The following is a 144,179-nucleotide window of genomic DNA, read 5'->3' on the forward strand; positions in this document are numbered from 1 at the left end:
GCTGCAAAATACTAAAGCGAATTCTTTACAGACGAATGGAAAAACTGGTAGAAGCCGACCTCAGGGAAGATCAGTTTGGATTCCGTAGAAATGTTGGAATACGTGAGGCAATACTGACCCTACGGCTTATCTCAGAAGAAAGATTAAGGAAAGGCAAACCTACATTTCTACCATTTGTAGACTTAGAGAAAGCTTTTGACAATGTTGACTGGAATACTCTCTTTGAAATTCTAAAGGTGGCAGGGGTAAAATACAGGGAGGTAGTTATAAGAGTCGAGGGCCACGAAAGGGAAGCAGTGGTTGGGAAGGGAGTGTGACAGGATTGTAGCCTCTCCCCGATGTTATTCAGTCTGTGTATTGAGCAAGCAGTGAAGGAAACAAAAGAAAAATTCGGAGTAGGAATTAAAATCGATGGAGAAGAAATAAAAACTCTGAGGTTCGCCGATGACATTGTAATCCTGTCAGAGACAGCAAAGGACTTGGAAGAGCAGTTGAACGGATTGCACAGTGTCTTGAAAGGAGGATATAAGATGAACATCAAGAAAAGCAAAACAAGAATAATGGAATGTAGTCGAATTAAGTCGGGTGATGATAAGGGAATTAGATTAGGAAATGAGACACTTAAAGTAGTAAAGGAGTTTTGCTGTTTGGGGAGTAAAATAACTGATGATGGTCGAAGTAGAGAGGATATAAAATGTAGACTGGCAATGGCAAGAAAAGCGTTTCTGAAGAAGAGAAAATTGTTAACATCGAGCATAGATTTAAGTGTCAGCAAGTAGTTTCTGAAAGTATTTGTATGGAGTGTAGCCGTGTATGGAAGTGAAACACGGACGATAAATAGTTTGGACAAGAAGAGAATAGAAGCTTTCGAAATGTGGTGCTACAGAAGAATGCTGAAGATTAGATGGGTAGATCACATAACTAATGAGGAGGTATTGAATAGAATTGGGGAGAAGAGTAGTTTGTGGCACAACTTGACAAGAAGAAGGGACCGGTTGGTAGGACATGTTCTGAGACATAAAGGGATCACAAATTTAGCATTGGAGGGCAGCGTGGAGGGTAAAAATCGCAGAGACCAAGAGATGAATACACTACTCCGATTCAGAAGGATGTAGGTTGCAGTAGGAACTGGGAGATGAAGGAGCTTGCACAGGATAGAGTAGCATGGAGAGCTGCACCAAACCAGTCTCAGAACTGAAGACCATAACAACAACAACATGCGAGGGAGAAGCCAAGAACAACTGATTCAGCAGCTAACAGGCTCAGAAATTGAGGACACATTCGTTCACCATTGTGGGAGGGGTGGATTACTTCTTCGCCTGCTATAAAACCTACGCCCTTCCCAAGCCCTTTCTCAGAGTTAGGCCATTTCATCTGCATTGCGGATACCAATAGAAGACAGCCCTGTTCAGTTGCCTGATGCTCTGGTGAATTCAACAAGTGTCTACAAGCTCCCGCCAACGTTTAGTCAACTGCTGCATTCCACAGCCTTCTGGTAGTGAAGAGGTCTTCTGATTAGAAAGCCTCAGTTCTGCCTGGCACAACGGTGACTCACTGAGGATGGGGACAGGGCCGATCGTCCTTGGATGAAAAACTGATCTGCCCGTCAGCAAACTGTTCGACTTACAAGGAACACCTAAAGCGCGATGTCGCCAAAGGCCAATGATGTATACGGTATTCGATGTCCCACATATTGTCTACCGGGCAATAATGACATCGGCAGGTAATAGCAACAGGGGCCGGGATTGGAGGTATCCAACTGTGAGCACAACATGAGGCTATGGAGCATTGTTGAAATGCTTAGTCAACGAGTAACTCACAACAGTGCTACAGTGCTGGTGGAGCTGATGCAAAACAGAACACTGGCACGATAAATAAAGCGAATATTGTATTAACTCTACAACAACAGTTCTCGAAGTTTGACCTTTGGTAAGAAAGGAACCGAATAAGTGGCTGGTGAAATATTAAGATTTCTGCTAGAGAGTCAGTGTAATGTGTAATGTCGTATACGATCGACTGCGCGGACAATGTACATGAGGAGAAGAATGATAACAATACGTGTTTAACAAGTGAAAATGATATTCAAACAGGTGTCGCATCACGTAATTCATCATCCTTGTCGCACAGGAAGCCACATATTCCGTCTCCAGTAAAAACCAAACGTTGTCCAAGGGGCTGGTTCGAAACGTAATTCCTGCAGCATAGCCACAAAATAAAAATAATAATAATAATAATAATTATGAACAGATTTCAGCAGCAATATGAAGGTGTAGTGCATAAGAAAAACTGCAGATATTAAAGTGAGGACAAGGCGCACTTGTTACAAAAACTGGTGTTTGTGCGTTTCAAGGATGCTCGATACGATTTGCAGGAAGTGCATGATAGTGACCTAGTACGTTACGTTCATCAAATTACGAGCGACATAGACTATACTGATTCAAGAGAGGCAGTGGACGGTTGCACAACTTCAAACAGTTCTACAAAACTGAGAGACGTAAGATAATGAAATTTCAAGCAAAGCGTCAACTTGACGATGCACAGCGAACTGCTAAATCCGCCCAAAAATTTGTAGGTAAGATAAATAAACGTTTCCCATCGTTCAGTAAGGAATTTGTTTTCAACTCCAACCAATCTGGATTTGAAAAGGAAATGTGTATGAAAGGAGCTGGAAATTAGAGACACTAAGAGAGGTGTAACAAGATGAACAAACATCAGTGGCTTAATACATTCGTATACCATTCTGACCAATGTTAATCTGGATGATAAATTTGCTGTAAAGTTGGAGGTGTTCTGCTCCTTTCGATTTTTACTCATGTGCGGCATCTTGCAAGGGCGGTAGAGAATATTTACGTCACAGCAGAAAGAGTAGGAAAATGAATGTAAGAGAACTACAACTATGGTATGAGCACTACTTTTGGCTAATGGCTGGTCAAAATAAATTGAGTTTGCTTGATTACTAGTCTGCGTGTAAAATCATACTCCTTTCGCGCAAACTATCCCTCTTGAAAAGTGTGACATGACAACTGCAACCACCCAGAACCACTGGACAAATTCAGCCTCTGGAAGCTATTTTTTCCGTGCCTATGAATCATACTATAGCACTATGTGCAGCAAAGCCTTAAAGGATAGTCAGTTTCACGATAAGCCCCACGACAGAATGTTTCGCATTCGTTTGCGTGCCATTACATTCCATCAGTTCTCATCACCCCGTTCCACCAATATGATTCTACAGGGTGTTTCTGTAAGAGCGTGTAAAAATGTAACAGGGACGTACAGAACGCTCCACCGAACAATTTGAGTTAGGGAAACTGTGGTCGGAGAAGGCAGCGTAAGGAGATACGGAAGTAAACTTGTCTACAGCTTACTCTAGCATTACTGTTTTCCAGAATATTTACAATTAACATGAGTACAAATATACACGTGTCGTGCTATTTATTTACATTTACATTCTTTATTTCCTGCTAAGAAACAAGGAGACTAACCTGACTGCTTAGCAGTCATGATGCAGATTCTGTTTACGTTACTTGTCCACATGGTGTCTCTGTTGTATTGTATTTACATTGTCCCGTGACAGAACGTGCTATGAATCAAAGGCAGATCCATTCATTGGCTCTGAGCACTATGGGACTAAACTGCTGAGGTCATCACTCCCCTAGAACTTAGAACTATTTAAACCTAACTAATCTAAGGACGACACACACACACACACCCATGCCCGAGGCAGGATTCGAACCTGCGACCGTAGCGGTCGCGCGGTTCCAGACTGTAGCGCCTAGAACAGGCCTATTCATTACTCAGTTCTATTCAGAGAAGTACAGTGCAATACGATGGAGCAGTACTGGTACAGTTTGGCAGAACTCATGCACCTTGTGTGCGGGGAAGTACGTTGCAATGCTCTTGCTCCTGAAAGGCTGTACAGGGTTCAAAAATGGTTCAAATGGCTCTGAGTACTATGAGACTTATCTTCTGAGGTCATCAGTCCCCTAGAACTTAGAACTACCTAAACCTAACTAACCTAAGGACATCACACACATCCATCCCCGAGGCAGGATTCGAACCTGCGACCGTAGCGGGCGCGCGGTTCCAGACTGTAGCGCCTAGAACCGCTCGGCCACCCTGGCCGCCGGCTCTACAGGGAACCGTTTCCTAACAGGCACAAAACGTCACGACATTTATTTCTATCGATCGACGAAAGAAGAAACGAGGGACCTGCCAACATGAGGAACACTCGCACACGCGATTTCGAAGAGGAAGTGCTGGAACTTGTTGCAGCGGACCCAGTACAAGTACTCGTCGTTTCGTACGTGAAATGGCCGCTGCACTTACTAGCGTGTGGCGAGTACTCCACAACAATTACACCCCTATCATCCACAACGAGTCCATGCAGTGCTTGTGACTGTCTTTGCACCAAGGGTCGCATTGTTTCCGTGATTGCTCCAATAACGGATTGATCGACCAGATTTCCTCAAAATTGTGCTGTTTACTGACGAGGCCTCATTTGGTCGTGACGGTATTTCGAACAGCAAGAATAGCCATATGTGGGATGAGGAAAAACCTCACGCTGTAGTAGAATCACAGCAACAAGTACGTTTTACTGTGAATATCTGGGCTGCCACTGTAGGAGACAATCTCATTGGGCCATATCTTTTACCTGGCCTTCTGGAAGGTCACCAGTACTTGACGGTCCTTGCAAAGAGTTCTCCCTGAGTTGTTGGAGCACGTACTGTTGGCTGTTCGTGAGAGGATGTGGATTCAACATGACGGTGCACCGCCTCACTTCAGTGTGGATGTCCGCAGTCATCTCAGTACTGTATTTCCTGGTCTCCGGATTGGAAGGGTAGGTCCTATTCCATGGCCTGAGAGGTCACCTGACCTGAGTCTCCTTGATTTCTTGATTGTCTCCTATGCGGATATGAAAGCTCACTTGTCTTTGAGCCCCCAGTGGATACGGAGATGGAATTACTTGCCAGAATTATGTCTGCCTCTGATGTGATTCGAAACACACCAGGGATATTTATCAAAGTGTGTCAGTATCTTCTTTGCCGATGTCATGCTTGCATTGAGGCTGTTGGCCATCAGTTTAAGCACATTTTGTAAGATACAATGGTGTCTGTGATGGTATTTGCAGTTAACTGTATCTAATGTAAATAACAAATTACACAATAATGTGATTTTATTCCTATAACCTCCTTAAGCTGGCTTCTCCGATCCCAGTTTCAAAATGGCTCTGAGCACTATGGCACTTTAACATCTGAGATCATCAGTCCCCTAGACTCAGAACCACTTAAACCTAAGGACATCACGCACATCCATGCCCGAGGCAGGATTCGAACCTGCGACCGTAAAAGTCGCGCGGTTCCGGACTGAAGCACATAGAACCGCTCGGCCGCAACGGCCGGCCCCAGTTTTCCTACCTCAAATTTTTCAATGTAGCATACCCTATGACCTCTTAAATTTTTGCGCGCTCTTGCGGCAACATCGTGTATATGCAGTCTTTAAGTGTGGACACCTAGCTGAATGCCCTGCGGAGTTCGTGATTCCCAAGGAGTTCGCCTTCGATCTTTATGGTGTGAACCTTTGTGATCACTGTGGCGCACCATGTTTCATTCAGTGTTCATGCTGCACGGTAATGGTCTGTTCTGAACATTTTTTTGAATGTCGGCTATGTCCATCGGCGTGTAGTACATACATCCCATAGGAGGCTGATCCCTGCAGCTCCTGGCCGGACTATTTGGCCGAGCGATTCTAGGCGCTTTAATCGGGAACCACGCTGATGCTACGGTCGCAGGTTCAAATACTGCCTCGGGCATGGATGTGTGTGATGTCCTTAGGTTAGTTAGGTTTAAGTAGTTCTAAGCCTAGGGGCTGATCACCTCAGATGTTAAGTCCCATAGTGCTTAGAGCCATTTGATCCTGCACCTCCCGGAGACTCATTTTCTGTCGTCCTGGTGTACAGGGTGAGTCGTTAGCAGCTGTCGTGTCATAATTATCAACACGACGCTTTCAAATGAACCTCAATAAAGATTGAACCTACGACCTCGTACTCAAGAGGTTCCCTGTTAGACGCGGGCGCCTTTGTCGCCGCTGCTTGGGTAGTACAAGTACCGCCTTAGCGGCTGTGAGCTGGGACCGTAACTCAGGTGCTTCCTGTTGCTGCCGGGTCTTCCGCCTAAGCGACATCTCGGCAACCGATAACAGGGCATGCAGATTTCTGGGGCTTAGCCTAAGTGCAGCTTAACTCATCGACAGTGCTGAGGCTGCGGCAGACGTCCACAGCCACAATAAATCATTGTTAATTGAATGACGTTTCGTTAGCGACCTCACGCTCTAAAGGATCACTCACCCCCATTCTCCGTTCGACCTCCTGATAATAATGTGACGCGCCTCGTGTCGTAACACAAACGAGGAAAGTCATTTCTCAATATTGTTCCGTAAAAAAAGGAACACTTCCTCCCTCCAGCGATTTCCATTTGAGGTGACGTTGCTTTTATGTAATACTTGCGTGCTGACGTATCTACACTACTGGCGATTAAAATTGCTACACCAAGAAGAAATGTAGATGATAAACGGGTATTCATTGGACAAATATATTATACTAGAACTGACATGTGATTACATTTTCATGCAGTTTGGGTGCACAGATCCGGAGAAATCAGTACCCAGAATAACCACCTCTGGCGGTAATAACGGCCTTCATACGCCTGGGCATTGAGTCAAACAGTGCTTGGATGGCGTGTACAGGTACAGCTGCCCATGGAGCTTCAACATCATACCACAGTTCATCAAGAGTAGTGACTGGCGTATTGTGACGAGCCACTTACTCGGGCACCATTGACCAGACGTTTTCAATTAGTGAGAGATCTGGAGAATGTGCTGACCAGGGCAGCAGTCGATCATTTTCTATATCCAGAAAGGCCCGTACAGGACCTGCAACATGCGGCCGTGCATTATCCTGCTGAAATGTAGGGTTTCGCAGGGATCGAATGAAAGGTAGAGCCATGGGTCGTAAGACATCTGAAATGTAACGTCCACTGTTCAAAGCGCTGTCAATGCGAACAAGAGGTGACTTCGAGGTGTAACCAATGGCACGCCATACCATCACGCCGGGTGATACGCGAGGATGGCGATGGCGAATACACTCTTCCAATGTGCGTTCACCGCGATGTCGTCAAACACGGATGCGACCACCATGATGCTGTAAACAGAACCTGGACTCATCCGAAAAAATTACGTTTTGCCATTCGTGCACCCAGGTTCGTCGTTGAGTACACCATCGCACGCGCTCGTGTCTGTGATGCAGCGTCAAGGGTAACCGCAGCCGCGGTCTCCGAGCTGATAATCTACGCTGCTGCAAACGTCGTCGAACTGTTGGTGCAGATGGTTGTTGTCTTGCAAACGTCCACATCTGTTGACTCGGGGATCGAGACGTGGCTGCATGATCCGTTACAGGCATGCGGATAAGATGCTTGTCATCTCGACTGCTAATGATATGAGTCCGTTGGGATCCAGCACGGCGTTCCGTATTACCCTCCTGAACCCACCGATTCCGTATTCTGCTAACAGTCATTGGATCTCTACCAACGCGAGCAGCAATGTCGCGATACGATAAACCGCAATCGCGATAGGCACTGACATGTGTCGGAAACGTGATGGTACGCATTTCTCCTCCTTACAAGAGGCATCACAACAACGTTTCACCAGGCAACGCCGGTCAACTGGTGTTTGTGTATGAGAAATCGGTTGGAAACTCTCCTCATGTCAGCACGTTGTAGGTGTCGCCACCGGTAGCAACCTTGTGTGAATGCTCTGAAAAGCTAATCATTTGCATATCACAGCATCTTCTTCCTGTCGGTTAAATTTCGCACCTGTAGCACGTAATCTTCCTGGTGTAGCAATTTTAATGTCCAGTAGTGTACATGCTTTATTGGTTCATGGATGTTGCTGGTTGGAGGCTGGTTTGAAAATAAGCGAATCACCATCACCTTCCACAGAAAAAATCTGACAAAGTGCTGAAAGACTAAGTCAAAACAAGACTCGTGGAGCAGACGATACTTGGGAGAATCAACGATGAAAGAACTGTCCATGCGACATATACTGAGGGGCAGAAGTCATGGGGTAGCGATATGTACATATGCAGATGGCGGCAGTGTCACGTACACAAAATAAAAAGGGCAGTGCGTTCGCAGAGCTGTGATTTGTACTCAGGTGATTCATGTGAGAAAGTTTCCGAAGTGAATACGGCCGAATGACGGGAATCAACGGGCTTTGAACGTCAAATGGTAGTTGGAGCTAGACGCTTGTGACGTTCCATTTCGGAAAACGTTAGGGTATTCAATATTCCGAGATCGATAACGTCAAGAGTGTGCCGAGAATACCACATTTCAGGCATTACCTCTCACCACTAACAATCCAGTGTCCCATGGTGTTCACTAGACGACGGAGAGCCCCGGCGTTCGAGCAGAGACAAGCAACAGTGTGTGAACAGATCAGTGTGGGACGTCCTACGAACCTATCCGTTACCACAGTGCGGCAACAGACTATGGCAGCAGAGCGCCATTGTTAACAGCGCGACCTCATCTGCAGCTCCTCCGCTCGTGACCATATCGCTTTGGCCCTGGACGACTCGGAAACGAGTAGCCTGGTCAGATGAGTTCTGATTTTACTTGGTAAGACCTGACGGTAGGGTTAGAGTGGCGCAGACCCCACAAAGCCGTGGACCCTTGTCGTCAGGCCGGCCGGTGTGACCGAGCGGTTCTAGGCGCTTCAGTCTGGAACCGCCCGACCGCTAAGGTCGCAGGTTCCAATCCTGCCTCGGGCATGGATGTGTGTGATGTGCTTAGGTTAGTTAGGTTTATGTAGTTGTAAGTCTAGGGGACTGATGACCTCAGAGGGTAAGTCCCATAGTGCTCAGAGCCATTTGAACCATTTTGAACCCTTGTCGTCAACAAGTCACTGTGCAAGTTGATGATGGCTCCATAATACTGTGGCCTATGTTCACATGAAATGGACTGGGTCCTCCGAACGTCCCGCTAGTTAAAGGCCATTTTGAGCCATTCATGAACTTCATCTTCCCAAAGAATGATGGAATTTTCATGGGTGGCGACGTGCCGTGTCACCGGGCCACGATTCTTCGCGAATGGTTTGAAGAACATTCTGAATAATTCGAGTGAATTATCCGGCTACCCATAGAACATTTGTGGGACATAATCGAAAGAGCAGTTCGTGCACAAAATCCTGCAGCAGAAACGCTTTCGCAATTATGGACGGCTATAGAGGCAGCATGGCTCAATATTTCTGCAGCGGACTGCCAATGACTTGTTGAGTGCATACCATGTCGAGTTACTGGACTATACCAGGTCCTAGGCAATATTAGCAGGTATCTCATGACTATCATCAGCTCAGTGTAAATGAAACTCGTCAAATAACCGAAGACTTCAAGAAGAATGTAATAACAACACCAAACTGGGAGAAGACAGGTGCTGACAGGTGTGACTATTTTCAAACCATGCTTGGGAAATACCAAATACGAATTATGTGGAGCCGAACTGAGAGAAGGTGAAACTGACTTCCTGAGAGTTGTATAAACCTACGAGGCAATAGCGACTTGATGACTTACCTTACAAGATAGTCTGAATAAAGATGTACGGAAAAAAATCAACAGATTTAAAGGTAATTTCAAGAGCACCCGAAGGAAGAGTGACAGGATTGTTATTGCTTGCAATGTATACAGGATGGTCCATTGATAGTGACCGGGCCAAATATCTAGCGAAATAAGAATCAAACGAAAAAACTGCAAAGAACGAAACTCGTCTAGATTGAAGGCGCTATGGTTGGCCCGCTAGATGGCGCTGCCTTAGGTCAAACGTCTATCAGCTGAGTTGTTTTTTTTAATAGGAACCCCCATTTATATACGTATTTGTATTGTACGTAAAGAGATATGGATGTTTTAGTTGGACCACTTTTTTCGCTTTATGATAGATGGCGCTGTAATAGTCACAAACGTATAAGTACGTGGTATCTCGTAACATTCCGCCAGTGCGGACGGTATTTGCTTTGTGATACGTTACCCGTGTTAAAATGGACCGTTTACCAATTGCGGAAAGGGTCGATATCGTGTTGATGTATGGCTATTCTGATCAAAATGCCCAACGGACGTGTGCTATGTATGCTGCTCGGTGTCATGGACGACATCATCCAACTGTCCGGACCGTTCGCCGGATAGTTACGTAATTTAAGGAAACAGGAAGTGTTCAGCCACACGTGAAACGTCAACCACGACCTGCAACAAATGATGATGCCCAAGTAGGTGTTTTAGCTGCTATCGCGGCTAATCCGCACATCAGTAACAGACAAGTTTCGCGAGAGTCGGGAATCTCAAAAACGTCGGTCTTGAGAATGCTACATCAACATCGATTGCACCCGTACCATATTTCTATGCGCCAGGAATTGCATGGCGACGACTTTGAACGTCGTGTACAGTTCTGCCACTGGGCAAAAGAGAAATTGCGGGACGATGACAGATTTTTTGCACGCGTTCTATTTATCGACGAAGCGTCATTCGCCAACAGCGGTAACGTAAAGCGGCAAAATATGCACTATTGGGCAACGGAAAATCCACGATGGCTGCGACAGGTGGAACATCAGCGACCTTGGCGGGTTAGTGTATGGTGCGGTATTATGGGAGGAAGGGTAATTGGCCCCATTTTATCGATGACAGTCTAAATGGTGCAATGCATGCTGATTTCCTACGTAATGTTCCACCGATGTTACTACTAGATGTTTCACTGCATCCCAGAATTGCGATGTACTTCCAACATGATGGAAGCCGGCACATAGCTCGCGTGCGGTTGAAGCGGTACTGAATAGCAAATTTCATGGCAGGTGGATTGGTCGTCGAAGGACCATACCATGGCCCTCACGTTCACCGGATCTGACGTCCCTGGATTTCTTTCTTTGGGGAAAGTTGAAGGATATTTGCCATTGTGATCCACCGACAACGCCTGACAATATGCGTCAGCGCATTTTCAATGCATGTGCGAACATTACGGAAGGCGAACTACTTGCTTTTGAGAGGAATGTCGTTACACATATTGCCAAATGCATTGAGGTTGACGGACATCATTTTGAGCATTTATTGCATTAATGTGGTATTTACAGGTAATCACGCTGTAACAGCATGCGTCCTCAGAAAGTTCACAAAGGCACATGTATCAGATTGAACAACCGAAATAAAATGTTCAAACGTACCTACGTTCTGTATTTTAATTTAAAAAATCTACCTGTTACCAACTGTTCGTCTAAAACTGTGAGCGCTATGTTTGTGACTATTACAGCGCCATCTATCACAAAGCGAAAAAAGTGGTCCATATTTCTTTACGTACTGCACGAATATGTAATAAGAATGGTTGTTCCTATTTTAAAAAACGCGGTTGGTATCCGTTTGACCTATGGTAGCGCCATCCATAGCGCCATCTGGTTTCCCCCTTCAAGATAAACAAGTCTCTTTCTTTGTAGTTTTTCCGTTTGGTGCTTATTTCATGAGATATTTGGCTCGGTCACGATCAATGGACCACCCTATATAAATCATCTAGAAGAAAGTATTTGAAGCCCCATAAGACTGTTTGCAAATGATTCAGTTGTGTATAAGAAGGTAGCAACGCCAGAACACTGTGGTGATTTTGTAGAAGGATCTGCAGGGGACTGATTAACGGTGCACGGACTGGCAGTTGACTCTGAACGTAAATATGATGTATGTCCACAAACTAAGTACCGTTTGGTTATATAAAAGAAACGTGTACAGATACAGAAAAAATATTTATTGTACAAAAATCTACAACTGTTGAACTTCTTTTCTACATAACTTCTGAAATTTTGTAGGCACTTGTCATAGCGTGGCACAAGTTTTTGTATGCCATCTTCATATACGGTTGCCGCATGTGCATTCAACCATGTGGTAACATGTTCTTTCAGCTCGTCACATCGTTGAAGTGTTGACCACCAAGGAGAGATTTTAGGTGTAAGAAGAGATGAAAGTCGCTAGGAGCGAGGTCCGGGCTGTACGGAGGATTATCAAACGCGTCCCGTCAGTAACCACAGACGGGCGTCCACTTCGTTCTTCATCATGCACTTGGTCATTCTTCATTAAACATTCTGACCCATCTTCTAATCATTGAATGGCTCAGAGTATTTTGTCCGTAAACCTCGCAGAGTTGCCGATGAATTTCCTTTGGCTTAACTTTCTTTGCATTTAGAAAACGAATCACAGATCTGATTTCACACGCGGCGGCGTTTTCAATTACGGCTGACATTATAAAGAAACGCTACAAAGCACACGTTGGCAGTATCGATCTGAAAATGGTGTACATGTCTTCTCCTTGAGTCAGAGTAACTGCCGCGCATGCTCGAAACTGCGATCCTAGCGCTGCCGCGGATAGAAATAGAAACGGGACTTTGTGGACGACCCTCGTAAATGTAACATACTATACGGACATGGGAGAAAAATCCACTCCTGTAAAACTGCTGCTAGATACAGTATCTACCGTAAAAGATCTGGGATTTACCATCCGGAGCGAGCTGAAGTTGAATGACCACATAAAACGAACAGTTGGAAAAACAGATGCCAGACTGAGATTCATATGAAGAACCTTTAAGAAATGTAGGTCATCCACGAAAGAAATGGCTTATAAAACACTTTTATCACCGGTTCCTGAGCACTGTTAACTAGTCTCTACAAAATGATGGAACGGTTGGTTAAAACCGAAATGGGAGAGGATGAATGTAGCTTCCTACGAAATGTAGTGGCTACCTTACCAGGTAGGATTAATAGAAGACATAGGGAGGATCCAACGAAGAGCAGAACGTTTCGTTATGGGATCATTTAGTTGGAGCGAGAACGTTACAAAGATGCTCAACAAACTCCAGTGGCAGACTATGCAAGAGAAGCGCTACTGCCGGTCGTTGTGGTCGAGTGGTTCTAGGTGCTTCTGCTGCTGCTACGAATCCTGCCTCTGGCATGGATGTCTATGATGCCCTTAGGTTAGTTACGTTTAAGTAGTTTAAGTCTAGGGGACTGATGACCTCACATGGTAAGTCCCATAGTGCTTAGAGCCATTTGAACCATTTATTTCTTTGAAGCGCTACTACTGAAATTCCCAGAGAGTACGTTCCGGAAAGAGTCGGTCAACATATTACTTCCTCCCACATATGTTTTGCGAAACGGCCACAACGACAAAATTTGAAAAAATAAAGCTAATACAGCGGTTTACCGACAATCATTCATCCCGTGCGCGAATGGAACAGGAAATGGGGGCGAGGTACCCTCCGCCACACACCGTCAGGTGACTTGCGGGGTATCGATGTAGATGTAGATGTTTATAGCATTTGTTGGTTCGGAGAAAGCTTTTGATAATGTTGTATGGAAGTAAGTAAGTGAGAGAAGAAGAGAGGACATGAAATATAGACTCGCAAAAGCAAGAAAAGCTTTTTACGAAATGGGAAATTTGTTAACAACGACAATAAGCAGCATAGACAAGCTGTTGAAGCGATAAAAATAGAACATAAAATTCATAAAATGTTGAGGAAGCAGACACTAGCACTCCCGGTTCAAAAAAGAACGTGCAAATGTCGACAGCCCAAAGGTTAGTAGAAATTCGTACGTCAGTAAAACGATCGACGCACGAAGCATACAACAACTACCACTGTCATATCTTATAGAAACATTGCTGAGAATCGAAAAAAAAATTGGTCCTAAGTAAAATCACTAAGTGAAAGCTTCTACCTAGTCCCTCGTTGACCAGTCTGGTGTGGCAAAAGAAGACAGCTAAAGGAAAGTTGAAGTATTAAATTTCGCACTTAAGAACTCATTCACACAGGAAGAGCGTACAAAATACGGTCGTTTGACCGTCCCACAGACTCTCTTACGGAGGAGATAGTAATTGCCACCCTTGGTGTAGCGAAGCATCTCAAGAGCTGGAAACAAATAATTCTCAAATTCTAGAATCTCATAGCGGTTTCACAGAGATTACTCTAAGGCTAGATTACATTTATCACGAATCTTTTGCCCAGTGCAAAGTCCCAAGCTGCTGGTAAAGAACGTAGGCGACTTCCGTATATAAGAAGGATAAAAGAACAGACCCGCAAAATTATAGAGTAATATCCTTGACATCGGTTGGCTGCAGAGTTCTTGATCGTGTTCTCAGTTCAGTTTCGTGATACGGAAAAGCCCATGTTCACGAATCAGTATGGACTCAGAAAGCTTCGCTCGTACGAATGTCAGCTTGCCCTTTTCCCGCACGGTATCCTGCGAACCAGGGATGAAGGACAACAGGGAAATTCCATATTTAACTTCCGGAAAGCATTTGACACGGTGCCACACTGCATACTGTTAACGAGGATACGGAATGCGTTCCCAGAGATGTAACTCGAAGACTTTTTTATGTAATAGAGCGCAGTATGTTGTGCTCGACGGCGATGTTCATCAGTGACAAGGGTATCTTCAGGTGTGCCCAGGGGAGTGTGACATGATCGCTCTTGTTCTCTATCTCTATACACAATACTAGCGGACCCGACAGACGTTGTCCTGCATTTTTTTGTTTGATATTTAAATGATACCCATCTTCTCCTTCCCAAAATATCAATGGATATTGCAAAGCGTCGTAAGAGCGACGACTGTCTTCAATCGTATGCACTGTGTTATCTCTGCGTTGGGTTCGTATATCTCGACATTCAAATGCGTCGCCAAACATAACAACTGCAACTTCATTAATGGTCGGTGCATTATATCGGCCTGCGTGCTATCCAGATGGTACTTTGCTGTATAGTTGTCGTTTTGCAGTCTGTTTGAAACGGTATTGAACAACTGGACCAACTGGTTATGATTCTGTAAAAACGGTTCTAAAATAACCACAGTTTCTCGCTCCTCTATCTGCTCGATATGGTTGTACTGGCAGCGTGCGTTAATTTGCTTCTCCTCACCACCCATAAATTAGATTTGCAGAAATTCTGAATCGGTATCAAGCATCGGCATTAAAGAACCAATTTGATGATACACTTGACCCTGAATCTTAAACGTTGATTGAAAATTGCGACCTTCCTCATTCTGAACGATTTTTGTTGCTCGAAATGATGTCACTTGAATGCACGAACTGAATTTCCAAATTTTACGCAAAAACAATTTAGACTGAGATGTAGCTCCATCCAACAGTGTTTTCAATGGTTCTGGCGGCGAATACAGTGGTGGCAATACAACTTTTCCAGACGCGCAGCAGAAACCGGCCGATTCACCTTAGTATTTGAGTGCCCCCACTTAGATAAGTAACCTAGGTACCGACTGTAGCGCCATCTGCCAGGCTGATTCGTGAATCTAAACCATCCAGGGCGCCGCCCTAACGCATAGAAAAAAATTCATTCAAATCGGTCCAGCCGCTTAAGAGGAGTTCAGTGACATACACACATACAGTAGATTTATATATGTAAAGATGAAAGGCCATGTCCTTCCTGCCTGCCTGCATGCCTGACTGACTGACTCAACATCGCCCAGCCCAGAAACGCTACGGATGGAAACTTGAAATTTGGTGAAGATGTGGACCTTATACTGTAGGCTTCGTTTAAGAAGCGATTTTTCGATACTCCAACCCTAAGGGGGTGAAACAGGGGATGGAATTGTTTTGGGAAATGTCGCTACAAAAGCAGTTTTGGAGCTAGACCTACGAAAATTGGTATTTAGTTTCTCGGTCAGAAATAAAGAAATACGTGTTTCAGCATTTTTGGAAATTTTTCCCTATGGGGGATGAAATACTGGGTGAAAGCTTTTTTTGAAAACATATGATTATTAAAGAACTACTAAAGTATTTTTAAAGCTACATCTATGAACAATGATATTTGACTTCTCGGTCACAAGGAAAGAAGTAGGCATTTCATTGTTTTTTTGGAAATTGAACCCCTAAGCGAGTGAAATAGCGGATCAGATTTTTGTGAAAATATTTTATTATGAACACGTTTTTCAATCTAAATCTATGAAAATTTAAATTTTATTTCTCAGTTAGAAATTAAAAAAATACGTGTTTCAGTGTTTGTGGAAATTCAACCCCCAAGGGTGTACAATAGGGGATCAAAAATCTTAAGAAAAATATTTCGTTGCATTAAAAATTTTATAGCTAAACCTACGAAAACTGGTATTTCACTTCCAGGTTAGATATAAACTAACATTTGTTAGGGGATGAAAGTTGCTACGCAAATACACTACTGGCTATTAAAATTGCTACACCACAAAGATGACGTACTACAGACGCGAAATTTAACCGACACAAGAGGATGCTGTGATAAGCAAACGATTAGCTTTTCAGAGCACTCACACAAGGTCAGCCCGGTGGCGACACCTACAACGTGCTCACGTGAGGAAAGTTTCCAACCGATTTCTCATACACAAACAGCAGTTGACCGGCGTTGCCTGGTGAAACGTTGTTGTGATGCCTCGTGTAAGGAGGCGAAATGCGTACCATCACGTTTCCGACGTTGATAAAGATGGGATAGTAGCCTATCACGATTGTGGTTTATCGTATCGAGACACTGCTGCTCGCGTTGGTCGAGATCTAATGACTGTTAGCAGAATATGGAATCGTTTGGTACAGGAGGGTAATACGGAACGCCGTGATGGATCCCAGCGGCCTCGTATCACTAGCAGTGGAAATGACAGGCATCTTATCCGCATGGATGTAACAGATCGTGCAGCCACGTCTCGATCCCTGAGTCAACAGATGGGGACGTTTGCAAGACAACAACCATCTGCACGAACTGTTCGACGACGTTAGCAGCAGCATGGACTATCAGCTCGGAGACCATGGCTGCGGTTACCCTTGACGCTGCATCAACGACGAACCTGGGTGCACGAATGGCAAAACGACATTTTTTCGGATGAATCCAGGTTCTGTTTACAGCATCGTGATGTTCGCATCCGTGTTTGGCGACATCGTGGTGAACGCACATTGGAAGCGTGTATTCGTCATCGCCATACTTGTGTATCACCTGGCGTGATGGTAAGGGGTGCCATTGCTTACACGTCTCAGTCACCTCTTGTTCGCATTGACGGCACTTTGAACAGTGGACGATATATTTCAGATGTGTTACGACCCGTGGCTCTACCCTTCATTCGATCCCTGCGAAACCCTACGTTTCAGCAGGATAATGCACGACCGCATGTTGCAGGTCCTGTACGGGCCTTTCTGGATACAGAAAATGTTCGACTGCTGCCCTAGCCAGCACATTCTCCAGATCTCTCACCAACTGAAAACGTCTGGTCAATGGTGGCCGAGCAACTGGCTCGTCACAATACATCAGTCACTACTCTTGATGAACTGTAGTATCGTGTTGAAGCTACATGGGCAGCTGTACCTGTACACGCCATCCAAGCACTGTTTGACTCAATGTCCAGGCGTATCAGTGCCGTTATTACGGCTAGAGGTGGTTGTTTTCGGTACTGATTTCTTAGGATCCATGCACCCAAATTGTGTGAAAATGTAATCACATGTCAGTTCTAGTATAATATATTTGTCCAATGAATACCAATTTATCATCTGCATTTATTCTTCGTGTAGCAATTTTAATGGCCAGTTGTGTATCTCCACAAGAAAGCAAAAGGCATCGCTTTTTCGTCAAAGTACATTCGAAAGAAAACCTTACTTACATGGCGTTAATTAACATGAAAACCTTAGGTGTTGCAATATGTGAACAATACAAAAATTCGATTAAATAAAAGGAAAGATCTCTGCAGGCCACACAGTATACGCGAGCGAAGCAGCGGGCGCTAATCTACTATACATAAATGATCTGACTGACGAGTTATGCGGCTGTTTGCTGATGACCGTGTGGTGTACGGGTAGATATCGTCGTTCAGTGACTGTATAGTGATAATAACAACAATAATAATAATAATTTCGTGGGGCTCAACGCCTGGTGGCATGTCTTTCAATTGGACGCCACTGCGGTGACTTGCGTGTCCCGAACGTATCCCAGTTATACATCCGAGGAAAGAGGAGCTACAGTTTAATATGGAATTCGAAGTACGTGTCTTTTCTGGCAACTTCTCACGTCGTTGAGAAGTGAAGAGCGACTGTATGAGGACGTACGAGGGTAATCTCAAAACTAAGGTCTCCTACTTTTTTTATTAATACATAGACCTGTTTATTTCTACAATGGTGTACATCAATTTACAGCTTGGACGTTTAGCTATTGTTCGACATAATCACCATTTCTGTCGATGCATTTTGGAGACGCTGTGGCAGTTTTTGTATGCCCTCGTCATACCAGCTCGCCGCCATACTGTTCAGGAAGTTATGAACCTCTTCTCTCACCTCGTCGTCGGAGCTGAATCGCTTTCCGGCCAAATGTCCTTTTAACCTAGGGAACAGGTGACAGTCACTGGGCGCCAAGTCAGGGCTATAGGGTGGGTGGGTGATTATGTTGCACTGAAACTGTTACAGGAGATCAACGGTTTGTCGAGCGATGTGTGGGCGAGCGTTGTCATGGAGTATGTGTACGCCCTTGATTAACATTCCTCTTCTCCGGTTCTGAATTGCCCGTTTGAGTTTTTTCAGAGTCTCACACACAGTACCTGTCAGCGTTAATTGTGCTCCCAGCTCCGACAACGAGGTGAAAGAAGAGGTTCATAACTTTCTGAACAGCATGGCGGCGAACTGGTATGACATGGTCATACGAAAACTGCCACAGCGTCTACAAAAATGCATCGACACAAATGGTGATTATGTCGAAAAAAAGCTAAATGTTCGAGCTGTAAACTGATGTAAACCACTGTAGAAATAAAAAGCTGTATGTACTTATAAAAAAATAGGAGACCTTGCTTTTGAGATTACCCTCGTACAATATTTCCAGTTGGTGTAATGAAGGGCGACTTGCTCTAGTAGAAAAATGTTAAGTTAATGCAGATGAGGAGGCAAACAATACTGTAATGTTCGGATACAGCATTAACGGCTGCTGCTTGACACAGTCACTTCGGCTAAATACCTAGGTGTAAAGTCGCAAAGCAATATGAAGTGGAACGAGCACGTAAGAACGGCAATAGTGGGGGCGAATAGTCGACTTCGGTTTACTTCGAGCGTGTTAGGAAAGTGCAGCTCACCTATAAAGGAGGCTGCGTACAGAACGCTAGTGCGACCCATCCTTGACTACTGCTCGAGCGTTTCGTATCCCCACCAGGTCATATTAAAGGAACTTTTCGTGACCAAAGCCTCTACTGTTGAATCAAGCAGCTCCCCAACTGGCCTCGAGAGGGCTGAGTGTAACTCGCGTGCCAACAGGGGTCGGCAGATCAGACGGCCCCCATCCAAGTGCTAGCCAAGCCCAACACCGCTTAACTTCAGTGATCTGATGGGAACCGATGTTACCACTGCGATAATGCCGAAGTAGTATATCGAGAGGCTGTAACAATGGAAAATTGTACTGAAATGCAGGAGGATCAGCAGCGAATTGACGCATGGTGCAGCGAATGGCAGTTCAATCTCAATGTAGACAAGTGTAATGTGCTGCGAATACATAAGGAGAAAGATCCCTTATCATTTAGTTACAATATAGCAGGTCAGCAACTGGAAGCAGTTAATTCCATAAATTATCTGGGAGTACGCATTAGGAGTGATTTAAGTCCGCAGCTCGTGGTCATGCGGTAGCGTTCTCGCTTCCCACGCTCGGGTTCCCGGGTTCGATTTCCGGCGGGGTCAGGGATTTTCTCTGCCTCGTGATGACTGGTGCCATAAGAGTTTCCGCATAAAGAAATCGGAGGCATTACTTTTCGCCGGCCGCGGTGGTCTCGCGGTTCTAGGCGCGCAGTCCGGAATCGTGCGACTGCTACGGTCGCAGGTTCGAATCCTGCCTCGGGCATGGATGTGTGTGCTGTCCTTAGGTTAGTTAGGTTTACGTAATTCTAAGTTCTAGGGGACTGATGACCACAGATGTTAAGTCCCATAGTGCTCAGAGCCATTTGAACCATTTGATTTAAAACGGAATGATCATATAAAGTTGATCGTCGGTAAAGCGGATGCCAGACTGGGATTCATTGGAAGAATCCTAAGGAAATGCAATCCGAAAACAAAGGAAGTAGGTTACAGTACGCTTGTTCGCCCACTGCTTGAATACTACTCAGTAGTGTGGGATCCGTACCAGAAAGGGTTGATAGAAGAGAAAGAGAAGATCCAACGGAGAGCAGCGCGCTTCGTTACAAGATCATTTAGTAATCGCGAAAGCGTTACGGAGATGATAGATAAACTCCAGTGGAAGACTCTGCAGGAGAGACGCTCAGTAGCTCGGAACGGGCTTTTCGAGAACATACCTTCACCGAGGAGTCAAGCAGTATATTGCTCCCTCCTACGTATATCTCGCGAAGAGAGAAAATCAGAGAGATTAGAGCCCACACAGAGGCATACCGACAATCCTTCTTTCCACGAACAGTACGAGACTGGAATAGAAGGGAGAACCGATACAGATACTCAACATACCCTCCGCCACACACCATCAGGTGGCTTGCGGAGTACGGATGTAGATGTGGATGTAGAAGTGGTTTTCTAGTCGGCACAGATCTACTTGATAATGTTAACTTTATCAGTCTGCATCAAATCTGACGTAAACCCACATACTGTTCATGAATCTCTCGACCAGCAACGTATCTCTTTCAGTGTGCGGTTGTGGGTAGAAAGTGACCGTCGCACTGAGCCACACATTCATGGACGAGAGTAGCTTCGTTTTTGGTGGAATCTTCTAGGATTGCTCGAGGATGTTCCCCTCGCGCATAGCTGAGGAATGCGGTACAAGTATGATGGGGCTCCGACATATTTTGCCGCCGACATAAGGCGACACCTAACCATCCAATACGGTCCAAAACGGACAGGTCGACCACAACCTGTACGTTGGCCGCCAAGATCACCTGATTTCAATCCTCTGGTCTTCTCAAAAATCTATAGAACTCCCGTAAATCAGTAGATTTCACAGCCTGTCGAGCTTTGACAGATGAGTCAGTTGTGTCTGAAAGCAGAGACGAGAGGAGTGTTTCATCCAAACGGAAGGACGACAAGGAAGAACCTCATACGACAGAAATGCAGGAAGATCTGCAGCGGATAGGCACTTGGTGCAGGGAGTGGCAACTGACCCTTAACATAGACAAATGTAATGTATTGCGAATACGTGGAAAGAAGGATCCTTTATTGTATGATTATGTGATAGCGGAACAAACACTGGTAGCAGTTACTTCTGTAAAATATCTGGGAGTATGCGTGCGGAACGATTTGAAGTGGAATGATCATATAAAATTAATTGTTGGTAAGGTGGGTACCAGGTTGAGATTCACTGGGAGAGTCCTTAGAAAATGTAGTCCATCAACAAAGGAGGTGGCTTACAAAACACTCGTTCGACCTATACTTGAGTATTGCTCATCAGTGTGGGATCCGTACCAGGTCGGGTTGACGGAGGAGATAGAGAAGATCCAAAGAAGAGCGGCGCGTTTCGTCACAGGGTTATTTGGTAAGCGTCATAGCGTTACGGAGATGTTTAGCAAACTCAAGTGGCAGACCCTGCAAGAAAGGCGCTCTGCATCGCGGTGTAGCTTGCTGTCCAGGTTTCGAGAGGGTGCGTTTCTGTCATGAGGTATCGAATATATTGCTTCCCCCTACTTATACCTCCCGAGGAGATCACGAATGTAAAATTAGAGAGATTCGAGCGCGCACGGAGGCTTTCTGGCAGTCGTTCTTCCCGCGAACCATACGCGACTGGGACAGGAAACGGAGGTAATGACAGTGGCACGTAAAGTGCCCTCCGCAACACACCGTTGGGTGGCTTGTGGAGTATAAATGTAGATGTAGATGAAATTTAGAGAACCGGCATTTGAAGCTGACTGCCGAACGATTCTATTGCCGCCAACATACATTGAGCGTAGGGACCAGAAAGATAAGATCCGATACATTAGCGCTCATGCGAAAGCATATAGACAGTAGTTTTTCCCTCGCTCTATTTGCGAGTGGAACGGGAAAGGAAATGAATAGTAGTGGTACAGGGTACCCTCCGACACGCACCGTACGATGGCTTGCAGAGTATCTATGCAGATGTAGATACGAGTGAACAGAAAACTGTAACACTTAACGAACCGACATAAAGTTCTACTTTCTGTAATGTACATCGTGAGCGAAATATAAGCCCATTTTTATGATAACTTAATCGAAAAGTTCACGTTTCAAATTTTTTCATGTAAAGAGGAGAATATTTCCTACTTAAGTCAGTGTGTGCTCGAAACCAACCACACATTCACAGATTTCTCGCAAACAGTTTTTTTTGTTTACTTACTTGAACGGTTTTGCTTCTTTCGATTGCGTCAGCTGTCGCAATTAATTGTGATACAACCCGAACACACTACTATTCGTTATCAGGGACAAACACAATCGTTGATTTTACACATGGAATTTTACGCCGACCTTTTTTACGTAACATAATCTTATATTTGCTATATTTGCAACTTTCGATCTTTGTACTTTTCTACCTGCACTTTATGCATCACAAAACGTTATCGTGAGAGGATCATTTGATTTATTCGATCTGTGTATCGTATAAACGATCTAGATTTGTCTGATACATTAGAGGGACCGTTATCTAAACACATCAAAGATAATTACAGAAATGCGACCTTTATTCTAAATTTTCTGCACGCAAAAAATATCTAATCTTTATAACTGAGGAGATAATCTGCCTTACTTGTTTCGATGTAGGTTAATTATTCACAGCGCACTGAATTTCGACTTAGTGATATCTGGAAAAAATTAAAAGCCTGAGGAAATAATTTTGTTAGGTAATATGATAGTTAAACACGTGATCTATGAGTTTCGTCAACAGCTAGAGGTACTTGTTACCGTAAAAGATTGTGACTTACCTCAAAACGAATTTGAACAAGTGTTGTTCTCTCCTAGGACTAATTTAGGATTATTGACCATTTTGCTGTGTCTCATTACAATAAATAACCTAGGTAACGACTGACACCGAGTAATTATGAACAATAATGAACAAATTTTGTAGAATAATCATTAACTGTTGGCTTTCGTTATACTTTAGTTTGAACAAGGTAACTTACTTGATGACACCAACGCCCATGTCAGATTATAAATCCGTAACTAACTTTAGAAGACAGAAGTGGGTGTTAAGTTAGCATCGAACTCTATTCGTAAAATGTAAGTGGATTCTGACTAGAATTGTCCTGTCTGATAGTAAGGTAGTCCTGAAGATATGTGTACGTCAAGTCACCGCGTGCATAACATCGAGTTTATACTTGCAGCCATATTTCATCCTACAAATCGGTCACAAAATTTTATGTTGTGATGCAGATAACTGTGACGCTTATTACTCACATTCTTCTAGGCATACGTTATCGACGATAGCTATATAGTTCACAATTTAAGCATGGGCGTTTAAAGTCGTGAAAAACAAGCAGGATATTGATGTTTAGAGATTTATTAAGGCTATACAATGTACACTGAAGTGGAATATGTGGTCTTCTTCTAAACCTTTTTACACTGAGAATTAGTTTTCAGACAGATCTCCTCTTCGCTCTGAGATGAAGACCGGTTGCAGGCATTAGCACAATGGATAGCGGATCGTATTCGATAGGAATTTCAGTCTCATCACATTTCTGGAATTCGATCTTTGACATCAGGTGTGCAAGACCGATTTTAGCCTGCAAGAGACCAAGTCGCATACCTGTGAACAAAAAAGAGGTGTTTTAGTATTTCATTCTGCAACGTGTGCACAAGTGCACAAGTGCACAAGCTATGAGATGTGTGAGAGGTCCTATCACTGGTTAATTTTTCTTTATTTTTTTTCGTTTCGGCCGGGCCCACAACGTAGAATACGTCACAATATGTTATTTATAAAGAACGATTCTAGGCAAGCAGCACATAATTATTTATTTCTAATTTCTGCTACCAGTCACTTTTTTATTTTATGTTTAATCCAACATAATACCGTTGGCCGAGCGGTTCTAGGCACTTCAGTCCGGAACCGCGCGACTGCTACGGTCGCAGGTTCGAATCCTGCGTCGGGCATGGATGTGTGTGATGTCCTTAGGTTAGTTAGGTTAAGTAGTTGTAAGTTTTAGGGGACTGATGACCCCAGCAATTAAGTCCCATAGTGCTCAGAGCTATTTGAACCATTTGAACCAACATAATACTACGCGTTTCGAACATGTTCTGTTTTTATTTTATTTTTAAGTAACATTTCTCTGTATGTATAAACGCCTGAAGATGAACAGAACATATTCGAAACGCGTTGTATTATGTTAGATTAAGCATAATATAAAAAAGTGACTGGTAGCACAGTTTACAAACATAGCGATTATGGTGAAGAATAAGCAGCACATAATTCAATTAGCAGTTCTTCTTGCTTACTTCAAGCTTGTTTCGCCTATAGCCCTATCCTCAACTAACGTCTAATTGGAATAGACGGCCATTTGCATCTTTGAGTAACTATTGACTCTCTATTTGTTGCTAGATTGTTATAAGTAACGTAATTTCCATTTGTGTAGAATTTATTCCATGAAGTACTTGTGACAGCTAGTCTGACAGTTTATTCTCGTTGATACTTTGTATTTAAACATGTTTACATTTTTACATTTAATTACTGCGTTCATTACTGCGTTTGAGGTTAACCGATGACACTGTAATTCTTTCAGAGACAGCAAAGACCTTGGAAGAGCAATTGAACGAATTGGACAGTGTCTTGGAAGGAGGATATAAGATGAACAGCAACAAAAGCAAAACGAGGGTAATGGAATGTAGTCGAATTAAGTCGGGTGATGCTGAGGGAATTAGATTAGGAAATGAGACATTTAAAGTAGTAAATGAGTTTTGCTATTTGGGGAGCAAAATAACTGATGATGGTTGAAGTAGAGAGGATATAAAATGTAGACTGGCAATGGCAAAGGAAAGTGTTTCTGAAGAAGAGAAATTTGTTAACATCGAGTATAGATTTCAGTGTCAGGAAGTCGTTTCTGAAAGTATTTGTATGGAAGTGAAACATGGACAATAAATAGTTTGGACAAGAAGAGAATAGAAGCTTTCGAAATGTGGTGCTACAGAACGATGCTGAAGATTAGATGGGTAGATCACATAAATAATGAGAAGGTATTGAACAGAAGTGGGGAGAAGAGGAGTTTGTGGCACAACTTGACGAGAAGAAGGGACCGGTTGGTAGGACATGTTCTGAGGCATCAAGGGATTACAAATTTAGCATTGGAGAGCAGCGAGGAGGGTAAAAATCGTAGATCGTGATCCTGTTGGAAGGTACATGCCCCCTTGTTCTCCGCACTTAGTGTAGTACAAAGATATCCGGTATCTACGGACTTCTTTCGACAGTAAATTAACGCAAAAATAATCGTTGCAGTGATTATAGACCAATCTATTAGCAGTCCCTTTAACTTCTATCTGTATGTCATATTTGACTTTAAAATACAACAAAAACTTCGGTATTTTGTGTAGCTTAGTCATTCAAACTGTTTCTTATTAGATTAGTAGTAAAATGTGTGTGTCGCTTATGTAAAAACTTTGCCAAACATGCTGGTTTCAATCGAGTTGTCAGGTAGCTGCTGTCAATTGCACCACTGTGAGATTCGTCCAAGCAAGCAGGTACAAGACACCGAACAGTATGCAGTATTTCATTAATAAAACTCAAAGCGTTTGTTTAAAATCCACAAGCTGTTTCGCACTGCATTGTAGAAAGCAGCGTTTTGAGTGCTAGCACGGAAGGCACATTGCACAATTATGATAAAATAGTGATTAATGTGTTCGAAGGAGCATATCTATGCAGTTTTAGAATGTATGTGCTGATATGACTGAATGAGTGCGTTTAAATTTTCTCTCTTTGAGTCATACGAAAACTAATCGGCATATTAAGATACGACAGTAGTGTGTTAGAGCGCTACGTCGAATGGCCGCGCGGATAGAGGCGCCATGTCACGGACTGCGCGGCTTCTCCCGCCAGAGGTTCGAGTCCTCCCTCGGGCATATATATATATATATATATATATATATATATATATATATATATATATATATATATATGTGTGTGTGTGTGTGTGTGTGTGTGTGTGTGTGTAAGTTAGGTGAAGTTAGTTTAAATAGTGTGTAAGTCTAGGGACCGATGACCTTTGCAGTTTGGTCCCATAGGAATTCACACACATTTGTACATTTGTGGTAGAGCGTCATAATTGCATTTCTCTGTTATCTTGTATGTTCTTATGTTGTTTCTTCAGTGTTACAGTGAATGCTGAATGTGTTTATTCTGTTTCATGTGCAGTTTTGAATGGGGTAATGTGTGTCTACATTATGAAAAATTATGTTGTGATACCACTGCCGTGCTGCGTGATATTGATTCATTTTTCCCACCTTTTCACAGTTAATTTTATTTGGAGAGTTCTGGACACATTTGCTAGGAGGAAAGTTTTGTTTGTCTCACTGAGAAGATGTTCTCCTGGTGTGTCTTCTGGGTCTTCGTCGGCAGGAGACAGTCAGTGAATCTCACTAGAAAGGGCGAAAGTCCCCTAGGAGCTGGGCAGAAGTAAGCTTGCGGGCTGCTTCATGCCCCTGCTGTCAGAACCGGCGCCTCATAGCCCTGAGTGGAAGATACGGTGCTGCCACTGACATCCCCAGGGAATAACTGAGAATGACGTTTGTGTCTGTTCTGTTCGGACATCAAAGAACAAGACATCGAAACGCCGCCCGACCAGCGCACTGCTTTCGCTCCAAAATTTGTTGTACCCAGTCGAGTTCAGTGGGCCGACAACTGTGTTCGGCCTGGAGAAGCCGACCAATTGATGAAACACTTCTCCATCCCAGTACCAACCTATATCATTTGTTAAGGTGCGTTATGTCCCACCGTAAGTGGGAGGTTTCTGCAGCATCTCCCCTTTTTTTTCATTAAATAAGCGACATCCTCTTCCATCTCATTGGCAACAGCAATAAGTCGTCCCCTACATGTAGTATTTTTGAAAGTTAGGTGGCTGACGGCCGTAAACTAAGATTCTGTGCGTTTCTGCTTTGGGCCGCTCTGCTGTGCTGATTCGATCGCCACCAGCTGTGAGGGTCACTCGTCTTGGGCCGCTGTTTGGTGCTGATGGGCACATGGGTTGCTGATTTTGGAGAAATGTAAATGTCGCAATTTTGACAGCATGGGCTACGTTGAGAGCATCTCGTTACTTGCTTACTTGGCCACGCAACTCTTGCTTAATTTGGTTAGAGTGTCTGGCATCTTGTTGTATCCTCAACTTTGATTTCGCGAACTGCCCATAAGAGCACAACTTGTTGCGCTTTCTCCATACAGTCTGAAACGTCCCCTTAGAAAAATTATAAATGACTGCTTAAACTGACACACAATATTTTTAGCGCAACGCAATCTGACTTTCAAAAACCCTAAAAAAGAATGGCCCTGACTAACAATAACCTATACCTTTCACAAATCACTTACCTCACAAAAATCTTCGTTACTTAAACTACTGCAATACAGCGAGCGCCACTACTGCCAGCTAAATAAAAGATTCAAACTACTGAAGGCACTAACTACTGATAGGCATAGTTAGCAAATGAAAGATTTTGATAAAGAACACCTTAATAGTGTTCAAAAGTCATTATATATATATAGATTTACAAATTTACTGTCTCTGTCCAGATCATCCGCTATCAAAACTCCGCCATCTCACTCCCCACATCTACCACTGCTGGCGGCTCACCTCCAACTGCCCAACACTACGATAGCATACACTCCAACAATGCCACCCAGCCACAGACTGCACACAGCACAGCCAGTGATTTTCATACAGAGCGCTACGTGGCGTTACCAATAAAAAAACCTAAACAGCCTACTTACAAGTCCTCCACACATTTTGGCGGAGTCCTCTGTGTTAGAGTCATTTTGTAATTTGATTTGAGTTTTAGAGAACTTTATTCTCTGTTAATTCTAACTGTGAATTTTGTCAGCCATTAGAGAAAATAAATCTCTGTTACTCTCAGTTTTGACGTAGATCCCAAGATCCTTTACATTGTCCTACAACTTTTCCATGGTGAGGCGACCCACTAACAATAAATATGTAACCTGGTGCGCATCTAATTTCGTTGTTCTCACTGTGATGGCGTTATCGTAGTACACAGTGATCAAATTCAGCCATCAGTTATAAAAATAATGCAGAGAGAAGGTGCATTGCACTCGCTCGACTTCTACCCTCAAAGATTTGTTTTATAATGAGCATTGCGCTTGTGCTCTTCGACTCTGATCCGAAATTGTATCCAGTTACAAGGTAACACTCTCCCAACGAACATCATAGCAATCTTTACCGTGTCCAGTGCGACAAGCGAAGTATACGAATATTTTAACTAGCCCAATAAGCTGAGAGATTTTTCATAACGCGTGTCGTTGATATGCTAATTAATTGCGCTACTGGAAATACGAAATGTTAGAATATGAAAAACTTTACCGAATGCCACCAAACAGAGACTCCAATACTTCTACTGCTTTTATGTGCGCTGATAAACATTTTGTCGTAACGAGAACTTTTTTTACGAGGGCGAATCTGAAAGTCTTTGCCCCTATTCTTAGCCAAATTACGGTTGTAAATGCAAAGCCATCATATCGATTTAAAGCGGGGGGACCTTTCTTGAACCAGCCAGGCCTTATCGGTTGGTAGTTCCGTGACAAGCCGCTGCTGTCAATGTTGAAGATGGCGGTTGTGCTTAACACGTCCACAGCGTAAGAGCAGCGATGTGTGATTCGTTTTTTATGGGCCGAGCAACGAACCCCCATCCAATTCCAGAGAGAAATGCAGCTCGCGCACGGGAAAAGATGTCTCGCTCCTGTCGAAGAAGGAGGAGGAGGCTGCGGAGGTGGTGGTTGGTGGTGATAATGGTGTAGTGGCTTCACAAAAGGCCATGAAAATTTGAATGTCGCGGAGCGTTCTGGAAGGCCGTGTTCGTTACTAACTGACTACATTTCCTGCCTGGATGTAATGGAGAAAGCTCCCTAACGTATGAACCTACGCGACAATATCCCGCGAGCTTGGCATTTCGTATGGGTGTGTCTACGACATCGCTGACGAACCGTTAGATTTCCGCAAGGTTTCACGTCGGTATGTGGCTAAGGAGTTGGGTGACATGACGAAAGGCAAGCAGATCATTTGTTGACTGAATCATCTGCAACGGTATGCCGAAGACGGTGACAGTCTCCAGGACCGCATTGTTACTGGCAGTGAAACGGGGTTACTGCACTTCAGGCCGGAAACGAAGCAACAGGGCATGGCGTGGAAACGTCTGAGTTCGCCTGTGACAAAAAAATTCCTGACGGTGCCATATGTTGGGAAAGTTATGTTTAGCGGTCTGTAATATATTGATTATTCCTTGCTACTGTAGTGTTATCTTGAAGCTGTGAGATAGGAGGACAGACGTTCCAAGTAGCGGAAGCAGAGACGATGCTGAGGGCAGACGAAACTGGGATAGATATTGTTACATGAAGTAAACAGTAAGGGGAGAGCCTTGCGAAAATGCAGACGCCCCCAGGAGCGGTCCGAAGGCGTTAGTTACTCTTCAAGGAATTAACATGTAACTTCATATGTCGTCTAGACGCTGCAGTAGGTTGTCACAGTAGAACTTTGTAACCTAAGGCACGTACTATTGTATAAAGCCAGCTTGATACCAGCCCTGAGAATAGCAACGTCAGAAGACTCACAAGGGTTAGAAAGAGAGCGAAAGCGCCAAAAACTGTTGACGTAGCGGTCCCTACTCCGGGGAGCCCGATGGGCGGGCCTAAATGACGTATAACAATAATGTTGCAGACCTTATTTGGCAGAGCGGTTACGTTTAGCTTTCAGCTGAACAATGTTGATACCAAATACGGACTCTTAGTGCAACTGCATTAACATACCCGCCTCAGGAGCGGTAGAGGGAACCTAACTAAACCGTGATTGGCAGGGACCTGCAAGAGACCTACGGGATTGGCTGGGTGGCTTTAAGTGGGGAAAACAGTGCCCCCATGCCACTCTTTAAAACCCCTAGATTCCGCATTTTGGCAGAGTTCTCAGTCAGACGATCTGGGCGCCGAATCTGAGTCCGTCGACTCCAGGCTCGGTCCAGCCCCGCGTAAGTCCGCTCTCTCACCTGGAGTACCTCAGTGAACAGTGTCACAGTCAGTATGTTTTGTTGTTGCCTTAAGATGCTGCTAGTGTTTGCTACTGTGGTTAGCATCCACTCCTGGGACTTCTGCATTGGCTTCTGCTGTAACAGTGTCATTCATGATTTTTCTAACCCTAGAACTAGCCTCCAGTGTATTAGTCCTGTCTGGAATAAACAACTATTTCAAAACCCTGTTTGTCCAAGAGTCTCCACAACGAGTTCCCTACCGAGTCTCATCACCTGCATTTCTAGTAAATGCCTGTACCAGTGTCGGCTCAAACAGAAGAAAACAATCAAATGCCTTCACTGTGAATTGTCCTTCTGCCTTCTGCCCTGTAGAGCTCGAGAGCGCAGACTGGTCAGCAACCCCTTTTCCCCTCTCCCATCTATGTCAGGACACGACAGGTCTTCTGGGATCGCCGTGGACCTCTCCCGTTGAATTTCATGCCGATAGGTGCAACTGCCAATGCCGACAGTTATTTCGGCTAACAAAAAATAGGGGCAAAGGGATTCTGACTTGCTATCGTAGTACTGAATCAAATCCACTCTTACTGATGAAGAATGGTGTGATTACGTGATTGTTACTAATATTTATCTGTGGGCTACTTTAATGGAGAAGCGCCGAGAGATTCCCGATGTGTATAACGTGGTTATCGCCCACGACAATGCGAGACCACATGTGGCAGTCAGAACTGCCGACAAGCTCCGCTCATTTCACTGGGAGATTCTGGGCCACTGACCCTACAGTCCGAATTCCGCTCCTAGTATTTTCAACCTTTTCGGCCCACAGTAGAAATTCCTGGCAGGACAGCGATTCGCGTGCAACGATGTAGGCAAGATAGCACTCCGACGGTGGTTCCACAGATAGACGAAACCACATAAATTTAGTGCTGCGATGGGATAAATATCTAAAAAGGTTTGAGGACTACGTGCAGAAATAGTGTAAGACGTGCAGAAGAGTACACGTGTTTGCACTTACCTTATTTCGCCTAACAAAAAGTAGGGGTAAAGGGATTCCGATTCGCCCTCGTAGTACAGACAAAATCCACTCTTACTGATTAAGAATGGCGTGATTACGTGATTGTTACTGAAATTTATTAGGTGGAGATCGCAATATGGCATACCGAGAGGACGTCCAAGAGTTGTTTGTCGTCTTAGTTAGGACTTTGAGCAACGTCGAATCTTTGATGTGACGGACATACACTACTGGCCATTAAAATTGCTACACCACGAAGATGACGTGCTACAGACGCGAAATTTAACCGACAGGAAGAAGATGCTGTGATATGCAAATGATTAGCTTTTCAGAGCATTCACACAAGGTTGGCGCCGGTGACGACACATACAACGTGCTGACACGAGGAAAGTTTCCAATCGATTTCTCATACACAGAACAGCAGTTGACCGGCGTTGCCTGGTGAAACGTTGTTGTGATGACTCATGCAAGGAGGATAAATGCGTACCATCACCTTTCCGACTGTGATAAAGTTCGGATCGTAGCCTATCGCGATTGCGGTTTGTCGTATCGCGACATTGCTGCTCGCGTTGGTCGAGATCCAATGACTGTTAGCAGAATACGGAATCGGTGGATTCAGGAGGGTAATACGGAACGCCGTGCTGGATCCCAACGGCCTAGCACTTGAGATGACAGGCATCTTATCCGCGTGGCTGTAACGCATCGTGCAGCCACGTCTCGATCCCTGAGTCAACAGATGGGGACGTTTGCAAGACAACAACCATCTGCACGAACAGTTCGACGACGTTTGCAGCAGCATGGACTATCAGTTCGGAGATCATTGCTGCGATTACCCTTGACGCTGTATCACAGACAGGAGCGCCTGCGATAGTGTACTCAACGACGAACCTGGGTGCACGAATGGCAAAACGTCATTTTTTCGGATGAATCCAAGTTCTGTTTACAGTATCATGATGGTCGCATCCGTGTTTGGCGACATCGTGGTGAACGCACATTGAAAGCGTGTATTCGTCTTGGCTATACTGGCGTACCACACGGCGTGATTGTATCGGGTGCCATTGGTTACACGTCTCGGTCACCTCTTGTTCGCATTGACGGCACTTTGAACTGTGGACGTTACATTTCAGATGTGTTACGACCCGTGACTCTTCCCTTCATTTGATCTCTGTGAAACCCTACATTTCAGCAAGATAATGCACGATCGCACATTGCAGGTCCTGTGCGGGCCTTTCTGGATACAGAAAATATTCGACTGATGGCCAGCACATTCTCCAGATCTCACACCAATTGAGCAACTGGCTCGTCACAATACGCCAGTCACTACGCTTGATGAATTGTGGTATCGTGTTGAAGCTCACGGGCAGCTGTACCTGTACACGCTATCCAAGCTCTGTTTGATAAAATGCCCAGGCGTATCAAGGCCGTTATTACGGCCAGAGGTGGTTGTTCTGGGTACTGATTTCTCAGGATCTATGCATCCAAATTGCGTGAAAATGTATCACATGTCAGTACTAGTATAATATACTTGTCCAATGAATACCCGTTTATCATCTGCATTTCTTCTTGGTGTAGCAATTTTAATGGTCAGTAGTGTAGGAACATCATAGTGTCAGAACGCACAGACAGTTGGCTATAGCGGAATGACTGCAGGACAAATGGTGACGTAATGAACTCAGGGTGGCAGTGTGGCGAGCCCTGTAGAGTGGGCTCTTTAAGAAGAGTTACACAACGAGAAGATCGCACAATTGTTCGATTGCTTCTGACGAATGGACGCATGACAACAGCTGAGATCAGTTCACAAGTTACAGGCAGAGTAGAGTCTCACCACGAACCGTCAGGTACAGTCACAGGAAGCTGGGTTGAGATCTCGAATTGTCGAGTTGCCTTGCGTCTTTTGCGGCTTATACCAAACTACAGACAACAGAGACGTGCGTGGTCTAAAACTAGTCAGCTACAACATTGAATGGCATTCTTTGGTGTTCAGTGATGAGTCTTGCTTCCTTCTATTTTCAGTCACATCAACAACAAGATGTTCATGAACGATATGATGACAGCCTATGGGAAACAGCAAGTTTTGATTGGTTCAAATGGCTCTGAGCACTATGGGACTCAACTGTTGTGGTCATTAGTCCCCTAGAACTTAGAACTACTTAAACCTAACTAACCTAAGGACATCACACACATCCATGCCCGAGGCAGGATTCGAACCTGCGACCGTAGCAGTCGCACGGTTCGGGGCTGCGCCCCTAGAACCGCGAGACCACCGCGGCCGGCAGCCTAGTTTTGAGATCGATACCTAATCCACTCCTGAAATTACAGCGTGGGCAACTATTGGATATGACAGCAGGACGGATTTCGTAATTGTTGAAGGGAGGCAAATGCTAGTTAGTATGTGCCAAAAATGTAATCAGAGTTGTAATACCATTCATGACTATCGAACAAAGTGGATATTCCATGAAGGTTCAGAAATACCCACTCTGCTGATCACACCACAAACGCCTTGCGGAATGTACGGGCCGTTGGCTAGCCTGCCAGATCCCCTCTTTTGTCACCCACGCGGCACGTTTGGGATGCAATGGGATGACGCATACTTAAAAAACAGCCTCCAGCCAGTAATCGTCATGAACTGACACAGCACATTAAGAAAAGGTGACGACCGGAGGTTGGATGCTTTCTTGCCACAACCAATACATGGTATTTATTGGACATCAGTTGGGAATTGAATGAAAGAATGCCCGTTACGTGATGAGCATATGAATAAAGTTTTGCTAAATATCGGACTGGTGTAATAATTTCATTTCCGTCAGTGTGTTAGACGCACATATTCATAGGCCTCATAATTCGTATCAGAGCGTAATGACTATAGATCGCAACTTGCCCGTCATAAGCTCTATTCGTTTTTGCCGTGATTGTAAGCAAAGAGATAAGCTGCCGAGAGTGCACGAAAATTCGTATCGTCTATCTACTTAAAGAAAGACGTACAGAATATAAACTAAGATGTAACTAATATGTCTTTCACATCCACAAAGTATTTCCACAGGTGAAGTCCATGTTCCGGAAAAATCACAAGATCTACAGTGGCCAAATAGCAGAATCATTTAGTACATGACTGACATGGCTCCAAAACATTTGACCTTTTGATATCTATTGATTACACAGGAGGTCAAATCATTTGATTCATGTTATAAACATGTAGAGGAATCGTCATATATGTTGGAACAAATAGTTGACCATGGTCTAGAAAAGTACGTACGGTACTAGCTGAATAATTAAAGATTATAGAGATTCACATGGCAACGTCACGAACGGAAGGTCAAGAGACAGAGTTTATGACGGTATTGAACAGGTAACTTACTGTGTAAAAGAAGACGTAAATCTAATAATCATAGAAGATCGAACCGTTATAGTAGGGGACGGAATAAAAGACAAGGCTTTGGAAGAATACGGGGTTGGCAGTAGTAATAAGAGAGTAGAAAGACTCCTTGAGTTCTGTAATAAACTTCATCTAGCAGCAAAGTCGCCAGAGAAGAGGATGTAAGTGGAAAAAGCGCAAGGACACGTGAATATACCAGCTGGTTCGCTTCTATGTCAGACAGAGATTCCCAAATCAGATACCGGTTTGTAAGGTGTTCACAGGAGCAGATATAAACTCTTATGACAAACCCTAACTGCTTCAGTTATTCCTATGCCTCTCTTACGACTTCTAAACTTCACGGTAGCTCTCCTGGGTAAGCCCCTGAAGTAGCAAACGTATGTAATATTTCGCTGCTGATTGATAGATTTGCTATCGAAAGAGAATTAACTCTGCTAAGTATCAAAAAGAGACATCAGGGAAAAATAGTACACGGCTTAAAGGAATTGGAAGTAGAAGTTGCGTGGTTAAAGGATACATTAAACAAACATTATGACTGGCAAAACAACATACAGAAGCTGCCTAGTCGGACAGCATTGTCCTCTTGCTAGATGTTGATGGAGAAGTGAGAGAAGACCACGCCTGTTGTGAATTGAAAGAATTTTGGTAGTCCATTAGGCATGTCTGATGGAGAGCCTCTATTCGCGACTTCCATTCTGGATATTATGATGAAATATTCTGGTGTAGGTGGGTCCTTTCGATCTGCCACCAGAAGAGCCGTCTTCCGTGACACTTTCTATTTGGTTGTCGCCAACCTTCTCGTCTTCTGGTAAATTTCACCAGCATATGTGAATAAATTAAAGTGCTATCTTCCAAAACAATATCCAAAATATAGAGGCAATTAATGTACGTGGCAAGGCGATCCTGAGGAAATCTAGTCATATGAGCAACATAAACAAGCCATGGTTTACGTGACGTGTAATTTCATTTTACTTATTTTCACTGTAGAAAAAAAGAGAAACTTAGTGTAACTGTCGACTGAAAAAAAGAAAAATTATTAAATTTAATTAGTCAGGACCCAAGTGAATATCTGCCGTGCGACACTAAAAATGCATGTAATTGCTACGCTCGCAATGAAGTTGATTATAACTGGTGTTCCAGGCTGTATCTTTGTCACTGTGCATGATATTACTCTATTAAATGTTCTCATAGATTGATCAGCAAGGCTCTACATGTTCCTTAGTTGATTTACGAGTTCAAGTTCCTCTGTGAGATCTGGAATGACTACCTCCACTCACTTAATTTAAATCTTAGACTTTAATACACATTTTATTTGGGCGGCAATTGTAACTTCAACTGCTTCGTCAATCAACAACCTTTCTATGTAGTGGTTCTAATATAAGTTACTTCTGTTTTCTCCTCTTTTCTATTTCATACTGGTTTATACGTTACTCATCGTCTAACAATCTGATTCAAAAGGGTTACAATGTATTTGATGCGCTGAAGAGCATGCGTGTACGTACTTTTATATTACTATAAAAATAGTCCAGCCAGAAAATTTAAAATCACCCACTGAAGATATGTGTACGTCGTTGGCTGAAAATAAAATAAGTCACCGCGTGCATGACATCGAGTTTATACTTGCAGCCATATTTCATCCTACAAATCGGTCACAAAATTTTATGTTGTGATGCAGATAACTGTGACGCTTATTACTCACATTCTTCTAGGCATACGTTATCGACGATAGCTATATAGTTCACAATTTAAGCATGGGCGTTTAAAGTCGTGAAAACAAGCAGGATATTGATGTTTAGAGGTTTATTAAGGCTATACATTGTACACTGAAGTGGAATATGTGGTCTTCTCCTAAACCTTTTTACACTGAGAATTAGTTTTCAGACAGATCTCCTCTTCGCTCTGAGATGAAGACCGGTTGCAGGCATTAGCACAATGGATAGCGGATCGTATTCGATAGGAATTTCAGTCTCATCACATTTCTGGAATTCGATCTTTGACATCAGGTGTGCAAGACCGATTTTAGCCTGCAAGAGACCAAGTCGCATACCTGTGAACAAAAAAGAGGTGTTTTAGTATTTCATTCTGCAATGTGTGCACAAGTGCACAAGCTATGAGATGTGTGAGAGGTCCTATCACTGGTTAATTTTTCTTTATTTTTTTCGTTTCGGCCGGGCCCGCAACGTAGAATACGTCACAATATGTTATTTATAAAGAACGATTCTAGGCAAGCAGCACATAATTATTTATTTCTAATTTCTGCTACCAGTCACTTTTTTATTTTATGTTTAATCCAACATAATACGCGGTGGCAGAGCGGTTCTAGGCACTTCAGTCCGGAACCGCGCGACTGCTACGGTCGCAGGTTCGAATCCTGCCTCGGGCATGGATGTGAGTGATGTCCTTAGGTTAGTTAGGTTAAGTAGTTGTAAGTTTTAGGGGACTGATGACCCCAGCAGTTAAGTCCCATAGTGCTCAGAGCTATTTGAACCAACATAATACAACGCGTTTCGAACATGTTCTGTCCATCTTCAGGCGTTTATACATATATACATACATATATACAGAGAAATGTTACTTGAAAATAAACAGTCTTAAACTAGATTAATCTAGAACTCATTGTCCATTATAGAGTTTAAGGCTGTTTATTTTTAAGTAACATTTCTCTGTATGTATAAACGCCTGAAGATGAACAGAACATATTCGAAACGCGTTGTATTATGTTAGATTAACCATAATATAAAAAAGTGACTGGTAGCAGAAATTAGAAATAAATAATTATCCCACACAGTCACGGTTTACAAACATAGCGATTATGGCCAAGAATAAGCAGCACATAATTCAATTAGCAGTTCTTCTTGCTTACTTCAAGCTTGTTTCGCCTATAGCCCTATTCTCAACTAACGTCTAATTGGAATAGACGGCCATACTGCATCTTTGAGTAACTGTTGACTCTCTAATTGTTGCTAGATTGTTATAAGTAACGTAATTTCCATTTGTGTAGAATTTATTCCATGAAGTACTTGTGACAGCTAGTCTGACAGTTTATTCTCGTTGATACTTTGTATTTAAACATGTTTACATTTTTACATTTAATTACTGCGTTCATTACTGCGTTTGAGGTTCACCGATGACATTGTAATTCTGTCAGAGACAGCAAAGGACTTGGAAGAGCAGTTGAACGGAATGCACAGTGGCTTGAAAGGAGGATATAAGATGAACATCAACAAAAGCAAAACAAGGATAATGGAATGTAGTCGACTTAAGTCGGGTGATGCTGAGGGAATTAGATTAGGAAATGAGACACTTAAAGTAGTAAATGAGTTTTGCTATTTGGGGAGCAAAATAACTGATGATGGTCGAAGTAGAGAGGATATAAAATGTAGACTGGCAATGGCAAGGAAAGTATTTTTGAATAAGAGAAATTTGTTAACATCGAGTATAGATTTAAGTGTCAGGAAGTCGTTTCTGAAAGTATTTGTATGGAGTGTAGCCATGTATGGAAGTGAAACATGGACAATAAATAGTTTGGACAAAAAGAGAATAGAAGCTTTAGAAATGTGGTGCTACAAAAGAATGCTAAAGATTAGATAGGTAGATCACATAACTAATGAGAAGGTATTGAACAGAATTAGGGAGAAGAGGAGTTTGTGGCACAACTTGACGAGAAGAAGGGACCGGTTGGTAGGACATGTTCTGAGGCATCAAGGGATCACAAATTTAGCATTGTAGAGCAGCGAGGAGGGTAAAAATCGTAGAGGGAGACCAAGAGATGAATACACTAAGCAGATTCAGAAGTATGTAGGTTGCAGTAGGTACAGGGAGATGAAGAAGCTTGCACAGGATAGGGTAGCATGGAGAGCTGCATCAAACCAGTCTCAGGACTGAAGACAACAACAACAACTGCGTTCACACCATTGCACATTAAAAGACATATTCTGTAAGGCGTTATTTAGCTGCTCAGTATGTACATTATAACTGTGACAAGTGATACTAAGTAATAGAAGTGAGCACAGGAAATGCTGATACTTACCCACGCAATTGCGTGGCCCCTCACCAAACGGGAGGTACACATACGGGTGCCTCTTGGCCTTCTCCTCCTCCGAGAACCGCTCAGGGTCAAACCGATCCGGGTCAGGGAAGTACCTGGGGTCGTGGTGCAGCGCGTAGATAGGAACGGCCACTGCGATGTCCTTGTCGACAACGGCTTTACTGCCTGGTATCTGGTACGAGCGGGTCGTCTTCCGCGGTAGCAGAGTTATCGGTGGGTATTTCCTCAAGGTTTCTGCAATAAATTCGAGATGTGTGACAAATTCCTTCATTATTCTCTGTGACAGTGCTACAACTAAAGCAGGAAAACGTCCAAGATGTACAGTGGTACGCAGTACGAGTGTACAGTAGGTCGCAGCTTAGTGGGATGCAGCACGCTCTTTGTATGAGCGACTTTACAACTTGGAACAGAGAAGTAGGGACCAATATGTGGCAATTCACCATCAACACATACGCTACACTGGTGCCCAAGTCCACAAAACAATGTTCACTAGTGACTTAGGTACAATCTGAAAAAGAATATAATAGAAAGAGCAAAGATAGCAGTCACTGAAACTTAGTATCAAGACTTCCCTACAAACAGGAGTTGTGCTAAGTGATACCTCCTTATCGACTAACAAGGTGGGACAAATAAAGGTGGCCCGGAGAACAGAGATCTAGTGTACAAAGAAACACAGCAGAGGAAAGGAAATATAGTACTAACCTGACTATAGCAGATGTTGAGCCCTGGTCAGCAAGTTGCTGGATGCGGATCGAAGCTGTAATGCTGGAATTGCTGCAATCGCATTCGAAATGTTCTGCTGCATGTCTTCAAGGCTATGTGGGTTGTTGCGATACACCTTAGACTTGAGGGCTCCCCACACAAAGTAATCGCACACGGACAGATGAGGTGACGTGGGTGCCCAGCTAGAGCCGCGATCAGACTGTCGTCTGCCAACAACTCTTCAGGCGTGAAGACGGTGTAAATGTGCTTTAAGGTTCGGCCGGCTGAATGGGCAGTTGCTCCATCCTGTTGCAAGTAACTGTTGGTCTTTTCCTTCTGATTATATGCATACGTTCACGGCCAAACGTGTCCACTCGTCCAAGGCACTTTTGCCCCAGCCCGTATTCTGGGTAAACTAGAGGCGGTGCCCTGACTGAGTTCTTTGGCGCCCTAAGAGAGCGCACCTCTTTTGGATGGGTGGTCTGGAGACGCCGCGCCAGCGCAATGTAAAATATTGGGCTTGGCCGGACAGTGGTGATCAAAAAACCTCCTGGCAGATTAAAACTGTGTGCCGGACCGAGACTCGAACTCGGGGCTTTGTCTTTCGCGGACAAGTGCTCTACCAACTGAGCTACCCAAGCACGACTCACGCTCCGTCCTCACAGCTTTACTTCCGCCAGTACCTCGTCTACTGCATTTCAAATTTTACAGAAGCTCTCCTGCGAACTATGCGGGACTAACACTCCAGAAAGAAAGGATATTGCGGAGACATGGCCTAGCCACAGCCTAGGGGATATTTCCAGAATGAGACTTTCACTCTGCAACGGAGTGTGCGCTGATATGAAACTTCCTTGCAGATTAAAACTGTGTGACTTGCCGGTGAAAGGCAAAGGTCCCGAGTTCGAGTCTCGGTCCGGCACACAGTTTTAATTTGCCAGGAAGTTTCATATCAGCGCACACTCCGCTGCAGAGTGAAAATCTCATTCTGGAGTGGTGATCAGTTCATTGGCGGCTGGAACACGCTAAGGTTGTCCTGGACAGTGGAGAGTGTCACTGTGCAAATGCAACAGGTTTTCCTCTTTAGAAGTGGATACGTGAAGGATAGACATCTCCACTGTTCGTGTGGAAAATTCAATTCGGCAAAGCAACGTTATTTCCCTCGAAGGCGTTGCTAGGAGACTGAGTGGCCGTTGCTATAGTCAGGCAACGAGTTAATGGTAAGCTCCTTTCAACTTTATTGGATAATAACTAAGTTGTCAAACGCGACTGAACTTAGTGGCCCTCGTGGGTGTCCCAATGCCCCATCACTGGTGAGTAATTTTATTTTTCTAAGGGAGTATCAGCGCTAACTTGTGTGTGTTTTGACTGATTTAACTCTGTCAAACTATTGCACCACCCGAGAGGTATTTTATCGTAAATGGCGTCTGTTTGAAACCACACAAATTAGTATTCGCTTAAAGGCGTGCTGTTTATTAAAATAAGGTACATAATAACCTATTATTAACTGGTAGATTTATTCATGTGATTAATCGATGCTAAATAGTCAAGGCTAATTCCTTATCTTAAGTGAATCGTAATTCGACGACTTGTAACATTGTTGTTTTTCTGTTCTAGAGCTCTAAAAACTAACTGTTTTTTATTCCAACTAGTTACAAATTACCGGGATGGCCTATTGGGACCAATGTCGAATGTGACCCCATATAGTCTGGGGTAAGATTCTTGGGGTGAGGCCTTGGCGTTAATCTAGTGGCTGAGGATTTGGCATAAAGCAAGCAGGATACCAATAGCACCACATGACTGTCATGTGAATATGGAATCGATGAGTTCAAGAGGATCATACACAATGTAATGCCGGATCTCAATGGCCCCAGATGACTGTCATATGAACATGGAATCGAAGCATTCAGGAGGGCCTCATCCAGTGCCATGTTGTTTCTCAATGGCTCCTGACGACTGTCACGTAAATGCAGAAAACAATGCCTTCATGCAACCCACACTCAGTGTCATGCAGGATCTCAGTGGCCCCACACAATTGCCATGTGAATACGGACTGGTGGGTTCAGGAGGATCATACTCAGTGCCATGAAGAATCTTAGTGGCCTCATACGACTGTCATGTGAACATTGAATCCATGGACTCAGAAGGGCCATACTCAATGACGTGCAGGATCTCAATGGCCCCACACGACTTTCGTTTCGCTGGATTGTGCAGGATCGTCCAACCAAATTGCAGAAATTGAGTCAAGGAATGGACTTTTTTGCAGCAATATAGGTATCTACATGGACAGTTCGACGAGGAATGGAACAATATAGACTGTCAGCATGAGAGCCATTTTTGCGGTCTTTGTTCACGTGACAGCAGAGTAGCCTGTAGACGGCCCAACGACAACACTGAACACAAGAGTAGCACCACGTCGTCTTTTCCCTACATTTCTGCGCAGCATCACTATGGATGTATTCATGTACCGAGGCTTCGAGAAGAGCGAACGCTGCGAGATTGGGTTGATCATAGTCATAGCGACCCATTATCTAGTGTAATGGTACGGAGTGGCATTGGGCAAACAACATGATCACACCTCCGGTGGACATAGCCAGTAATTTAGACAGCATGCTTTACATTTATGACGTGTTAAGCCTGGTGGCTGAGCCCTACCTTCAACGTCACACTGATGTTTATCTTTCAACAATGTAATGTATGACTGCATGTTGCCCATGCTATTCTGACCCACGATAATGAAGAAGGTGTTCGACTTTTGTCCTGGCAAGCATGTTCTTCACATCTCTTACCCATTAGAAACAACTTGTTGTGGTTTGCTGAGTGACTGGCTCGCCACCATCGTCAGCCACTACAATTGATGGACTCTCATAGAGCTGAAACAGCATGGAATAACATACCCATATCGATCATTCAAGCTCAGTTGGGCTCTGTGCCCAACCGGTGTTATGGCCATTACTGTTGCCAGCAGTGATAGCGGTGTGTACTATATTTTCATCCTGTGTACCCTTACGTTACCTCCTAATTTGATAGTTTTTTCTTCCCAAGTAAAACTTTCTTATTTACTATGGTTTCTGGCACTGGAAATTTAATGGCGGTGGCGTTATATTAATACAAATGCTGTCTGTAAACTGAAGAGCAGCAGCGCTTGTGGTGAGGAAGTGACGTTTTCCGGAAGAAGCACAGAATGTACTAACAAGATACGAGCACCGTACCACCATAGCTACACAATTTGCTGGAAACAAATGAAAAGTTGTGTTGCTAGTCTCTCCTTGTTCAGGAATCACAGCACTGCGAGAGCACTGTGGACAGCGACACTGGGACAGATGGGAGTTTAGGACTCTCCATGAAGTGTGCTCGGATAACCGAAGCAGTTAAGGAGACCGCTCGAATAAGCGGGAAATCCGGGTTAGAGACCCAGTTCAGTACAAATTTTCATTTTTTCCAGTAAATTGTATAGCTGTAGTGGCACCGTATTCGCAATTTGCGAATACATTTCATGCTTTAGTGTAGCTACCAGTCGTCAGCAACGTCTGTTACGTCAGAGATTCATGCAACCATCTTTACGCTGTCAAACACAGACGCAGCATTAATGTATCCCGTAAGAAGGTTACAATTTCTGTACATTCACATAAAAATGTGCTTTCAAGTCTAACACTGTAGTGCAAGGCAATATGATTTTTTTTTTAGAATCTGTTCCTGCGCGTTTCATATGTTAGTTACACCAACTCATCGCGTTAGTTCATTAATGTGTTTGCCAGTAAAATGTGTATCTCTCTTGTAAAATCTTTGCTGGTTATGTAACATAGGCTGTTGTTTTGAACAACGAGAAAAGCGCCCAAAGAGCTGTAATAAAGAACACTTTTATTCCCATGCAGTCAGTAAATCCACATTTCGGTTACTATTCACCTGATTCAAAGGCATGTACCTCTAATACTTCCGCAATAGCTATGCTGTAAGGTGCTGAAAAATCTACATCATGTACTTGTTCTCGATCTGCAAGCGAAAACTTCGAGACATGGTAAGAATTGCGCTTTTGAGTGTATCCCATCGTATCACACAGCGACATCCATCAATTAAAAAAATGTAGTAATATTTTCATATTCTTACGAATAATTGCACTGTACGGTGTGGTAAACACTAACGAAATACATCCATCCATTTGAGGCGACAATGCAGATGCAGATTCATTCAGATGCATTATGTTGTACGAAAGCGTGCTGAAAAGTAATGGTTCAAAAATGGTTCAAATGGCTCTGAGCACTATGGGACTCAACTGTTGTGGTCATTAGTCCCCTAGAACTTAGAGCTACTTAAACCTAACTAACCTAAGGACATCACACACATCCATGCCCGAGGCAGGATTCGAACCTGCGACCGTAGCAGTCGCACGATTCCGGACTGCGCGCCTAGAACCGCGAGACCACCGCGGCCGGCGAAAACTAATGCCTCCGATTTCTTTATGCGGAAACTCTGATGGCATTTTAAATCAAGCAAACTTTATTAACATTCTACACAGTTATTCTTGATGTCTACATATTTATTTCTCAGCATCACCCTGGCGATGAACACATTTCTGCCAACGAGACACTGGCTTGTTGAAACCGTCACTATACAATGTTTGATTTCTTTTGACGGACCGACAAGCATTCCTCTTCTCGCAGGCTTCATCGCTATCAAAGTGAGGTCCACGAAGGCGTTCTTTAAGTTCTGGAAACAGATGAAACTCGTGTGGGGCCAAGTCGCCACTGTATGGAGGACGACCAGTGACAGAGAACCCAAGGCATCTGATTGATGTTGCAAAAGTCGCAGCGATCTTGAGTGTGGTTTGCCAGAGTCGTGCTGAGGGACACGGTGCTCCACGTGTGGACGAACTCTTCGAATTGGTACTTGTAGTCTTCTGATGGTCACACAGTACACGACACAGTTGCAGGCTACAATTTAGAGCCCTCTGGCCACAGGGGATTGCAGCTTGCGTCAGCATAGCGAGAAAGGCGACCGAGTAACATGAATGACATGTAATACCTCAGTCAATCTTAAGAACAGAATAAAAAATTCGGAGGCATTACTTTTTCAGCCCGCCCTTGTCTATACCCGTCAGTCCATGACGTTCGACGCTGGATTAATAAAAAATAGAGAAAAATAAAAAAGTGGTTTATTGCTTCAGGTGTTCTACACAGCCTCCCCTCACTTGCGTAAAACGCACCGAACTTTCATGAATCCACGTTCAATGGTCAGAAAAGTACTTTTTTTGGATGTTCAATTTCAGTATCACATTGGCTTCAATGTCCGTTACGTCGACAAAGATTTAACCTTTCACGTAAATTTCTGCACTTTGTCATTTTGTGGTGGGTTCGTAATGGGAACAACAAGTCTCGTTACCCGTCGTGATATATTCCAGGGCACAATTTTCCAAATTTTGCATTTAATTAATGTGCGCCAGGTGTCCGCGCGTTTTAGTTTCTAGTTTACGAGTCAAGATGTGCGGGTCATATTTCTCACAAAGTTTTCTCTTTTTCTAAATATCCTGAAGAATGTCTTAAACAGGTGTTTTTTAGATGTTGCCCCATTGCAATTAATACTTCCTGCTCCTCGCAACTGATTGATTGGATGTACATCTGTTATATGCAGCTGTTATTTCAAGCCGCCACCCTCGTTCCTGAGCTGACGTTGCTTTTCTTTGAAAAAGTTTTCCAAAATCCTCAGAAAATAAGATGTTCAGTCGAGCAGCAAGACACCTGCGCACCGCTTCCTTTAGATGTACATCGAAGCTGAATCGATGGGCTCGGAAACAATCTTTAAGTGGATCAAACAAATAGAAAACAGACGGTGCGAGGTCAGTACTGTATACAAGATGCTCCACATGCATATCGTGAAGCGTTTTGACCTGGGTGGGCTGCGATATGTAGACACGCGCTGCCGTCTAAGAAAGAAAATAAAATAACGCTGATTGACAATAGATCTCGATGTATTTCTACTAGTTGCTAAATGTACCACGTAGCGTTGGCTGGTTACTGTTGACTCGTTTTATAAGTAATGTTCCAGATCTGACCGTTGTGAGTTCCAAAAAACTGTGAGCATCGCTTTTCGTGCAAACGATTAACTTCTTAATTCCTTTTAGGCTGGATATTTCAGAGTGTTGCCATTCCATACACTGACGTTTGCTCTCTGTTTCCACCAAGGCTTTCTTTCGAAAATATTTCACCTTCATTAGCACGATGGTCCAGTAGCTGCCGACAGATTCTCACACTACTGTGTTAGTGTTCTTTATTGAGTTGTTATGGGATCCATTCTTCGCAAATGGATGATGTCATATGCAGAAAGGAGGATACCGCGCATTTGGTTTGCACTTCATCAGCAGAAAAAAAAGAACCGGTTGTCGAATGGTGTTCTTCATTCGTGCAAACGTATACTGAAGTGGCAGTGTTTACTTCAGAAGAGCGCAAAGCTAACTGATGTGGCTACGCTTAAAACCAGGCGAGGAGAAAGGTGTCATCTGGCCTAGGACTTATTTGACCTAACAGCCACTTTAGAGCATCTCTGAAACAAATAAAGGAAAACCAGTTTTATGGCTCTGTGGTGTCCTCTGTTGTCTTGTAGTCAGTAAATGCTGACCGTGTCAAAACATTCAGAAGAGAAGCGGCCGATTACTTGCAGCGTGTACAAAGCTTTCAAACCATTTCCACTATCAGGGAAACAGTGTCCAGTTTCAGAATTCATAGAAGTGATTTCTCGATATGAACTTCGTGTAGACGAGGATTTGACGTTCGAAGAATGTGTGGAATTAAACAGCTCTCTCAAGGACGAAGATAACTTTTTTAAGCTGAAGTCAGATGATAAGTGGATAAAACTGTTTCGTAGTTGTGAAAACTGTGAAAACCTATTCGCAGTTCTCTGTTTAGTGTTTTCTACACAGCATTCCACTGTTGCTCCAGAAGAAATTTTCAACCTTATGAGTAACACGTGGCGAGCTGAAACAAACCGTTTGTCAATGGCTATATTAGAAATTTAACTAGCAGTGAATATGAATTACTCATTTTCGTGGCTGTAGTTTCGTTGTTTTCTCAATAACGGAGAAGAAGGGAAGATAATATTAAGGAGGTTGAAAAGCGAGCAGCAATATCAATAAGGCAAAATGGAGTGCTTTCTTATATTGTATCTCGGCCTTTTGTGTTTTGTCTAGGTTTCCCGATTTTGTTTAGAAAAAAAGTTGGCAACCCTAATCTAACGACTAGCGACAACACTAAGTCATACTGCCAACATGAAGACTACTACAGCCAAAGTGCAGACTGACCCTTGTTAACAGCTACATTTAAACAATACGCGACGACGCTCGTTCTGCGGCGGAGTCTCAGGAGCGACACACGTGCTCCCAGCCGCCAGCGCTCACCTGAGAGGACCTTGTCGAGGTAGGGCATCCCCATGACGGCGTCGTACGTGAAGCGGCCGCCCGTCCTCTGCAGGGTTTCGTCCACCTCCTGGTGGAGCCGCCGCTGCACCTCCGGGTTGAGGGCCAGCTCGTACAGCGCGTAGCTCATCGTCGTCGATGACGTCTCGAAGCCCGCCGCGAAGAACAGCATAGCTTGGGCTGCCAAGTCTCCGTCGGATAGCTCTGCAAAGCCACAGGCAGACATTGAAAATAAGACATTTTGAAGGGATTAACCGACAGCTTGAAAGTCTGCAACATAGTCGAGCTTGATGACAACATGATATCTAACTGTAGTTATACTGACAACGGAACGATTGATAGCTGTAATAGCAGTAGGGCGACTTGGAAAAAAATGGCTCTGAGCGCTATGAGACTTAACATCTGAGGTCATCAGTCCCCTAGACTTACAACTACGTAAACCTAACTAACCTGAGGACATCACACACATTCATGCCCGACGCAGGATTCGAATCTGCGAGCGTCGCAGCCGTGTGGTTCCGGACTGAAGCGCCTAGAATCACTCGGCTGGTGTCTTGGAGGCAAATCATCTAATCTCTAACAGTAGTCATGGTGGCAAGAGAACGTTTGATTGGTTGGTTGGTTAATTTATTTGAAAGGAGGGGATCAAACGCGGATTTGAACCGTCGCCTTCCCCAATGCTCCACGGAGGCCTACCGAAGATTACTCCATCCATGAGTCTCCACCTTCCTGCATCCGTGCTACTCGTGCCTGTTTTCTCAGTTCACCCTCCAATCTGTCAGACTCCGCGTAAAATAAGGTTACTTTTGCGCAGAAACGTATTTCTGTAGTGAGCGCTGGTCGAGTCCATCTCGTTGCACAAAGAGATGGTCACCTCATTTGCCTTCGCACTTCGAGCGTTCAGTGTAGCATGGCACTGCAGCCTCCACGCATCATAGGTGGAGAGAATGTTCTTCAGAACCAGGCGCTTGTGATTGTAAACGAAGCGATCAAAATTTATATTGGAAGAGGACAACGAGAAAACAAATATCTCACTGAGAAATGTGCTCGAGATTGTTTGCATGACCGATAGTTATTCCAATTGCACAACAAATAGAATAAAGCAGGAAGGGGAATAAACAAATCTTGGAGCAGGTGCCAAGGCTTCATTACTTCTGGAAGACGTGAAAGAAAGAAGAAAATTTTCTTCTAAGGAAATACACTCCTGGAAATGGAAAAAAGAACACATTGACACCGGTGTGTCAGACCCACCATACTTGCTCCGGACACTGCGAGAGGGCTGTACAAGCAATGATCACACGCACGGCACAGCGGACACACCACGAACCGCGGCGTTGGCCGTCGAATGGCGGTAGCTGCGCAGCATTTGTGCACCGCCGCCGTCAGTGTCAGCCAGTTTGCCGTGGCATACGGAGCTCCATCGCAGTCTTTAACACTGGTAGCATGCCGCGATAGCGTGGACGTGAACCGTATGTGCAGTTGACGGACTTTGAGCGAGGGCGTATAGTGGGCATGCGGGAGGCCGGGTGGACGTACCGCCGAATTGCTCAACACGTGGGGCGTGAGGTCTCCACAGTACATCGATGTTGTCGCCAGTGGTCGGCGGAAGGTGCACGTGCCCGTCGACCTGGGACCGGACCGCAGCGATGCACGGATGCACGCCAAGACCGTAGGATCCTACGCAGTGCCGTAGGGGACCGCACCGCCACTTCCCAGCAAATTAAGGACACTGTTGCTCCTGGGGTATCGGCGAGGACCATTCGCAACCGTCTCCATGAAGCTGGGCTACGGTCCCGCACACCGTTAGGCCGTCTTCCGCTCACGCCCCAACATCGTGCAGCCCGCCTCCAGTGGTGTCGCGACAGGCGTGAATGGAGGGACAAATGGAGACATGTCGTCTTCAGCGATGAGAGTCGCTTCTGCCTTGGTGCCAATGATGGTCGTATGTGTGTTTGGCGCCGTGCAGGTGAGCGCCACAATCAGGACTGCATACGACCGAGGCACACAGGGCCAACACCCGGCATCATGGTGTGGAGAGCTTTCTCCTACACTGGCCATACACCGCTGGTGATCGTCGAGGGGACACTGAATAGTGCACGGTACATCCAAACCGTCATCGAACCCATCGTTCTACCATTCCTAGACCGGCAAGGGAACTTGCTGTTCCAACAGGACAATGCACGTCCGCATGTATCCCGTGCCACCCAACGTGCTCTAGAAGGTGTAAGTCAACTACCCTGGCCACCAAGATCTCCGGATCTGTCCCCCATTGAGCATGTTTGGGACTGCATGAAGCGTCGTCTCACGCGGTCTGCGCGTCCAGCACGAACGCTGGTCCAACTGAGGCGCCAGGTGGAAATGGCATGGCAAGCCGTTCCACAGGACTACATCCAGCATCTCTACGATCGTCTCCATGGGAGAATAGCAGCCTGCATTGCTGCGAAAGGTGGATATACACTGTACTAGTGCCAACATTGTGCATGCTCTGTTGCCTACGTGTATGTGCCTGTGGTTCTGTCAGTGTGATCATGTGATGTATCTGACCCCAGGAATGTGTCAATAAAGTTTCCCCTCCTGGGACAATGAATTCACGGTGTTCTTATTTCAATTTCCAGAAGTGTATTAACGAACAGGGGACTCCCACATAATTTCCACGTGACCATCGATTTTTTTTATTTTACACTAGCGAACCTGGAAATGCCTCACAATAGCTAAATATGGACGGGCATACGACATACGTTTGTCCTAATATCCTTCTCGTCCCTCTCTCTCTCTCCCTCTCCTTCTCGCCCTCTCTATGTCCATTCCTTCCACCCCTTCTCTGTCCATCTGCTCCTCCTCTTCCTGATCTTCAGCCTTGTTCATTGTTATCGCCAAATCAGATTCCGCAGGAGTATTCTATTCTTAAGGTGATAAAGCATAAATACAACTTTTCTGTTTCTTGTGAAAACAGACTGCGAGAAAGAAAACAAAACCGCACATATTTATAGCAGATTAAAGGGCAGTAGGCCGGCCGCAGTGGTCTCGCGGTTCTAGGAGCGCAGTCCGGAGCCGCGTGAATGCTACGGTCGCAGGTTCGAATCCTGCCTCGGGCATGGATGTGTGTGATGTCCTTAGGTTAGTTAGGTTTAAGTAGTTCTAAGCTATAGGGGACTGATGACCACAGCTGTTAAGTCCCATAGTGCTCAGAGCCATTTGAACCATTTTAAAGCGCAGTATTTTCTTTCTCGCAGTCGGGTTTAACAGAAAACCTATACATCCTTATTAAAAAATATATATAGCCCATGTCCATAATGATAATCAGTGTCTCCTGTATAAAATTTAAAGTAAATTGGTCAACAGCTTTTCATTTTTTCTTAACAATGTATCCCTATGATCGATCGTTTATTCGAGTAACATGTAAAAATCTGAAGTAAGCCAGTCAAGAACTTATAGTGATTTTGGGAACAACGTTTCTTCTTTATACGTTACATATGTACTTACATGTAATATATACATATTAAAAATACATGGCCTAGGTCCGTCAGAACGCCCATTAGAATATCTAGTAAAAATCTGAAGAACTTTGGACGAGTACATTTCGAGATTTTTGGTAATAACGATTCTCTTTTCTATTTTAAATGTGTATTTATAAATTATGAGATAGCGCTCCATTTTGTCAAAATTTCAAAGCGATAGATGGAGAACTTTCGGAGATTAGAAATTTTGAACAAATAAACACTTACATTTTTATTTGTGTAGACTGTCAATATTGTAGTAAACTATGCTGCATTTTCATCGATTCTTTTGTTTTATGAGACTTTCCTCCGGTAGCTCCTGGTCTGAATTGTTTCGCTTTGGTCTGTCCTTTGTTTATGTGACTATTTTTCGATACTATGCTTCTATTCTGTCGAGGAGTTCCTTGTAAAATTAAGCTGATTATTGTTGTATTGTTGATTGCGTTTACCTAAACTTATGGCTTGACTTTTTTCGGGTTCATAAACATTTTATTTTTATCTGTTATTACTTTTATGTTGTAATTTCATGCACTGATACGTTCCATGACGTTGGAGATTTGACCCTCAATTTGATCCTACGGAACTTGACGTGTAAATAAATGAATAAGAAACTATTGCCTTTCAGAGTCTATATCTGTCGAATTATGCCTCAAACTGATATAAACTGTCAATACGATCGTTTACAGATTATTAATAAAGGAAGATAACGCTTCTGTGCATAGGCTTCAGCTGTCGAACTGCACCTTCCCTTTGACACAGTGGCCGTTACGAATGGAGGGAGCCCCCATCACTAGAGTCAGCACAGGATACGGTGGCCGATGCACAGTAATCAGTTTTCGTCCAAAGCGCTGAGCGAGTTCATTCGTTTGTTCAGAAGGGCGGGCCGACAGTGTTTTGTCACCTTCCGGACGGTAAGCGATGATAGAATCGAGGCGCAGGCCCTGCAATCTTTCTCAAACGATTTTACAGAAACCATTCGGTAAAAAAGTTATTTATACGTCACTTATAGCTTTATTATGTCAGCTTCATGTTGATGTGTCCATCATTTCGTTAATGGTCATTGTTATTGTGATATTTGCATGTAAGTAAGCGCTGCACGAAATTCGAAAAGCCGTGCGGATGGCCGCGCTGTTTAGGGTGCAATGTGACGGGTTGCGCGGTCCTACCCCGCCGGAGGTTCGAGTCCTCCTTCGGGCATGGGTGTGTGTGTGTGTGTGTGTGTGTGTGTGTGTGTGTGTGTGTGTGTGTGTGTTCTTAGCATAAGTTAGTTTAAGTTAATTTGAGTACAGTGTAAGTCTAGGGACCGATAACCTCAGCAGTTTGGCACCTTGGGAATTCACATACATTTGAACATTTCTGAAATTCGAAAAAGTTTGCAGTGAAAAGTTGGGGTCGCTATGATTTTGCGTTTATTCCAATATGTTGCTGCGTATGAAGTGTTTAACATATCGAATTTTTCTTTAGACTTGGGAAGACGTCTCTATCTCTCCAATCTCGAGAAAATTGATCTGACGTAACGCACTCATTTCCGATAGTACCGTGAGAGCGATAAAGCCAGAGTGAAATATCCACAACATTCCCCATGTTTCATAAACGGTTTGAGGTATTCAAGTGAGATTTTGTCAAGTGATAGCAAGCAAAGAGCAGAGTATTTTGCTATGTGGTTATTACATTCACCGACATGGTTCCTCTGAAAAGAACACAGTCAATTTCCTTCCACTTTGTTTCCTACCCCGACCTAGTTTTCTTCCTTCGGAAAATATTTTTGTGCTACACGAGAACTATTGATGTTAAAATTACCAAATATGCAGCAACCAGTAGCAAAATCATGTTTGATTTATTCAATTTTGCAAATCGATTTCAACTGATTAACAGCCATCATCGCTGCTTTCAACCAATATGTGCCCTGAGTAGTAATACTGTCTTAAGCAGAGGTAAACATAAACAGGCAGCGTTGTGTCTGTGTTTAATATGGGGCACGCGTGCGGTCTACCGTAGTCTGTCAGAGGGCAGATTGTGATGGCCCGGAGGTCGCCACAAGCACTTAAGAAACTTCAGGACTTGTCCGCTGTTCGAGGAATGCTGACGTCGTGGGGTTGGGTGGTCATCCCTCATTAGACGTTGGACGTCGTTGGCTGTGCATACTGGTAAAACAGGACAGACGGCGAACTGTTGCGGAACTAACATCACACTTTAATGCTGGGCAGAGTACAAGTGTGTCAGAGCACACAGTGGACCGAACACTCCAAACCATGGGACTCTGCAGCCGACGACCCATTCATGTGACAACGTTAATACCACGACATGGGCACGTGGCCATCGGCACTGGACGTTGGCGCAGTGCAGAGCGTTGCATGGCCTGATGAACCCCAATACCTTCTTTTTAATGCCAATGGGAGGGCGTGAAACCGTCGTCTCCCAGGAGAACAGCTCCGTACCACCTGTCCTGCGGGACGGAGACAACCTGGCGGCGGCTCCGGAGACCATTCACGTGGACATCCACTGGTCCAGTGGAGCTCGTGAAAGGCACCATGACGTCCAAGGAGTATCGCACACTGGCTGCAGACCACGTACGGCCCTTCATGAAGATCATGTTATATGACGGCAGTGGCATTTTTTCATCAAGAACGCCAAGAGTGTGATGGAGTGGTTCGAGGAACGCAGTGGCGAGTTCCAGTTGATGTGCTGCTCTCCCCCTTCCCCCCTTAACTTGCCAGGTCTGAACGCCTCGAACACATCTGGGATGTGATTGAACATGGCACTCATCGTTCCCCCCCTCCACCCCCCCTCCCGGAGTTTATGGGAATTAGGTGACTTGTGTGTGCAAATGTGGTGCCTACTTCTTCCAGTGACCTACCAAGGCCGCATTGTTTCCATGACATGACGCTTCGCTGCCGTTATCCGTACCAAAGGTGGACATACCAAGTATTAGAATTATATATGAATACCTTCAGCTGCCGACGGGCGTTGATATTTATCAACGGGGTCAGATGAAAATGTGTGCCCCGACCGAGGACTCGAACCCGGAATCTCCTGCTTACTCTATCCTCTGAGCCACCAAGGGCACAGAGGATAGTGCGACTGCAGGGACTATCTCGGCACGCCTCCCATTCTCACCTTATATGTCCACACACTACATTCATAGTGTCCCTACCCAACACACTCATTACTCGTGGAAGACATTCTTACCAAGTCCCGTAAGAGTTCGGGTAACATGTGTGCATCCGCACAGAAAAAGGAGATCATGGTCGATATTGCCAAAACTATATACTTACATGGATATGGTGCCTGTTCTTTCGGACACAGATGGATAGAGCGTCTCCCATATAAGCAGGAGATTCCGGGTTCGAGTCCCGGTCGAGGCACACATTTTCACCTGTCTCCGTTGATACACACTCCTGGAAATGGAAAAAAGAACACATTGACACCAGTGTGTCAGACCCACCATACTTGCTCCGGACACTGCGAGAGGGCTGTACAAGCAATGATCACACGCACGGCACAGCGGACACACCAGGAACCGCGGTGTTGGCCGTCGAATGGCGCTAGCTGCGCAGCATTTGTGCACCGCCGCCGTCAGTGTCAGCCAGTTTGCCGTGGCATACGGAGCTCCATCGCAGTCTTTAACACTGGTAGCATGCCGCGACAGCGTGGACGTGAACCGTATGTGCAGTTGAGGACTTTGAGCGAGGGCGTATAGTGGGCATGCGGGAGGCCGGGTGGACGTACCGCCGAATTGCTCAACACGTGGGGCGTGAGGTCTCCACAGGACATCGATGTTGTCGCCAGTGGTCGGCGGAAGGTGCACGTGCCCGTCGACCTGGGACCGGACCGCAGCGACGCACGGATGCACGCCAAGACCGTAGGATCCTACGCAGAGCCGTAGGGGACCGCACCGCCACTTCCCAGCAAATTAGGGACACTGTTGCTCCTGGGGTATCGGCGAGGACCATTCGCAACCGTCTCCATGAAGCTGGGCTACGGTCCCGCACACCGTTAGACCGTCTTCCGCTCACGCCCCAACATCGTGCAGTCCTCCTCCAGTGGTGTCGCGACAGGCGTGAATGGAGGGACGAATGGAGACGTGTCGTCTTCAGCGATGAGAGTCGCTTCTGCCTTGGTGCCAATGATGGTCGTATGCGTGTTTGGCGCCGTGCAGGTGAGCGCCACAATCAGGACTGCATACGACCGAGGCACACAGGGCCAACACCCGGCATCATGGTGTGGGGAGCGATCTCCTACACTGGCCGTACACCTCTGGTGATCGTCGAGGGGACACTGAATAGTGCACGGTACATCCAAACCGTCATCCTACCCATCGTTCTACCATTCCTAGACCGACAAGGGAACTTGCTGTTCCAACAGGATAATGCATGTCCGCATGTATCTCGTGCCACCCAACGTGCTCTAGAAGGTGTAAGTCAACTACCCTGGCCAGCAAGATCTCCGGATCTGTCCCCCATTGAGCATGTTTGGGACTGGATGAAGCGTCGTCTCACGCGGTCTGCACGTCCAGCACGAACGCTGGTCCAACTGAGGCGCCAGGTGGAAACGGCATGGCAAGCCGTTCCACAGGACTACATCCAGCATCTCTACGATCGTCTCCATGGGAGAATAGCAGCCTGCATTGCTGCGAAAGGTGGATATACACTGTACTAGTGCCGACATTGTGCATGCTCTGTTGCCTGTGTCTATGTGCCAGTGGTTCTGTCAGTGTGATCATGTGATGTATCTGACCCCAGGAATGTGTCAATAAAGTTTCCCCTTCCTGGGACAATGAATTCACGGTGTTCTTATTTCAATTTCCAGGAGTGTATATCAACGCCTGTCAGCAGTTGAAGGTATTCATATATAGTTCTAATTTCGTTCTAGTCGGCTGCAAGTGATCAATTGTGTCTATTCTTTCGGACATGTGATCAATGGTGTCTGCAAGTAATCAATGGTGTCGGACATATCCGAAAGAACAGACACCACATCCATAGAAGTATACCAGGTATTAGGTAGGTGGTCATAATGTTCTGGCTGATTTGTTCATGTATTCAGTTTATAGTACGAGGAGTGTAGGACCACAAAATTTATTTACTGCATGTGAAATAATGGTCCAAAATCTAGAAAAGAGCAGGTATCAACATTAGAATAAGAGGGAGTGCACGAAATCTTACAGTTTCTTCGCCAATCACCCTAAAATTAATGTATGAATATTTAGCCTTCTGCACCTCCAGGCTGGAAATAGTATGCCATTTATCGTTCCTCAACAAGTTTTCAGAACTGAAATTTAACTACTTTAAATGTTCATTACGCAGGCCAACGATGTAAAAACTTTTTCCTGAAAATACCTTATTCTTATGTTTTTTAGGGTGGGAAATCCAATATGATACTTAAAAAACTATATCACCCACGATTCCTTCACATTCTACAGTTAACTTTATTAAATTAAGCGATTTTTTAAAGAATTTAATAGCTTTTATATAGTTAAAATAGCACTGATGAAAAACATTTGCCGGCAAAAAAGGGCGATTCTATTTTTGTGTTAACAGATGATGTTTTGTTTACTGTCAACCTAACCTCACTTTCCCGTTTCCTGTACATGTGCTGAGTACAATATCTAATTGTAGTTGTAAAAATTCTGCTGACAGTTTTTGTTATATTTGCGGCGAGTTTGTGATTAAAAAACACCAAAGAAACATTACAGACGTCGTGAAAAAGGTTTATCTACCATACTTTGGAAGTAAACGTGGTGATCAAGATAAATCTTGGGCGTCACGTAAGGTATGTTATGTGTGTGTTGAAGATCTGAGAAAATGGTAATAAAGGAGGGAAAAGCCTTTAGATTTGCAGTTCCTGTGATATGGAGGGAGAAAGAAACCATTCCAATGATTGCTACTTCTTCAGTGTTGATATTATTGGTCATAATTCGAAAAACAAGAAGGTAATAAGCCACCCTAACCTTCCGTCCGCCATCCGACCATTAGAGCATGCTGTAGATGTGCTGGTTCCTAAACTACCGGAGGATTTAATTTCTATTCCAACAGAAGTATTTTCTGATGTACAGTGTGATTTAGATGAACCAGATGATGAGTTCCATTGTAAGTTCCATTGTGAAACAGAAAGTCTAGAGCCCAAATTGTTTCTCAGACCGAACTTAACGATTTGGTTAGGGATCTGGGCTTAACGAAAGAAAAAGCTGAATTGCTTGGCTCTAGATTAAAAGAAAAGAACTTATTGGCCGTTGTAACCAGCATATACATGTATAGAAAGCAGCGATTTTCCAAGTTTTTTCAACAAGAAGGTGATTTAGTGTACTGCTGAGACATTCCCAGTCTGATGAATGAGTTTGGTATTGAATACAAAAAGGAAGTGTTTATTGATTCATCTAAAACTAGTGATGGAATAACGCTACGAACGCCGCTGGAACACCACATGATGGGGGATTACTAATGGTCGCTTCACCGAGAAGTTCAGCAAGCGACTCATTGTAGAAAAAGCTACACAAGAAGCTTCAAACAAAAAAAGAGAAAGAAAATACAAACCAATTCCAGCTGACAAGTGAAACGTCTATTAACAGAAATCATTGTTTTAAATAGCTTACTGTAAATACAAACCATGCTCATGTTGTAACAAAGCGTTTCATTAATTTCCCCGTTTATTGTATAGCATCGGATTTTTATACCACATAATAAAAAGCATATTGCTCCAAAACTATGGATGATACAAAAAAGTATGGCTACGTTTGAATTCAGCTCATAAAAACCTATAAAGATTAGCTATCAAAGGAAAAACAGTTTTTCAAAGAAAACCTTCGTTAGCCTGTGTTTTTAAACAATTCCCAGCTGCGTAAATAAGCCACTCTACGCCATGTCCAATCTTGCAGCGACGCTAGTTATACATCTTCAGACGAATTGCCTTTATAAACTTCAAACGTGGACAGTTTAAAGCCTTGAAACGTTGTTTCAGAAGGGAAAGTCTGGCGCACAATTAACTGCATCTAGAGGAATCGGCTGAAACTTTCTCACTGGACGGATTCTGTGCATCACTTGCAGTAATTTATTACATCTCTTTCCGTTGTTGGGTGCTACATATGATAAGTTGCTGAACTCTGTAACCTGTTTAAACTGCCGTGACGGTCTTCCTTGCTTTCAGCTAAGTGCTCCAGAAAATCTTACATCGCTGTGTACGACTCTTGATTCTTTTAATTGTAAGTGAACTGCGTTAACAAGGCATCAGCCAGCACAAGTATGGCGGGAGTTCCGTGCTTTACTCTCACGGAGGCTCAGGAATAGGATTAGTTAAATTATACGGGTTTACTGAAGGATATTTCTAGTAGGACTGAAAGAACGTAACACTGAAGTAAAGTACCTCACATTATTCGTTAAAAAAAGGAGTGAAAACTTACTCCAGTTGCTGATGTCGTCATCTTGAACCTTTGCGCTGGAAGACTTTTCATCGTCTACGAAGCCTCTGTTCTTGAGCTGTATCAGCAGGTGCATGAAGTCGTTGCGCACCACGTTGTTTCTCTCTCGGTAGCTCACTGTATCCTTCACCATGCGCTCAAAATAATGGAGAACCTCTTTCCGGCCTATAATTCCCCTGCAACATACCCAAATCACACTGACATCATTAATCAGATAAGAATGTTAGAAAATCTAGAATTTCCGGCTCAGTTGTTGTCGATCACATTCATTAACTTTATTTTGTTAAATACCTATTCATGGCAAACTCACTGTCCATTTCCGAATATACGTTAATATAAACTCCTTTGTTAATTTTCCTGTCATGAATCACCTACTAAAGTGTCTTCCTTTATTTAACATTTCCCGTGTAACTCCATACGTCATCCAGAGCGACCTTCTGTGAATGTTCAGCAGACGCGAAGGGGAATACTGAAACATGCTAGGAACCCTAATCTCAGTGTAGCTAATTGAATCATCAAATAGGGTTAACAGTATTCTCAAACAATTCGCTGGTGCTACTTTCGTTAATCTTATGACGATTTGACACACCTTCTATTTATTGTCAGTTTCCTTGTGATTGAGTACATTTACAGTGACGCTGAAGCCATAAGCCTAATTTTTTCGGCATAAGTGAAATGTCGAAAAAACGGTTGTAATAAAAGTTTTATCGTCTGCGATAAGGCGCTGGATGCAAAACGTACCCATTGAAATTTCACACGTATTTCAGCAAGACTGCACCCCTACACACATTAGCAATTTGATGCAAACATCGTTTCGTGGTAACTACATTCTATGGCCGCAAGAGTTCATCAGTCGGAAATATTGCGCCCGGGTTTCTTGATAATTGTGCGGTAAAAAAAAAGGGAGGTTCAGTTTGTAGCTGTTTGCAACGAGAATTACTTCTTTATCTTCTCATGGCCAACGAAAGATCAGTCTGAAGGCGTTCGAAACTTGTTACTGTCTTATATAATTACACAACCCATAAGACTTGATACAGTTTTGGAAATTTTTGTAAATAACATCGTTACAATGAAGACGCTGTTATCAGTGACCATAAAACAGTGTTGCACACTTATTACCCCATCGAAGAATAACTACATTCAGCAAGGCGTGTGGTCTGATAAGCCGACTGTGGGGAAGTTTATAATCTGGTCTAAACTGACCATTCATTTGTGCTGAAGATAGTTCAAATGGTTCTAAGCACTATGGGACTTAACATCTGAGGTCATCAGTCCCCTACAACTTAGAACTACTTAAACCTAACTAATCTAAGGATACCACGCACATCCATGCCCGAGGCAGGATTCGAATCTGCCACCGTAGCAGCCGTGTGGTTCCGGACTGAAGCGCCTTGAACCGCTCGGCCACAGCGGCCGGCAATGCTGAAGAAATTCTAGAAACCGCGTTTTCATTTTAAGTGTGTATTTCGTTGGACAATGAAGCTATTATTCGTTTTCGACGCACGGAACTAAAGGGTGTTTATAGGTAAGTCTTAGTTTAATAATACGAGTATTCAATACATAATGCAACACGTTTTTCTTCTCAGCCAATTTCGATTGAAAAAGTACGGAATTTGTTGTGGAACATTGTGGAATATTTTCGCTTCAGGTCCTATAGTTTCGTGAAGGTCTGGTAGGCAGTGGCGCTAAATGTATCCTACAAAGTGGCGTCTATAGAGGAGTTGCGTTCCAAGCAGAGGGCTGTCACTGAGTTTCTTTTGGCGGAAAACCAAAGCATCTCAGATAATCATAGGCGCTTGCATAATGTCTACGGAGATCTGGCAGTGAACAAAAGCACGGTGAGTCGTTGGGCTAACCGTCTGTTATTATCGCAACAAGGTTCTGCAAACCTGTCCAACTCTCGCGTGCCGGCCGCATACAGCTGAGACTCCTGCAATATTGGAACATGCGGACACCCTCATTCGAGGTGATAGACGGATCACAATCAAAGACCTCTCTGCAGATGTGGAGGTCTCTATTGTTAATACTGACACACTCGTCCAGCAGTTGGTGTACTCAAAGGTGTGTGCCTGCTGGTTTCCTCACCACGTAACACATCGTCACATAGAGCAACGAATGACCATCTGTTCGGAGTTGCCTGCTCGTTACGAGGCTGATCGTGATAATTCTTTTCCAAATGGGTTCATCACTTCCAATCTGAAACGAAACAGCAGTCTATAGAGTGGCGCCACAGCGCCTCTCCTCCGGATAAAATTTCGAAGCTGCACCCACGGCCGGTATAGTAATGGGGTCCTGAGACTCTGAAGGGGTTATTCTGTTTGATGTCCTCCCTCAAGGTGCAACTATCAACTGTGAAGTTTATTTTGCGATCCTCAGGAACTTTATGAAACTACTTCAGCGTGATCGTCGCTCAAAAATGGAAACGAACTTCACCTCCTCCATGACAAATGGCTCTGAGCACTATGGGACTTAACATCCTCCTCCATGACAACGCAGGGCCTCACACAAGTGCGCTCCCTAGACGAGCTCACGAAACTTAATTGGACTGTTCTTCCTCATCCACCCTGCAGCCCGGATCTCTCGTCTTGTGACTTCTCTTTGTTTTTGGCCCATTGAAGTATGCACTCCGCGGGAAGCAGTACTTGGATGATGGGGGGAGGGGGGGTTATTGATTCAGTAAGTCGTTGGCTCCAACGTCGATCAGTACAGTAATATCATGCGGGCACATAGGCCCTCCAAGTAAGGTGGCGTAAGGCCATCACACGGAACGGAGATTATGTTGAAAAATAGTTTGTTTAATTTGGGATTCCACTACTACGTATTATTCTCCAGTCTTTTGGATAATTAATCCCCAGTCTTTTGGCTAAAAGACTGGGGAATAATACGTACTAGTGGAATCCCAAATTAAACAAACTTGCTATTAGAAAAAAATGTTGCATTACTTCTTGAACGTACCTCGTAGGGTAATAATATTACTGATGAGTTAACATTGTTCCGTACTCGAGTTCGCTAACGCACGCCTGCTGGACGACGTTCGATCAGCCAGTAGCCTGTTTGAATGCTGGTGGTATAACACATTTTCATCATCAGTATGTGGACTGCAATGGGAACAAGAAGTGATGGCGTAAACAACTCGTGCCAAAGTTCTGCATTAAATTCCAAATATCTCTTCCTGATGGTGGGTCCCTCAGAAGGGAATTTGCAATTCAAATTGGAGAAGGAAAGAAGATTACGATTCACGATCCACGAATTCAATAGCGACGGATTACAAGTTAGAATTGGAAAGGACCGGGCATGAAATCAACTATCTTTTCAAATGAACAATCCAGTTGTTCGCTGTAAGCGATTCAGGGAAACTGTGGCAAACCTTGATCTGGACGGTTTTGAAAGGAAACTTTCTGAAAGCTGAACCTAGTTTACCTGCCATGTAGGGAACGTACATAATTTTGCTGTACACGACAACAAGACGTGAACTGCAAAACAACTATAAACCGAAAAGCTAGAAGTTTCGAGCCTAAACGGAAGTAGTATTTTAAATTTCAAAGCATCATTGGGAATATCCAGTACAGACTGGTTACGGAATGTCTTGAGGTGGAGCTACTAAGACTTACCTGTAAAGCTTTGCTGTAGGGATATGGATGGCGAGTAACAGATGCTCAACCCTGTCTGACGGGTAGAACTCGAATATCTGGCGTCCCCATTGTCGGAATTCAGCGTCCGGGTTGCGCTGGCAGTTGCACTCGACGCCGAAAGCGACGCTCCCGATGACGTCCGTCGTGAACCTGGCCGAAACGTCGCGAACCTCTAATACTTGTTCGCTCCGCGCTGCATCGTCCAGAACTTCCACCATTTCGCGTCCACATCTGTCCATCGTCTGCAGGCAACAATATCAATTGCTACAATGTTTTTTATTCCACCAGTGAACTGTAGCGCGCACGAATCTAAGGAACTTCATAATGCCTGCAAATCGATATCGACTGCGTAGGATATACCTGAAAAATTAAAAAGAAAAAGAATCCTGCGAAATCTATGTAGACTTTTCGTTATCACAAAGATCCTAAACCAATTTCGTCCTTTTGCTTGTTATTTCGAGATAAATGCTGTTCTTCCTGTTCGATTTATGAAGACTGAGTATATCTTATTCATTCTTATACAGAATGTAATGGGTATAAGTGTTGATATGTCCGTTGGTGACTGAGAACGGTGTACTGAACAACATTACACCAGTATTTAAATCATTTGCAGGCCAATAATTATAGCCATTAAAAGGCTTATGTTTTTGGGTTGATTACTACATCAGAGTACATGTGACAAGAGTAAGCCTTTAATGCTTATTTTCCCCTGGGCACCAGATCAGGCGTTGACGTGTGGACACAATACATATAGCTATACTTAGTAGTGCAATACATCTACACAGAAAGTATCAGGTCGCAAAATTTATTTTGTGTTTACAGGCAACTGTCACACAGAGAGAAAACAACCGACACACTGATGTGTGTAGATATTTCAAAAACAATAAAAACTGAACTCCTCCCGAACAGGCCATGAAGGCCCAACGGTACTGACCGGCCGCCGTGTCATCCTCAGCCCACAGGCGTCACTGGATGCGGATACGGAGGGACATGTGGTCAGCACACCGCTCTCCCGGCCGTATGTCAGTTTCGGAGACCGGAGTGTAGATATTAAGGTACCGCATATAAAATGATCAGAACTTGTACCAATTATCACAGTATGACCATCAATTTATTGCACATGGAGGGTCATATACTACACGTAGCAAATATCTGCACTATGTTTAACGTACTGTAATGGCTATTTAACAATTAAAGTTCCATTGCACAGTGTCTATAGCTGCAGCTACTGGATAACACTCATTTGAGTCTGTGCACTATCAGCTTCTGATCTAATAGAAATCATTGTATCATAGGTTTCAACGGCTGGTCAGTGTACCTTTGTTGGTAGACATACATAATGTTAATTTTCCACTAGATTTTGTTTCGAGTTATTGAAACGTCATAAATGAAATCATTCAGAGAATGTAGAATACATTTTAAAAAATACGAGTGAGAGAATGTTTAAAATACAACCGAAATCTCTTTTTTGTGTGTTCATATGAGAGGACTTGAGCGAGAGCCGGAAAAAAAATGTACCCTGATCGATGGAGGTATGATCCGTGAAGTTTTTGATGGAACTAACACAAATAAACCGATGTAACCCACTGGACTCGCATTCGGGAGGACGACGGTTCAATCCCGCGTCCGACCATCCTGATTTAGGTTTTCCGTGATTTCCCTAAATCACTCTAGGCAAATGCCGGGATGGTTCCTCTGAAAGGGCACGGCCGACTTCCTTCCCCATCCTTCCCTAATCCGATGAGACCGATGACCACGCTGTCTGGTCTCCTTCCCCAAAACAACCAACCGATGTAACCATCCCCCAAGGCTACAGAGGGAAGCACCTCTGATTCAGCGTACCTCGTAAGAGTCTGAAATCGAACTTTTTGAAAACAAATTAAGGGATATCGCTTTCTTCACAACGAAAACGTAATAGATACATTTATCTGTCATTAGGCACTGCTAATTCAGTATCACCGCCAATAACGACAGCAGTGGGCACCGAATGGTCGAGACTGGACCGTGAATCAATGGAAATGTATCGCCTGGTCGGATGAATAACGTTTCTTGTTACACAAGGGCGATGGTCGAGGGTCGTGTCCGGATAAGCCGTCATCCAAACAAGCGGCTGCTCGAAACGTTCGCGGACGCAGTATTATGCGGTGGGTGTCATTCCCCTGGCGTTCTGCGGGAGCTGTGATGGTAACTGGAGGCGCCATGACAGCTGTTGACAACGTCAATATCATTGCGGATCACCTGCGTCCCTTCATGCATGATGCCACCCCTCACTGGCGATGGCAACTTTCAGGAAGTGCGTGTCATAAGGCTAGAATCGAGTTACAGTGCTTTGAGGAGCTTGATCGAACTCACGTTGGCCTTTTGGCCATCACATTTGCCTTATCTCTGCATCTGGGATGCTATAGGGCGCCAGTTTCGCGTATACAAACCGCTGACCAGTAATTTATGGAAATTACTAGTACTGTCCGTAGACGTCTGGTGCCACATACCTTCGGAAACCTTCCACTGACTTGTCCAGCCTAAGCCTCTGAGAATCGCTGTTGTACCGGGTATTCCAGAAGTCTTTCCCTGATTACAAACATTCATAAGGTATAAAATATGACACACAGATAAATACTTTTTACCTCGAATTGCATGCGACGTATACAAGTTTTTTTGTACGAACACACTTATTTATTACTTTGATACGGGGCCCAGCGACGTAACAAGAGCGGCATCGGACACGATTTGGAAACACATGTACTCAAACCAGGAGAAAGCCCAGTTAGTCCTCTGGTACCACGAGACACAGTCACCAAAAACAGTCGAGAGAAAATTCCGGACGGCATACCACAGACAGCCATCAGCTGTTAAAAGCATCAAGATGTGGTGTGCGAAGCTTAAGGAAAAAGGGAGCGTCTCAGATCCCTCTGGAAAAGTCAGGCCTGGAGGTAGTGCGCAGACAATTGACACAGTGACAGACGCCGTCGTGAGAAGTGTCAAGAAGTCAGCGGGTAAATGCTCATGTCAGCTGCAGATTCCGAAGACACCAGTGGACCTCACCTTACATAAACAATTTCTTTTCCGTGAGTGCGAAGTCCAGACCGTGTAGTCCCCCAAACCAACGGATTACAGTGTTCGTTATGAAATTGCTGTTGCCATGTTGGCTGGGACTGAAGAAGATGTTGACCGTCGACAACGTGCCCTCTTCTCACATGACGCCCACATTTTATTTGAATGGTGCTGTCAGCCCACACATTGCTAGGATCTGGGGGTACAATAATCTCCAAGCTGTCTTCCAGATCGTCAGAGACAGCCCGAAGACCAACGTTTGGTGCTGTATTATGCACAATAAAATCATAGGACCTCTTTCCTTCAGTGAAATGACAATCACAGCCAATACCTATCTTGATATGTTGCGGTCATTTGTCGTTCCACTGATTCGGGACATTCCGGGCTTAATTTTCCAACAAGATGTTGCAGCACCTAATTGCTGGTTAGATGTTCGTGCCTCTTCGGATATAGCATTTCCGGAAAGATGAATAGGGCGAGGTGATCCAATAGCTGGTGTCCACGACCATCGAATTTCTTCTTTTAGGGTTACGTCAAGGACCAGGTTTACCAAACTCCAGCGAACGACATCGCAGCATTACAGCGCAGAATTACTGTCATCATAGCACCCACCACTCACGAAATCGTGACCAACACACGAATGGAATTGGAATGTCGCGTGGATATCCTTAGAGCACCGAAAAGAAAACACGTCAACATTTATTAATTGTGTATGTGTACACAAAAACCTGAATAAGTTACCTTCACTTCAAGATAAAAGATATGTTTCAGTATATCCAGTATGGACGAAGAACTGCAGCTGTGATTTAAACTGGCGATTTATCTGGATATGAAGACACAATGTGTCACTTTTTTGGATTTGAGATACGATTTATTTTTTGTACCATTAATTAGTTTTCATGGCACTGAAGGCTCATCATCAAATGGAGGTGTTACAGGAGCATTATACCGTGGACCATGTGAAGCTGGAAGCTGTGGCGATTGTGGCTGGCCAAAATGACGGAAATTTAGTAATTGGTAATGAAACGTTTATGAAATGTTACTTTTTGGCTACTTACAGTGCACTGCATTGTGGTTTCCATAGCAAATCCATTTCCATAATGTACATTATTAGGTGTACACACAAATATACACAATATTTAGCTCCACTTGGTTTCACACTTATTTACAGAATGTAAACACGGGATGTAAATATAAAGGATATGCATGCAATAGACATAAAACTTCGCTACGTCATGATCTTCGGTCCGAGACGAATTGTATTACAAAATAAATATTTATAAGTACAGATAATATATTTAAGTGGATCTTGTTTGTTGCAGGTGTGTTCTTATATTGACAATATACAAGTAATATGGATCCATTGTGTAAATATTCTTTATATTTGCAGCCATTGTTTACCTTCTGTGAATAAGTGTGAAAGCAAGTGCAGCTAAATAATGTGAATATTTGTGTGTATATGTGATAACGTACATGTGAATGGATTGAATGGTTTTGCTATGGATACCACAATGCAGCGCACTGTAAGTAGCCAAAACTCAAAAACGTAACATTATTTCCGTTTCATAAACGTTTCGTTGCCGATTACTAAATTTCCGTCGCTTTCACCAACCACAGCATCTAACTACACTTGGTTGACGATATAACGTGCCTGCAACACTTCCATTTGATGATAAATCTGCAGTACCACGAAAATTAGTTAATGGTACAGAAATGAATCGTATCTAAAATTCAAAAAAGCGATGCGTTATATACTCCTACCCAGATAAATCGCCAATAAAAGATTTGTATGTATGTGTCATTTTTTCTGTCTTCTCCACATTTGTAATCTGGGAAAGAGTTCTGAGACACACTCTATTGTGTTCCAAAACTGGACCAAAACGCTGTTAACCAGGTAGTCGTAATTTTTTGACCCTGTGGTGTGAAAGATGTTACGTTAAAACAGCACTTTCTTTTTAATCACTGTCTTGTTTTCTTTAGATCGCAAAATAAATTTTGCATTCTTTTTCAGAGCTATCCCGTAATCGGTATTGACAGGTCGTGCAAAGTCTTTAAGTTATCTCTTAGCTAGGCAGTGCGGCAGTAGTGCGTTTCAGCTTTGGTGGGTCCGCTTGGTTTCAGCCGGTCGGGGGTTAGGCAGTTGTCTTGAACCATTCAGCAGATTTTAAAGTCACAGTTTTGTTATAGACGTGGAGTATGTAAGTTGGAAGCTATTCAGAGGTGGCGATTACAGAATTACAGTTTTTGCAGTGGATATTAATGCCGTATTTTACGGATTATGAGACGCTACGGACTAAAAGATGCACTTTAATTTTTAAGAAATTTTTGAGAAAACAACATTTTTTCCATTCTTATCATTATATTTCGAAACCAAATTTTAAAAAATCTTTGTTTATAAAAACGAACTGACCATTAAAATCCATGAAAATCGTCTTCCGAACTTTCTTCTTTTTCTTCTTCTTCTTCTTCTTCTTCTTCCTCCTACTCTTCCTCTTCATCGTCATATATAGGATGGTATTCACTGCCATCGAGAGCGTTACTTATGCAGCACTTCTCGAAAAATTTAAAAATAATGTCTTCTCTCAAACTAGACCACGACTGTTTTGTTCACTGACACACCTGTTAGGTCGTATGTCGTTTTAAAGTTCACTTCGGCCTGAATTAAATTTGAGTTTCAACCATCATCCACTTGTTCCCTACCTCTCTCATATACACTTTAAACGGTTTATTTATTGAGACATCAAGAAGTTGCAATTGTGGATTAAGTCCCCAGGAATAATAGCAAGCTCTGTATTTCCATGTCTCAATTTCTCTTTCACAGGATTTTTCAAATGACTGCTAAAGTAATCTAGCACAAGAAGAGACCTCATCTTCAATAAAGCACCTTTACTTCTATCCCATATATGTTTATTCATAATTTCATATCAGCCTCGTCCATTTACGTGAACAACAACACTTGGCGGTACTGCAAAAGGTCTTGGCATTGTTTTGCGCTTGAAAATGATCATACCGTCAACACAGCATGAAATGATAAAATTTAGTGCATTTTTTCTATGTCCACATGTTTTTATAGTTACAGTTTTACCACCATTCAGGGCAACAGTTGTGTTACTCGGCACATCAAATGTCAGAGGAGTTTTGTCCATATTCGCTATTTGGCTTAGTTCCATACTGGTTTTGTTTCGATTTTGAAAAATAAAGCGACGTAAAGATAAAAATCTCTCTTCATATCCTCGTCGCATTTTCTGGGTTATTTTGGTTTTGGTTCGCATGATAAGTCCATGACGCTTCATAAGCCAGTAGCACCAACCAGCCCACATTTACAGTCTGTTCAGTTCCATTGTACCACTAGCCTACGAGCTTGTATTCGAATAATTTTTGTATTGATTCCATTGCCGTTTTGACAGTGTCCTTGAATCCATTTCAATATGTCATATTCTAGTTTGGTCCATTTTGCATTCAGTCCTCTATTTGCACTTTTAGTCTTCTTCGTATTTTTCAGTTCATCTTTAGTAGCTCGCCAGTGGCGAATGGTTTTTCTGTTGGTGGAGGGCCGAAATACCGTTCAGCTGCTCTGTTTCCATGTCATTCTGCGTATGCTATTCCTTCCAACTTAAAGCCCGCATCATATGAATACCTGTTTTTTTTTCATTACGAAACTAGCTACTAAAAATTATTACAATGTTACCGAGAGCATAAATCACTTTCAGTTCAAGTTCGCTGGCACCGTAGACTGCAATAACGCATCATGCGCTAGACAGTGTTCTGGGTTTGTGAAACGGGGAGGAGGGGGGTGGGGAAGGGGGGGGGAGTGTTAGCTAGCTTGTGGATCCCCACATCTCATGTTCGTCGCATCGATGCACCGCAGCTGCCAGCTGAACCCAATGTTGCCAGAGAGATGGAGACAGCTTTCCCATGGCGTCGAATATATGGCCATTTTTAAGACTGGCAGGATTTTAAATAAAACCGTGGACATTTTTACATTAATTTCGAGTATAAGAGGCACCTGAATTTTGGAGAAAATTTTCTAACAAAACAGTGCATGCCATAATCCGTAAAACACGGTACGTAGCGTCTAAGATATTTCAGTTGGGTGATATTAGTATTTCACATTTAAAATGCTATGATTTCGCTTGCTGACTTGGTGATGAGTTGCGAGTGTGGTCTCGTAATTAGTCGCATGGTACTACCGGGGCTTCAGGTTCGATTACTACTAGTCAGTTGGAAGCTGATTACAGGACCGTGTCGTAATTATTCAGTCTAATCCATAGTGGACTTAGTTCCGTCATTGTCTCTCGCACTTCAGATTATTCAATGGATTATTGGAAAACATGTACAGAAAACTTGTGTTACTCTGATTGCTGGAAATTCATGTTCAAGTGCATTGTAAGGCCCACCTGGTGTATATTTACTGCTTGATTATTTTGACGTTAATACTGAGTATCAGTTCATTATTGTTGTTGCTCGTTTATGCTCTCCTCAGACATTTGTTTGATTTTGGTTCGTAATACTGATACATGTGTTACGCTATGCCATCTTGGACCCGACTGTTAGCAACATCCCTTTCGTCAAATCAGTGATCATCTACAATACAGATCATAAAATAATTCATTTACATTCTCTCTCAAGGTTTACTGATAAATATCCCGCTGTCTGCATGTACAATTTACAGATTACGAAAGATAAGTTTGGTCTATGACGCAGGGATGAAAATTTGCTGGGCAGTTTATATAATGTAGGCTATATATTGATGTTTCCATGCAATTATTTGTTCAAGAGGGCTACAGCTTTCCCAATAGTACGTGCACAATTATTTTGTTCTTGAACTACATTATTATTCAATTACTGGTGAGGTGTTATCTCCGCTAGATCCTTTTCAGATAAAATTATTGTGATTATTTTCAAGGGCCTCAGCCCATGGCACTGTGCATAGCCACGTGCGTACCACATTTCATATCAGTTTCACGTTGTGTGTTTTTTTCTGTAAGTGTGTACTGCAGTGATTAATTCTTTTGCTTACTTCGTAGTCAGATAACATTTACAAAATTCATTATTGGGCCATAAAACAAGCCATAGCTATAATAAATTAGCGCTTAGTCTATCTACTCGTGTTAGTATACCAGCTCCTAACACAGTTCATAACATACGTACAAGTGTATGTATTACTAATGCTAAAAAGCGAGATGAAACGGGAGGAGGACGTAAAATCAGTAACAGCTGAGCCAAATAGCAGGTCTGTGGGAAAGGACAGTTGATGCTTAAAGGAAATCGCTTACAAGACGCTAACGTGGTAAATTCACAGTCCTCGTGAAACAGACACGACAAAACAATATGTCGAATGAATTCAAAGACACACCGCTGGGTTCGTAACTGGACGGTATGGTCCACAGAAAAGCGCAAAGGAGGTGCTCGCATAACTTAAATGGCGGTCTAAGAGAGGCTGTTCTCGTGATACCTTATTGGGAAAATTTTAAGAAGACTGTACGACAGTTATGCTGCATCTATCGCATAGCTCACGTACATCCAGAGAATGGGAGAAGAGAGAACAGGGCTCGTAAAGGGGCATGTAGTCATTATTCTGTAGAATGAAATTTGAAAGCAGAAAATCTGCTAATTCTGGTGCGAAATTCGGTCCGCTACACACTGTACAGTGTGGAACATATGTTTAGGAACTGATTTCGATTCTGAAACTAAGAACGACACCCCTTCAATTGTGTGGTGACGTGTAAATTAATGATGTATCCGCAATGAATGAAGCGTGGCATTCATTATAAGCAGGATAAATTAGCAGGTGGAAAATTCATAATAAGTGTCGCTATATCACCAGAACTGTACGGCTCCGCAGCGTAGCGGTAGCGTTACCGCCTACCACCCAGGGGGCCCGGGTTCGATTCCCGGCAGAGGACTGGGTGTTTTCATCATCGTTGACTCAGAAGTCGCCGATGTGGCGTCTACTAAAGAGGACTTGCAATACAGCGGTCGAACTCCCCCGAAAGGGGTCTCACGGCCAATAATGCCATACGATACTTTTTTTCCATACCAGAAATAACTGGAGCTAAACACCTAACCTTTAGTAATATGATTGTCAATCAGCTGGGCCATGGAGATTGAACACCATAAGCAATGTAATATATAAGGTTCTGTCACATTAAAGTGACCACCGCGTATGTTCGACATTGTTGTGTACATAGTTCCGCGTAGTCAGCGCGTACACAACTTTCCCACTAGAGCGCGCCCCGCTAAGCACAACTACGCAGGCGCAGCGCTCGTCCGTCTACGCACTACGAGATGGCGCTGCCATAAAGACGGACCAAATTCTGCTTCCGCCGATCCGCGTATTAATTTGTAACGCAGCCAATGAGATTGCTGCTAACGTAGAACCTTTTCTCCTCGCGGATCACACTCGCGCAGTGATACCTGAACGCGCGAGGTATTATAACGAGTGTATAGACCTCCCATTAGTCAGTCTGCATTAGTCTGCATTTATCTGCACGTGTCTGTAGCAAAAAATGGTTCAAATGGCTCTGAGCACTATGGGACTCAACTGCTGTGGTCATCAGTCCCCTAGAACTTAGAACTACTTAAACCTAAGTAACCTAAGGACATCACACACATCCAAGCCCGAGGCAGGATTCGAACCTGCGACCGTAGCAGTCGCACGGTTCCGGACTGCGCGTCTAGAACCGCGAGACCACCGCGGCCGGCTGTCTGTAGCAGTCTGCATTAGTCTGTACTAGTTTATAGTCAAGTTTCAGTCTGCACCTAATTAAGATTATCATATTCCCGTACATAGCGATGAAGAGAAATGTATAGACACTTTGTCAAGTATCAGAGATATGTGAGAATAAGATTAACGTACCAAGACCAAAGGAACTTCAGATTGTCAATTGTAAACAGCATCCAGAATCAAGATACGTAATATCTATGATTTTTATTATTTTAATAAATGTGTGTGAAAATTAATCAAGTTCTGTTTAAAGTTGGTCACCGTCAGTCTGCTACTCTAAGCGTGCAAGTGGCATTTCTATCGTCTGACCTAACGACAGAAGATAAACACGCCACGATAAGACCACGAGACATGTTGCTGACACTCGCCTACTTCGTTAGAGCGACAAGTCAAATAATCTGATGGTGTGTGTACCGAAAGCCTTACAGTTTGCACACCACAGACATCAACGTGCAATAACTACTCACAATGTTGGCACCACCAACAGTGGAAAGCGTGTCGGCGGGTGGGTGGGGGGAGGGGGGGAGGACTCGGGAAACAGTGCAGTCATCGTCGTAGTGCGGGAACGGAGCGAATTATCTGACATCCAAAAGGGCATAATCGTTGGCCTTGGGACAAGGGTGGAAGCAATTCCAAACCGGCTAAGTGTATGAACCGTTCACATGCCGCCATGATACCTTGCATGGCAAAATGGCTCTATCCAAAACTGACGTCGAGGCAACTGGCAACTGTGGTGCACCATAGGCCATAGACGACAGGGGCGAGCGACGGCTGAAGAGATGTGTACGCGCGAATAGACGTGAAACAGTTGAGTAACTGACCGCCGAAGATGACTCAATGGGCTACCCACAGTGTCTCCTCAAAGGCCGATCAGCGAACGCTGTTGCGTACGGACCTCCACATTAGGAACCTGGTTCATTCACCCATGCTGACTACCGTCCTTCGGCAAAGGAGGCTGGAATTTGCTCGTCAGGACCGCAACTGAATGTCCATAAAGTGGCGACAGGTGGCCTTTTCAGATGGATCTCGTTTTCTGCTCCACAGGACAGATGGGTATTGGCGTGTACGGGGTGAAACGTCTGAAAGCAAACACCTTGCAACTACCGTCTGAAAGATCCATGCCGGAACAAGGGTCGTTATGATCCGGGGCATGTTTTTGTGGCATTCCTTGGGTATTTCGTGATTCTGGAAGGTACAGCGGATTAACGCAAGTATACGTCTATCCTTGGGGACCATGTCCACCCATACATCTACATCTACATGGTTACTCTGCAATTCACACTTAAGTGCCTGGCAGAGGGTTCATCGAACCATTTTCATACTACTTCTCTACCATTCCACTCTCGAATGGAGCGTGGGAAAAAGGAACACCTAATTTTTGCCGTTCGAGCTCTGATTTCTCTTATTTTATTATGATGATCATTTCTCCCTACGTAGGTGGGTATCAACAATGTATTTTCGCATTCGGAAGAGAAAGTTCGTGATTGAAATCTCGTAAATAGATCACATCGCAAAGAAAACCGCCTTTGTTTCAGTGAGTGCCACCCCAACTCGCGTATCATTCAGGGACACTCTCACCCCTATGGCACGATAACACGAAATGAGCCGCCCTTCTTTGCACTTTTTCGATGTCCTCCGACAATCCTATCTGGTAAGAATCCCATACCGCGCAGCAATATTGCAGCAAATGACGGACAACTGTAATGTAGGCCGTCTCTTTAGTGGGTTTGTCGCATCTTATAAGTGTTCTACCAACAAAGCGCAGTCTTTGTTTCGCCTTCCCCACAATATTACCTATGTGGTATTTCCAATTTAAGTTCCTTTTAATTGTAATTCCTAGGTAGTTAGTCGAAGTGACAGCCCTTAGATTTGTGCGATTTATCGTATACCCAAAATTTATCGGATTTCTTTTAGTACCCATGTGGATGACCTCGCAGTTTTCTTTGTTTAGTGCCAATTGCCACTTTTCTCATCATACAGACATTCTCTCTAGATCATTTTGTAATTCTAATTGATCGTCTGATGATTTTACTAGACGGTAAATTAGAGCGTCATCTGCAAACAATCTAAGGAGGCTGCTCAGATTATCACCTAGATCATTTACGTAAATCAGGAACAGCAGAGGGACTATGACACTACCTTGCGGAACGCCAGATATCACTTCAGTTGTACTCGATGATTTACCGCCTATCACTACGAACTGTGACCTCTCTAAAATGAAATAACGAATCTAGTCACACAACTGAGGCGATACTCCATATGCACGCAATTTGATTAATAGTCGCTTGTGAAGAACGGTATCAAAAGTCTTCTGGAAATCTAGCAATGTGGAATCGGTCTGAGATCCCTTGTCGACAGCACTCATTACTTCATGGGAATAAAGAGCTAGCTGTGTTGCGCAAGAACGATATTTTCTGAATCCGTGTTCGTTATGTATCAATAAGTCACTTTCTTCAAGGTGATTCATAATGTTCGAGTACAGTATATGCTCCAAAATCCTACTGCAAATTGAGGTCAATGATATGAGTCTGTAATTCAATGGGTTACTCCTATTTCTTTTCTTGAATATTGGTGTGACCTGTGCTACTTTCCAGTCTTTAGGAACAGACCTTTCCTCAAGAGAGCGGTTGTATATGATTGCTAAGAAAAGCGCTATTGTGTCTGCATACTCTCAGAGGAACCTGACTGGCATACCATCTGGACCGGAAGACTTGCCTTTCGTAAGTGATTTGAGTTGTTTCGCAACACCTAAGATATCTACTTTTATGTCAGTCATGCTAACAGCTGTTCTGGTTTCGAGTTCTGGAATATTTGCTTCGTCTTCTTTCGTGAAGTAATAACGGTAAGTTATATTTAGTAACTCCGCTTTAGTGGCACAATCATCGGTAACATGTAGATTTTTATTCCTCGGCACAAAACAACCAATGCAATTCGTCACACAGCTTGCAGTGTATGTACATGGCTCGAAGACCACCAGGATGAGTTTTCGGTACTTCCCTGGCTACCAAACCCTCCGGATTTCAGCCCAATTGATAATCTGTGGGTCCACCTCGGTCGTGCTGTTTGCACCATGGACCCTCAACCGAGGCACCTAGCGCAGCTGGTCACTGCACTGGAATCGGCATGGTTCCACATCCCTAACGGTACCTTCCAGAATCACACTTAGTCTCTTCCTGCACGTCTCGCAGCGGTCCGCAGCTTGTGGTCTCGCGGTCGTGTTCTCGCTCCTCGAGCATCGGGTCCCGTGTTCTATTCTCGGTGTGGTCAGGGATTTTCACCTGCCTCGAGATGACTGGATGTTTGTGTAGTCCTCATCATTTCATTATCATTCATCAAAATGGCGAGACTGGACTGAGTAAAGGTTGGGAATTTGCACGGGCGCTGATGACCGCACAGTTGAGAGCCCCACAAACCAAACAACACCATCATCATCATCATCATCACGTCTCTTCCTGCACGTCTCGCAGCGGTCCGCAGCTTGTGGTATCGCGGTCGTGTTCTCGCTCCTCGAGCATGGGGTCCCGTGTTCTATTCTCGGCGTGGTCAGGGATTTTCACCTGCCTCGAGATGACTGGATGTTTGTGTAGTCCTCATCATTTCATTATCATTCATCAAAATGGCGAGACTGGACTGAGTAAAGGTTGGGAATTTGCACGGGCTCTGATGACCGCACAGTTGAGAGCCCCACAAACCAAACAACACCATCATCATCATCATCATCACGTCTCTTCCTGCACGTCTCGCAGCGGTCCGCAGCTTGTGGTCTCGCGCTCGTGTTCTCGCTCCTCGAGCATGGGGTCCTGTGTTCTATTCTCGGTGTGGTCAGGGATTTTCACCTGCCTCGAGATGACTGGATGTTTGTGTAGTCCTCATCATTTCATCATCATTCATCAAAATGGCGAGATTGGACTGAGTAAAGGTTGGGAATTTGCCCGGGCGCTGATGACCGCACAGTTGAGAGCCCCACAAACCAAGCAACACCATCATCATCATCATCATCACGTCTCGCAGCGGCCAGGGCTGCAAAAACTGATTACTCAAGCATCTGATAGGTGGTCATCTTAATATGAGTTGACAGTGTAATACCAGAGGCAGTGAAGGAATTCACATTCTCTAAAAGCTTGCGAAAGGGAAAGGGCACAAAATTTCAGAAAATTAAAATAAATATGTCCGCGGATTGTATGGTTCAAATCTACCTGGAATCACTCAAACTAAGAAACTTCACCCTCAGGAGAAATGGAAATTACCTAGATCGCTTTTTTGTCATTCGGTCTTACATAGATTTACAAATTAGTTACGTTGCACAGAAATTTGTCACTGCGAAGTACTCACACTCTACATTCACCGTTTAATCACTTGAAACCGCTCACCTCGAACATCATTTTTAGCTTTCCAGAGGTGAACGCCGGGGTGAGCTTGGAGCGCAGTCTCTTCCACTTGCTACCGTTGAGAAACAGCAGGTGCTGGTTGAGCGGCTCGCTGTCATCGAACGGTATGCACCTGTCCTGGAAGGCGTCGAAGTCCTTGACCAGAACGTCGCGAATCAGATCCGGGTCCATCACCAGAAGCGCCGGCGTGTGCAGCGCGTAAATGCCGAGGAAGCGCTCGTCTGTGGCAACACAAAACAGTATTAAGAAAACGTTGAGTTGGAGCTTCCTGTACCGTGGTGATTAGACGCTCCAGGGAAGCTGTAGTACTTCTTGATATTATTTTAAACTGTCTTGTCTCAAGGGCAGAGCAGCACGAAAGTGAATCTGCGTCCCTGGCCGGACAGCGAACCCCCCCCCCCCCCCCCCCCCCCCGCCCCACGTCCCCCGTCCCGCCAATATCACCACCGTTCCTTTTCCTAATTTTTTCTGAGCAGATTTAGCAAATTTTATAAGTGAGTTTAATAAAAATGAAGAAATACTGCAACTGTAACATAAACTATGTTGTAGGAAACAAATTTTACAACTCTATAAAAAGTTGAAATAGCACATAATCTGTATCTTGTTTACTGGCTGAGAGCCTGGTGTTGCCTGGGTATGTATTTTCACGCATCAAAAAAGGTTTTGCATCACCCTGGTTCCCATAACTCCTGAAAATAGACGTTCACTGCGGATATTGTACCACAGACACGGTCCCTTTCACTGTTCAGAGAGGTCACTAAACCCGCCCAAAGATGTAAACAACCATGCATGAGAAGCGCCTATTAGACGGAGATGGTCCGACAGCCGATCAGTTCCAGTCATTCCACCAGGAAGGAGGTACACGGCACGTGTTGGCTGTAGTTCAACCATGCCTAGACGGTCAATACCGCGGTTCCATCACGTCCGCATTGTTACTTTGTGCCAGCAAGGGCTCTCAACAAGAGCAGTGTCCACGCGTCTCGGAGTGAATCAAAGCGATGTTGTTCGGACATGGAGAAGATACAGAGAGACAGGAACTGTCGATGACATACTTCGCTCAGGCCGCCCGAGGGATATTATTGCAGTGGATGACCGCTACCTACGGATTATGGCTCGGAGGAACCCTAACAGCAACGCTACCACGTCGAATAATGCATTTCGTGCAGCCACAGGACGTCGTGTTACGACTCAAGCTGTGCGCAATGGGTTGCACGATGCGCAACTTCACTCCCGACGTCCATGGCGAGGTCCATCTGTGCAGCCACGACACCATGCAGCGCGGTACAGATGGGCTGAACAACATGCCGAATGGATGGCTCGGGATTGGCATCACGTTCTCTTCAGCGACGAGTGGCGCATATGCCTTCAACCAAACAATCGTCGGAGACGAATGTGCAGGCAACCCGGTCAATATGAACGTCATAGACACTCTGCGCAACGAGTGCAGCAAAGTGGAGGTTCCCTGCTGTTTTGGGGTGGCATTATGTGGGGCGACGTACGCTGCTGGTGGTCATGGATGGCTCCGTTATGGCTGTAGGATATGTGACTCCCATCCTGCAACCGATAGTGCAACCATATCGGCAGCATATTGGCGAGGCATTCGTCTTCATTGACGACAATTCGCGCCCCCATCGTGCACATCTTGTGAATGACTTCCTCCAGGATAACGACATCGCTCGACTAGAGTGGCCAGCATGTTCTCCAGACATGAACCCTATCGAACATGCATGGGACAGATTGAAAAGGGCTGTTTATGGACGATGTGACCCACTAACCACTCTGAGGGACTACGCCGAATTGCCGTTGAGCAGTGGGACAATCTGGACCAACAGTGCCTTGATGAATTTGTGGATAGTATGCCACGATGATCAGGCATGCATCAATGCAAGAGCACGTTCTACTGGGTAATAGAGGTACCGGTGTGTTCAGCAATGTGGACTACAACCTCTGAAGGTCTCGCCGTATGGTGGTGCAACATGAAATGTGTGGTTTTCATGAGCAATAGAAAGGCGGGAATGATGTTTATGTTGATCTCTATTCCAATATTCTGTTTCCTGCGCGCTTCTGTAAAGTTTGGAAGACAGGAGACGAGGTACTGGCAGAAGTAAAGCTGTGAGGACGGGGTGTGAGTCGTGCTTGGGTAGCTCAGTTGGTAGAGCACTTGCCCGCGAAAGGCAAAGGTCCTGAGTTCGAGTCTCGGTCCGGCACACAGTTTTAATCTGCCAAGAAGTTTCGTATCAGCGCACACTCCGCTGCAGAGTGAAAATCTCATTGTGGATGCGACATTTAGTTTGATCACTGCAGGTCGCACTCTAACATGTAACTGACCTTGCGGTCTCTGGCGCCTAGCCTCAGTTCGCTCGGCTCCCCCCCTCCCCCATCGGCGGTTCGAGTCCTCCCTATGGCATGGGTGGGTGGGTGTGTGTTGACCTCAGCGAAAGTTAGTTTAAGTTAGGTTAAGAATTGTGTAAGATTAGGGACCGATGACCTCAGCAGTTTGGTCCCATATCATCTCACCACAAACTTCCAAAATTCTAACATGTAACTCACATCCACAAGATACAAAACAGAAACTACAATCCCATAATGCTATTCTATCGAAACTATATGGAGCGACATGGGGTTTTGGAGCGAGCACATGGAGGAATTCAGAGCTAGCGCTTCTCCACAGAGCGTCTGAATACCATGTCACCAGTCTGGATGAGAGGTGCACACGTGGCTATAGTGGACGTCCAACTGAAGAAGACAATGCGGATGATCTCGGAACATTCAGGGCCATCTCCTGTGCCTGGCTGCCCGTCCTAGGAAACATTGAGCCCCCTGAAACTATGCAATCACAGATATCCACAAGGTCATACAGAAAAACCCTACACAACACAGATCTCTCTATACAGCAAGATCTAGCACATACAGAAATCCAAGTCATATTTATGGAAAATCGTCGAAGAACTGCAAGGCTTCACTCGAAGTGGACACAGGAACCGAAACTTAGTGAACGGCCCCAACTAGAAGATCGATGGATTCAACCACCCGATGAAATTGTGGACAACTCTGAATCTTGTCAGGACGGGAGTTGGTAGGTGCAAGCAACTAATGAACAAATGGGGCCTGTCAGATAATCCTGAATATGAGAGCGCAGAAATCCAGTCAGAGGACCATTTACTTTGTGTGAAGTACATGGCTATGAGGGCGATCTAAAAGGACCTACACAGACTCTCAGACTCAGCCACAGAGTGGCTCAAAAATATTTGTAATACTGTGTAGTATTATAAGCATATATGTAAAGAATATTTTAACTCAGTACACAGTTATCAGAATATTTAATTAATATATTATGCAATGAATGGCTTTGTAAATACCGAACGGGCAAGTAAATAAACCACTGTAGATGAAACATGGGTTCATCATTCTGAATCAGAGAGAAAACGCTAGAGCATGGAATGGAAATGCCTCGGAATGCCAGCCAAAATAAATTGCAACAGTCAACCTCTGCGGGAAAAGTGGTGCTAACAGTTGTCTTGAGATGTCCATCGAACAATTTTGGTTACACAATCAGGAAAAAGGGTCAGCAAAAAACACCCAACGTTAAGAAACCAGTAAATCGAAAAACGCACCAAGGTCTATAGTCAAACGGCGTTTTTTTTTCATTTATTTGGTCGAATTAAAGATGTTTTAAGAGATCATCGCTTCACCTGCGATGAAGAAGTGTTTCGAAATTGATTTTATTCTTGTTGTGTGTAAGCGACATCAGCGCAGTAACTACGGTGGCTTCTTGAATTAACAGATGTAAAGAACAGATATGCATTCGATCAGTCAGTTGTGAGCAAGAAGTGTTAAGTACAGGATGTGATCTGCGGCCGTAGTGTGCCAACGTTGTTGCATCATAAATCGCAGCAGAACAACATCTCTAAACTAAGTGTTCAAGACATCATCCAGAACGTACGAATGGTTCAAATGGCTCTGAGCACTATGGGACTGAACATCTGAGGTCATCAGTCCCCTAGAACTTATAACTACTTAAACCTAGCTAACCTAAGGACATCACACACATCCATGCCCGAGACAGGATTCGAACCTGCGACCGTAGAGGTCGCACGGTTCCACACTGAAGCGCCTAGAACCGCTGGCCACAGAACTCCGGCTCCAGAACGTTCTGAAGAAGAAAAAAGTGTGTGCAAAGATTGCACACAGACAGTAACAAAAACGACAATGCGTGGAGGCCTGCTGCAATTTCATTGAAATGAAAAACGCGGACAGTTTTTTCTCGAAAAATTCATCATGGGTGACGAAACTTGATGTTACCTATACGAACCTACCACAAAACGACAGTGTGCATAATGGGTCTCGGATGGCTCGCCGAAACCAAAGGAGATGCGAATGTGACGAAAGTTGAACAACATCCCAAAGAAGAACTCTTTCGACAGTTTCAGGTGGTTGTATTAAATAAGTTGTACTCAGATGCTGGGGAGACTATGAAGAGCACCTGAAGCATTAAAACCGTCACCTTAACTTTTCTCTAGTTTTTTACTAACCCAGCGTAGAAATTTTTTGGATTGATGTGATACGTAGCTCGCTATGCAACCGAAGGTTTTAATTGAATGTATTGGAGAGCTTACACAACTTCGGACAAAACGTGCTGCGAAGCAGGGTTAATATGTTTATAAATGATGTCACTGTAAATTTTTCACTGTTATTGTAATAAACTAGAAAAATGTTCTGCAGATATTTTTTGATTTCCTCTCTTACATGCACACGACAGTTGCAATCCATTTAGATAAACATTCATTTAGAAAATGGATTACAAAAATCGAAAAACTTTATCAAACTTATGTAACACGTAAGCGACAATGAATTACTATATTACAGAGCGAGAGGTTAGGTTAGATTAGATTAGATTAGTTTTTCGTTCCATAGATCCGTGCTGAGGAGATCCTCGTGGATGTGGAACATGACAATTTTTTTTAAAGATGAAATTACAATACTAATAGTATGAATATATACATCATTTCCTTCTATTTAAAAATTCGTCAGAGGAGTAGAAGCAGTTGGCCACTAGTAAGTCTTTCAGGGTCCTTTTAAACTGATCTTTATTTGTAACTAAATTTTTTATGTTTGCTGGCAAATTATTGAAGATGAGTGTTCCTGAGTAGTGGACCCCTTTTTGAACTAAAGTAAGTGCTTTTAAGTCCTTGTACAGATCATTTTTGTTCCTGGTATTGTATGTATGAACTGAGCTGTTTGTTGGAAAAAGAGATATATCATTTAGGACAAATTTCAATAAGGAGTAAATATACTGAGAGGCAGTAGTCAGTATACCCAGTTCTTTGAAGAGGTTTCTACAGGACGTCCGTGAATGTACTCCACAAATAATACGTATTACACGCTTCTGGAAAAGTTTTTTTTGACTTGAAGAGTTACCCCAAAATATTATACCATATGACATTATGGAATGAAAGTAGGCAAAGTCTGCAAGCTTTTTCATTTTTATGTCGCCTATGTGTGCTAACACTCGAATTGCAAATACAGATTTCTTAAGGCGTTTCTGCAGTTCTATCGTGTGCTCCTCCCAACTGAATTTATTATCAAGTTGTAATCCCGGAAATTTAAGACTGTCAACCTCTTCTATCTGCTCTTCTTCATACTTTATGCATATGCTGGGGGGAAACCTCTTGTAGGTTCTGAATTGTATATAGTGAGTCTTTTCGAAGTTTAATGTCAGTGAGTTAGCTTTAAACCATTTATTAATATCCATAAAAATATCATTAGCAGATCTTTCTAGAACTACACTCGACATACTATTTATTGCAATACTTGTGTCATCTGCAAACAAAACGAACTCTGCTTCTGACAGTGTAACTGATGAGAGATCATTAATGTACACAAGAAAAAGTAATGGCCCTAAGATGGATCCTTGTGGGACACGAGATGTAATTTCTTCCCATTCTGATGATGACTGATGACTTAATTCACTAGTCCCATGCATTGGCACCATTTGTTTCCTGTTGGCGAGGTATGACTTGAACCATTTTGCAGCACTGCCTGTGACACTATAGAATTCTAATTTATTTAAAAGGATGTTGTGGTTCACACAATCGAATGCCTTTGACAAATCACAGAAAATACCTCCTGCTTATAACTTGCCACATATGTAACTTGTTACATATGTAACCATATGTAAGGGAAGATAGTACAAAAGTTTATTACATACCTCGATATCGTTTGTAGATTTCGTGTATTTTAAACTCTATTCGCATCTTTCCCAGAATGGTCTCCTTCCCGATACTTCCATACGGGAAGACGGCTTCGGCGTGCGGCACGCCCCTCTGCCTCCAGTAGGAGTACCAATAGAGAAACCAGAGGTAGAACGCGGCCAACAGCACCAAAACCGCGAGCAGTGCCTCGCTCCACCACGACTCCAGCAGCATTGCCATGGCGACGGCGCTAGCGGAGGCGGCCACAGATCGGATTCGCCTGGTGACCACGGCCTGAGGGTGTCAGAGACGATGTGACCATCGTGAACAGGAAACTCATTGAATCCAATCGTCTTATTTATTGTCTCGTAAGAGATTTCATCACACCCAACACATTAATCTTCATCTCATTCATCGTAGTCATTTCAAATACGAACTGAATAAAATTAGAAATTCACCTCTCACAAACCATGTGGAATGTTACAAGATCACACAGACCGAGAATATGGCAGATATCAGCAAAATTTTGCTGACACTCAATGGGGGGAAAACGGTGTTTCGCGAATGGTAAAACACGTAGGCACCACCCACTGACACATGATGAACCCTATTGTATGGCAAGCGCACAGCAGGTTGTTTCGAAAAGAAATTGTGAACTACAAAAAATAAAAAGAAGATCTACATTACCACTAACATTTAAGGAGGGCTTGTTTCGATTGTGATACAAGTCCATTACCTCCATTTTTCTGCCTATAATGCTTCTGAAATTAATGATCCAAATAAACAGAAAGAAAAGTTCATCTCTAGCAAGAAGCCATATGCTTGAATATTTCTGGTGTCTCAACTGCAGATTGTTCAGCGCTCATTTAACTTTAGGACTCTGTATCTCAAAATGAACAAAAATGGACTTGTACCACTATTGAAATAAGCCCTTCATATGCTGACATGGATAAGATTAGTTTCAATGGGTGTAGCACATGAAAGATTGAGCCTCACGAAGCAGGAAAAAAATTGACTCTGAAATAAAAACAAAACAATAGTGAAAATACACTGAGACGACAAAAATGATGGGACACCTCCTAATGTCATTTGGGACCTCCTTTTGACCGCCGTAGTGCATCAACTCGACGTGGCATGCACTCAACTAATCGTTGGAAGTCCCGTGCAGAATGATTGAATCATGCTGCCTCTACAGCCGTCCATATTGGCGAAAATGTTGCTGGTGCAGGAGTTTGTGCAGCAAATTACCTCTCGATTATGTCTTATAAATGTTGATTGGATTCATGTCAGGTGATCTGGGTGGCCAAATCATTCGCTCGAATTGTCCGGCACGTTCTTCAAACCGCCCGCGAACAATTGTGGCCCAGTGACATGGGGCATAGTCATTCCACCCTTGTTTGGGAACATGAAGTCTGTGAATGAGTGCACATGGTTTCCAAGTAGCTGAACATAACCACTTCCAGCAATGATCTGTTCAGTTGGACCAGAGGACCCATCCGTTCCATGTCAACACAACTCGCACCATTACGGCGCCACAAGCAGCTTGCACCGTGCCTTATTGACAACTTGGGTCCATGGCTTCGTGGGATCGGAGCCGCACTCGACCCTGCTATCACCTCTTACCAACTGAAATCTGGACTCGTCTGACGAAGCCACGGTTGTCCAGACGTTTAGGGTCTGAAAGATATAGTTACAATCCTAGGAGAGGCGATGCAGATGATGTCGTGCTGTTAGCAAAGGCACTCGCATCGGTAGTCTGCTGTCACAGCCCATTAGTGTCAAATTTTGCAGTACTGTCCTAACGGATACGTTCGTCGTACGTTCCATATTGATTGCTGCCGTTATTTCACTCAATGTTGCTTGTCTGTTAGCACTGACAATTCTACCCAAACGCTGCTGCTCTCGGGCGTTAAGTGAAGGCCTTTGGTCAATGCGTTGCCCTTGGTGGGAGGTAATGTCTGAAATCTGGTATTCTCGGCACACTCGTTACACTGCTCATCTTGGAATATTGAATTCCGAAGCGGACTGTCTCATGTTTGTAGCTCCCACTACCATTCCGCGTTCGAAGTCTGTTAATTAGTGTCATGCGGCCATAATCACTTCGGAAGTGTTCTCACATGAATCACCTAAGTACAAATGACAGCTCCACCACCGCACTGACCTTTTATACCTTTATATTACCGATATCTGTGTGTTTACATATCGTTATCTTATGACTTTTGTTACCTCAATGTAAAGGCAGTCTGTTTGAAAATTGCATATCTTTGCACATCTGTGAAATCTTAAACTTGCGCTACTTCACATTTCTTCAAGTATATGGCATTTGCGTGTTATGTCCTCTTTTCGTGTGCTAGTATTGGCTGCTGTTACCGGCCGCGGTGTCCGAGCGGTTCTAGGCTCTTCAGTCCGACCCACGCAGCTGCTACGGTTGCAGGTTTGAATCCTGCCTCGGGCATGGATGTGTGTGATGTCCTTAGGTTAGTTAGGTTTAAGTAGTTCTACGTTCTAGGCCACTGATGACGTCAGATATTAAGTCCCATAGTGCTCAGAGACATTTGAACCATTTTTCTGGCTGCTGTTAGTTTCTAATCGATTTCTCTTTCTTGGTGTATCTGTTGATTTCTTCCCCATTGGTCGATGATCCACTATTATTTTGTTCATTCTACTTCACTTATTCATTTGACATGATCACTTCATTTATTTCTATATTCTTTCATCTGTTCAGTTAATACTTTTAGGTCCTAGTTCTTGTCTGTATTCTTTATACTATCAAATAATCTGTAGCAGGTGCTCTTCTCAGAAACCTTATTGCCGCAGTTTGCATTCTTTGTTCATTTCCAGCTGTTATGGTGCAGTGTTCTCCATGTGGTCCCGGTAATGTAACAAAATCTTTCAATTTTCTTGGTATTTCTTTTTCGTTTGTGGAGGTGATGGCATTTCCCAAGAAGTCTAGTTCTTGCACTCTGCCTTCTAGCTGTTTATTATCATTTTCTTTGGAGCCGGGTCTTTGCCTTTAGAAGCTCTGATTTTGTTTCTTCTTGGATTGAAACGCTTTAGTTCTTGCAAGTTATATTTAATTTATAAATCACTTCTGGAAGGCTGCTCTCACTGTCAGCTACAAGTTTGGTCTTCGGCAAAGAGCGTTATTATCTAATTTTGTCGGTTAATGTTATAAATGTGGAATTTTGTTTTTGCCTATTATTTCGTCACATTGTAAGTGGGCTGCTTCTGTGTTGGCAACGTTGTGTAGCGCTTTGCATTGGATCTCTGACTACTTGCTCTGAGCACTATGGGACTCAACTGCTGTGGTCATCAGTCCCCTAGAACTTAGAACTACTTAAACCTAACTAACCTAAGGACATCACACACGTCCATGCCCGAGGCAGGATTCGAACCTGCGACCGTAGCAGTCACGCGGTTCCGGACTGAGCGCCTTAACCGCGAGACCACCGCGGCCGGCCTCTTTTGTATTAATTATTTGAAGTCAGGTTGTAATTTCTTTTTAAGCAGTCAGATTGCGTTGCGCTAGAATATTGTGGGTCAGTGTTGCCATGATAAGAAAAAGTAAAGAGAAAGTAGGCTCAGCACGTTTAGTTTTATCAGCTGTTTCAGAATCAAATAAAGTAGAAGTTTCATCTTCTCAGTCGTTCAGCAGTTTGAGTGCAGATTCACACATTTAAATAAAGAAGTTTCAACATCATCAAGACAAAGTACCGTTGCCAAACTCAATCCTTGTCGTAAGTCTAGATTTGTCGTTATTAAAATATGCTCGTTTCCGGCAATGCGCTTGTTGGGTTTGGTACATTTATGGCATTGCTCTTTTTAAATATCTAGGGTTTCCCAAAACATTGTGCTCTCTACATTATTAAAGGCTTTCAAGTAGTCAGTGAACTGTACGTGTGTTTCTCTGTTAAATTCTACGTACTCTGTGATTACTTATATACTGACAAATGTGTTTTCTGAGCAGGACCTACTCTTCCTGAGCCCAGTTTGTTCTTCCAAAAGGATATTTTCGAAACTTACTGCGAATCTGTGATATTATCCTAGAAAATGTTGAACATCCAGTGTTGAGTACAGAAGTGCCCATATAATTCTCACAGCGCTTCTATCTCCTTTCTTAAGTACAGACTGTACTATGGCTAATTACCGTCAGTTCGGCATTTTTTTTCTTTGCCCAACATTTGTTGAAGAAGAAGGAATTTTGTCATTTCATTCTGTCCACATTTCTTGTTTCTTCTCTTCAGGTGTTACAACCTGTTCATCTAATTATTCATTTGTTTCGTACTCTTCCATCCAAATTCTTTTTTTTAGTAATCCAAATCTACTAATGGTTAGCATTCAGTACCTTCTTGCTCTACCCTGAGCTTTATAATACGCTATCTGATCAAAAGTATCCGGACATCAGTGTGTATACGGTACTGAACACTAGATGTCGCGGGAGGCTGCCCCTCCGGTATAAAAGGAGGCGTAGAGTACTATGTTGTGTTGTGTTGTGTTGTCAGTACGGCAGCATCAACAGTGCAAAGGTCCGTAAGGGTGAGCTTAGTCACTTAGAACGTGGACTACTCATTGGAAGTTACCTGAGTAACAAATCCATAAGCGACATTTCCACTCTTCTAATACCGCCCGAGTCGACGGTTGTAAATGTGATTATTAAGTGGAAACGCTAAGATACAGCCACAGCTAAGGCAAGAGCAGGCAGACCTCATGTACTGATGGAGAGGGACCGTTGAACATTGCAGAAGGTGGTTATAAAAAGCTGCATGAAGCCACGAAAAAGGAATTCGTGAGTTCCAAAGTGCTACCACCAGTTCAGCTGGCACCATGACTGTGCGTAGAGTGTCTCTGGTGAATTCGATGGGCGTAGTGCTGGCCCCTGCTATCGACACCACGAAGATGCTCCTTGTTATCTGAGCATCGCGGATCACACAGACGATCTGGAAGTGTCAGCTTGGAGCACACAAGTTCGTAACGTTTTAATTTTGCATATTGGTATACCGGTCGCTATGGATTTATTTAGACACTGTCATTTTTTATTTCTAATTACCTGTGCTATGTGAGTTTACATGTTGTCGTTTGGTAATTTGGAAATAGTGGATGGAGCTGTGGACGCTAGAAAATGGAGTGTCAAGTGGAGAAATTGGAAAATTTCCGGCATATTCTTCTGTCTGAATTCAATAGAGCGGTGACAGCAGCGGAGGCAGCAAGAAACATTAGCGCCTTGTATGGGGATGATGCATTGGACAGGGCACTGCAAGTAAATGGTTTTCTCGTTTCGAAGAGGATCGTTTTGACATTAGCGACTCTCCATGTTCAGGAAAACGTTCGGGTTTTGTTGAATATTGAATCGACATTGATCCACGTCGAGAACTGACCAATGTGATGAACAGTTGTCATTACACATTGTGCGATTTTTGCATGTAATATGAAAGGTTCACAAATCGGATGTATGGGTACCGCATACTCTAAGTCAAAATTACAAAAATCGGCGTTTGGGCATATGTGCATCTCTGCTTGTTCGTCATCAATTGGCACCTGAACGACACTGTCCATTCTTATCCTGTATCGTCAACAGAGACCTCAAATGGTATTTTTATGCTAACATAGAAAGAAGAGAGGAATGGTTGAGCCCAGACAAAGCAGCAATTCCCAGTGCAGCCATAAAACAGCGACGTCGTGGTGTACTACGAACACTTTCCCCGACGTGTAATCGTCAATGCAGACATTTATTAACGAGAGCAGAGACGGCTTGCAGACGCAACCGAAGAATTGCGACCAGGAAGGCAGCGTGGAATGAGGCTACTGTACGACAACGCGCGCCAGCATTCTGCTAAACTGACAAAAAACACCATACAGGATTTGGGTTGGAAAGACATTCTGCGCCCACCTTATTCGCCTGGTCTTGCGCCCTCAGATCTTCACCTTTTTCGCTCTCTGAACACCAGTCTTCGGCCGGCCACTGCGGCCGAACGGTTCTAGGCGCTTCAGTCCGGATCCACGCGGCTGCTATGGCCGCAGGTTCGAATCCTGCCTCGGGCATGGATGTGTGTGATGTCCTTAGGTTTACGTAGTTCTAAGTCTAGGGGACTGATGACCTCAGATTTTAAGTCCCATAGTGCTCAGAGCCATTTGAACCATTTTGAACCACCAACCTTCAAGGAACTTCCTTTCCGGATTAAAATACGCTCCGAACATGGCTCGGGTTGTTCATCGCCTCAAAACTACGTGATTTCTACAGTTGCAGGATCGAAAAGTTACCCCAGAGTTGGCAAACTGTTGTAAATACTGAAAAATAATATATTACTGATGACTAAAGTCTCTTTTACATGTATCTGCTATGTTTGTTTGATTTATGTAAAAACGCTACGAACTTATGCACCAATCCAAAAGCAAGACACACCGAAAGAAGTTCTCCGCACCATCGTCGGCGGCCTGTCTTGAAACCGACCGACTCACGCACAAGAGGTCAGTTCTACCCCAGACTAAGTTCCCGTCAACGCATAGTCCACAGCAAGCAGCGAGGAGAGGGCCATGTCTGGTGACAACAAAGCTACAGACAAGCAGTTATACTCTTCAAGGTAATCTGGCAGTCCTTACACGTGTTTTTGAACTTCTTTTTTGAACAGTGCTGTGTTATATTAACAACGACAGTCTGTTTGAGCACAAGTATTAGACCGGTTCTCCCTATGCTTTTAAATGTACCCACGTCACAGTAAAGAAGAAGTTGTACAACAAAAGATAACTGTTCTTTTTGAGTGTAGATATAATCAATTCTTACATTTTAGGCATGCAGTAATAATGTCATTTATCCCTGTTTGTGACCAATTCATTTGTGACAGCCCGTCATGGGAGAGTAGAAAGGAATGGGTTACAATAATCGAGCGGTTCCTTAGGAACCACACATTTCTGCAGTCAATCTTAAGCGACGCTTGATGTGTGTAAACAGCGACCGTGGATGACTGGAAATGTGAAATTTGGAGTTTGAATTACTTTGTACCCTGTGGCATTTCGATGAAATGCATTGGGTTTGACGAATGCCTGGAGAACCTTGCCTGCTTTGTGTGTAGTGCCAACACTTAAAGTATGGAGGAGGTGGTGTTACGTAAGGGCGTTTTTCGTGGTTAGGGATGCACAAGGATATGATCATACATTGAAGAGCCAAAAAAACAGGCACACCTGCCTAATACCCTGTGAGGACTCCGCGAGCACGCAGAAGAGCCGCAACACTATTTGGCTCGGACTCGAGTAATGTCTGAAGTAGTGCTGCAGGGAACTGACACCATGAATCCTGCGGGACTGTCCATTAATATGTAAGATTACGACGGGGTGGAGGTCTCTTCTGAACAGCACGTTGCAAGGCATCGCAGATATGCTCAATAATGTTCATGCCTGGGGAGACTGGTGGCCAGCGGAAGTGTTTAAACTCAGAAGAATGTTCCTGAAGGCACTCTATAGCAATTCTGGATGTGTGTGGTGTCGCATTATCCTTCTGTAATTGTCCAAGCCCATCTGAATGCACAATCGATATGGATGGACGCATGAGATCAGACAGGGTGCTTACGTACGTGTCACGTGTCATAGTCGTATCTAGACGTATCAGGCGTCAGATGTCACTCCAACTGCACACGTCCCACACCGTTACAGAGTGTACACCAGGTTGAACAGTCCTTTGCTGACATGCACGGTCCATGGACTCATGAGTTTGTCACCATACCCGTACACGTCCATCCGCTCGATACAATTTGAAACGAGACCCTTTCGACCATGCAACACGTTTTCAGTCATCACCAATCCAATGTCAGTGTTGACGGGCCCAGGCGAGGCGTAAAGCTTTGTGTCGTGCCATCATCAAGGTGAACGAGTGGGCCTTCAGCGCCGAAAGCTCATATCGACGATGTTTCGTTGAATAGTTCGCACGCTGACACTTGTTGAAGGCCCAGCACTGCAATCTGCAACAGTCTGCGGAAGGGTTGCACTTATGTCACGTTGAACGATTCTGTTCAGTCGTCGTTGGTCCCGTTCTTGCAGGATGTATTTCTGGCCGCAGCGACGTCGGAAATTTGATGTTTTACAGAATTCCTGATATTTATGGTACACTCGTGAAATGGTTGTATGGGTAAATACCCACTTGATTGCTACCTCGGAGATGCTGTGTCCCATCGCTCGTGCGCCGTCTATAACACCACGTCAAACTCACTTAAATCTTGATAGCCTGCCATTGTATCAGCAGTATGCGATCTAACAACTGCGCCAAACACTTGTCGTCTTATATAGGCGTTGCCGACCGCAGCGACGTACTCTGCCTATTTACATATCTCTGTATTTGAATACGCTTGCCTACACCAGAGTCTTTGGCGCTTCAGATTTTACAGACCTGTTTACAGTAAAAGAACCGTTCGGAGTCGATGATTGATTGTATGCACATTACAACGCACCTTGTCACGAAGCAACATCTTGGAGCAATGGTTCGTGGGTAATAACATTCCTGAAATGAACTGCCCCTCCCCCAGAGTCCCGATCTGAGCCAAATGGAACACCTTTGGGATAAGTTAAAATGTCGATTTAGTTTCAGATGCCAGCGTACAACATCACTATCTTCTCTGGTCTCGGATTTTGAGAGAGTACGGGCTGCCATTCATCCACAGACATTCAGAGACCTCATTAAAAATGTCCCCAATAGAGTTCAGGCCATGATAAAGGCCAAGCGTTGACATATCCTATATTGATGTCTACACAGATGCCCAGAAACTTTCGATCAGACAGTGTACACTTGGATCTTCCTTGGAATGCTGCCCACCAAGGTGGTCGAGACGTTGCTGCCTAAGCCTGTACCAGTTTTTGACAGCACGCCACCTAAAGGCTGCCAGTATATGAAGAGGGTCCCTACGACGGCACGCCGCTCGTTTCGACTGCTCAGCCGGTACCATGTCAGTAACTACTTTAGGCCTTCCCATAAGGGTAATTGGTGCCTCTTTATTATTGCACTGACACGAAAACCATTGCCGAAACATCGACTACAGGGTTCGATACTGGGTTGGAATCACCTGTTCCAGTATTGCACACCTCTCAAATTACCCTCGATAGCAATAAGAGGCGTCCGACATCCACACGTGACTCCTTGCTGAACCTAAGGCACAGACAGCATGGCGGAGACGCACCTTAGCTCCTAGCCATCTACGTAATTATTACAGCGGATGGAGAAAAATGCGGAAAGTCCAAAATACAACACGTTACCATAATACGGCGTGGAAAAACAGTTGGCATTCTAGACAGCTTCCAATAGTCTCGGAATGAACTAGGATAAATATAGGTGCTGTATTGTTTTCAAGCGAATCTTACACCATTCCTCCTGCAAAATAGTGGTGTGTTTAGGTAACGATTATGGAGATGGGTAGCGATCACGTACCCATCTCTCCAAAGTAGACTACAAACGTTCGGTAATATTGGTATATGGTGACTGTGGTGCCAGGGGAGACGCAACAATTCATACTCATGCTCATGAAACCAGTCCTGGATGATGTGAGCTCTGTGAACAGCTGCCATGTATTCTTGGAACACAGCATCACCACTGGGGAACGAACACTGTACCATGCCATGGACCTGATCAGCCTAAACGGTCACATAACCTTTGGCAGCAACAGTAATCATTCCTGCCATTAAATACCATGATATGGTTGTCTGCATGGTTCACTCCTGACATGTAAAGTCGGCCGGGAGGGAGAAGCAGTGTGAAACAAGACTCAGCCGACTAAATGACATTCTTCCATTGCTCCACAGTCCAAGTGTTATGGCTTTGACACTGTTTTCCTGTTACGGGGATTCGCACCACTAGTGAGTGGTTTTTTAATCCCAGCTCGCCCTGCGGTTTCCTGTTTGTGGAGCTCCGTTCGTGTTACTTTGCTGCTGATAGAGTTCGCAACTGTGACATTCGGCTCTGCACTGACTTTCGCGGCTGTTGTCGTCCTATTTTTCGTCACAGTCCTCCTCAGTGACCATTTGTCACGATCACACAGCATATAATTTCGTCCGCAATGATACTTCTCCACTTGCCCTGTATGCAGTACCTATCTTTGATACTGTGCCTTTTGAAAACAGCAAACACTTTGACTCCCTTTCTTACGGACGCATCTACCTTATGAGCACCAACAAATTGCACACGTTCGAATTCACTTATCTCCGACATAATTCACTCACAACTACACAGAACACTGTTCTGGCCACAACTGACAATTACAAGGTGTTGAGAAAATGATACAAATAAGGTCTTTGTAAAAGTTATTAATTGGCTCTCTGCGAATGGGCTTGCTCTGAACTTTGAAAAAACACAGTACATCCAATTTCCTGCTGCAAAAAGTATAATTCCTTTAATAAACATAACACATCAAAAGAAGTCAGTGGCCAGGGTAGAGTATACTAAGTTTTTGGGTGTACATATAGATGAGAATCTTAATTGGAAAATTCATATTTTGGATCTCCTAAAGCGACTAGGTTCAGCAACTTTTACAGTCAGAGTAATTGTCAATTTTGAGGATGTAGAAATTAGTAAGCTAACATACACTACTGGCCATTAAAATTGCTACACCACGAAGACGACGTGCTACAGCCGCGAAATTTAACCGACAGGAAAAGATGCTGTGATACGCAAATGATTACCTTTTCAGAGCATTCATAGAAGGTTGGCCCCCGTGGCGGCACCTACAACGTGCTGACATGAGGAGAGTTTCCAACCGATTTCTCATACACCAACAGCAGTTGACAGGCGTTGCCTGGTGAAACGTTGTTGTGATGCCTCGTGTGAGGAGGAGAAATGCGTACCATCACGTTTCCGACTTTGATAAAAGGTCGGATTGTAGCCTATCGCAATTGCGGTTTATCGTATCGCGACATTGCTGCTCGCGCTGGTCGAGATCCCATGACTGTTAGCGGAATATGGAATCGGTGGGTTCAGGAGGGTAATACGGAACGCCGTGCTGGATCCCAACGGCCTAGCACTCGAGATGACAGGCATCTTATCCGCGTGGCTGTAACGCATCGTGCAGCCACGTCTCGATCCCTGAGTCAACAGATGGGGACGTTTGCAAGACAACAACCATCTGCACGAACAGTTCGACGACGTTTGCAGCAGCATGGACTATCAGTTCGGAGATCATTGCTGCGATTACCCTTGACGCTGTATCACAGACAGGAGCGCCTGCGATAGTGTACTCAACGACGAACCTGGATGCACCTACGGCAAAACGTCATTTTTTCGGATGAATCCAGGTTCTGTTTACTGCACCATGATGGTCGAATCCGTGTTTGGCGACATCGCAGTGAACGCACATTGGAAGCGTGTATTGGTCATCGCCATACTGGCGTATCTCCCGACGTGATGGTATGGGGTGCCATTGGTTACACGTCTCGGGCACCTCTTGTTCGCACTGAGGCGCTTTGAACGGTGGACGTTACATCTCAGATATGTTACGACCCATGGCTCTACCCTTCATTCGATCACTGTGAAACCCTACATTTCAGCAGGATAATGCACGACCGCATGTTGCAGGTCCTGTACGGCCCTTTCTGGATTCAGAAAATGTTCGACTGCTGCTCTGGCCAGCACATCTCCAGATCTCTCACCAATTGAAAATGTCTGGTCAATGGTGGTCTAGCAATACGCCACAATACGCCAGTCACTACTCTTGATAAACTGTGGTATCGTGTTGAAGCTGCATGGGCAGCTGTAGCTGTAAACGCCATCCAAGCTCTGTTTGACTCAATGCCCAGGCGTATCAAGGCCGTTATTACGGCCAGAGGTGGTTGTTCTGGGTGCCGATTTCGCAGGTCTCTGCACCCCAGTTGTGTGAAAATGTAATCACATGTCAGTTCTAATATAATTATTTGTTCAATGAATACCCGTTTATCATTGCATTTCTTCTTGGTGTAGCAATTTTAATGGCCAGTAGTGTACTTTGCATACTTCCGCTCTCTGATGTCATACGGAATAATATTCCGGGGCAACTCATCACTTAGGCAAACGGTATTCACTGCTCAAAAGAAAGTAGTTAGAATAATGTGTGGGGTTCATTGTCGCACATCTTGTAGGCATCTGCTTAAAAGATTAGGAATTCTTACAACTGCTTCACAGTACATTTACTCTGTACTGAAATTTTCTCCCAACTACATCGGCCAGTTTAAAATCAACAGCGACGCTCATGATTACAATAACAGAAGAAAGAAAGACCTACACTATCCTTTACTGAACCTATCTTTGGCACAGAAAGGGGTAAAATATGGTGCTATAAAACTTTTTTCATAAATTACCAGATGAAATGTCTGACGGACAGCAGTAATAGCTTCAAAAACAAAACAACTCCTTCTATACAATAGATGAATTCTTGAATTTGAGTAAATAAATCTGAAGATATAATATATGCATTTTGTGTCATTTAAGGGAATGGGATAGATAATAGAAAATGTTCAAATGTGTGTGAAATCTTATGGGACTTAACTGCTAAGGTTATCAGTCCCTAAGCTTACACAATACTTAACCTAAATTATCCTAAGGACAAACACACACACCCATGACCGAGGGAGGACTCGAACCTCCGCCGGGACCAGTCGCACAGTCCACGACCGCAGCGCCTCTGACCGCCCGGCTAATCCCGCACGACAGATAGAAATATTTAGGTATAACACTATAATGTAAACAAAAGAAAACCTTGTTTGCTGTGCGCATTTCTTATGCATTTGACACGTTCCACATCATAACGGTTTTTCCGTGCTATTGATCAATGGAACACGTAACTAACTAACTAGCACAGGTACCGCTCGCGGTCAGATCCAACAGTGCAACCTACAGGCGTTTATGTTCAAGCAAGCATTTCTCACGCTGTTACCATATTTCTGTCTAACTCCTGTAAGTAGATGGTGTTGAATGCGGGTCACTATTTAGAGTCAGTTCTTCGATGTTTCGCGTCTCAAGATAGCGGCTGAGCGTTCTTCTGACATCGCTATGGCGTACACCAATTTGGCGGGCAACTTGTCGTACTGACGAGTCATTTTGCCGTAAATTGACAGCGCTCGCACAGTCTAAGCTTGTAATTACTCTTCCGGGCCTGTTAAAAGTCTACACAAGTCGCACCGTCCACGATTGGAGATATAGCGCGTTCTACTGAACTGCACTGACAATGCAGCTTTCCTTTTACCTGTTTGCCACACATATTGCGTTTCAACATTATTAAATACCTCCAACAAAACTGCTTATTTACCCATAGTCAGCACGTATTCAGACAATGTCTTCTTATGAAACACAACTAGCTATTTGTCCCCACAAAGTAATGAGTGCTTTCGGCAGTGGATCTGAAATTTGTTTCCGTAATTCTGGATTTCCAGATGGCTTTTGACACTGTTCCTCATAACCGCTTTCTAATCAAATTACGTGCCTGTGGCGGCACAAGTGAATACCTATGGACCACAATTACAAAAAGCGTCCGCTGAAACCATCACGTAGATAATGTTGAGGGAAACGCGAACTAAACACCGCGTTTTATTGAAAGAACACTTAACAAAATGCAACAAAATCCAACCCTGCAATTGTCCGTCCTCTTCTGGAGTACTGCAGTGAAGTAAGGGATTACTAGCAAATTGGAATGACGGAGGATACCGAAAAAACTCGAAGAAGGGCCTCTCGTTTTATATTATCGTGAAATAGGGGAGAGAGTAGCACGGATATGATGCACAAGTAAAAGCATTAAAACGAACACGTTCTTCGTTGCGGCGAGATCTTTTCATGAAATTTCAGCCACCACCTTTCTCCTCTGAATGCGTGATATTTTGTTGACTTCCACAGAGTGAAATTACTATTTTAATAAAATAAGAGAAATCTGAGCTTGCACAGAAAGACGTGTTCGTTTTGTCCTACGTGCCATTCAAGAGTGGAAGGGTAGAGAAACAGTTTGAAAGTGGTTCTATGAACACTCTGTCAAGCACTTAAGCGTGAATCGCAGAGGAGTAATGTAGATATTGATGTAGATTTCCATTAGACAGATAGCTGCTGTACACATCGTCTTGGTGTGGGCAATAGCGAACTGAGATAAGTCTTTCTCTATGATAATAGTAACAACAACAACTCGATCAATGTAAGTCATGAGGGTGGTGCAAAACGTTTTTCTGGTACTCATACTGAACTCTCACCTTTGAAAGAGCTACAGAATTTGTATCTCTATTACATACATAGATAAAAATGTATTTGTGTGTGTGTGTGTGTGTGTGTGTGTGTGTGTGTGTGTGTGTGTGTGTGTGTGTGTGTGTGTGTGTGTGTGTGTGTTTCCACATTTCCTATTAAACGACTGGATCGATTTCAACCAAATTTAGTGCACATAACACTTATTGTCTGGTAAGAAGCCCTGTGGGGGTAAGAACTACCTAGTGCCAATTGGGATTGGGTTGGGTTTGGAGTAAAGGAATGATAACGCCTGACATCTAGGCTACCTGTATGGTCAGTGTATTGTGTGGTTAGGCCTACTGTCAGAAATTTTTTGAGGAGATGTATGTGTGGACAGGAACGACTGACTGAGCAGAGAGATAGGGGGGAGGAGAAGATGTATCATCACAGAGGGGGAGGATGAGATGGACAGAGACAGGGGGAGGAGAAGATGGCAGAATGAGGTGACTGGAGGAGACATGCAGAGAGAAGTGGGAGAGCAGGTGGATGGAGAGATGTTGGGAAGGAGGAAATCAACAGAAACAGGGGAGATGGACAGAGAAAGGAAGGGGTGGAGTAGATGGATAGAGACACAAAGGAGGAGGAGACACACAGAGAAAGAGGGGGGGGGGGGGGAGGTGATGGGATAATAGAAGACAGGAATAAATAAATACCAATGCAACACTAGGTTTCTCGATTAGTACATGTGTGCAAATATGTAGGTATGTACTGCACCTTCTTCTAAACCAATTGATCAATTTCAACAGAACGTGGTACTCACGTACCTTATCATGGGGGGGGGAGGGCAAAACAAAGTGAATAGAAGATGGACACAGAGAGGGGGAGGAGGAGATGCACAGAGAGAGGAGGGAAATGAAATGAAATGAAATGATCGTATGGCAGCGATGGCTGGGAGGCCCCTTCTGGGGGGAGTTTGGCTGCCAGGAGCAAGTCTTATTTCAGGTGACACCACACTGGGTGATGCGCATCATGAGAGGAGGATGCGGGCAGCACAACACCCAGTCCACGAGAGGAGAAAGTCTCCAACCCAGCTGGGAATCGAACCAGAGCCTGCTGCATTGTAGGCAAACAGGTGGAAAGAGAGGAGGAGATGGACAGAGACGTGGTGGAGGAGGGGGAGATGTAGTACGCAAGTGGAAGATGAAGAAAGGTAGTGGGGAGGTGGAAAGAGAAGGTGCAAGGAGGCAGATGAAAGATGGAGAGAGTGATAGTGACGTGAAAGAGGGAGAGGGTGTGAGGAGGCAGTTAGAAAGTGGACGAAGTGTGGGGATGAAGGTGGTAGAGGGACGGGTTGTGAGGAGGCAGGGCCGGCCGCTGTGGCCGAGTGGTTCTAGGCACTTAAGTCTGGAACCGCGCGATCGCTACGGTCGCAGGTTCGAATCCTGCCCCGGGCATGGATGTGTGTGATATCCTTAGAGTAAGTAGTTCTAAGTTCTAGGGGACTGATGACCTCAGATGTTAAGTCCCATAGTGCTCAGAGCCATTTGAACCATTTGAGGAGGTATGCAGAAGAGGAAAATGGGAGAGAAAAATAAGACGGAGGAATGTAGATCAGGGCAGAGATTATAATTTTTCCTTGGTATTTTGATGAAACTATTTCAACTAAATATGGTGAATACATGACTCATTTATTATATGAAAGCAATTTTGAAGTACGTACCTCTTCTGTCCCTAGAGATGGGGTAGGGTCGGGTTGGTTGGTTGATTTGGGGAAGCGGACCGAACAGGGAGGTCATCAGGCCCATCGGATTAGGGAAGGATGGGGAAGGAAATTGGCCGTGTCCTTTCAAAGGAACCATCCCAGCCTTTGCCTGAAGCAGTTTAGGGAAATCAAGGAAAACCTAGATCAGGATGGCCGGACGTGGGTTTGAAACGTCGTCCTCCCGAATACGACTGCAGTACGGTAACCACTGCGGGTGGGAACGGGGATGAGAAACTGGGCGACATGTAAAAATGTCTTAAAACTGTAAGTTGATATTTATTTCCCGTCTTTAGTTGGTTTGGAGTGCTTTAAAAATATGATGTGCTCTTTCTCTCTTATCTGCGGTGTTCGGTGTGTCAAGGAAGCCGCGGGAATGAACATCATAGCAAGACAACTTTTTGCCAACATGTTCCGGGACCAAAGATGACGCCGCACGCTGTATATCACCGATAAATTTAACACCCGCTTTAGAGTTATATGGTGTAAAACAACAGAGATGCATACATACAAATGTGCAATATATGTGACATATGCATACTTGGGGGCTGTCTCAGGTAAAATGCTAGTGACTGAATAAAACAACGAGTTATAGTATTGGCACCGCAAGGAGCGCTAAAATATCGTGTCTCTGCCTCTACAGATGTTCTGTCTCTTTGATAGCCACCGCCGCTTCGCCGACAGATAATGAGCTAGACCATTTTCATTCACTTCTGCATCAGATTGATATAGATTTTCTTCTCTCTTTACCTCGCACTCCTTATGAAAGTATATAGCGTTTGATATTATAGAACTCGGCTCATTGTACAGCCCTGTCCTCTTTAGCTAATTACCAGAGAGATGAGGGTGGAATAAGGGGGGAGGAATTTCTCCGAATTGGAAACAAAAATTTAGAAGTACTTCCACCTATTTTAGCCTAACGTGAGAACGAGTCCCCACGCACACCACAGACTGCGTGTAACAGGAACTACTACGGATGGTCGTTTGGCGAAGTCAATCACATCCCTTACTCATAGGTGATATCCAAAATAGTCTGTGCTGAACGCGCCACCCCCGGCAGAAGGTACTGTCTTGCTGTTTCACTCAACAAAGCTCAAGCGTTACCGTCCACTCGCCTTTATACGAAGCGGGGGCAGTCATCGTCGTCCAGGTTTCGCGTGAAAATATATCCAATCGAGTAGCATAAAAAATAAATTAACAGTCTGCGTATGCCGATAAAACATGAATTTGAAACTTTTCCTTCGAAAGGTAGGACAGCACTCAGTGATTAATCGGTTTATTTACGAAGGGAGAGCGTAATTACACGTGATATCAGAGGATATAGCAGTATTATCATTCTTAGTAGCGTCCATTGGTGAGCTGTGACATTACTTGAACAATTAGTAAGGCTACTGAGAACTGTTATAGGGTGATAGTTAAATTTTGAAAAAGTAATATAGCAATGACAAATTCCATTGTGAATGTGGAACTAATTTAATTGCTAATATGAGTACGAATGCGTCTAGACATTGTTAGGAAGCGTGTTACTAACGAACTCAATAAACCAAGTAAATGGTGTGAACTATTATCTTTTAGAAGTAAACTTTTTCACTTACAGCTGAAGAACTTTAATATTCGTAAATAAAAGAGATACGTCCTCGTTTTCGCTCTGCTGTAAATTGTCATTTACGGAACCTTTCACAAGAGAAACGAAGCTAAAGCTGCAATTTTGTTTGGATGCCAAATACATTATCTCATTAAAAGATTCCCGAAACGTGTTAGTGGATATTAATGCAGAGTGTGTACAACCTTCGCATATATGATTGAACTCTACTGGAGACGCTTGCAGTGAAGTTCGTGAGTGTTCGTGGAGGAACGGCAGCCCATTCTTCGCCAAAAGCAGAAACCAGAGTAGGCAGTTGTGTTGAACACTGGGTTTGGAGCGCAAACGACATCCTGACTCATCTCAAAGGTGCCCCATCGGAGTCAGATCGGGACTGTGGGCAGGCCTCACAGATTCTGCTTTTTTTGGGGGGGGGGGGGGGGTTGCATTGTCATACTCATACAATCATCGTCTCCGAACTGTTACTCCACTGTACACAATAAACAAGGCGTAGAATGTATTAATATTCTTCTGCAGTTCTCCATCTACATCTATACTCTGCTAATCACACTTAATCGCATGGCAGAGGGTTCATCGAACCATCTTCACAGTAATTCTCTATTATTCCCCTCTCTAACAGTGCGCGGAAAAAACGAATGCCTATAGCTTTCCTTGGGAGCTTTGAGTTCCCTTATTTTATTATTACGATCGTTTCTCCCTGCGTAGGTAGGCTTCCGCAAAATACAACGGTTGAGAATTTAATAGTGCCAACTATTTATTTATAGCTCGTACAAAATAGATACGTGTTTCAAAGTTTTACTGACCTTCCAAGTACTTACCAGCATTGTGTATAACCCGTTGCTAGCGATGTGGAAGTCGTAGGATACTCTTAGCAGTACCAGTTGTGTTGCATTTCGAGCGGCCCGGTCTGTTACTCGACGAATTTGTAGCAGTTCTGAAGCAAATGCCGTGAAGTGTTTCCTCCAGTATAGAAATCGAGTTGAACTTACGAGGGCTTATATCAGGGGAGTGCAGTGGATAGTATAGCTCTTAGCAGTCCCATCAGTCAAGCAATTCAGTAACAGCTTGCACTGTACGTGCTTGAGCATTGTCCTGAAAAATGATGGTCAGGTCCTGCAGAAAGTGTCATCATTTATGTCTCTATGCTGTTCATTTTTGGAACACAACCTACGAGCACCTTAGAGACAGAAATGATGACACTTTCCGCAGGACCTGACCATCATTTTGCACGACAATGCTCAAGCAGGTACAGTGCTAGCTGTTACTGATTTGTTTGTCTCATGGGGATGGTAAGTGCAATACCACCTACTGCACTCCCCTGACATAAGCCCTCGTAAGTTCAACTCGATTTCTAAACTGAAGAAAACACTTCACGGCATTCGCTTCAGAGCTTCTACAAATTCATCGGGCAATAGGCCGCGCCGCTCTAGCTGTCAACACAACTGGCACTGTTAAGAGTATCGTACGACTTCCACTTCCACATCGCTGGCAACGGGTCATACACAATGCTGGTGACTACTTTGAAGGTCAGTAAAACTTTGAAACACGTATCTATTTTATACGAGCTGTAAATAAATAGTTGCCTCTATTAAAGTTCCAACCGTCGTATTTTCGCATTCTGAGGAGAAAGTTGGTGACTGAAATTTCGTGAGAAGATTCCACCGCAACGGAAAACTCCGTTGTTTTAGTGGTGTCCATCCCAATCCTGTATCATGCCCGTGAGACACTCTCCCCTAATTTCGCAATAACACAAAACGTGCTACTATTCGTCGAAGTTTCTCGATATACTCCTTTAAAATCCTATCTGGTAAAGTTCCCAGATAGCCCAGTTATTGATCCATAGGAGGACGGAGAAACGTAGTGCAGGCAGTGTCTTTAGTAGATCTGCTACATTTTGTAAGTGTTCTGCCAATAAAACACAATCTTTGGTTTGCTTTCCCTACAGCATTTTCTACGCGTTCTCTCCAGTTTAAGTTGTCCGTAATTGTAATTCCTAGGTATTTCGCTGAATTTACAGCCTTTAGATTAGACTGATTTACCGTGTATCTGAAGTTTAACAGATTCCTTTTAGCACTCATGTGGATGACGTCACAATTTTCGTTATTTAGGGTCAACTGCCAATTCTCGCACCATTCAGATATCTTTTCTAAACCTTTTGCGATTTGTTTTGATCTTCTGACTGGTTTACTAGACGATAAGCTACAGCGTCATCTGCAAACAACCTAAGACGGCTGCTCAGATTGTCTCCCAAATCGTTTATGTATATAAGGAACAGCAGTGGGCCTATAACACTACCTTGGGGAATGCCAGTAATCATCGCTGTATTAATCGATGACTTTCCATCAATTACTACGAACTGTGACCTCTTTGACAGAAAATCACGAATCGAGTCGCATAACAGACGATATTCCATAAGTAAGCGATTTGACCACAAGCCGCTTGTGTGGTACAATGTCAAAAGCCTTTTGGAAATCTAGAAATACAGAAGCAATTTGAAATCCTTGTCAATAGCATTCCACTTCGTGTGTGTCTAAAGAGCTAGTTGTGTTTAATAAGAACGATGTTTTTTAAGTCCGTGTTGACTGTGTGTCAATAGACCTTTGTCTTCGAGGTAATTCATAACGTTCGAGCAGAGTTGGTGTGTTCTTAAGAGCAATAATGGCACCACATCCTAACCTCGACAAAGCACCTCATACCATTACATCATTTCCTCCATTCGTTACTGTTAGCGCTACACACGATGGTGGGTAACGTTCTCCGGGCATCTGTCAAACCCAAACCCTCCTATTGGATCCCGCAAAGTATAGCGTGATTCACTTTAAATCAGCCGTGTCCAGTTACGCACCCCAAGCGTCGCTTAGCACTCACTACAGAAATGCCTAGCTCACGGGATGCTCGGTCATTGTACACATCGCTTTCCAAATCAAATGGCTCCAAGCACTATGGGACTCAACATCTGAGGTCATCAGTCCCCTAGACTTAGAACTACTTAAACGTAACTAACCTAAGGTCGTCACACACATCCATGCCCGAGGCAGGATTCGAACCTGCGACCGTAGCAGCAGCGCGGTTTCAGACTGAAGCGCTCGGCCACAACGGCCGGCACATATTGTTTTTATGCCCCTATATACAGTGTCAGGGAACATCTACAATCGACATGGGCAGCTTTAGAAGGGTTGAAATATCCCTGATGGTTGAGTTGGTCAGGTGAGATCCAATTACTACCAGTTCACGTTGTCACTGAGTTCCCCTGAGAGAACCATTCTGCTGTTACTGCTGTTTACTGACGGTGTATGTTCATCTATTGGTTGTAGTCTTCAGAGCAGGAGCCCTGTAAGTCTCCACACGATTGCCTTTGTCTTTTCCATTGCTCAGAACATTCGTTTCCCGTAAGGCACCACAGGAGCTCAACTGCGTTTTGTATCTGGAGCAAAAAATCATATTCAGTAAACTCCCTGTTAGTAGATTTTGATGAATCTTGCCGCAGCCTAACTAAACTGTTCATGATCGAAAAATATGTCGCATACAAATGCGGCACGTGAATTAGTTCCATAATAACGCGAGGAGCTTCGTTCCTCTTTTGTCAGACCTACTACATCGCACTTCCAGTATTCGCAAAACATTTTTTCTGCAGTAGGATCAGTAGATTTTTTTCTGTCGTTTGAATAACATGATGGTGATGAGGCCCCATACTCCAAGGAGCGTTGGGGACGATGCGGGAGATCCGCACCGCCGAATTAGCCAAGGTCCTAATGCAGGTGGTTTGCCACTGCCTTACTCCGACCATAATGGGGATAAATGAAGGTGATGAAGACGCCACAACACCCAGCCATCTCGAGGCAGGAAAAATGCCTGACCCCGTCGGGAATCGAACCCTTGGCCCCATGCGCGAGAAACGAGAACGCTAACACAAGACCACGAGCTGCGAACTGAATAACATAATTGGGTGTGAAAATGCAGGTTCTCTCTCACCACTGCTCCCTCGACAGTCTAACAAAAAATTTCAGATATTTAATGAGACGTAAACAGTATCGTAAAACGATTAGAATAGGTATCATGTGAAGGAAAGCAAGAGACTTCTTAACTTCGCTTTTGTATGAGATCGACACAAGTAGTCTAAACCGACTGCCAGAAGCACCCGTCAGCACAGATGTAGGCTTGTACTCACCACTAGAGCGTCGACAACTAGGAATCAGATGATGCTGCTTCCCAGCGACCTCGCAGTCGGTATCACTGCCGTTTTTACGTACGTATCGGGGAATCTCACTGATACCACGACACGAAGGTCAGCTCTTGTACACATATCTTTCAAGGTTGCTCAGCAATCACAGATTCCTGGCGTATCAGGCGCTCATCAGATTATAAATATTCAAATTTTCATGAGCCCTTTATGCTGCAACCAGAAAAATGCCACGGCCAGTGAGCAATTAAACTTACAGTGATTACAGTTTTGGTTTTAGAGAGGATGTGGCAGAACAGTACGACGTTCGTTTTGGAAACATTTCCTTTGGCTGTTGTATGCAGATTTTGTACAGTGTTGGGACTTATGGAATCTACAGATAAAAAAAATAAAAAAAAAACCTAATCGAAATCTAATATGAGTAAAATACTCAGCATAGGAAGCATTATAGTACTATCATGACAACGTATTGGTTAGTTTTGTCAGCTCATAACCATTAGTTACCTTTCAAGGTATATTAGGTCTCCAGCTATGATTATGGATCGGGCTGTCCCCATACTCGACGATAAGTCGTGAGATTTCTGGAGTCGCGGCTCGTCAAGCCTCACATTACCTAGAACTGCCAGTAGATGTCACAATAGGCGAGTCGGTCTTTTCCAGTCTTAAAAAGGACTGCAATGTAAATACGCGTAGGTCTGTTCTTAAGCTTGGTAGGTCGCGTAAAAAGTCATATAGCAGGTGAAGAATGAATTTATGGATAACAAAGGATGAATGATGCGTTTGGGAATTATTTCCATCTTCAGAAATCCAAGTGCAAGGCAGCAAACGGACAAGAGAGTTACCAGTAACGTAATATGACGGACTAGTAGGCAGCTTAATTACAGATCTGCCCATATTTACGAAATGGTTCAAATGGCTCTGAGCACTATGGGACTTAACTTCTGAGGTCATTAGTCCCCTAGAACTTAGAACTACTTAAACCTAACTAACCTACGGACAGAACACACATCCATGCCCGAGGCAGGATTCGAACCTGCGACGTAGCGGTCGCGCGGTTCCAGACTGTAGCGCCTAGAACGGCTCGGCCACCCCGGCTGGCCCATATTTACATGAACGGGCGCTAGCCTCCTTCGTGACTGTGTCAAACCTTTACGACAAGAATGTGTTTGAGTTATTGTCGGATTTGTTACCCACTCTGTATGTGTTTCCACAGTGATCACCTAGGAGCTAGTATAGATTTTACGCCTATGAGCGCACATATGAGCTTTTAGCTGACAAGGGAAATTATAGACTCGCCTTTTCGATTTTCTTTATGTATATTAATAACAAGGAATTTGAAAACCTCAGCCCGCATCTCGTGGTCGTGCGGTAGCGTTCTCGCTTCCCGCGCCCGAGTTCCCGGATTCGATTCCCGGCGGGGTCAGGGATTTTCACTGCCTCGTGGTGGCTGGGTGTTGTGTGTTGTCCTTAGGTTAGTTAGGTTTAAGTATTTCTAAGTTCTAGGGGACTGATGATCATAGATGTTAAGTCCCATAGTGCTCAGAGCCATTTGAACCATTTTTTTTTAAAACCTCTGCCTAGACATCAGTTTCCCGAAATAGGGCGACACAGTTTCAAAAAAGAAAAAGTCAAAAAAATTGCCTCTATAAATGACAGCTGTGTTAGGTGCAAAACAGTTCGTTGATGTGACGACAGATTAATACAGCTGAATGAGTAGCGTCAAAGCCTGGTAATCAATCTGCCAGGAACTTTAATCAATAATACAGGTACCTTTTGCAAGGTCGCTTCTACACAGAATGAAGAAAGAAGAAATTATTGGGCATTAGAAGTAAACCGAGATACAGAATATCTAGGAAAAAATGCATTTGCAGTTGACCAGCAGATCTTTCTGTAGATGCAGTTTAGATTTTTGAATTTTTATGCACTAGAATCTACTGGACTGTCTTTTTTTCGCATTCGTAACTTGTTCCTGTAGCACTGTTTACTGCAAATAAGCGTCCGCTTGAAGATATTTTGCTGAACAAATCGGACTAAAACTTATTGCACCTGGTACGGAAAACCAATCTTAATACGCCTAAATTTGTAGTTCAAATTCTGGTTATGTCACGGATTCGCCTTCTGTGCAAGCTTCAAAGCAGAATTATGTACCTACATAAATATCTTACATACACTGTATTGAACTCCGTACATTGTCAGCATAGTTAGCGCTAGGGAGCATGGGTGCCCATGCCTGGGGAAGAGGGAAGGGTCCTCCTCCCTCCTCCTCCTCCTCCCTCCCTCCCTCTCTCTCTCCCTCCCTCCCTCAAGTGCAGGAACGGATGGTAGTCACTGGGCGGAAGATCGGGGCTGTACGGAGGATGATCTAGAGTTTCCCATCGAAAAGATGTTATGAGGTCTTTGATCTGATTCGCCTCATGCGGACGGACATTGTCTTGCAGCAAATCGATGCCCTTGCTCAATTCCATGGACTGTTGCTTTGATTCTGGTGTGACGTAGTCCACTCATGTTTCATCGGCCGTAACAATTTGGCTTAAGAAATCATCGCCGTCGTTGTGGTACCGCTCAAGGAAAGTCAATGCACTGTCTAAACGTTTGGTTTTGTGCACATCCGTCAACATTTTCGGTGCGCACAATTTTCGGTAATTCAAGTGCTCGGTCACAATGCCATACAAAACACTACGAGAAACATTAGGAAAATCATCCCGTAAGGAGGAAATCGTAAAGCGCCTTTTTTCTCTCACCTTATTGTCCACTTCCTGCACCAAACTTACTTTAACGACCGAAGGACGCCCACTCCGTTGTTCATCATGCACATTTGTGCGGCCATCTTTAAATGCTCTCACCCACATTCTTACCATTCCATCACTCAATGTTTTCTCCGTAAACTGCACAGATCTCACGATGATTATCGACCGCTTTTAGGCCTTTAGCTCTAAGAAATGTTATAACAGCCCTTACTTCACAGTCGGCGGGACTCACGATTATCCGGAGGCATCTTAAACACTCAGTACACAACGTAAACAAGGAAGAATCAGGCTGTAATGGCGTCAGTGCGCAGATTAAGGTACAGGCTTTCGTGTAAAAATAAAATTATTGAGATATCTTAGTACGTCGTTTAATTCCAAAACGGTACTTATTAAAAAAACACGCCTCGTACATAAAAAATCATATCTGTATGAGACTTTTTTTGAGACCACTAAAGTCTCTCAAATTTCGTCATTTCATTTGTGTAAGTACTTGCACCTGTTTTTCAAGCTGGATCTCTCATTTACGTTCAATGCTTGGTGCTTCTCCAGAACATGGAGAGCCTTGGCAGTTCTGTTCGTGTGTAAGGGGAATTTAAAGTAGACTGTGGCGGCAGTGAAAATTTGGGTCGAGGAGGGAAGCTTGTCAGAGTAATCCGTGCAGTTGTGTAGACCGCTGTGCCGAGGAAGCTTAGTGGCTAACACACCTGCCTACTAAGCAGGAGACATAGGTTCGTTTCCTGGCCTTGGTACAAATATTTTCGACAACTTTAATACTTCGTAACTGCATGGTTAAATACACTCACTCTCTCGATAACATATGATAAAGGTAAAGACTTAAGTGTGTCCATCATTTCGTCGACATACTGATATCCCACCTAGCCTCAGACAGAGCCCTGCATTTGCAAAGTATGAGGGGGAAGCCAAATAGTGTGACGTCGCAAATTCGTTGTAGGATCAGTATTTCTTCCGGTGACCCACCACGTTTCCAGGAAACTCAGGATTTAACGTCGCTTGTAACATGGTTCTGCAGGCCTTATAACTTTGTTAAAGGACGTCGCATTCCACTTATGGCTGTAGAACTTTTTATTTTGCTGTTGTAATTTTGGCGTTACATTATCGTTACGCATTTCCAAAATAATTTTTAATTGCAAAATAAAAATTTGTGCACTCATAGGCGGAGTATAACGTCCTTTACACAATTAATACAGTGTTGCAGATGCCATCTCACTATCCGTGTCGAGAGGCCTCCTACGAAAATGAACCCAGTTCCTGATTGAAGATAAGCGTCTTGTCTACACCATACCACTCGGCCGAGCAAACGACATGTCTGTCCTCTCGTGTGAGAGATGTCATCGAAATCCTCCATGACGTTCAGTATATCCCTATTAAACATAGTGATTTAATTTTCGCGTGCCATTCACGAAATATCGACCAAAGAGAGCAGCAATATAAACCGCACTCTAAATAGTCCACGGTCCCACCGCTGTGGAATTCCAACACGTGCTGGAAAACGTTTCTCCTCCTTACAAGAGACTTAACACGTTCTTCTCGCAAACAAACAACATGCAAACGCAGTTTCTGAATGAGAAATCAGCTGCGTAATCTGTCCTTAGGTACTCCTAACAGCATTGGGCAGCTTCATTGACGGCTTCCTCATTTGCATGTCCGAGTATGTAGTGCACTTAATGATAGCTGCATTCTGCCTTTATGGTGTTTCAGTTCTAATAGTCAGCTTTTATTTTATTATATAAATCAATCACATTTATGAAGGAAACGGAGTGAAACATGTGCTTAAACCTACGCTAGTCGCCTGTAATTGTGTGCTTTGTCTGTATCCCCCTTGACACAGAAAGAATATTAAAATGTTTTATTATTTCGTGTAATGTTTCGTGGAAAATTCCCTAGTAAAATCTTTCTCAGCAATGCCTGTAGAATAGCACTTCTCCAAAGCAAAAAAAAAAAAACTTGCAAGTGTACAATTCATGTAATCTATTTTTATTTACCTACGTGCTCTTACATCTGTCCTAGAAGTAAAATGATGTTAAGGCGGGTAGGAGAGGCACCACAGGACATTTTAATTTCCACTGTCTATACTTTTACAAATATATTCATAAAACTGTCAGCATGACCAGGAAGGATTCAGGATTCACACTCATAGCAATGAAAGTTCAGAAACATAAAAAAATATTTTTTTACGTGCGAAATTTCATTATTTTTGACTTACTATGGCTGCATTTGTTGCTATAGGTATACTTTTCTTTATAAGTAAAAGAGATTCTTCGATGAATTTTGCACTGCTTATTAAACACAAACTCCTTAATGCAAAACTAGAATTTTTCAAATCTTTTAAAAACTGTGGTAAAAATTGAAATAATGAACTACAAAATTTGAGTTTTTTCTCAACATGAAGTTTAAAATGTAACAGCTCATTCGTTTTTTCATAAATTAAATAAATTCTATACACCTGTAAGTATGGTTTGTATGCTGTGCAAAAGTCATCGAAGAATATCTCTTACGAATGAAGAAAAGTATACCTGTAGCAACAAATGAAGCCAATAGTAAGTGAAAAAATGATGAAATTTTACATGTAAAAAAAATTATTTTGTTATGTTTTGAACTTCCACTGCTACGAGCGTACATCCTGAATCCTTCCTGGCCATGCTAACAAAGTTTTATGAATTTATTTACAAACGTATAGACAGTGAAAATTAAATTTTTCCTGTGTTTCCTCGCCTGACCGAAGTCGGCCCCTTTTACGTCCTACCCCCCCCCCCCCCCTTCCCTTAAGGAAATCCTTTGTGGATGAAGAGAAGCAGAAATCCAAAAGTACAATCAATATTTAACAGTATAGTACATTTTATTGCATTCACTTGTTGCTCTTAATCCCATTTACATTGACAAGGAAGTGAAGCATCTAAGGGGTAGTAGGAAACGAAAGGACATTTCACTTTTTCCGAGGGTATGTGATTTTATGTCACTGATTACAAAATCGAATCAAATTTACAACATTATTTATTTAATCGTATGGCTAGGAGCCCCCTTCGGGCTGACCGTTCGCCGGGTGCCGGTATTTTAATTTGAAGCCACTTCGTCGACGGAGTGGAGGATGAAAGGATGATGATTGATGGTGACGATGATGATGATGATGAGGGCAGCACAACTCCCAGTCCATGGGGGAGAATTTACAACTAAGCAGGGGGTATAAGCCCACTTATCAGTGACGTAGCACCCCCTCGTGCCTGGATGCACGCATTAATTCGGTTGGGAAGAGTGTCAAAAGGCTGTTCTATCCTCTCCTGCAGCAAACTCGTCCATAAATGTTGTAACTGGTTCTTTATAACCCAGATACTGGCAGAGTTGTCGTCCGAGCTGGTCCCACACTTGTTACATTATGGAGAGCTCTGAGAATGTTTCTGGCCATAGTAGTGCCTCAACATTACGCAGGCACTTCAGACACACATGCCGTGTGTGGACCAGCATTCTCCAACACACTGTCGCATCAAAAGCAACACACGAAGCTACAGGATGTCCACGAGACATATTTGTGCCATCAGGGTTCCCTCAGTCACTACCAGCCATGACCTGAAGTCACACTTGATGAATCCCCAGATCATATGCCAGGAGAAACGTCACTGTGCCTCTCTTAAACACTGGAAGAACGGCACCTCTCAGCAGCTCACCACTGTCCTAGCAGACTAAGGTCACTGGCGGTACTGCAGAACCGCCACCCATTGCTCAACACAATACAGTGCCATTCATCAGCAGTCCATGCTTCCTCACCACAGCACCACTCCAAATGAAGCCGCGTGTGGTGTTGTGTAATGGTAGCCTACACATAGGATTGTAATTCTGTAGTCCAGCTGCTGTTATTTTTTGGCCAATGGTTTAGGATGACACGATGTTGAAAGGAGTTCATAACTTGTTCTTGGACAGCAGGCACACATGCAATGCGGTTATAATGTTCAAGCTACACCATACAACGATTCTTCCTTTTGGTGGTCAGTCATAATCAACCAGAACCTAGACGACGATTATGACCGCCTTCACGTTCCCATGCAGTCTAACGGCCAACCACTGTCCACTGTTGAATGGCCCACAAATATGGAAGTTGCACAATTCAACCAGACAGCCAAATGGAGACCCACAAGAGACCCTTTTCAAACTGTCAGATACTGATAACGCTGTCTCGCACAGGTACACAAAATCTCCATATCCTTCAGCGAAATCACTAAACATTTGATGATGTTCATGCCCCGTGTAAAAAAAAAATGATATTTATGACGCTTAGTATCTTGTATGGGAATGTACACTGATCGCTTTCCAAGAAGGGACCCATATCCAGAAACGCTGAACACTGGAGAGCATCAAAGTCTGAGATGGTAGTGCATTCTACACTACGTCAATAAATCCAACATGAGTGACATCACATTGTCTACATTACAAATACGCTTCGAACTATGTATGTCTTACATTAATGCAGAACTTACATCAGTAGTGCTGAGCTTCACGCACATCAGCCAATAGAGGCAGTCGCCTTTGAAGTATTGCAAACACTCTTACTGATGCTACAGATATACCGTATACAATACTCTTCATAATGCCCCACAGAAAGTAGTCAAGAAGTATCAGATACAGTGACTGTGCTGCCCATGAAACTGGTCCACTTCTACCAGTCCATCGACTGAGATATATGACAGTGAGGTGATTCCACACATTGCCATCAAAGAATGTTGCAGCTCCATAGTATTGCAGCCATGTCCATCGAAACATTTAGCGGCTCTACATCCAATAGGATTCGCACCCGTGGTCTTAGAGTAGCGTCTCTGATTCATAATCAAAACATCTTCGGCCATGGATGCGAATCCCGCCACTGATTAAATTTTGATTAATAAGTAGCGTTGGTGGCCGAAGACTTCCGGCATAAGAAGTCACCTTCATTCTGCCAACGGCATTGTCAGAGAGGACGGAGGAGCGGACAGAGGTTCAGGCCACTCTCTTGTCCTAGGGGTGGGAAACTGCTCCTGAAGGCGGAAAAATCAACAAAGAGCAATGGCATGAGGATGCAGAAGACAGTGCAAACCACTGCATTAAAGACATGTAACGAGTATCCACAGCACATGTGGCCTGTAACTGAAGAAGTGTCATGATGATTTCTCCTTTAGCAAAAGATTCTGGAATAGTCCCCCATTCGGATCTCCAGGAGGGGTCTGCCAAGGGGGAGATTACCATGAGAAAAAGATTGAATAATCAACGCAATAATAACATTCTACGAGCCGTGGCGTGGAATGTCAGAAGCTTGAACGTGGTAGGGAAAATAGAAAATCTGAAAAGGGAAATGCAAAGACTGAATCTAGATGTAGTCAGGGTCGGTGAAGTGAAGTGGAAAGAAAACAAGGATTTCTGGTCAGATGAGTGTAGGATAACATCAATACTGGCAGCAAACGGTATAACAGGAGTAGGATTCGTTACGAATAGGAAGATAGGGCAGCGAGTGTGTTACTGCGAACATTTCAGTGATAGGGTTGTTCTTATCAGAATCGACAGCAAACTAACAACGACAGTACAAGTATACATGCCGATGTCACAAGCTGAAGATGAAGAGAGAGAGAAAGTGTATGAGGATATCGAAAGGGTAGTACAGTATGTAAAGGGAGGTGAAAGTCATGGAGGGCTGGAATACAGTTGTAGGGGAAGGAGTAGAAGAAAAGGTTACAGGAGAATATGGGCCTGGGACAAGAAATGAGAGAGGAGAAAGACTGAGTTCTGTAACAAGTTTCAGCTAGTAACAGCAAATACTCGGTTCAAGAATCACAAGAGGAGGAGGTTTACTTGGAAAAGGCCAGGTGATACGGGAAGATTTCAGTTCTCTGTCTGACCATGATGTAATCTATTTGTATTTGTAAATACAAATACAAATAGATTACATCATGGTCAGACAGAGATTCCGAAATCAGATACTGGATTTTAAGGCATACCCAGGAGCAAATATAGACTCACATCACAATGTAGTAGTGATGAAGAGTAGGCTGAAGTTAGAGATTAGTCAAGGAGAATCAACAAGCAAAGAAATGGGATACGGAAGTACTGAGGAATGACGAGATAGACTTGAAGTTCTCTAAGGCTATAGATAACAACAATAAAGAATAGCTCAGTAGGCAGTACAGTTGAAGAGGAACGGACACCCCTAAAAAGGGCCATATAGAAGTTGAAAAGAAGAACATAGGTACAAAGAAGGTAACTACGAAGAAACCATGGGTAACAGAAGAAATATTTCAGTTGATCGATGAAAGGAGGGAGTACAAATATGTTTCAAGACACTCAGAAATACAGAAATAAAAATCGCTTAGGAATGAAATCAATAGGAAGTGCAGGAAAGCTAAGACGAAATGGCTGCATAAAAAATGTGAAGAAATCGCAAAATAAATGATTGTCGGATGGACAGACTCAGCATACAGGAAAGTCAAAACAACCTTCTGTGACATTAGAACCAATGAACCAATTATGGTAATATTAAGAGTGCAATGGGAATTCCACTGTTAAATGCAGAGGAGAGAGCGGATGGGTGGAAAGAATACATTGAAAACCTTTATGAAGGGGAATATTTGATGTGAACAAACAGGAGTCGATTCACTAGAGATGGGGTATCCAGTATTAGAATCAGAATTTAAAAGAGCTCTGGAGGACTTGAGATCAAATAAGGCAAAACGGACAGATAACATTACATCAGAATTTATAAAATCATTGGGGGGTGTGACAAGGAAACGACTATTCACGTTGGTGTGTAGAATGTATGTGTCTGACGACATGCAGTCTGAATTTATTGTCGACCTGGAAAAAGCATTCGACAGTGTAAAATGGTGCAAGATGTTTGGAATTCTGAGAAAAATAGGGATAAGCTATAGGAAGAGACGGGTAATATACAATATGTCCAAGAGCCATGAGGGAATGATAAGAGTGGGCGAACAGGAATGAAGCGCTCTGATTAAAAAGGATGTAAGACAGGGATGTGGTCTTTCACCCATACTGTTCAGTCTGTCTATCGAAGAAGCAAAGATGGAAATAAAAGAAAGGTTCAGGAGTGGAATTAAAGTTCAAGGTGAAACAGTATCAATGACACGATTTGCTGATGACATTGCTATCCTAAGTGAAATTGAAGAAGAATTTCATGATGTGCTGAATGGAATGAACAGTGTAATGAGTAAAGATTATGGATTGACAGTAAAGTGAAGAAAGACTAAAGTAATGAGAAGTAGCAGAAATGAGAACAGCGAGAAACTTAACATCAGGACTGATGGTCACGAAGTAGATGAAGTTAAGGAATTCTGCTGCATAGGCAGTAAAATAACCAATGACTGACAGAGCAAGGAGGACATCAAAAGCAAACTAGCTATGGCAAAAAGGGCATTCCTGGCCAAGAGAAGTCTATTAGTATCATAGTCCTTAATTTGAGGAAGAAATTTCTGAGAATATAAGTCTGGAACACAGCATTATATGGCAGTAAAACATGGACTGTGGGAAAACCAGAACCGAAAAGAATTGAAGCATTTGAGATGAATATTGAGAATTAGGTGGATTAATAAGGTAAGGAATGAGGTGGTTCTGTGGAGAATTGGAGGGAAAGGAATATGTGGGAAACACTGCTAAGGAGAAGGGACAGGATGATAGGACATCTGTTAAGGGGACCTGCACGTAAAGTGACTGAAATGTTCAAAAACATTTTTTGTCACCATCTGAAAGACAATTTTATCTTTTTTCAAAAACAAAAAGAAAATGAAAAAAAAAGAAAAAATGGTTCAAATGGCTCTGAACGCTATGGGACTTAACATCTGAGGTCATCAGTCCCCTAGAACTTAGAACTACTTACACCTAACTAACCTAAGGACATCACACGCATCAATGCCTGAGGCAGGATTCGAACTTGCAACCGTAGCAGCCACGCGGTTCCGGACTGAGTGCCTAGAACCGCTCGTCCACAGCGGCTGGCTATCCCATTTAAAAAAAAGTATTCTTTATTTATTTTTTATTTGTTGATTTGCTCTTAAATGCTCTTTGAACAAATGTCTGCAAACCATCCACGCTCATGCGACAGGCAAGGAATATCACCATAAACATTTCTTGCCTGCCACAGTCATTTGAGTTAAATTATTAACTCCACATTCACATGACAGAGCACAGCAATCAGCCATACTTTTCTTGCAGGTTTTATTCGGCAAATTGAGATTTTGGCTAGCGCCTAGCCAATATCAATGCTCCATTTCATAGTATCAGTACATGTTCTAGTATGTCAGTCCTCTGTTGTTCATGCATCTGTCTCAGCTCTTCCAAGACTACTGTATAAGTATACAGTGGTCTTGAAAGAACTGACAGACACCTGAATTACAGGGGACTGACATATTACAACATGTATTGATACTATGAAATGGTGCACTGATAATGGCTAGGCACTAGCAAAAATCTAGATTTGCCAAATAAAACCTGCAAGAAGAAGACGACTGACAGTTGTGCTCTTTCATTTGAAATCACATCACAGTCATTGAATGCACCGACATTCCTAATGGAAGGTAGTGTGATGAACTCCACTTTTGTGTGTCAGTACAGAAATAACACCTTAACTCATCAACTCATTGTGGAAGTAACCCAAGAGGGAGGCAACACAAGATTTTAATACTTTAGCTGAAATACCAACACAGCCAGAAGAGTTACTGGTTTTAATCACCTAATAGTTTTTGTGATCTATCTAACAGATGAAATGGCAAAACTACATTTGGTGCAGGATATGCAATACATTCTAAATAAATGTAATGGATCTGCCTTTAAGAACCTCTTCTTGCCTGTCTTCATCTATTGTTAGGAAGAATTGACTGTATTTCATGGTCAATCATTGTAATTTAACAGAATCTTCCCAATACTGCTGTCACCAAGGCATTGAATATAGTTTGCTTTGCTGAGTTGAATTCATTTAATGCCAAATAATGCTCCAATTTGTCCTTGTCTCATTCTTGGTATTGTGTATTTTTTGTTCATAGTACAACGTTTTTTGCCTTTTGGATGACAGTGACAAAATTAGTAATTGTGCTTGCAGTCTTGTTTACAATTAATCCTTTGTATTAAATAAAACTCTCTGTTTATAGCACAATATACTTTGTACCTAGATGTTAACCGCAATTTCTCTCAGCTTCTACTGTAATTGTCCCTGGCCTTTGTGAAAGAAAACATTCAGAGTGTTGAAACTTTCTGGCAGATTAAAACTGTGTGCCAGGCTGAGACTCAAACTTGATACCTTTGCCTTTCATGGGCAAGTGCTCTACTAACTGAGCTACCCAAGCACGACTCACAACCTGACCTCACAGCTTCAGTTCTACCAGAAGAGCTTCTGTGAAGTTTGGAAGGTAGGAGATGAAGTACTGGTAGAAATGAAGCTGTGAGGTTAGGTCTTGAGTTGTGCTTGGGTAGCTCAGTTGGTAGAGCATTTGCCCGCAAAAAGCAAAGGTCTCAAGTTTGAGAATCAGTCCGACACGCAGTTTTAATCTGCCAGGAAGTTTCATATCAGCATACACTCCGCTGCACAGTGAAAATCTCATTCTGTATTCAGAGTGTTGTAAAAATATTTTTTAAAAAGAATTGAATCTGAGACACTTGGTTTTTGAAATAAATTAGCAGTTCTGTTGCACTGTCTCCATCTGTCTTTCTTTGGAATGCTGCTGTGTGAATCCAACAAAAAGTGGAAATAAGCATCACTAACTCAAGGTAATTTTCCAGAGAAACTCAAATATCATGATGTTAAATCCCTCTATAATAAAGGTGAATGGAAGTACGTCAGCAACTACTAATCTGAAACTTCCTGGCAGATTAAAACTGTGTGCTGGACCGAGACTCGAACTCGGGACCTTTGCCTTCTGCAAGCAAGAGCTCTATCACTGAGCTACCCAAGCACGACTCACGCCCCATCTTCACAGATTTACTTCCGCCAGTGGTAGAGCACTTGCCCGAGAAAGGCAAAGGTCCTGAGTTCGAGTTTCGGTTCGGCACACAGTCTTAATCTGCCAGGAAGTTTCATATCAGCGCACACTCTGCTGCAGAGTGGAAATCTCATTCTGGAAACATCCCCCATGCTGTGGCTAAGCCATGTCTCCACAATATCCATTCTTTCAGGAGTGCTAGTGCAGGAGAGCTTCTGTAAAGTTTGGAAGGTAGGAGGCAAGGTACTGGTGGAAGTAAAGCTGTGAGGATGGGGCGTGAGTCGTGCTTGGGTAGCTCAGTTGGTAGAGCACTCGGCCACGAAAGGCAAAAGTCCTGAGTTCGAGTCTCAGTCCAGCACACAATTTTAATGTGCCAGGAAGTTTCATATTAGTGCACACTCCGCTGCAAAGTGGAAATCTCATTCTGGAACTACTAATCTGTTTCACTACCGGCCATATTTTTCAATTCTTTTGAGAAAGTCATGCATTCAAGGGTAATATTTCTTCTGAGCAAAGATAACATCCTCAGTAAATCACAGTTTGGATTTCAGAAGAGTTGCTCTACGTAGAATGCCATTCACACATTCACTCACCAAATTTTACAAGCATTAACTAACAAAATAGCACCAGTTGGTGTTCTCGGTGGCCTGTGTAAGGCATTTGGTTGTGTAACAAACCATATTCTCCTAGTTAAACTGAGATTTTGCGGGATTGATGGTACAGCCAAGCAATGGATAATGTCATGTGACCAAAAGAATGCAGAAAATTGTACTTAATAATTCAACCTATGTAATCAGGGAACATTATTCTGGCTAGGGAGAAATCACATATGGGGTTCCCTGGGGCTCGATTTTAGGTCCACCATTGTTCCTCATATACTTAAATGATCTTTCATCTAATATACAACAAGCAGAATTAGTTCTTTCTGTGTGTGATTACTATTGTAATATATCCAACAATATATACAGAAACAGACAAAATGATAAAACCATATTCTTAAAAGTATCGTTGACTGGTTTTCTGTGAATGGTCTCACACTCAGTTTCTAGGAAATGCAACATATTCAGTTCTACACGTCTAGAGGTACTGCACCACTGATAAGTGTGATACATGGTGGGTAAATAGTAAATAAGGCGGCAAATTCAAAATTATTAGGTGTACACACTGATGAGGACTTAAATTGGAAAAAGCACATTTTGGAGCTCTTACAACAACTTAGTTCACCCAATTTGCAGTTAGAATCACTGCAAACCTTTGAGACACACAAATCATTACCTGACATACTGTGCATATTTTCATTTAATAACTTCATATGGAGTAATGTTCTAGGATAACTCACCTTTAAGAAAGGAAGTCTTTATTGGTCAAAAATGGGCTCTAAGAATAATGTGTGGTGCTCAATCATGATCATCTTGTGGACATCTCTAAGGAATCGGGCATCCTGGCTTCTGCATTACAGCATAAGTAATCCACTGCAGTTCAAAAGGAACAATGATGCATCCATATTTCTAAAATAATTTGTATGTGAATATAAAATGTCTCATTCCAAATTCTACCAATTTATTGTGCAAGTGATAAATGGAACATGAAGCTAACTGACTAAGTGCTCTTGACAACATACCTGAGAAACAAATGATGAAATAACCACATACAATAATTTGTGAGTTATTTCAAAGTTCCATTAATACCGTCTCTAAATGTTTTATGCAGTCCAAAAGAATTCCTGTTGGGAGCTGTAATTGTTAGAAGTAGTGTATTCCATGTTTTTAAAAAAAATTTGTTACTGAAGCACAGCACTTGGAGCAGTTGATTTCAGTACTCATTACAGTAGTTTATTCCACTTTTGTGTATTCGTTTACTCCCACTTTCCCTATATGAGGCCAGCAATGGATGATAACAGTTTTTCCCAGTATACTGAGTATTCCACAAGATTTTAGAATTCCAGCTAAATGATATCGACATCTTGACCTGACATTTTGCCTAATAACAAAGCAGCCATCTTCAGATGAATTTTATTACTTCATTACTAGGGCAAGTTGCTTTGTTTGTACCATACACTGGCATGGTGCTGCATTCAATGGCCTAAACCTATTTTTTTATCGAAAGTAAATATTTTCAAGAAATTGATGGTATTGCCAATGGCATTTCCCTGTGCCTTCTAGTAGGAAATACACTGATGAGCCAAAACATTAGATAGGTAGTTGGTTCACCTTTGGAATGCAACATAGCAGTGATTCTGTGTGGAATGGATTGACCAAGTCCTTGGTAGGGTTTTAGAGGTATGTGGCACCAAATGTCTATGCACAGGTCATGCAAATCCCGTAAGTCATGGGTCAGCACTTTGTGCACATGGATATACAGTCCAGCAGCAGTCCATCAGGTTGAGATCAGGCAGATTCCACAGCCATGACATCAACACGAGTTCACTATTATGCTTCTCAAACCACCGCATCACAATTTTCACCTTGTGATAAGCCTAGTTATCTTGCTAGAATATGTCACTGCTGTCATGGTGCTATCGATTACAGCCACAGATTTAACAAAAGCCCAGGTGAATTTCTCTGACAGCTTAGTACTGCACTCACCAGCCTACTTGCATGGCATATCCAACCAGCCATCGACCTGGTGTATCAAGAAACTTGGTTCATCTGACTATCTGACTATCTGACCATCTGACCATCTTTCAATTGATGTCGATGATACAGTGCCCACAGCAGTCATAATTGATGAGGTAACTGAAGATGTCATTGAGACAATATGGAACACGTAAAGACCGTCTGCTGCAGAACCCTAAGTTCATCAAACTGCATTGAATAGTGTGCTGTGGAGCACCTGTGCTTGACCAACATTATCATGCTTAGCGAAGAGGGTAAACCTCCTACCTCCACTTTTATGATTCGGCATTGCTGTCCAACACCTACTTGCCTACTATGGTTTCACTGTCCTTCAACCACTTTCAGTAGTTGCTCATGACAGCAACATGTGAACAGCTGACCAGTTTTGTCATTTTAGAGATGTTTACTTCTAGGAACTAGACCATAACAATCTGTCTGGTGTCAAAGACACTCATGTCAGTAGATTTCCCCATTTGTGACCCAAATGATTCCTCGAATGATTCCCCATTCATCTCTGCTCCACTTGAATATTCTCCTTAGTGCATCACATGCTCGCACCCAATCTTGCACTGGGCAATAATCATAATATTTTGGTTCATCAGCGTGGGCTTTATGGAACACATTAAAGAGAGGACATTTGAGTCATTATAAAATAAACCATATTCAAGGTTTTCAGGTGGAACTTTTCTAGAAAAGCTTCATGGTGACAAAAATATATTCTGATTTTTACATCTGCAGTTAATTCACATGAATAATCAGTTTGCAGTGGATCTTGAAAAAGCTGGTAATAATAATAATATCGTGTGATGAGGGCCTCCCACCGGATAGACCCCTCACCTGGTGCAAGTCTTTCGGTTTGATGACACTTCGGCGACTTGAGCATGAATGGGGATGAAATGACGATTATGAGGACAACACAACTCCCAGTCCCTGAGCAGTGAAAAATCTCCGACCGAGCCGGGAATTGAACCCGGGCCCTTAGGATTGACAGTCTGTCGCGCTGACCACTCAGCTACCGGGGGTGGACGAAAAAGATGGTCATCTACCTTTACTGAGCAATTTATAAGAAACCTTTACTGGACAATTTATAAGAAAGCAGAGGGTTTGTTGGAGCATGCCTTTTACCAGGAGACCAAACACACAATTTAATACGTTAGACTAGTTTACTATTCAGTCCTTATGGGCACAGGCACCAACTCCATGAGGCCAGAGTTGGCCCGAGCTCCCTTACAAATTCGTTTCAGGGAGGGGGTGGGGGGCAGAGCCCCCCCTCCAGTAATTTATGAAAATTATCAATTATATTACGCTTTGCAAAGCACAAAATTATGTTGGAATTTGTTTGACTTTAGTTACCTTTTAAAACACACTCAGTAGTGAGTAACACAAATAATTATTATGGAAGTAAGTAGGTTAACTGCAAAAGAGTGGTGTGAATCATGATATTGTTACGGAGTTGCAGGCACACTTAGAATTTGTTCCAGTGCACAAGCCTTCAGGTAAAGTCTGGCGCTGGCAGGCCAGCGCTGCAGCCAGCCGTGGTGACATCAAAGGGACTGGAGCAGAAACAGCTGGAACACTCCGCCTCATGTCATGTCGCCTTGACGATTAGAGACATTAAAACGCGTAGGCTATATAAACCCCACCCTGCTGTGGCACTCATTCATTGTGAGTAGTTTCATTCAGTGAATGCTGCAGACATGTTTAGTGTTCCAGCTTTAGTGTCTAGTGGACTATTTTATATTAATATATTTTATTCATTTACTTTAGTCTCTTAGTATATACTGAATTAAGTTTGCAGTGGATAAATTTGTTACCAAAAAGGCGTGCTTGGAAGTTGATGATATTGCAAGTCAATCTCCAACAATTATTGTGTCGTCAATTGCTTTGCCAGCTTCAGGTGATAACTGTTCCTGAAACCTAGACAATCTGGTAAGGGAAGATCATTTCTCAGAAGTTTTGGTTGATCAAATACACATGGCTAGAATACGAAGCATCTACTGAAAAAGTTTTTGGCAAAACCTGCAAAGAGGCAGATGCTAAAAATCTGTTACAATTTTCTTCACAAAAAAAAGAGGATGCCTTTACTTCCATAGGGTTTTTTAATTGGAAAAGGCTTTTGAAAAATTCTATCCTTATGAAAATACGTTTACACATAAACAAAGTGTTCTGAAACTAATTTCTATCATTAACCGGAGTGTGGCCATCCAATTGAATCAACAATTTGATAGTGATATGAAGAAAGGCCATTTAGCTCGACACAATTTTTACTACCACACAATTTCTATGCCGACAAGGACTAGCAACTAGAGGACACAAAGATGCAAACTACTAATTTTTCCAGTTGTTGGAACTCTGAAAGAATGACATATCTGAATTTATAGATTGGTTAGGGCACTCGGGGTATATGTGGATGTCCCACAATATTAAATACAAGACCATTGATCTCCTAGGATAGTCTGTGTTAAGAAAGGTATTGGCTTCAGTCAATTTTTCTATTATGTTTGACTAATCAAGTGATTCTTTGATTCACAAACAAGTGCCATTTTGTATTCGTAATGTTGATGATTCCTTATCATCAATGAAGACTTTATTGACTGATACGAGACCCCCAGCACTCAATCACAAGCTCTGTTTAATATTTTAATATTTTTGCTTGTCTTGATTTGTCAATGGATAACTTGTAAAGAGGACAGTGCTATAATGGTGCCTCAAATATGAGAAGTACATTCACATGACTAAAAAAGTTAGTTTCAGATATACAACCAAAAGCATATTATGTGCAATGCACTGTCCACAGTTTAGGCTTGGCAGTTGTAAACCAAGCTGGTCTATGACCCCTTTGCCCGACTCAATGAACTATGTGAGCTTCTAGTATATTGAGAATATTAAAAACCTTTGAAGAACTTTTATACACTCCTGGAAATTGAAATAAGAACACCGTGAATTCATTGTCTCAGGAAGGGGAAACTTTATTGACACATTCCTGGGGTCAGATACATCACATGATCACACTGACAGAACCACAGGCACATAGACACAGGCAACAGAGCATGCACAATGTCGGCGCTAGTACAGTGTATATAAACCTTTTGCAGCAATGCAGGCTGCTATTCTCCCATGGAGACGATCGTAGAGATGCTGGATGTAGTCCTGTGGAATGGCTTGCCATGCCATTTCCACCTGGCGCCTCAGTTGGACCAGCGTTCGTGCTGGACGTGCAGACCGCGTGAGACGACGCTTCATCCAGTCCCAAACATGCTCAATGGGGGACAGATCCGGAGATCTTGCTGGCCAGGGTAGTTGACGTACACCTTCTAGAGCACGTTGGGTGGCACGGGATACATGCGGACGTTCATTATCCTGTTGGAACAGCAAGTTCCCTTGCCGGTCTAGGAATGGTAGAATGATGGGTTCGATGACGGTTTGGATGTACCGTGCACTATTCAGTGTCCCCTTGACGATCACCACAGGTGTACGGCCAGTGTAGGAGATCGCTCCCCACACCATGATGCCGGGTGTTGGCCCTGTGTGCCTCGGTCGTATGCAGTCCTGAATGTGGCGCTCACCTGCACGGCGCCAAACACGCATATGACCATCATTGGCACCAAGGCAGAAGCGACTCTCATCGCTGAAGTCGACACGTCTCCATTCGTCTCTCCATTCACGCCTGTCGCGACACCACTGGAGGCGGGCTGCACGATGTTGGGGCGTGAGCGGAAGATGGCCTAACGGTGTGCGGAACCATAGCCCAGCTTCATGGAGACGGTTGCGAATGGTCCTCGCCGATACCCCAGGAGCAACAGTGTCCCTAATTTGCTGGGAAGTGGCGGTGCGGTCCCCTACGGCACTGCGTAGGATCCTATGGTCTTGGCGTGCATCCATGCGTCGCTGTGGTCCAGTCCCAGGTCGACGGGCACGTGTACCTTCCGCCGACCACTGGCGACAACATCGATCTACTGTGGAGACCTCACACCCCACGTGTTGAGCAATTCGGCGGTACGTCCACCCTGCCTCCCGCATGCCCACTATACACCCTCGCTCAAAGTCCGTCAACTGCACATACGGTTCACGTCCATGCTGTCTTGGCATGCTACCAGTGTTAAAGACTGCGATGGAGCTCCGTATGCCACGGCAAACTGGCTGACGCTGACGGCGGCGGTGCACAAATGCTGCGCAGCTAGCGCCATTCGACGGCCAACACCGCGGTTCCTGGTGTGTCCGCTGTGCCGTGCGTGTGATCATTGCTTGTACAGCCCTCTCGCAGTGTCCGGAACAAGTATGGTGGGTCTGACACACCGGTGTCAATGTGTTCTTTTTTCCATTTCCAGGAGTGTAGTTTTGGAAACATTTTCTGCAGAGGACAAGACAGAGGTATGTTACAAAAGTGCAAGTTACCTTGAGTCAAGATTACAATTCAAGACTTATTTCTTTCTAAGTCTTTATTGTCATGCAATGAACCCAGTAGAGGAGGTCAATGAAAAAATTCAGTGCCCTCATCTAAGAGTTGCTGATCTGCAAAATGTATATGAGGGCTTGATTTGTATGTTGAATGGAAGGCATGATGTTTTGAACACTTTTGGGAATTGTGTTTAAAAGAAAAGCCTTCACAAGTTGTTGATCCTTTGATTCCTTGGAATGTAAGTATACCAAAGAAGTACGAAAACAATGAAGCCAGCTCACCACACACTTTCAAAACTCCAAAGGAATACTGCAAAGCTATTTACATTGAAGTTCGTGAAACAGTGCAATCTTGCATTACTGAGCGGTTTGCTTCAACTGGACTCACGCAAGTCATTGCAGTTGAACAAAAGTGCTTGTTTTTAGTAAACAGAGGTGAAACAAATTTGAAAAATCAACCGAGTTGTTAAAAAATGACCTAGACATTGAGAGACTGCACTCGAACATGTTAGCTGATATCGCTAAAAAACCAATTGGTCTTAAAAAAACATGCATGATGTAAGAAAGTACACTACACAAGAGCCAGCAGTTGGAGAAATGTTATGGGAAGTAGTGAAGTGCATTAAGCTTTTCCAAGTGGTTCCAATCATGACAGCAACAGCAGAACAGTCATTTAGCATCCTTAGATGTCTGAAGTCATATCTCCAATCAACAATGGGACAGAAGCAATTGCACAACTTGACCATTTTTAATGCTTACAGAGATGTTTTGGATGAATTGGATATCTGACCAGTCGTCAATGACTTCATATACAGTAATCCAGTCAGACAGTTGACATTTGCACCTTTCTAAAGACACTCTACCCCTAATAACGGCATTTAGAGCAATATTAAAAATCTGTATAAAATAGAGAATTCAGTACATATGTAAGTTAAATTTTCTGTTTCGAAATATTGGTAATATTTTACAACTGTATTACTATATTACTATATTAGCTATTTTCAAATACTGAAATATTTTTAGGGTGTAAGACCCAATTAAAACCCGCTATTTACATACTTTTTGACTGAAAGTAATAAGCTTACTGTATGAACTTTAGTAACTGTATTAAAGCATTAACTTTGAGACATTGTTTTTATTTAATGAACTCTGAGCCTTATTCAAAGTAATCTTAAATTAGCTATTTCACTTATTAATCAAAGTGCAATTAGCGTGTGACAGCAATATTTCTTACAATTCTTTTAATGATAGTTTAGGATTTATTTAAATATAATTTCAGTCTTTTCAGAACTATATATTCACTGCTCTGTAATAATCTATAAACAAGATCAGTACTGTCAATTAAATAGCTTATTACGAAATATCATGGGTGTTTATGTTTTCAAAGCCAAAAAATGTGTCAGGCTTGTCGAGTTTCCTGGAGTGTCAAGTTATCAAGAGTCCAGTTTTTAGGGTTCTAATGTTGATTATATGACTCTAAAATGCTTAAAAAACTTTGACACTCACTATTTTTCATCTGAAATTTATAAAATTTCCCAGGGCAAGACACCCAGTATGCCCACCCCCCTACAATATTTTGTATAAGTCGGCGCCCCTGCTTATAGGTTAATATGTGAGGGGTGATAAAAAAATATCTGCACTAAGACTATAAAGTCCAGAATTTGTACGTCAATCAAGCAAAATTACCAAGAGCACTGAGGGAATCATCCCACCTAAGCAATAGGTTCAAGATACCTGTTTGGTGAAACACTATGTCCTGCTGCAGGAAGATGTCCATAACCTGCTGCACATTCTCATCTGACAGGAATCATTAGTCCTTCAAGGTCTTTTTTAAGGGACTGAAGAGTGTGTCCCACTCTCCCACTTCTGCATTATGACATTTGAGACATGAGGATGTTCATTATCATGAAGCAACAACACCCCTTTTGCAATTTTCACAGATGTTTCTCTGTAATTGCATGCAGTATTTTCTCCAGTGTTGCACAATAGCATTCCCCAGTGATGCCCAGACCATTGAAGCAGATTAGGCTGGCCTTCCAGATCGACCAGCATCTTGTGTCGGATTGTGACCAGCAACTCTTTATAATGATGGTTTTCAACAGATGTGTTGCACCATACAAGTTCTTTATTCTCCAGTGGATGTCTACTGCTGTTTGTCCTTCAGCAACCAAGAAAATAACAACACTGCTTTTGTCCTCTTTGGACACATTTGGTAATAACATCATTATAGTTCACCATTCCACATTTACCACAGGCTGTCAGAAATGCACGAATGCCAAACTAATACATTACCAATATGTTGGTGCTTATATACTTACATTGGAGTAAGGGTATGTTGCATGTATGCTGCAACTACGCCCTCAAATGGTAACGTTTTGATTCTTCCTTACAGAACCTGATACACAGAACCTGACATACAGGTCATGAGTACATAAACATTCTGTAATTACTGTTAAATTTGTGTTGTTGATAATTTTGATATTTTATGAGACTGCAAGTTTAAAACCTACTGAAAAAGTATACTAGTGGGTGACATAATATTTATTTATGTAAAACAAAATTATCTGTATAAGACCAGAAGTGATTTAGGTGTAATCAGTGAAGAGCAGCATTTTGAACTGGCAGCAGTTGAAATCAGGGACCAATACAGGTGTAGGAATTTGATCATCTTATGTATATACAGATTTCCTAGTGGAGACGTCAACATCTTTTTCTCGAAACTTAATCATGTTCTTGACAAGACATCCACTACAAAGAACTAAATTCTTATATGTGGAGACCTAAATGTAGATAAACTGAATCCTGATGCTACATGGGACTCATTACTAAGTCTTGCTCAAAGTTTGAATCTAGTTCCAATGGTTAACAGTGCAACAAAAATAACAAAATACTCAAAGACAGCTGTTGATCAGGTATTAACAGATTTAGGCAAAGAAAACTGTGAGGTGGTGGTTGCTGAGCTACGATTATCTGATCACTCAGGTCAAATCATTAATATAAAAGTGGCTCCAGAAGAAACAAAGAAAATGCATATTTACAGACGAATTTTTTTCTAAACAAGATAGATATGAGTTTGCCAAACAGATAGCAGGACAAACGTGGGACTCAGTATACTTAGAAGTGGACGCAAATTAAAAATTCAAAAATATCATGACATTGTTTAAATTAAATTTTGAAGAAACATTTCCTAAAGTGTTATGTCCATTATCAACAGCAGGAAAAAACAAGTGGGTCACAAAAGACATCAAAAAATCTTGTGAAACACTAAAGTACCGGAACTCCATTAAACACATCCAAGCTAATCCTGCTTTCTCACTCTTTTATAAAAGATATAGGAAAACACATAGGAAAATATTGCTTGCAGCAAAGAGAGCTCATAACTCCAAACTGGTTCTGCTGAAAACAAAAATAAGGCAGTATGGAAGATTGTAAAGCAGGAGACTGGTACCAGAAAAATGAATCCGTCAAATTTGAAAATCAAAGAGGAAGGGACTCTAATAAAAGACCCAATATATTTGGCAAACTATATAAATGATCATTTTAGTGGCATAGGAATAAAATTACAGGAAAATAGCCCCTCAGGTCAAAAAGCCAAATAATGGTGTATCGCACTCAATGGTGTTATTCCTTACAACACAGGAAGAAGTCTACAATGCAGTCAGCAAACTGAAAAACAATAACTCAGCTGGTCTGGATGAAGTCCCCATTTTTATAATTAAGGATTGTATCAAGAGCCTACTTCCACCTTTAGTTGATATTATAAATCAATCTTTCAAGCAGGGCTACTTTCCAAACTATTTGAAATATGCTAAATTACTACCTCTTTTCAAAAAAGGTGATGCAGCAAAAATGGAAAATTATAGGCCAATTTCTCTACTCTCATGCTTTGCAAAAATATTAGAAACTATTATGAAAGATAGGCTAATGAATTATTTAAATAAATGCAACTTACTGCCTGTTGACCAGTTTGGATTTCAATCAGGGGAAAGCACAGAATCAGCAACAGCACACCTCACAAAACACATTCTAGAAGCATTAGATAAAGGGAACTACACAACAGGCATATTTCTTGATCTAACTAAAGCATTTGATACAGTATACCACAACGTATTGTTAAATAAGTTAGACGAACTGGGAATAGAAGACAGATAACTGAAATCTCACATATTTCAAGTTGCTCAAACTATACTGTAAAGTGTACTTCAGACCCAAATTATGTAAACATAGGTGTTCCACAGGGTAGTGTCCTTGGCCCAATACTATTCCTCATTTGACTTCCTGCAGAGCATCGAGCATGGACATACAATATTGTTTGCAGACGACTCAAATGTTCTAATCAGTGACAAATCACCAGATGCACTGAAAGAAAAAGCCAAACAAACACTAAACAGTGCACGGGAGTGGGCATCCAATAATAGACTAACACTAAATTTAAAAAATTTAAAAAATGCTGTTAACTTCTATGTCTGCAAAAAGCCACACTATAACAACTGTAAGTTAAATGATGAAACTATAGAATGTGTAGGCTACAAAAAATTTCTTGGTATGCATGTTGACAGTTAAAGTTGGAAGAACATATTAAAACACTTACCAACAGAATCACTGCAGCATGCTATGCCCTTAGAATTCTCACTGCGGTGTGTGATACTACATGTGTCAGATCTGTATATTTTTCTTATATCCACTCTGTTATTACCTATAGAATAATATTTTGGGGAGTCAACAGTAAAAATATTCAAATAGTTTTCAAATTACAGAAACGAGCAATTTGTATAATAACCAGGAGTGGCAGTAGGGCTCACTGCCTTATACATTGTTGTACAATTCTGTTAAATTATATAATAAATTACCCCAAAATATAGAAGATACTGACACAATTGGACAGTTCAAAGCAAAACTAAAAAAAATTTATTACATAAAAGTTATTATGCAGTAACAGACTATCTGAATTAAAACATGTAGCGTAATTAAAGTACTACTGCATTTTAATACAGGAGGAAATAATTTATAATATTAAATCCAGAACTGTACAGTACTATAAGAAAATTACATAAGGATATAAATCTAATACAAGATACTTTAAAAATGTGTGTAAATATTAATTTTATGTGTATAAATTGTAGGTATATTGTATTGTATATGATTTTGCTGACGAAATCCACACAATGTAAATTGCTACATGGATTAATAAAGAAATCAATCAATCAATCATCATGATACATAAAAGTACCATTTGGAATGTTCTAGAACAAAACATCAAATTATTGTATGTCCAGCAGCAGGAACCCACCAATTTAGTTAGTTGTTGTCAGTTCAGTTACGCTTTAATCTGTGTTACTGTAAGTTAGTTTGTGCTACCAGTTGTACTCATCTCTTTTAATAAAATGGAAATAATAAATAGAAGAAACTTGAGCAAAAATTTGTTCAGTTATTATTATTCAACAACCCAGACCAATACTGAAGTTAGACATCCCAAAGGTAAGTAATAATCAATTACAGATTTATTTCAATTGTACATTGCAATTTGCTTTTTTGCCTCTTGGTTGTGTTCATTGTAACTTTGTATTAATCAAATGTCCTGCCGTTTTTTATGTGCACTTAAGCTAATAGTTTTGATTTTTTGTAAATTACTGAATGGTAATCTACATTACAGGTGTCTATTTGTCACCACTCTTCAGAAAATATGAATACCCTTTAAACTTTGGTGCACTGGACACATGTTGCTGGAACATCTGCAATCTGTGTTGAAGGAAAATGAGTATTCTTGTCATTAGATTTTCACAACTTTAATGAGTAGTATGTGTGATTAGTTGCAAGATGACAAGCATAATGATCTGCCAAAAGTCCAGATTATTCCTTTCATGTACTGGCTACATTTAATCAAAACTAGATAGAATTTTAAGAAATGTTTAGAAATTTTAAGAAATCATTTTGTTAAAGTACCCTTTTGTTCTTCTAAAAACTGTTAAAATTTTATGTTTCCCCACTCATTTGGTTGACTGCTGAACTGAGAAAACATTAAGTGATTGGTTATTTAAATGACATGTGTAATACAAACATAGGGAAAAACACATCCTTGATTATAAATGATCTGCTTCCAAGAAGAGAAGGCTTAATGTACTTGCTGCAACCAGGCCACCAATCGCCAAAGCAGAGCTCCTGGCCTGGCAAAACATCCATTAGTATGCATGTGGCAGTGAACGTGTTAAAGATTTGTGCCCACTCTGCACGACTGCCACAGGAATGAAATATGATTTTTGTTACACTTGTTTATTGGCCTCTCATTGGTGACAAATGAAAATAACATGGTAGCAGAGATATATTTTGCTCAAGTGAGAGACTAATCAATTACAAAAGATACAAAATGAAAAAATAAATATATCTACAGCATTACTTTGAATCACAAAGTCAGACAAACTCTATTATGTTGCAGCCAGACGAGATATATAACATGAGGAATGTTCTGTGCTCTTCTTAGCTTTGTAAAGGGTTTTTGGATTAATGGAAAGTTCAAGTCTACAGAATACTGTAGCAAACACTACACTGGTCAGACCACAAACATGCCCAGTACATGAAAGGTGCATACAACATGGTTGTCATACTTCCCTTTTGCAGTCCATAATTGAGCACTGCCTTTGTACAAGGGACATTCTACAGATTATTCTGGCATGAAAATCCTGGTGTAGATGAGATCCTGTGGGACTTCGTTTAGTAAGGAATCTGTGGTATATTGGTTGGCAGAAAACTATGTCAGGTTGGTGACAACTGGATAAGTCAAGCAACCTGGTTGTTTCTTTAATTGATTCACGAGGAAGTTCAAATGTATTTTGATTGTTTCTCACTTGGTTTAAGAATCATAAAAGAAGGCTAAACATATAAAAGATATCTGGAGACACCAAAGGGTTTCAGATTGATTATATAATGGTAAAACATTTAGGAACCAGGGCCAGATGAGGACTTTATTGGTTATGAACTGTTGATTAAAACTGAAGAAATTGGGAAAAGATAGGAAATTAAGGAGATTGGACCTGGATAAGTTGAAAGAACCAGAAGTTGTTGAGAGGTTCAGAGGGAGCATTAGGCAATTGATGACTAGATCAGGGGAAAGGAATACAATAGAAGATGAATGGGTTTCTTTAAGAGAAGAAATAGTGAAGGCAGCAGAGGATCAAATAGATAAAAAACAAGGACTAGTAAAAATTCTTGAATAATGCAAGAGATATTGAATTTAATGGATGAAAGGAGAAAATTTAAAAATGAAGCAAATGAAGCACGTGAAACCAAACATTCAAAAAACAAGATTGACAGGAAGTGCAAAATTGTTAAGCAGGAATGGCTAGAGTACACATGCAAGGAATTAGAAGCATATTTCACTAGAGGAGAGAGAGATACCACCTACAAGAAAATCAGACACCTTTGGCAAAAAGAGAAGCAGCTGCATGAATATCAGGAGCTCAGATGGTAAACCAGTCCTAAGCAAAGAAATGAAGCTTAAAGGTGAAAAGAGGATATAGACAGTCTGAACTAGTGAAATGAACTTAACAGCAATATTATAGAAAGGAAAGTGGACATAGATGAAGATGGGATGGGAGATATGATACAGTGAGAAGAGTTTGACAAAGCTCTAAAAGATGTAAGTTAAAACAAGGGTAGATAATAGTCTGTTAGAACCAGAACTGCTGATAGCCTTGGGAGAGCCAGCTATGACAGAACTCTTCCATCTGGTGTGGAAGCTGTACGAGACAGATGAAATGCCTCAGACTTCAAGAAGAATGTAGTAATTCCACTTCCAAAGAGAGCAGTTGTTGCCAGGTTTGAAAATTACCAAACTATCTGTTTAAAAAGTCATGGTTGCAAAATACTTTCACAAATTATTTGCAGAAGAATGGAAAAACTTGTAGAGACTGACCTCAGGGGTTTGGGGGGGGGGGGCGAAAGGGGGCTGGGGAGCAAAAGGGGTTGGGGGCGAAAGGGGTGGGATTCTTGGTAGGGTATCCCACATTACAGGGCATGATGATAGGTGATCAGAGCCCTGATGAAGGGTTGGTTCAGTTTTTCCAGTCTGGAGTAGTACTGAGAGAAAAGGTGGGGGGGGGGGGGGGGGTCACTCCTCAGCAGCTGGTTCTTGGGGTTGGTGGGACAATTGGCAGTTGGTAGACCAGATCTGGGGGTTAGTGCCTGTCTGTGGAAGCATTAGTGAGAGCCTTGGCAGACTGGGCAAGGGAGTTCTTGGCACTGTAGATGTGCTGTCCCCAGGTGATCAAGCTGTATGGGAGGGATTTATTGGTGCTGAAGGAACGACAGCTGTCAAAATGCAGGTACTGTTGGTGGTTGGCAGGTTTAATGAGGACAGAGGGGTGGATGGAGCCATCAGATAGAATGTCAACATCCAGGAAGGTGGCACGATATGTTTAGGAGGATCTGGTGAAGCAGATGGAAGAGACAGTGTTGCAGGTGAGAAGGAATAACGATAGGATGTCTTGACCCCGAGTCCAGATAATGATGACATCATAAGACCTGAACCAGACTATATGTTTGGTGATTTGAGAGGCTAAGAAAGTCTTGTCTGAACAGCCATCTTTCCCCTTGGGGATTCTAAGATTAACTATTTGGAGGGTTTAGTTATTATGATTGTGCCAAAATGCCTATGGGGATAATGAAGGACACAGCTCATTTAAGGAGAGGAGAGTTATGTTATGAACTACAGAGGTGACTGATAGAACCATGGTATGTAGTGGAAATGATTGAGCAATTGTGGCCCAATATGCAATGCCCCATAGAATGATAGGTAAGAGGCAAATGAAGTATGTTTGGCCACTTCTCCTGTTTATGCCACTCGAAGAAATATTGGAAATTGCTCAGGGAAGCTATAATACAGGGCAACCAAATTAAAATATTACAGGCTAGATATGCTGATTACATAGAATGATTAGAGGAGTTGGAAGGTGTCTATTCTTCAGAGGAAGAGCACATAAAGGAATATGTAAAAAGTGTGGGTGACAGGCTCTGTGGCACAGGGCAGGTAACAGTGGTTGACTGGCACAGTAGTACAGATACTCAACAGCAGAAATCCTAAATAATCAGTGAGCCTACAGAGTTGCTGAGGCTGAGGTAATAGGAGAGAGGTTAGTTGGTGGAGCACACAATCCCAGATCAATTATTCATTTACTTTCATAATCATTTGCAAGGATTCCTGGCTAATTGTTTTGATTTATCATTAGATTACACTAAAAAATCATTCAGTTTTTGTATTTTATCATAGATTTTTAGCAGAAAGCCCATGTCGTAGATGAAGATCTAGAGATATTAAAGTTAGTAGCTGCTAAAGTAAAACGTGATTTTTGGATGTTTTTGTAGTGACCAACATGAGACGGGAGTACAATAAGTCAGTTTAGCTTGGAAATAAGCCAAATTATCAAACCTGTCATTGCAGGTACACGTTTACAAGGAATATGGGATGGAAGACATTTATCAAGAATCTATTATTACTCATGTGGATAGAGTTAGAAAAAGTGTGTTGGCATGGTGTTTACCATATCCTGAAAAGCAAATCTTCAAGCACATCCTCCATGGTTCAAAGCAATATTTTGTAACATCCCTCAGACCTGGGCACAGTTTGACAAGTTGGTGCAAAATGTTTAAACAATGTGATATATAGATTTTAGAAGGGAGAAGGGGAAGCCTGTTTCAAGACAGGAGAACAGTCAACAAAATGAATATGGGGCAATCAGAATAGACAGTTTTCCAATTATGGTAATGCTGACTGTCAGTTTACAAGGTATCCCCATAGAAGACCAGGCATATAACCAGTCTCTCAAAAATGGGAGAATGTGGTAATTTGTTGGATAGAACTTGTTCATGTAAGTACAAACTGTCTCATGAAGGGAGTGGCTCAGGAGATTGGGCAATTACAGTCACAATGGAAAGGTTAAGAAAAACATTTGTTTATGGATTCTTCTGTTACTTCATGGTAAAAAAAAATCAGTACTTAAAGTTTAATAACAAGTGCACTATTTTAGTTCTACTGATTGTTTTGTTTATTTCAAACTATCAGGCCATTTTCATAAGACAGCTTACTAGCATCAAAGGGACACTAGTTCTTCAGTAACCAAACATTGTAGGCAAAGATGCGATCGCTAGCACAGAGTGTTCTGCATCAAATTTGCTTCTTAAACTTTACACAACGGATAATGTTAAGCACAATAACAAATTAAACTATGCAATATTACAGGTTAAATGGTAATAATGCTAAATTTTATGAGATCTTGACATTGGCTGAGAAACTGTTACACTACACACTCTTCATTTATCATGTGCAACAAACATTTTTTTTTAACATTAAACTTTAGGCAACACACAGTATTATAAACAATAAAATACAACAATATTACAGTTTATTTGGTTAAGATGTTATTGTGTGTGAGGTCATGATACTGGTTGAGAACTGAAAAACTATGGTATTTTAACTATATAACCTGAGATAGTAAATGATTATTGTTTTAATTATTGTGAATAATACTGTCCATTGCCTAAAGTTTAGTTTACAAGGAAAAAAACTTATGTAAATGAGTGCTTAGTTTAACAATTTCTCAGCCAATGTCAAGACCTCATAAAATTTATCATATTGGCATTTAACCTGTACTACTATATAGGTTAATTATTTATTGTGCTCAACATTACCCATTATGTAAAGTGTAAATTCTCAAATTGAGAAGCAAGTTTGAGGCACTATACTCTATGCAAGTGATTTTATCTTTGCCTATAATATTTTGTTAAGTAAGAACTGGTGTCCCTTTCAGATACTAGTCAGTTGTTTCCTGAAGATGGCCTAATAGCCAAAAACTAGTTTAAAATAAAGAAAATCAGAACAAGAATAATGTATTTGTTATTCAAACTTCTAAAAGCAGTTTATGCTGTAAGGGCAGGGAAGTAATGAATTAACCTTTCATTTGTCACACTTCATAATAAGCCAGTCTGTACATTGCCCACTTCAGGAAAGCTTCGTCAGCTGTGAATTACAACTGGTTTTGTATTCACAAGGCTAATTGTAAATCGGAAAAAAGAAGACCAATAAGAAGCAAAGGTGCTAGATGAACAATTGAAACACACAGGTGTATGTCACTCAGGAGGAAATGAAATCTTGACTGTATCATATTTTGCCCATCAGTAGCACCGATTGTGAGAAATTTCCTCTGTTTCCTAATGAAATGTCTTCACAATGACTGCAGAAAGTAGAGTTTTAATGGGCTATTAATAGAGTAATATCTAAAAGTATGTAAGATGTTTCTGCTTTACTTGGTTTCATCATTAACAATCTTCTGATTCTTTGTCACTGGGTTGTCACTGTCATGTTTCAGGCTCATAACATGTGTCAAAGTTTTCTAAATTTGATAATGTTTAGGTGATTTATGCAACAGTATCTGTATTCAATTACCATGGCTACGAGAAGCTAGAAGGCAAAACATAGGCAACAAAAACAGTAGAGTTTCTTTGTTAACAGTGAGTATGGCATCCATTTCCTTAAATATTTAGTCTCATTCAAATTTGAGTAAAATTATGACAAAGTTAAATAATGATGTGTTCCTTTATTGTGTGCCTGGTTTTTCTGTAGAATCAAAACTCCCTCCTGGTTTTGATATACTCTACTACCCTTTATCAATAATCATAATTCTGATATGTTCTGGAACAATTATTTCGCAGTATGCAGTATCACTTGATGAAGAGGAATTGAAGTTAGATGCATCAGAAATATGTTTGTTCTCAGTAATTACTATCTCCATTATGTTTTTCCAATGTTACTTCTGTCAACCTTCATTAAAATCACACACAGTGGGCTTTTCACCTGGTTTGTAATCTCAAATCAATAATGACCTGTACTCTGGAGTCAAATTCAAGAGTTTGACTGCCCTTTTCTATGATGTCTATATTTTCTCCACAAGATGAAAGGAATTTGTATAAAGATCCAGTAAATGAAAGTCTTCAGACTCTGCTTTTCTTAGATTTCTTTTCTGACAGCCATATTGGTGAATTCTTTTCACTAGAAATATATTTGTAAGATCATTTTGGTGACACATCATGGCCCAAATGTATATTAATAGTAACTTTTTTAAGTGTATCCTGAAAGCTCGTAGTAGTGGGTGGATAGATACCATCATTATCATAAATGTATGAACATTTTCACATGAATCTTGTGCATAGCATTCATACTCTGATAACAATACAGCCAATATTTTCAGTGGATAAAAACATTTTTATTTTACTATTTGGTAAACCATTATTTGTTTGTTAAACACCTCAATTCTATAATTAGTGACACATTTAGATACTACAACAAAGTGTTATTTGCTGGAAAACAGTGTAAAGAAACAATCTAATGTTGGTAAAGAATTATCTCAATAGTATGTACTAGAAAATTCAGAGGTAACAATCTAATTAGAAATTCTGGTACGTAGCTTCTCAACTATTCTTAGACACATGAAAATACAATCACTATTAAAACTAACTTAACATACCACATTTTGAAAAATTTAACGAAATAATCATGTAGTACTAAGCTGTATGAAGAATGAAATGAAATGGATTTAACACACAACTCTAGATATTCTAGAATGCATGCAAGAACAGATGGACTGGATTTTCCCCACTCTGATGGATATTCCCATGGAGCTTCAAATGGGAATGGAAATGGAATGGAAGTCCAACAGCAGCTGCTATCTTCATTTGGTCTCCTAACAAGTTATAATGTAATTTTATGACAAAGTTCATATTGATTGGTCTTATTGCTGTCTTAATAGGTATGTTGTTCCTTATACAAAAGAAATCAAATAATTTCACTGCTGTTCAGATATCTTTGTTTCATGCCAGGGCCACCAGATATATAGAAGGATGCGCCTTTTTAAGCTGCTGACCTGTACTAGATAAACATTTATATGATAAGCGGTGTGTCAGCAGAACAATGTTACAAAATGTTTTTATGTGGTTAGTTCTAGCACACAAAAATTAGGTAACTCTAGTGTTGATTTTGGTGCCTACAGTAAGATAAAACCATTGCCAAAATCTTCATATCTCTTTTGCAGTTCATCTATTTAGATATTCACTACATAAAATAAGCTATATAATTATTATATATGATCTTAGAAAATTTAATACTTCAGTTAGAAATTAATAAATCAATTTTAAGCTCTTCAGTGCACTTGTGCACATGTCTAAACTGTACTTACAGTACGCCTATGTAGGTAGCGTAGGTATCAAAAGACATTGCATTTATTCTAAATGTGCCAAGCTGACAACTGGTTATCATCCTACAGTAGTTAAGTTTCTTGCAACATTTCACAAAAATTATAAAAATTTTGAACACTCATTCACAATTTCCATGGTCTGACAATAGGTAAATTTACTGAACATATTTTAGTGTTCGTGATTTGATTAAGAATGATTTAGCTCAAAATTTATGCACGAAACTTTTGATGATGCTCTGGCTTAGCACTACAGAATCCACTAGAAATTTATGATGAGTCTGATTAGAAGCAAGTGTTGCAAGAAATAGAGATTGTGAGCATCTATGTGCAGCCTACTGCTGTTATATGGACAGCCGAAGAAACCCTTCAGTAGGACTTCCGTGAGTCATTTTTCTGTATGTCACTTATAATCCAATGCTTCGTGAACATTCTCATCTGAGCTGCATCACATGAGAAATTTTTTTAACTCAAACCAATAACAAATTATCTTCACTCTTCGATGAATCAAGAATTACTAGCCAATCTCTCCATTTTATGAACTGAAACAATGAAACATGTTTCAACAGCATAACTGAGAATTTCAGTAAAATAAAGTTATGAAAATATGTACTGCAACAATATCAATAATATCTATTATGTCGTAGTAAGGTTATGATAATAGAATTGTAGATGTACAACCTTCATTTCTAGACATACAAACCATAAGCTGTTTTTCTTAATTTGTCCCTTGTTAATTCTTTGCACTCTATTTGATGGCTCCTGGGTTAATTGCTGATTTGTATTCTAACTTTCTTACCTGTAACTTTATGTATGTATGTATGTATGTTACAATTACTAGAGTGTAGAGAACACACATTACACACACATTTTCATCAGCCATTATACAGCTATTGCTTTAAAAAAAAAAAATACTGCAAGTACACCAATTTCTAAGAAGACTGGAGGGTTCACTTAATTTTGCTGCCTCAGCAGATTAATTGGGTACAGCTCTGTGGTAACTGATTGCACAGTGAAGGAAAGTTAGCTGTAATGTCCAGAGGGCCCATCAGTTGGAAATAAGGTGGTGTAAGAAGTGGCAGTGGCCAAATCCTTACCAAGTGAGAGAGAAAGTTTTTATACAAAAATTCCTAGCTTGTAGTAAGGTAGCAGATACAGTACTAAAACGTTGAAGCCCAGATTTAGTGGGCCATACCAAATTGTCAAATCCGTAACTCCAGTAACAGTACTGTTATCTGGTTTGCAGAAACAAGTGCTGATCCACAAACATCTCTCTCAAAAATCAAGCCAGAGGCAAAGTTCTCAATCATGTACCCAAGAAAAGAACGAGGAGGATGTGCCAATTGTAACACTATTTTTGGAGGTTGGTACTATGTTTCTGTGAATATCTTTGCCCAGCAGCATTGTGGACAGGGATAGTGTTGCCTCTGACACAGGAGCACTTTGTGGCAAAAGAGAGTAGCTCGTGGACAATGTTACAAAGTTGAATGGTGTGACTGTCACCAAAATATCAGTTTAACACTATCATAATTGCAAAATACTGACAAATTAGAAAAACTGGTAAAAGTCGATCTTATGAGAGCTCTGTTGGGGTTCCAAAAATGAAGGTACGTTTGAAGCAATATTGACCCTATGGCCTGTCTCAGATGATAGGTTAAAGAAAGGTAAATCATCTTATATAACATATGAAAATATATCAAAAGCTTTGGATTAATTTGACTTAATTACATTCATTGAAAATTTTGAAGGTAGCAGGGATAAAAGCCGAGGAGCATAAGATTATTTTCAACTTGTACAGACACCACACTGCAGTTACAAAATTTCAAGGACAGGACACGGAAGCAATAGTAGACAATGGAGTGAGACAAGGTTGTAGCCTATCGCAGTGTCATTCAATCACTACATTGAGCACATTTTGGAGTAAATTGAGGATAAATTTAGTGAAAAAGAAACAAAAAATCTGAGGTTTCCTGATTTTTATGCTGTCAAAAATGGCAAAGGAGTTTGAAGAGCAGTTCAATGGAAAGAATGGAATCTCGAAAAGAGGTTTCAAGATAGATGGTGATTGATGGTTATAAGACAAACAACAGAAGTGACAAAATGTAGTCAGCTTAGATCAGATGAGGTTGATGTAATTAGATTAGGAAATGAGGTACTAAAAATGGTAGAGGTGCATTGCTATTTGGGCAGCAAAATAGCAAACAATGGCCAAAGTAGAGATGATATAAAATGCACACACACGTAAGCAAAAAGTACTCAACTGAACTGCCATAAAGGAATTTATGGTGGACTGTGATATAACGCACATCGTAATACATCAAACTGGGAACCATATTTGGCAATGGAGGAAAGTAGAGAGGGGAAGGGGGAGGGGAAGGGGGAGGGGGAGGGGGAGGGGAAGGGGGAGGGGAAGGGGGAGGGGGAGGGGGAGGGGAAGGGGGAGGGGAAGGGGGAGGGGGAGGTAAGGCAAAAAATATTGGGATACAAAACATGAATACAGCAGGGAGATTCAAAAGTATGCAGGTTGCAGTATTTACGCACAGAGAAAGAGGCTTCTACAAGATGGAATAACATTCAGGGCATCCAATGAATCATATGACTGAAGACTGCAACAGACAAAAAAAGGAACATAGTATTGTTAGATGGGTAGCAGTTAACTTTTTCAATAAAAAGGTTTTTTTATGTAAAAGTAATCTAGAACCAATTCTTTAATTATCAGAATATTTAGATTAGCACTAGCCATAATTTGTTTGTGCTCTTTAGAAAATCAGACTGCAGTGAAGGCTTTGACAGTTAATGTGTGAGTTTACTTGTTCCAGTAATGATGGGATTTACATGTGAATGAATGAATGAATGAATGAATGAATGAATGAATGTCTTAGTGTAGCATTGAATAGCTTTAAGTGAGGGACTGCCAGTATGGTCTCTGCTAAGCACTGTTAACAAGTCAATTTAATATATTACTCTTGTGTGGGTTATCAGCTACAAACATCAATGCCTTAAGAAAAATTACATATGAAAATTAAATACACATCTTCTTCTCACCTACTGATTACTGGTGGATGGTGCACCAGCACAAATGTGGTGTGTGTCTGCAAGGGACCGACTACCTGGCCATAATTTGAATATAAAATGTAAGTTATGACAAATTATGTTGATAACTTTCAGTATGGCTGTATTTTCAGATAAATTATACATTGATTCCCTCATTTGTTCATTATTAGTACTATTATTTCACAATCAATTGAAATGGTGTGGTAGTTAAGACGCACACTTTCCAGAGGAGCAAGATACAAATCCCCACTGAACCATGCTGACATTTTGTTTCCATAAACCACTTTAGACAAATTTTAAGTGTGTTCCTTTGGCAAATTAAATTTTTATTTTCTTCCCCATTCTTTTCCAGTTGTTTTTCCACTCTGAAGTCATGACAACAGAATTTTAAACTGTAAATGGCCTCTAATGACACACACAGAAAGATAAGCTAATGGTAAAGTTTACCAATAGTTTGAGATTTTAAATATTTCTATCTTTGGCTTCAGTTTTTGAATTTGCTGAGTAGGATGCAATTACTATAATTACAGACACCTTACTGGGAATTTAGTCCATGGCATTTTAAAATTGAATAAGACTCCTTCAAAAACCAAGAAATATTTAATACATTAAAAGCATAATACAATAGTTTGTAGCTGTAATTAGGTACCAGTAAACGATACAAGGACAGACACACATTTTCCCTGAAAAGTATATTTGCTGACCAAAGCTTAAGTAATGGAATGTAATCTTGCGATTATTTTCAGTACTCTTCAGGAAAGTCTTACATTAAAACTCAGAGGTCTCAAATAAAGAGAGACAATGGACTCTTACTCGAGATTGGAAAAATGACAAATGATACATTCAAAGCTCAGCTATCACAACTCAATGTGAACCATTTTGTTTTGGTGCCTTACAAAATTTGCTGCTGCTCTTCATTACATGGAATGGAAACATCTATTTAGCACACTGCTATGTCAAAAACATAGTTCACAGCAGATGAGGCAACATGTCAATACTATACTGAAAGAGTGACAAATGTCACTTTTCCCTTTTAAATCTTCAGATATATTACTTCATTTAATTTTTTTTGTTTCAATGCTAGATGATATTTTTTGCAGATATGAATACACACACACACACACACACACACACACACACACACACACACACACACACACACACACACACACACACACACAGAGAGAGAGAGAGAGAGAGAGAGAGAGAGAGAGAGAGAGAGAGAGAGAGAGAGAGAGAGACTTAAGAAAAGTAGAAGGCCTATCCCACAGTGAACAGGCAACTGTTTTGCACTACACCCATTCCAAATGAATTCCATTTCATTTTAATGCTCCTTCCCTTGCAATGCAATATCCCCTGCAGAATTGTTTCCTCTTAGCTCCATTACATGGTAGAATTGATGCAACATTCACAAGGCTTTAGATAAATGTTAAATACTTTTACTTATTCTCTTAATTATTGCTATAGTCAAAAATGGAACACTTCACAGGAAGGAGTTTGCACTGCCCTTACAAAAGTTTCAAAAATAAGCAGTTTTGTCATATAACTGTTTTGTTTTGAACCATTTCCTTACACACCACAATTTTAATTACATTCACATGTTTAGTCAACATAATGGAAATCATCATCTATGTTAATATTTTGAAGGAAATTTGCTGTTTAAGAGAAATGTTTGTTGCTAGAAGTTTTTTGCCACAGCCTTACATGAGAACCAGATAGATTTCTTTGTATGCATTGCAGCCTCTTGTTTTGCCTCTTTATAAACAGTGTTTTTGTAATAATTTATGCAACCATTTTTTCTGTAAAGTGAAAGTATCATATCCCTCACAAAATCTTGAAAAATACCTACACTAAGACATAATAAACATTGACCAAAATGCAACAGAAGCATTGCTGATGTTAATAAAGAGTTAAGCAGTCTTTTTTCACTGCAATAAAATTTACACCTTAGACTGGCTTATTTGTCTTTTATGTCTGATTAGTGCTTTGTCATTTCATTAATACCACTTTTCACATAATTTCTTATATCTTAAGACAACCTCTTCAACATCAATTTTGTTACAAAATGCTAAAAGCAGTTTATTAATAATATGACAGCACAGCACAACAATATAAATCACACACACTAAGATACTCATGCGTAAGTGCTAATGAATTATTGCTCGTGAACACCTCCACTCGACATACATACATCAAAAAGAACTAGAAATAAAAATTTGTGACATGTTGCAGTTTCTTTCCTAAACTCACTCACATTACTAGACATGGTACACCAGAAACTGTAATACTTAGTTCCAGATAGACAAATAATACAGAAAAGAAAAGGTAGGCAGGGGGAGAGAGGGAGAACAGGAAGAACAGGAAGAAGAGGAAGAAGAGGAAGAAGAGGAAGAAGAGAAAGAAGAGAAAGAAGGAGGACGAGAGGGGAGAAGAGACTTGATCAACTGTAACCCTGCTCTATAAATGTCTGCAAAACCCTAAAAAATAAACAATTTTAGAAACACAATACATTTGAACATGTCACTAAATAGTTATTCCATACAGTTTTCTGTAAAAGTTTTAAACAAAAACAAAAAAATTGAGATTCCACTTAATTCTGAGACTCTTGATGTCACTTTCACATAATGATGAGAAAATAATATGAATTATGTACTTTAAACTGGAATGATTGTTCATAAAAATCATATAGCCAACATCACAATCCTAACATTGAAACAATTTGTTTGCACATCCTACATTTTCACTTATCAATGCAGCACCACACTGTGTAGAACATACAAGTGAGTACTGGTGACTAATAGTTTCACTATAACAATTTCTGTTAATAATAAATGTAATACTCTAAGTTGTCAAATACTGTTAAACTCCATCTACATGACACATGACATCCATTACAATCTATGACATATTCAGTTTATCTACACCTATTTGATCTTGTAAAGACATCTTTAAACTTAGACTTTCTGCCCTTCCTTTTGCGTATTTTAATACATCTTCAGCAAGCTCTTCCACAGTTGTAAATCGAGATTTCTGGAAACTGAAGATGTCCACAAGGAATCCAACAACATGGTCCTGGTAACAGAAGAAGTAATGTTGAATGTGCAGTACATGAAAAAATTGCTCATTCAGTAATTCCAGCTAGTAAAATGAATATTAACAAGTGCAAACAGAAGGGTAAAAACTGCAACCAGCTTTCAAATTGGAACAGACAGACACTGTGCAGACAGATCACCATAATATTCAATTTATAATATTGTGTAACATTTATATTTTCTTAGAGTAAGCTATTCCAAGTGTGTTCCATCAATGAGAGTGCTCACTATCACAGTCCTGAGCAGCAATTAACTCACTGCCCTCCGGTTGAAAGATGATTAAACTTATGTTCACTGTTACCATTGTGTTGACAGAGGCAGCACCATAAGATTAGGCACAGACCTAAGCTTTCATACCCAGTTCACATGCCCTCAAAGAAAGTTATGAACAAGGAGAAGATTAACCAAGCTAGTAGCCTCTCATTGGGAGGACATACCATGATACCAAGATTTATGAAAATTGTATCACCATGTCTTAACATTCTATAGCAACAGACTGTTCACTGTGGGATCTGTACTAAGGCAAGCAGATGTCTTAGTAACCTACAAAATTACTCTCACTACAGTAAACAGGGATAAACCTGTATTGGTGGCATGTCTTTGATAATATTTCCAGATGGAGGTGGGGTGGGGTGGGGGTCAGTTTTCATTATATGTATAGTTCTTGATTATAAAACGCAAAGCTGTTTACAGTCTATAGGAAAAATTACTGTCAGAATAGCTCTGTACACTTTCATCCACATATGTAATTATTTACATAAGGCATTTATGTATAACACTTAGTTTCAGAGGGAATTCAGGAAGGATGCCGACTTTTCAAAAACGCATTCATCACAAAGCACTGGGTACTGGAACAACAAATACGGGGGGCGGGGGAAGGGGGGGGGGGATACGGGCGGGGGAAGGGGGGGGGGATACGGGCGGGGGAAGGGGGGGGGATACGGGCGGGGGAAGGGGGGGGATACGGGCGGGGGAAGGGGGGGATACGGGCGGGGGAAGGGGGGGGATACGGGCGGGGGAAGGGGGGGGATACGGGCGGGGGAAGGGGGGGATACGGGCGGGGGAAGGGGGGGGATACGGGCGGGGGAAGGGGGGGATACGGGCGGGGGAAGGGGGGGATACGGGCGGGGGAAGGGGGGGATACGGGCGGGGGAAGGGGGGGATACGGGCGGGGGAAGGGGGGGATACGGGCGGGGGAAGGGGGGGATACGGGCGGGGGAAGGGGGGGATACGGGCGGGGGAAGGGGGGGAAAGGGGGGGCTGGTTTAACAAGCTGCCAAAATCAATTAAGAAAAAAAAAAAGGAATCAATTTCTTTTAGATTGTTTAAATGTGTATCTCACACATATGTATAGACCATATGAACAGTATTAAAGATCACAATAAATATTAGACATTACATTGTAACAGAATGTATATAATAACCTTGTGAGTGTAAAAATGCAATCCTATTTCCTTTACTGTACATTTATTTTACACATACTCTACAAGGTCTGTTCAAAAATTCTGGGGCTTTGTCCACAAAATATTTCCTACAGTTATCTTTTACTTATTGTACAAGGTCTCCTTTGAAGTACTCTCCTTCGTCATTGATGCACTGCTCTCAATGCTGTTTCTGCTTCCAGAAGCACTCTTGGTACACATATTGCTGAAGCATACAAAGTGCCATTTGTAAATTTTTGTTCAGCTATCGTTGCAAATCTTTGTCCTTTCAACATGGTGTTAATTTTGGAAACAAAGTAGAGTCCACAGGGGCCCAGTCTGGAGACTGGACTATCAGGCAGCATAGTGATTTAGTTTTCTGTGTAAGTC

The 144,179-nt window shown here is 42.5% G+C and overlaps 2 protein-coding genes across 3 annotated transcripts in view; both read right to left on the bottom strand.

Annotated features, from left to right (window-relative positions):
* Positions 1 to 23,559: 23,559 nt before the first annotated feature.
* Positions 23,560 to 81,648, bottom strand: LOC126273086 (cytochrome P450 6k1-like). 2 transcript variants are annotated; one of them, XM_049976501.1, is made up of 7 exons: positions 81,601 to 81,648; positions 75,375 to 75,613; positions 61,206 to 61,468; positions 57,577 to 57,770; positions 46,669 to 46,890; positions 38,565 to 38,816; positions 23,560 to 23,736 (listed from the first exon to the last, which is right to left on the bottom strand). In XM_049976501.1, the coding sequence occupies exons 1-7, from the start codon at positions 81,644 to 81,646 to the stop codon at positions 23,567 to 23,569; spliced, it is 1,386 nt and encodes a 461-aa protein (XP_049832458.1). In that variant the 5' UTR covers positions 81,647 to 81,648; the 3' UTR covers positions 23,560 to 23,566. The 2 variants fall into 2 exon arrangements, with proteins under 2 accessions (XP_049832458.1, XP_049832457.1); XM_049976500.1 differs by lacking the exon at positions 23,560 to 23,736 and adding an exon at positions 36,405 to 36,581.
* A 58,209-nt stretch (positions 81,649 to 139,857) lies between these two features.
* Positions 139,858 to 144,179, bottom strand: part of LOC126271993 (mitoguardin) — a 1,260,603-nt gene continuing 1,256,281 nt past the window's right edge. The window contains exon 10 of the mRNA XM_049974476.1: positions 139,858 to 142,348. Coding sequence (XP_049830433.1) covers positions 142,175 to 142,348 — 174 coding nt within the window. The 3' untranslated portion in view covers positions 139,858 to 142,174. The remainder of the gene's footprint in view (positions 142,349 to 144,179) is intronic.

The sequence above is a fragment of the Schistocerca gregaria genome, chromosome 5, assembly GCF_023897955.1.
Source record: "Schistocerca gregaria isolate iqSchGreg1 chromosome 5, iqSchGreg1.2, whole genome shotgun sequence".
NCBI lineage: Eukaryota > Metazoa > Arthropoda > Insecta > Orthoptera > Acrididae > Schistocerca > Schistocerca gregaria.

Excerpts from the sequence above, each read along its gene's own strand:
- LOC126273086 (XM_049976501.1), bottom strand. The coding sequence starts at position 81,646 with ATGCGAATAGAGTTTAAAATACACGAAATCTACAAACGATATCGAG. Across the intron at positions 46,891-57,576 it reads TGACGACATCAGCAACTGGA|AGCTATCCGACGGAGACTTG; the intron begins GTAAGTTTTCAC and ends GTGGCTTTGCAG. Across the intron at positions 38,817-46,668 it reads CCTCGACAAGGTCCTCTCAG|AAACCTTGAGGAAATACCCA; the intron begins GTGAGCGCTGGC and ends AATTTATTGCAG.